Source organism: Lygodium microphyllum, chromosome 22, assembly GCF_053477565.2.
Source record: "Lygodium microphyllum isolate KBCC chromosome 22, Lygodium_microphyllum_v1.1.10, whole genome shotgun sequence".
NCBI classification, from domain to species: Eukaryota; Viridiplantae; Streptophyta; class Polypodiopsida; order Schizaeales; family Lygodiaceae; genus Lygodium; species Lygodium microphyllum.
In genome coordinates this window covers 136,530,255-136,674,433 of record NC_141156.1, presented here as the reverse complement: position 1 = coordinate 136,674,433, position 144,179 = coordinate 136,530,255, and positions in this window count along the sequence as shown.

Genomic DNA, 144,179 nt, shown 5'->3' with positions numbered 1-144,179 from the left:
TGGCGTCATACCATCCTCAGTAGCTTTCTCTTTCCCTTTGCTGTCCAAGACATCATAATATCTCCCCCTCACTGACATACCAGTGTCCGTGGACGATGAGTGTCGCAATCTCCCTGTCCATGGGGATACTGTTTGCTGACTACTAGGTCCTGTCATATCAGTGTTCTGTTGCAACTCAATTGTAGATACATGAGTGGAAGGCATATCCAATGGCACTGCAACTGGTGAGACATACCATGAGCCCAACTCATCAAAGATGACATCCCTGCTTACCAAAGTCTCCCTGGTAGAGGGATCATAACATTTGTATGCCTTCTTCTCCTGCGAGTATCCAATGAACACACTCTTATGCGCTTTGGAATCGAGCTTTTTCCTTTTTTCATCTAGAATGTGCACATAAGCAAGACAGCCAAAGACCTTCATGTGTCTTACATCCGGCTTATAGCCATAGAGCCTCTCAAACGGTGTCATGTCATGAATGCCTGTAGTGGGAGTCCTATTCAGAATATATGTAGCTGTCACAACAGCCTCTGCCCAATAGTAAAGCAGCATATGCTTCTCATTCATCATGGCCCTAGCAGCTTCCATCAGAACCCTGTTCTTCCTTTGAGCTACTCCGTTTTGCTGCGGAGTGTAGCTGCAGGTTAGCTGCCTACGAATGCCATTTTCAGCCAAAAAATCAGCAAATTCATTGGAGACATACTCCCCACCGCTATCAGATCTCAAGCAAGAGATGTAACATTCAAATTCCTTCTCAACCTGTGCTTTAAATTTTTGAAAAACAGCAAAGACCTCATCTTTTGTTTTCAATATGTAAAGCCAGGTATATCGACTGTAGTCACCAATGAAAGATACATAGTATCTGGAACCCCCCATAGATGCATTATGAGCTAGTCCCCAAACATCAAAGTGCACTAACTGCAGTGGTCGTGTACTCTGTCTTACATGCCTGACAAACGACAATCGTGACTGCTTACCAAACTGGCAAGCCTCGCATACATGACCAATATTTGAATATTGGAATCTAGGTAACCCTGTTACCAGCTGCTTCTTCTGCATGGTCTGCACCCTCTGCAAATTGACATGCTCCACTCTCTTGTGCCAAATCTCTAAGTCCCTGATAGTGCCGAAACCCTAGGCAAACATAGTGGAGTTCAGCTCTGGCAGTGTAGCATCAAGAGTGAACATTCTTCCATTTTTGTGGCCTTTCGCGATCAACTTGCATCCATTGCCAAACTCTTCAATAAAGCAGCCATGCTTATTGAAGCGAACCTGCAAGTTCTGCTCTGTCATCTGGCCCACAGACAATAGGTTCTTCGTAATCGAAGGGACATGCAAAACATCATGAAGATTCTTCTTCCTGCCATCATGTACAACCAGAGGCACTTTCCCCTTGTGCTCTATGCTATGCTGCGTATCATCTCCTGTGCAAACATAGCCATGCTTATCTGCAACCATCTCAGTGAACCAGTCACCATGTGGGGTCATATGGTTTGATGCCCCTAAATCAATATACCATACTACATCATCAGATGATTTTTCAGCAGCCTTATCTTTGACATACTGCATGGCAAACAGTCTATCACCAGAGTCATCTTCCTGACTGGACATAGCATAATGTCCATGCTGCTTGCCCTTCTGATTTCCCTGCTTCTTCCAGCAATCCTTTGCAATATGCCCATACTTTCCGTAGTAGTGAAAATCCTTATCTTTATTTGGATTGTCTGCCACGGGAGTTAGATCTCCCCCTGCCTCGAAAGTTGCCACTACCTCTTGCATTTGATGACTGCTGATTGCTATTACTATAGGATGCATTCTGCTGGCCTCCTCTGCTAGATCCATAGCCTCTACCACGGCTACCACGACCACGCTGATTCGAATAAAAAACTGCATCCTTATTCTTTGAGCTGCTTGACCCTGTAGCTAAGCCAAGCTTCACCTCTTCATGAATCAATAATGGAACCAGCTCATTAAAATCAGGCATCTCAGCCCGCACAGATATTGAAGTGTCAAAAGACTTGTACTCCGGACCCAAGCCATTTAAGGTCACTGCAACCATATCCTCATCTTCTACCTGTGAGCCAACAAATGCGAGCTGATCTGCTAAGGTTTTAATCTCCGTGACACAGTCCTGTATGGATCTGTTCTTCCTCTCTATGTTGTTGAATTTTTGCTTCAGTTGTATCTTCCTGGCACTCGTAGTTGTGCCATAGTATCTGACCAATATGTTCCATGCATCTGTTGGGGATTTAGAGTTCATGATCTGCATCACCATAGCATCCGAGATACATAATGACAGCCAATGTAACACTCTGCGAGCTCTTTCCGTCCAGGCTCGATGTGCTCGTCTTTGATCAGCTGTAGGATTCCTATTTGGAACTTCAGGTTCAGCCTCAACACCTGTCACTAAGTCCCAGTATCCTTTGCCTATCAGAAAGTTCTCCATGCGGAACTTCCATATTGTATAATTGTTGCTATCAAGCTTTTCTCCCACAATCTGGGTTTCATTATCAGTTCTATCAACATTTGCCATGTTGCAGACCTTGCCTGACTACCTGCAAACCAAGATCTTCTTAACGGTTCAACTTCAGCCCGGAACTATTTATGATAGTTTTTTGCAATTAATTGCAGTAAAAAACCAGGGTATTTCAGCCCACTAATAGTCCAAAACAGCTCATACCAAGTGGCTTAACCTGTGAGTAAAGCAGTCAATGCAAATACTCTGTATTCACGTCGGTTTGAACTCCTGCAACCTCACTGCTAGGGTACATATATGCAGTCTGAAAACTGTAAACTGTAAATAATCAGCAGCACTTTTAAGTCCAAAACTAAGTGGTAATCATGTCACACATGTCCCAAAAACTCCCAGATAGCTGCTAGTACACTTGGCAGTCATGACAAGAGCATAGAGTCACGGAACAGTGCATAACCAGCACATACAAGTGTCAACAGATTCAGTTGCAGGTTGAAATCACCAAAGTTCAGCATATCAAGTTCCAATAAGCCCCAAACTGTCTTCCAATCATGTCATACATTTACTTCGTAATGACAAGGTCAATACATGAGCATCTGGGTATACATAGGCAACCTGTTTTCACTGACCGAAGCATCAACCTTCATGAACCATTTGTACTTGACCAAGACAATATGTCTGCATTTACTTCAGCTCCAAACTTCAGTTTTCAATGATGCTCATTGCATGTTTCAAGCCTCCATACATCTAGCATGTATATGTCAGCTCTCATAGTTGGTAGAACTCTAAAAATGACCTGTATTGCATCAGTAGTATCCAATGCTTGTCACTGACAATATATGACAGTTTTCAGCAGTGAAACAGTTCTCAGATCTGAATATTTTAATGAGAAAATCCAGCTCAAGTACTTCACATCAAGTACATATGACTTCTTGACTTGTGTTGTCTGCAATGCAATCTTCCCAACATATTAGGGAGCTTCAAGTGTTCTTTAGGATCAAAACAGTGATGTAAATCACTGTATTCAGCAGTGTACATTCAGTTTCAGACATGTATACCTGCATAACAGTCCATGCCTCATCACCCAAGCTTCCATTGACTTGTGAGACCTTCAAGGTCACACCCCAGGGTCAGCATACACTTCATAGAGCATGTACAAGATGCTTAATGCCTCATTTTGAAGCTGGAGGACATGAATATAGATCTGGCGCAACAACACAGACTGGTAAGGGGGGCAGCACAGCTCACGATTTGATTAACCATGACAATGAGGCACTTCCAGGTGCTCAATACATCCCTCTCAAGGCTACAAACAAGCCTTTGATAATGCCTTTGATCATTGAGCAAACAATAATACACTGCATACCTTCCATTTTTCAATGGCTTCAGCCTGTTTGAAGAAGAATGACCTTTCCTTTGACTTCAGCTCTCCTGCAAGTCCAATGCCACACTCCTAGGCACCCAGTCTTTGCCGATTCATGGCTCTGATACCATGTTAGATTTCATGGAAGCAGGAAGGAGAGCAACACAGAGTGAAGCAGCATGCTTACACTCTCTATTCTTCTTATTATTCATTTAGCACACACACATAGTGCATATGCAACCTAAGGTCATAAAGACCATTCACACTAGAAGTAACACCGACTTAATTAATACACCTAACTGATCTAGCCAGACTAGCTGTGTCCAGCTCATGTCGGTCAACACACAAGTACGAGCTTGATATTCTAACATGTTGGCCATTCTCCATGCCATCAAGAAATGGTGCCACTATTTGTATGGTAGTTGCTTCCAAGTAAAAAGCGACTACCAAGTCCTCCAATACTTCTTGACTCAGTCTACTTTGACTCCTAAGCAACAATGATGGGTGGCAACCTTACAAAACTATGACTTTGATATTTCACACACTCGGGGCAAGGATAATATTGTGGCTGATTCACTCTCTCGAATGTGGGCATGCAGAGTGTTCTCTATCTTAGAATTGCACAGTGATTGGGTTGAAGAGTTCAAGAGGCTTACTTGTTAGATGATCACTTCAGCCACACATTTCAGAAATTACAGCATGGGGTCATGGTTGAAAACTCCCAATATCAGCTTAAGCATGGCCTTATTTGGTCCCATGGCAAGATTGCCATCCCCCACACTTCCCTCTTCATGCAGAAGATCATGGAAGAGATGCATTCTTACCCCACTGCTGGTCACTTGGGTGTTTTCAAAACATATGATAGAATTGCTAAAAGCTTTCATTGGAAAGGCTTATGGAGGGATGTTAAGGACTTTCTGACCAAATGTGTTCCATGCCAAGAGAACAAAGATAGTACACTCAAGTCCACTGGCCTCTTGCAACCCCTCCCTATCCCTGAAGGGGAATGGACTCACATCACAATGGACTTTATCACTAGCCTTCCTATGACTAAGAAAGGATGGAATAGTATTTATGTGGTCATTGATCACCTCACCAAAGCTGCCAACTTTATCCCCACTAAGATCCAATACACTGCCTCCAAGGTGGCCACTCTGTTTATGGAAATGTCTTTAAGTTGCATGGCTTGCCACATGTCAAAGTACATGATCGGAATGCAAAGTTTATGAGTAACTTCTGGCAGACAGTTTTTACCTCCATGGGGATCAAGCTTGCTCCATCCATTGCATACCACCCTTAGATTGATGGCTAGACTGAAAGAGTGAACAAATGGCTTGAGACATATTTGAGGCACTTTTGCCATGATGTTCAACACAATTGGGATACGTGGCTTCACTTGGCTGAGTTTGCATATAATAACTCCACGCACTCTAACATTCGAGTTTCCCCTTTTGAGGCCTTATATGGGTATAAGGTTCCTCTCCCCACGGTCTTATTTAATGATAAGATCAATCCTTAGAGTCAGGCTGAATTGGATTGCATGCAAGCTTTACTTCAGTAATGCAAAATAAACCTTCAAAAGGCCCAAACACACATGAAACTCTATGCTGATGAAAAATGAAGGCATTTGGAATTCTAAGAAGGGGAACTGGTCCTTTTGAAAGTGCCTAAGTCCTGCTACTCGATTGTCAAAGAGGGCAGTAGTAACAAGCTGGCCCACTGCTTTTATGGCTCATACTGGATCGTGAAGAGAGTTGGTGACTTGGCCTACTGCTTAGAACTCCCCCTGCCACCAAAATCCACAATGTGTTTCATATCAGCCAACTGAAACCCTTTGTAGGCTCCTCAGTGGACTATGTGAAAGAACTTCCCCCCATAGATGAAGAAGGCATCACTCAATATGTCCTTGAAGCAATCATTGGGCAGCAAGATAAGCACTTATGGTCCCAATCCATCAAAGAATACCTCATTAAATGGCAAGGCCTACCATTGGAAGAAGCCTCTTGGTGCCCATCAACCATCATCAATGAATTTCCCTACCTCCATGAGGCCCAACGGCTGGAAGACTAGCCGGTCATGCCCCAATTGACCACCCTCTACCCGCAGACTGTACACTATTTTAGAACAATTTTGTACTTACTCAAATCACATGCACATGCATTCTACATAGGCTGAATGTACTCATCATAAGCTCTGTTTTGACATGTGATACACCGCATTTGGAGTAGCCTATCAAAAGTTATGACCTGTGTACTTCAGCAGACTGGTCCCGGACTGCATATGCTGTCCCTAGTCTCTACACACCTAATTTTCATTGTCAAAGGGCTCTGAGTAGTACTCTGCAACCCTCCCTTAGCCCACCCATCACTCCCCTCTACTTCTCCTTGTTTTTGAGGGCAAAAACCTTTCGAGTGGGGATGGATTGTAACAAGCAGGATACACATCGACTAGGATTTAGACACCCCATCACAGTGATCGGGGTATTTAAGGTGTAAGAGCCCCAAATTAGGGCAACCAGTTATTATCAAGATCATACTCTTCACCTTCATCTCCAGCTTCCATGGCTTTCTCCTTCCTTCTCTCCTCTTTTCTCTCTTTCTCTCTCTTCTTCCAGTCTCCTTCCTTCTTCTTCTTGCTCTCTTTCTCTCTCCTCAGCTCTTCTTCTCTCTCCTCTCAGCTTCTCTTCCTTCTTCTTTTGCTCTCTTTCTCTCTCCTTAGCTCTTCTTCTCTCTCCTCTCAGCTTCTTTCATTACAATCAGCCCATCTCATTCATCGTCATTATTTAATCTCTACTAACATGAAAGAGATAGTACAACTAGGTTACCACTAACCATGACTAATTATGGTTAGGTCAACACTGCCTTATTTAATGTCCCACACATGAGTACAACTGGACACATCTATAGGTAATGTGGGTCACACACACGTACATATGAGCTGTTGAGCTTGAAGTCTCAATACTTTCCCTTAAGCTCAAACTAACTGCTGAACTCCAAATAGCTGTCTAAAGTATATAAACTTCTCTTTACTAAGTGATCTGGTAAACATATCTGCTACCTAGTCTTTAGCCTTCACATGCAACAAGTCAAGCTGCCCTGCAAGTACCATTCCTTTGATGAAATGGTAATGAACCTCGATATGTTTGGATCGAGCATGATAAACGGGATTGCTAGCTAACATCACATTGCTAAGATTATCACAATGCAATCTGACTTTGTTGTCCAACTGTATCCCCAAGTTATTCAGCAGTTTCATCAACCAAACTGCTTCACATGCCACTAATGTTGTACTTATGTATTCCACTTCCGTGCTAGACAAAGCAATCGTAGGCAGTTTCTTACTACTCCAGTTGATCATATTGCTACCCAAACTAAATGCATAACCACTGGTTGACCTCCTGTCATAGGCACAACCAACCCAATCAGCATTAGTGTAACCTATCAAGTCAAAGGATTTCCCATACTCATAAAACAACCCATAATCCACAGTACTCTTCACATACTGCATAATCCTCCTAACTGCATCTAGATGTGGCTTACGAGGCTTCTGCATGAATTGATTGATCAGCCCCATTACATAACTTAAGTTAGGACGAGTGATAGAAAGGTAGATCAAGCTGCCCACAATTTGCCTATACATAGTTACATTCTCTATTTCAGTCCCAACATCAATTGCCATCTTGACATTTTTATCCAAGGGTGTCTCCATAGCTTTACACTCTGTCATGCCATACTTTTGCAACATATCATGAGCATATTGTTTTTGCAACAGCCATATACCTTGTGGTGTAGGTATAATTTCAATCCCAAGAAAATACTTCAGCTCTCCAAGATCTTTAACTTTAAATTTAGCCTGTAACAACGATTTAATTTCAGCAATCCCTTGATCATCATCTCCAGTGATGATAAGATCATTTACATAAACCACCAGAAAAACATAACCATGATCTGTCTTCTTCGTGAATAGACTGTGATTTGCATGAGCTATCTGAAATCCATGTTGCTGTAAATAACTACTTATTTGAGCATTCCATGCTCTTGATGCCTATTTCAGCCCATATAAAGCTTTTTTAAACTTATACACATATGCTAGAAAATCAGGATGAACATAGACTTCAGATTGCTCCATATACACTTCTTCAAGCAATTCACCATTCAAAAAAGCATTTTTAACATCCATTTGCCATAATTTCTAGCCCTTAGACGCTGCCAATGCAATGACCATTCTCACTATTGCCATCTTGGCAACACTAAAAGTCTCTTCATAATCCAAGCCATAGTGCTGTGCATATCCCTTTGCAACTAGCCTAGCTTTGTACCGTTCTAGTGAATCATCTCACTTGCATTTTACTTTGTAGACCCATTTGCAGCCAATGTACTTTGCCTTTAGGCAACCTGACTGAATCCCATCTTTCATTTTCAGCCAATGCTGCATATTCTTCATCCATGGTAGCACACCAATTCTCATTTGCAAAATTGCATCATCAAAATTTGTAGGTTCTTTGAAACTTATTACTCTAGTCATGTAAGCATAATGACAGGCTGAATATCCACCATATGTTAACCTATCAACTAGTTTTCTGGCTCTTTCAAACCTTCTTAATTGCAGTTCACTCTGAGCTTGTTGTCTCTCATGAGGTGGTACATACCTGCTATGCATTACACCAGGCATCATAATTGAAGGTATTTCAAACTCACTATCCAAACTGTCACTGCTAGGTGACTCATATTCTGCTGTAAGCGGACCACTCACATCATCAAATACATTTTCCTTTTCATTATCCGATCTCTCCCTTAGTGACATATCCGTGTTAGTGGATGTAGGAGTACGATTACGCAGTCGTCCTGTCCAAGGACTAACTATAGATGAAGCATCACCTATAGGACCACTTATAGATGTACTTGCTGAAGAAGAATTTTCAATATTAGTAGTGCTGGCTAATCCATTAGAAAACACTGTAGTAGGATTACCATACCATGAAGCCAACACGTCAAAAACTACATCTTTGTTGATTAAGGTCTCATGAGTGGACGGTACATAACATCTGTAAGCCTTCCTATCTTGTGCATAACCCATAAAAACACTCTTGATAGCTTTTGGATCCAATTTCTTCCTCTTTTCATCAGGAACATGCATGTAACCAATGCATCCAAACACCTTAAGATGCCTAATGTCAAGCTTGTGCCCATACAGTCTCTCATAGGGAGTTACATCATGAATCCTGACTGTAGGAGTTCTATTCAGCACATAAACAACAATAACCACTACTTCAACCCAATAAGCATATGGCAAACTCTTTTCATTAAGCATTGCCCTTGCCGATTCCATAAGCACACGATTTTTCCTTTGTGCTACACCATTTTGCTGTGGTGTATAACTGCAAGTAAGCTGCCTTTTTATACCATATTTGGCAAGATGCCTGTCAAACTCTCTGGATACATATTCTCTGTCTTCATCTGATCTTAAACATGAGATATAACATCCCGATTCATTTTCAGTATGCTTTTTGAAGTTTTTAAAAGCATCAAACACCTCATCTTTGTGTTTCATGATGTATAGCCATGTGTATCTACTGAAATCATCAATGAAAGAGACATAATATCAAGCACCACCGAAATAAGCATTATGAGACGGACCCCATACATCCGAGTGTACTAACAACAATGGACGAGAACTACTCCTGACATGTCTCATAAAAGGAAACCTTGATCGTTTCCCGAACTGACAAGCAAGGCATACATGCCCAAGATCATTGTATTTGAACTTAGGTAACCCAAGTACAATCTCTTTTTGCTCCGTAGATTTCAGCTTCTGAACATTTACATGGCCAATACGTTTATGCCAAATTTTAGCATCCCGTACAACTCCATTATCATGGGCAAACATGGCTGCCTTCAATTCCAGAATAGATGCATCCAACATAAACATTCTTCCATCCCTTCTACCTTTAGCAATCAATTTGCAACCATTACCATATTCCTCAATAAAGCATCCATCCTTATTGAATTTGACTTGCAGATTTTGCTCTGCCATTTGTCCAATTGACAAAATATTTTTAGTGATTGATGGTATATGAAGCACATCATGTAGAATCTTTTTCTCGCCTCATGCACATAAGCAATGGGACCACACCTATATGCTAAATATCATGTTGGGTATCATCCCTAGTGTAGATATATCCATGAGAACCTACAACCAACTCATCAAACCATTCTCCGTGGGGTGTAATATGATTAGAGGCCCCTGAATCTATGTACCATTTCTCATCTCTGCCTTGCTTAGGCACATTCTTAGATACATGTTGCATAGCAAACAACTTGTCTCCCTAATCATCATGAGCACTGGGAGATGCATAATTTTCATGTTGTCTACCTTTTGCTTTCATGTCTGCTTGCTTCTTATGACAATCTTTGGCAATATGCACACATCTACCACAATGATGACAGTCTTTGTCCCTATTAAAGTGCTCATTTGACTGCCAAGATCCACCACCTCTACCTCTAGGTAATCTCCCCCTGCCTTAAAGCCGCCAGATCCTCACTGACCCCTCAGGTAAGTTACTCATGAATATATGTGTGCATCACGTGGGTTCAAAATAGCGTATTTTTAAAATAGCATTTTTATATATATTTTACATATAAAAGGGTGTAATGTAAAGGGATTATGTACAGATTGAATAGAAGAGGGTTACATTTTATTTAGGAAAAATTCAGAGATAAGGATATTTAAAAATAGTCCTTGAACACACATGATGTAGAGGATATACATATAGTAACTTCCCTGAGACAGACTCTACATATTCGAGCTATTCCATGCATTCTGCTACTACTATCCATAGGTATTTCAAGTGTCTCCTTGACCTCAAAAAGAACCATGGCCTTTGCCACCTTTGCCACACTGGCTAGATTAGAGAACAAGGTCTCTACCTTGAGACGAATTGGAACCTGTGTTAAGACCAAGCTTTACTTCTTCATGCAACAATAATGCAAGCAGTTCATCCCAATCAGGGGGTTCTTGTCTTACAGAAATAGAAGTATCAAATGCCTTGTACTCCTTGTCAAGCCCATTCAATGTCACTACAATCATATCATCCGCTGAAACACTAGACCCAATAGTAGCTAGATAGTTGGCTATGGTCTTTATCTCTGTCGTGTATGCTTGAATGCTCATGCTATTTCTGGACATATTATTAAATTGCTTCTTAAGCTATATCTTCCTTGCATGCATGCCATTACCATAATTTTTCATGAGTGTATCCCAAGAATCTTTTGGGGAATGACAACTGGTAATCTGCATAGCCATTGAATCAGAAATGCACAAAGAGAACCAATGTAGTACTTTACTAGCTCTTTTCGTCCACTGTTGGTGAGCTCTTCATTGATCTTGTGTTGGATTCCATTCAGGTAATTTGGCTTCGACTTTAGTCCCCATGCATAAATCCTAGTACCCTCTGCCAAACCAGACAATTTTGTATCCTGAACTTCTATAGTGCAAAGTTCTTGTTATCAAGCTTATCACCAACAATTTGGGTGATGTTATTAGTGCCTTGAGAATTTTCCATATTGTAGCAGATAGTTTTTAATCAATGCTTGACTCCCCATAAACCAAGATGTCTTACTGATAATTTCAGCTTAACTTTTACGATAATTTTTTGCAACAAAATCCTTGCTAAAATAATAGTATTTCAGCCCACAAACATGTCAAATACATCCACAATCAAGTGGCACAGCATGTAGGTACATCAACCAGTTCATAGAGCATGTAGTTGCTACATACATTGTGTACATTCAATGTTACTGATAGTAGAGAAACATATAGTCTGAAATCATCAACCAGTAAATGAACAACAGCCTTTTCTCAATCAAAACAGAGATATTTATGTGTTAAACATGCCCCAAAACATCCTAGACATTTGCTACTATATGCTGGACATGCCAGATATCTTCCCGGTTGATAAAATAGTAAGCCAATATGTAGCCAAAATAAGGGCAATCCAAGCTCAAAAGTGAATCATAGCATACATATGCCAACACATGTAGAGACCAAGACACGATCATACCGACATTCATACATTCCCTGTCTTTAAGAACCAATGTCATATAACTCATGTACAGTTCATGTACATCCAACAATCATGTCAATGCACTTGATTTTCAGCTCCAAAATTCAACATTCAATGCTCTTTTCAGTTCATACAACATCCAACATACATATGCCCATAATCAGGGTCCATAGATACTATCCAATGTCATATATTACTTCAAGAAGTAATAGATACTTGCTATCCACATCTCAAGATAGATTTCTAGCTTATTAAAACCTTCCAAATCTGAGCATTTGACACTCCAAAACAATACTCAAATGCATGAGAATAAGGGCATATACATTGTTAGGATGAAAGCCATCAGTGCCTTGGAACCACTTGCTGTTTACCGCAGTAAACAACTAGTCTACACAGGTTTGTGCTAAATATCTCAAAATCTGTGAAGAATTTGAAAAAGCTTTCTTCTGTAAAGTTGTAGACATGTCAAAATGGTCTAGATAAGTGGGTTGTTTCTCCAAAATCCATTTTTGTAGTAAGATATGGCTTTTGCAAAAAAACGGGATACATGCATAGTCTTCTTTCATGATTTTTTTCAGATATGATGTCTTTGATGTCAAATGGCCACTCATAGGTGCTCAATAAAGCCTTATGAAGCTCCCAAACAAGCCATAGCAAGCTCTTGCACAAGCACAAAGCATAAACCATGATGCATACCTTGACAGGAACAATGACAGCCTTTCTTCTTCAGCAAAGACTCTTATCTTCAAGCTCCAGATCAAACTCCTTCAATGCCATGCTACAGAGAGCCTATTCATGTTGGCTCTGATACCATGTTCAAAGATAAGAGAGACAGAGTGGAGTCAAAGAGTGAGCAATCAGCTCATCGCATTCATCTTCATTAGTCAATCTCTACTAACATGAAAGAGATATTACAACTAGGCTACCACTAACCATGACTAACTGTGGTTAGGTCAACACTGACTTATTTAATGTCCCACACGAGTACAATTGGACACATATGTAGGTAATGTCAGTCACACACACATACATATGAGCAATTGAGCTTGAAGTCTCAACATGCTTATGTCAAAAGGAATGAATGCCTAGAGTAATGAGTAAGTATCACTAATGCCTACCATACATTGACCACAGAGTCTGTAATCTGGGCCATTTGGATCTGGATAGTTATGACCATTGGAATTGTGATATCATGCATTGCATCCTCAGATTGAAGAGTTGGAGAGCCTAAAGACTCATCAAAACCATCCAATAAGAAAAGGGGCACACCAATCCATTTTCTTGGTAATGATGTAGTTGGAACCCATTAACTATATGGAATCCATTTTCTTAGTAATGTTGTAGTTGGAACCCATTAACTATATGGAATCCATTTTCTTAGTAATGCTGTAGTTGGAACCCATTAACGATATGAGGAAGAAGATTAATGTGAAGATTAGTAAGGTAAAAGATATTGGATCCAGTGCTGTGGAAAACCCAAAACGTTTTTCTCCATGGAAGCTTGAGTTTTCTGAGAAGCTTTTCCATTCGAGTATTGAAAACCAAGACTGCTTAACCTTACTGAAACATCCACTTCTTGGATAGGCAATCTATTTGGTACTTCTGTCATAAAGATACCTCGGAGGCAGAATATAAGAACTCCGATCCATGCTTCATCCAATTGGGCCAGAAATTCTACCTAAAAAGGAAGTCTCCTTCAAAAGGAGCTAATTCGAGACCACAATCTGCATGTTGGGAACCAAAAATTCTAGAGAAGTAACTACTTCCAATCCAAAAGCCAATTTATATAGAGAAAGATGAGTGGCCACTTTGCATGAAGCCCGATAAGCCCACAACGTAGCGAAAGTTTACTGTCCCAATCCTTCCGATGATGCTCCACCAACTTGGTCAAATCTTGCATGTCAAAGTTTTATTAATAGATTTGGCTAGTCCATTGGTGTTGTCAAGAATCGTGTGGTGGGGGGACTTACTTGAGCTATTGTGCCAAACACACATCATACACACAAGAGGAAGCTCACTTAAGAACAAAAGAAGAGAGATGGAGGCAAATTTTTTTCTTGCTGGTTTCTTCTTCTTCTTTCACACACAATACGATGTGCACAAAGTATAGATAAGATACAACATAAAGAAAAGTGGCCTACTAAGTCAAACACTGCATAACTGACTATAATCGATTGGCACTACATCTAGGCCAAATATATGTAGGTGTAATAAATTAAGTTAGTAGCCATGTGAGGATCATAATAACCACTAACCTACTAAGTGTAGACATGCGGACCCATCTAGCTAAGCGGTCCATCATCAGTGTCCACATGTGTTGCTCGGCTGTATCTATGCAACTCTAAGTAAGCTTTGAAACTTTTGAAGATTCTCTACACCTAATGCCTTTATGAAAATGTCATCTATTTGATCATGTGTGCTGATATATACCAAGTCAATCTCTCCTATTAAGTACCTTCTCTCTCACAAAGTATTAGTGCAACCTCAATGTGTTTTGTCCTAGCATGGAACATTGTGTTCCTAGCTAGCTGTATGCTGCTCATGTTGTCATGGTGAATGACAATTGGACCATCTCCTTGTGTATCCAAATTACTCAATAACTTTTGTAGCCATACCACCTCACATGTTGCCATAGCAGCACCTCTATACTCAGCCCCTTTGTACTCAATAAAGAAATCGTAGGTTACTTTTTGTTGCTCCATGACACTACTACACTAACAAGAAGAAACATGAATCCATTAGTAGATCTTCTGTCTTGATATGCTATCGGCCCAATCTGCATGTGTGCATTCAAACACTTGTACATCCTTACCTGCCTCATAAAAAAGTCCATAATGTAAAGTGGACTTCACATACCTCAATATGGGTCTAGCTACATCCAAATGAGGCTTTCTAGACATTTGCATAAATTGATTTACAAGGCCAACAACATAGCTCAAGTCTCTCTGTGTGATAGTCATGTAAACCAGACTCCCTACTATCCTCCCGAACATAGTAGGGTCTTGTATCTCATCCCTAATGTCAGCACTCAACTTCACATTTTGCTCCAATGGTACTGAAAGAGGCTTATATGCTATCATGCCATACTTGGATAACATATCCAAGCCATATTGCCTTTGAGATAGCCATATACCATCATCACATTTGTTTGCCTCAATACCAAGAAAGTATCTCAGCTCACCCAAATCCTTCATCTCAAACTTATTCTTAAAAACATCCTTAACTTCAACAATCCCATTGTTATTGTCACCTGTAATAATCAAGTCATTCACATATATGACTATGATGACCAAACTTGCATCTCCCTTTCTCACATAAAGTGAGTGATCAACATCAGAAATGTAAAAGCCAATATTGAAAAGATACTATTCGATCTTGTCAAACCATGCTTTAGGTGCTTGCTTCAACCCATAGAGCACCTTCTTTGACCTGTATACATATGTGGGATACTCTAAATCCTCATAACCTGCTGGGTGCTCCATATACACCTCTTCTTGCAATTCACCATGCAAGGAGGCATCTTAACATCCTTTTGATGCAAAATCCAACCTTTGGCTGCTGCCAAAGTAATTATACATCAAATAGTTGCCATCCTAGCAATTGGATTGGATGTTTCTTCATAATTTATGCCATATGTTTGAGCATAGCCTTTTTGCAAACCAACCTAGTCTTATACCTACTAACTGAACCATTTGCATTATGCTTGATTTTTTAAACCCACTTACAACCAATAGATTTCTTGCCCTTAGCCAAGGGTACCAAATCCCAAGTCTTATTGGCTTCTAATGCAGTCATCTCCTCATCCATTGTTGCATCCCAATGAGCATGACCAATAGCATCTTCAAAACAAGTGGGCTCAACATCCTCAACTACCTTCACCATGAGCATAATGGTAAGCTGCATAACCTTCAAAACCAAATATTTTAATATGGTATTTGACCCTGTTAGACTTGCATACCACTCGATCACTCATAGTGGAGCCTTTACATTACTATGTGCTCTATGTATACTTGGTGTTCTAATTGAAGGAATGCCAAGCTCATTATCCAAACTCTCTGAACCACTAGAATCTCCATCAAATCCCAAATGACTAGTGGATGCATCATTACCATCCAACATTTTCTTCTTTTCTTTGTCTTTACCTGCAACACTTGTAGATCCACCTGATGTTGTGGGGCTACTCCTTAGTCTCCTAGACCAAGGGCTAAGTGTAGATATAGTATCCGATGATGTTTTTGGTCCACTAAGGCTATATGATTCTTGCTTTTCTTTTAGCAGATAGCTATCATGATCATTATCATCATCTAATACATCACCAATAGATGCATACCAACTGCTCATCTCATAAAAAATAACATCCATGCTCACTTTGAACTCACTTGTGACAGGGTTATAACAACGATATGCTTTTTGTTCTAAGGAGTATCCAATAAAAATACATTTTTTGGCCTTTGGATCAAGCTTTTTTTGTAGTTAATCTAGCACATAAATATATGCAATACAACCAAACACTTTCAAGTGTGACACGTTGGGCTTCTTGCTCGTAACACATTCTTTGGGGGTCATCCCATGAACTGCATGTTGTAGAAGTTCTATTTGTAATATATATAGTAGTATGAATGGCTTTAGACCAAAAATGTTTTGGCATATTCTTTTAAGCCATTAATGCATGTACAACTTCCACAATATGCCTATTTTTTATTTATGCAGCTCTATTCTGGTGCGGGTATACTTGCAAGTAAACTATCTCTTTATCCCATAAGACCTCAAGAAGCCACTAAACTCATTAGAGAGGTACTCTCCCCCTCCATCTGATCTCAAGCACTTAACTTTCAAGCCTATTTTTGTTTCAATAGTCACCTTGAAAGATTTGAAGTACTCAAATACATCACTCTTTTCCTTCATAAAGTATACCCATAGCTTCCTTGAACAATCATAATTAAATATGATAAAGTATCTGCTGCCACCAAGAGATACACTCTGTGTAGGTCCCCAAGCATATGTATGCACAATATCAAGAATATTTTTGCTCACATCCCTGTCATGCGAAAAGCGTTATCTTGCCTACTTACCAAACTAGCATGCTTCACACACTTTATGAAATTGTGCAACTCTAAAAGCAGGCCTTTATAACCAATCCTTTGGATTGCATTACTTTCAGCCTTTGCGCATTTAATTGTCCAATGTATTTATGCCATATTTCAATGTTTGCAACCACTCCTTTTCCTTTTAGCATATATAGTAGCATTCATTGTAAGAATTCCAACATCTAAAGTAAACATGCACTCAACTCTTCTTTCTTTTGTGACCAACTTGCACTTATCATTAAAGTCTTGTACAAAACAACCTTTTACTTTAAATCAGACCTACAACCCTTGTTCCACCATTTGGCCAATAGATGCTAAATTCTTTGTAATTGATGACACGTGCAATACATATGACAGACTCTTTTTCTAGCCATCACGCAAGGACAAGTAAACCTTTCCAGTGTGTGAAGTTGGGTGGCATGAATCATCACCATTTGCACATAACCTAGATTTTATAAGTCCTGTATCTCTCAAAACCATTCAACATGACGTGTCATATGATTCGATGCACCTGAATTGACATACCATACATCATCATGTGTCCCTTTTCTTGTAACAACATTCATTATATGCTACATAACAAATAGACACTCATTTTTACCTTCATTCTATCATGAAGACGGTGCATAGTTTTCTTACTGCAAATTACTACTATGGATATCATCCTTCTTTGCATAGTAATAGGCTACAATATGATCTATTTTTCCACAATAATGGCAAATAATAACAAAATTTTTAGAACATTTGTTCTGCCATCCACCTCTTTCTCTAGAGCTCCCCCTGTCTTCAAAGTTTCCATGGCCTCTTGAAACCTACATCATGTTCCATACCATGGCCTCATCATCTCGAAGAGGATCTACCACGTCCCCTTCCTGAAATTAAGTAAAAATTTTGGACCTGTTCACTATTTCCTTCAAATGAGTCACCCTGTATATTGATCTCTTCAGTAATCATGAGAGAGACTAACTCATCAAAGTTTGGAAATGGCTTTCGTACATATACAGAAGTAACAAATGATTTCCAAGCCCTCTCATTATTAAGGCCACCCAAAGTAGATGAATCCAAATCATCATGATGCATTGTATCAATCATTGCTAAAGCATTTGCAATGCTCCTCATCTTCAAAACATACTCATTGACATACATTTTTCCTTTTTCCAAGGTATTCAACTCTTACTTGAGTTGAATCTCTCATGCCATTGTATTTATTGAAAACATGTTCTCAAAAATTGTCCAAGCTGCATGTGAATTTTTCGCATTCTTGATATGTCCCAACATAGTATTATAAATGATTGCAGATAGCCATTATATCACCTTTTTGCCTTTTGCATTCCATTCTTTCCATGTCTTTAATTCATCTACAGTTGCAGGGAAACTCAACTCTGGCTCCTTTTCTTCACCTGAAACGAACTCATAAGTGCCCTTTTCAATGAGGAAGTTTGTCACATGAAACTTCTATGAAGGGTAGTTGTTCTTGTCCAGATTCTCAATGATGGAATTCCCATTGTTCTCGGACATTAGCATAAAAAAGATATAAAGCAACAAGAAAATCTTTTGAAACCTTTCACAACAAGTGCATAGCAATCCACCAAGCAACCTTTTTCACTGATTGCTCGATAATACATGTAAACTACAACTTGTTTGTAGATTAAACTTAATACATGTAAACTACAACTTGTTTGTAGATTAAACTTATGTTTTCTTCTTGGAAAACACCTAAAAAATTACATATTCTAAATTTGCAACTCGTACAACCACTTTTGGGTTGATATAGTCGAAATCACAGTATACCCTAAATTTGCTATTCCACAATCTTACAGCTCTAAAATGGGGTCCAAAACGGCCTCAGATGCCCAAAAAAGTAGTGAGAAATCCTAAGGGCTCAATTGCAGAATATAAAGTTCTTTGCTTGCATACCCAATCTCACAGCAATCTAAGATTTTCACTCTGCCTTGCTTCCGGTGCCTTCACAAGCATTATTCAAGAGAAAGAGTGGAAGAGTGGGAGAGCTTCTTATTGGTTACTTTCTTGCTCGAACCTTGCTTCTTCTCCTTCACTTCAACCTTCAAAACTAGCCTAATTCGATGGCGCTGCTATGATACCATATCAAGAATTGCATGTAAGGGGACTTGCTTGAGCTGTTCTGCCAAAAACACACCATATACACAGGAGGAAGCTCATTGAAGAACACAAGAAGAGAGATGGAGACAAAAACGTTTTTTTGTTGGTTTATTATTTTTCTTTTACACATAATACAATGTACACAAAGTATAGATAAGATACAACAGAAAGGAAAGTGGCCTAATAAGGCAAATAGTGCATAATGGACTATATTAATCGACTGGTGCTATATCTATACCAGCTGTAAGTAGGTGTAAGGTGGTCCATCATCAATGTCTGTACATGTTGAGCTTGCCATCTCAATAGGTGTGAGGGTAGTAAGGAGAGGATTTCTTGTGGATCACCAAGAAGAAGGTAGTCAGACGTTTAGTGACATTGTTAATGAGATGACTACCCATGTCACTCACTAGCTCTATTGGACAATCATATTGGGTTAGAATATCCTGAAAAAGATAGGAGACTACGGAATAGACCAAATTTTCCTCTAAATCTCATGCCTCCACTCACTTTTTATAGTAATTTGTGGTTGTCAAAATGTATCAGTTCTTAGTGCAGGCTATCATCGATTATTGGATTGGACAGATAGAAACTTTTGAAATGGTTTCAATAGAAGAATTGGGTGAAGAGGTAGCCTATCCTAGGCCAAAGGTCTCCCCAACCACTAAGATGAATCACACTAATGGATCCACTTCCACACATTAACATACATCATAGGCCACACAATCTAGCTTGTTGAATTTTTTGGCTAGTTACCTCTCTTGAAAAATGGCCACTAGAGAGACTCCTTAGTGGGCTTCATCCATGACAGCTTCTTGTTCCATTTGTAGAACCACCCTTTTGTTTAAAGATAATTAAAGTATTCTCGAGGGATTCTAAAAAATTAGAGTATTCTAAAAATTTCTAATCAGAGTAGAAAATGATGAAAAATTAGGGGAAAATTCAAAGATAGTTATGTTAATAAAGGAAACATATTCATCTTAATATCTTCTGTAGCGTCTACCTTAAAATAAACTCACATGAGAAAGAATCCAAGGTGTTCACTTAGTTTCCATATGCTAAGATAAGACTTAGCCATACCTTGAGACATAGAAACCTAACAAATCAACCAACACTCGCAATTAGATGGATCCTCCAACCTTCAACAATGGGTGTAGATAGAAAGAAATTATGATTAAGACCTAAACAAACAAGGAGAGATTCAACGTGGGAAGCTATTTAGATTGGGTTTTCAGAAACCCTAGAAAAGTCTAAGGAGAAGACAACCAAGCTAGAAAGTCACCCCACTAGATGAAATATTACTTTTGATTGCCATCTTGTTTGTGATTGCAATAACACTTGCAAAAGATTACTTGATGCACTTGGAAAGATTTGATTGTACAAGTTTAGGATCCTAATTGAACCTCATATACAATAGGATAAAAGAGGCATGCTAGACCTCCTCCAAGGCTAGTTGTGGAACCTTTTACCAATGGGGTTGGTTTTTAACACTTCCCAGAGAGTTGTAATCAGCCCTGATGGCAAGAGGTTGCTTTGTAAGAAAATCTTTGGCAAGAGGAGGTAAGGGTGCCAAGGGAGACTTGGCTACCAACTCCCTTAGGCCCCTAGGAATTGCCACCAACCCTTACGTGACTCAAGATGGACATCTTGAGAGCCTTATTACTAGTTAGGAGTAGAAGCATGATAGAAATAAGACTTTTAGGTCGTTCTTCCGTATGGGTGGAAGGTGGAAAATTGTATATGAATAAAAGAAGTTATTTTTCAAAGGACTATTTTCTTTGTTTGTGTATCGTGACCTAAGTTATATGAATGAACACTATGATCCAAGAGGTTAATTAAAGAAGCTAGTTCTTCATGTTTAAACATAAACGTGTTAGGTAATTAGTTTACTAAAGTTGACTAATCAAGGAAAGTGGGAGGAGGATGAGATTCCTTATGAAAAACTTGTTGGTAATCTCATCCTCCCACTTTCCTCAATTGAAGGTATGTGTCTACTTGGCAGTGTCTATATTGAAGGAAAGTGGGAGGATGAGTCCAATCGAGGAAAGTGGGAGGTATGTGTATCGATAAGCCAAGAACTTCTTCACATGGTTCAAGGAGAATGGGAAACAAAGGGGAATAAAAGTTCCTTTTCTCGAGCTTGAGAATAGCCACCCAAGAGAGATGGGATGGAAAGGAGGCATAGACCGACCGCCTGATCAAACTAGAATGCTTGTCAGAGATGACTTCTAGCCACCCATGTGTTGATTTGCAATTGGTTTGACAAGCACACAAAGCAATGGGAATTTGAACAAGAAACTTAGTGTTGTTGTACTCAATAAAAGGCCACAAATAAAAGATGAAGTTTAGGGGATTGGGACCTTTTTGAGTCCGTATTATTAGCTGAACCAGCAATGTAGAGCTCAAGACCCTCAAGGGAGAGGGGATAGGCTTCTTCAATGGGAGCCACATAAAGAATCCCACGCACCCATTGCACAAGCCTCCCATGCTTGAGCCCCTATCAAAGTTTGGGTTTCCACATTAATGAAAGTTGATGAAGAAGATGAGGAGGCAGTGGCACCCGCATACCTGCACATAACGATCATTGCCCAATAGACACATACCTTCAATGCATTGATAGATGAGGGAGTCGATTTCAATATCTTAACTCACAATCATTGGACTCAAATTGGCTGGCCACAATGACAACCTACCAATGCCAAACTCAACCCATTTGGGGGTTAATTGTATGTCCTTCTAGGGAAGTGTAAAGTAGCAGCCTCTATAGAGTTTGAAAGCATACCCATGATCTTTTATGTGTTGCCAAACTCAAAAGATGTTGGTCAAGAATCACTATTAGGATGCTCATTCAAAAAGCAAGTGCATTGTACTGTCGACTACAACTTATAGAGCATTCACTTGGCCATCAGCAATGTATGAATAGTCACTTCTTTTAGCAAGGGCAATGCAGCTTCATCAAGGCTCGTGAGGCCACTAGCAGAGAAACCCACCACCAAGTCTAAGAGAGGGGTCGAGACTTATCAAAACTCGCTATGCTGCACTGTCACCACATCTCTGAGATCAAAGCTAAGGCCCTTGAACCAAAGTCCAGGTGGGTACCTAAACATTAAGGAGTGCCACTGAGGAGCAGGAAGCCACAACCTTGCAAGTCTAGGAACTCATGTTCGAGACCTAGAAGGCAAAAAAGAAACTATGGGCACCGATGAGCAGTCAAGTCACAATGGGTCCCCAAGACCTTATTATGAGTGCAATGTTGAAGATTAAATTTGGAAGCATAAGAGAGTGTGCACAAGAGGAAGAGAGAGAGTGCACAAGAGGGAGAGAGAGAGCTCAAGTACAAGAATAAGAACTTGCTAAGTCAATTGTTCAAGGTACAACTAGTACACTCTTCTCATCATTGAGTGTGTACTTTAGGCTGTTTATATAGCCTCTAGAGGAGTTAGGGTTAAGGTTTTCCTTTGTTCCCTTATCCTCAAGTCCATTTACACCTAGCTACCCTTATCCTCTTTAGTATAAGGAGAGTTCCCATGCTTACTTCTCAACATCCCCCCTCAATGCTAGGTGGCATTGGATAAAGCATGATAGGATGCCCCCCCCCTTATTCCACAATGAGATGCCTTTATAAATCAGGCTACAAAAGAAGGTTATAGGTAGAGAGTGTTATAAGACTCAAAAGAGTTGGTCATCTGTGGATTGGGAGGCAAAGTTGGCCTCCAATTCCTTAGGTACTTCTAGAACACTGGGACACTTATTGGTGATATGCCCGGTCTTTTTGCATTTATTGCACTTCATTTTGTCAAGATATTTCTTTCAGAAATTGCTTACAATATCCCCTTTTTTGTGACATAAGGAGCACTTAATAGAAGCTGTATGGACTAACACTTTCTCATGGGAAGTAAATGCTGAAGTCCCTTTAGTATGGTTTCTCTTCTCTTCATCCAGGCATGACTGGATGGTACTTGCCAAGGTTGGGTTTGGGATATTAGTTAGGGTAGTCACAAGGGTTGGAAAGACCTTCTTCACAGACTTCAAAAGGATGGCAATGGCATCTTCATCATGAATGGGTGCTTGAACGGAGGCTAGCTATGTCATAAGCCCCTTCATATGTGAAATAAACTTGTTGAGATCTTCTCCATGTTTATACTCCAAGCTAAAAAAATCAATCTTTAGAAAGATCTTGGAGTTCTTCCTTGTAGTGTTGTAGAGCCTTTCAAGTTCATCCCACTTCTCCTTGGCAATCGAGAATTGGTCAATATGATGAAGTAAAGATTCATCTAAATGAAGTATGATGATGGCCTGAGCTCTTTCATCATCTTCTACATCAAGGGTATTGGATGGGTCAATCACTTTGGTCCCCTTTATGAAGGGCCAATAGCCTCATTCCATCATTTTATATTTTACCAGAACTTGCCAGGGATCAAAATCTTTTCCATTGAACTTGAGAATTTGAGGCCTTACATCTACATATGCCATGGCCATTATAGGAAGGTCTTACCTATTGCCTGAAGTAATGGCAATGTCTAGTCCTTTACAGGTGGTCGAGTACAACCGAATAGCAAAATTGATAGCCTTACAAATTATAACCAACTTTTAAAGTTACAGAGTTGAAAAAGGTTGGAAATCATACATATGCAATATCTCAAGATAGGATTTAGGAGGTCCTATTCTTTGAACAACCCTTGATTTAATCTTTATTGTTTTTCTAGGTTTCAATGAGGTAAGCTTTGACTAGACTTTAGACTCCTCTTGATAATGTGGCCTATTAGAGGAGTTCTTGGTGGAGCACGACTTATCAATCAAATCTATGCTATGGGATGAATCAGAGGAGAGTACAATAACACTCATATCTCTGATTTACCAGTAGCAAACAATATGGAGCATCAATTGAATGCATCAACAGTGCTAAGAAGCACTCTTACCAACATCCATTCTAGTACTCATAATGTAGGTTGATCTTTACAAGCTTAATATTATCCATGGATTGAGAAGAACCTTGCATTTAAGCTCCACAAGTAGGAACAAATCTTGACAAGTTTTTTTCAGTGATTAAAATCACCGTTGATAATGCCCAGGTTGAGAAAAGTTGAAAATGAGCGAGCTTGAAGCTCCTTGGCTATGGCTGCTAGAAACCCACAGTTAGGGTTTGGCTCATAGCCACCATCACAGGAGGAATTTCTTCAAACCCTCTTAGAGGGAGATGGCCCACTGGGAGGGCTTTGAAAACCCTATGGTGGCCCCCATGATTGCACCTTCTACAAGTTGTGCTTCATAGGCCGCCTGCAAATCTACACCAAATTTCATGATTTGTGCAATGCTGGCCTCCACGACGCCTTATGTTGGCCTTTGATGTGCCATCCCAAGTCGTCTTGAGCTGAGGAGAATATATTTAGAAGAAGTCAGGATTTGAAATGCTCTCCTCTACTCTCCCTAGGTCCTCCAATAGAGGTGGGTCAAGCTGGCTATGGTGGAAACGAGGGCACATGAGAAGACAAGATTTCTTCTTGTGCACTTAGGTGTGTAGAAAGGATGAGGGATTAGAGATGGCTCTGAAACCATGTTGAAGATTAGAGTTTGAAGCATGAGAGAGTGTGCAAAAGAGGGAGAGAGAGCTCAAGTACAAGAATAAGATCTTGCTTAGTTAGTTGTTCAAGGTACAACTAGTACACTCTCCTCATCATTGAGTGTGTACTTTAGGCTATTTAGATAGCCTTTGAAGGAGTTAGGGTTAGGGTTTCCCTTTGTTCCCCTATCATCTAGTCCATTTACACCTAGCTACCCTTATCCTCTTTAGTATAAGGAGAGTTCCCATGCTTACTTCTCAACATGCATGGCTATTATGAGGGCAATGCTTGGATATGGATGCCTAAAGTTAAGTTGGCCAGCATCACTACTCGTCGATGCCACCTTTCAAATGCACCAATGCAGAGCCACGCGATAGATCAGGTAGCACTAAGGCCACAAAAAGCTCAAGTTGCGAAACCTATAGAGTCCAATCCTATGCACCCCAACTCTCAACAAGTCCATCGATTGAAACCGTAGCCTGATAATGCCAATACAACCCCATGTTGAAGATTAGAGCTTGAAGCATGAGAGAGTGTGCAAAAGAGGGAGAGAGAGAGCTCAAGTACAAGAATAAGATCTTGCTTAGTTAGTTGTTCAAGGTACAACTAGTACACTCTCCTCATCATTGAGTGTGTACTTTAGGCTATTTAGATAGCCTCTGAAGGAGTTAGGGTTAGGGTTTCCCTTTGTTCCCCTATCATCTAGTCCATTTACACCTAGCTACCCTTATCCTCTTTAGTATAAGGAGAGTTCCCATGCTTACTTCTCAACATGCATGGCTATTATGAGGGCAATGCTTGGATATGGATACCTAAAGTTAAGTTGGCCAGCATCACTACTCGTCGATGCCACCTTTCAAATCCACCGATGCAGAGCCACGCGATAGATCAGGTAGCACTAAGGCCACAAAAAGCTCAAGTTGCGAAACCTATAGAGTCCAATCCTATGCACCCCAACTCTCAACAAGTCCATCGATTGAAACCGTAGCCTGATAATGCCAATACAACCCCATGTTGAAGATTAGAGCTTGAAGCATGAGAGAGTGTGCAAAAGAGGGAGAGAGAGAGCTCAAGTACAAGAATAAGATCTTGCTTAGTTAGTTGTTCAAGGTACAACTAGTACACTCTCCTCATCATTGAGTGTGTACTTTAGGCTATTTAGATAGCCTCTGAAGGAGTTAGGGTTAGGGTTTCCCTTTGTTCCCCTATCATCTAGTCCATTTACACCTAGCTACCCTTATCCTCTTTAGTATAAGGAGAGTTCCCATGCTTACTTCTCAACATGCATGGCTATTATGAGGGCAATGCTTGGATATGGATGCCTCAAGTTAAGTTTGCCAGCATCACTACTCGTCGATGCCACCTTTCAAGTGCACCAATGCAAAGCCACGCGATAGATTAGGTAGCACTAAGGCCACAAAAAGCTCAAGTTGCGAAACCTATAGAGTCCAACCCTATCCACCCCAAATCTCAATAAGTCCATCGATTGAAACCGCAGCCTGATAATGCCAATACAACCCCATGTTGAAGATTAGAGTTTGAAGCATGAGAGAGTGTGCAAAAGAGGGAGAGAGAGCTCAAGTACAAGAATAAGATCTTGCTTAGTTAGTTGTTCAAGGTACAACTAGTACACTCTCCTCATCATTGAGTGTGTACTTTAGGCTATTTAGATAGCCTTTGAAGGAGTTAGGGTTAGGGTTTCCCTTTGTTCCCCTATCATCTAGTCCATTTACACCTAGCTACCCTTATCCTCTTTAGTATAAGGAGAGTTCCCATGCTTACTTCTCAACATGCATGGCTATTATGAGGGCAATGCTTGGATATGGATGCCTAAAGTTAAGTTGGCCAGCATCACTACTCGTCGATGCCACCTTTCAAATGCACCAATGCAGAGCCACGCGATAGATCAGGTAGCACTAAGGCCACAAAAAGCTCAAGTTGCGAAACCTATAGAGTCCAATCCTATGCACCCCAACTCTCAACAAGTCCATCGATTGAAACCGTAGCCTGATAATGCCAATACAACCCCATGTTGAAGATTAGAGCTTGAAGCATGAGAGAGTGTGCAAAAGAGGGAGAGAGAGAGCTCAAGTACAAGAATAAGATCTTGCTTAGTTAGTTGTTCAAGGTACAACTAGTACACTCTCCTCATCATTGAGTATGTACTTTAGGCTGTTTAGATAGCCTCTGAAGGAGTTAGGGTTAGGGCTTCCCTTTGTTCCCCTATCATCTAGTCCATTTACACCTAGCTACCCTTATCCTCTTTAGTATAAGGAGAGTTCCCATGCTTACTTCTCAACATGCATTGCTATTATGAGGGCAATGCTTGGATATGGATGCCTAAAGTTAAGTTGGCTAGCATCACTACTCATCGATGCCACCTTTCAAATCCACCAATGTAGAGCCACGCGATAGATCAGGTAGCACTAAGGCCACAAAAAGCTCAAGTTGCGAAACCTATAGAGTCCAATCCTATGCACCCCAACTCTCAACAAGTCCATCGATTGAAACCAATACAACCCCATGTTGAAGATTAGAGCTTGAAGCATAAGAGAGTGTGCAAAAGAGGGAGAGAGAGAGCTCAAGTACAAGAATAAGATCTTGCTTAGTTAGTTGTTCAAGGTACAACTAGTACACTCTCCTCATCATTGAGTATGTACTTTAGGCTGTTTAGATAGCCTCTGAAGGAGTTAGGGTTAGGGCTTCCCTTTGTTCCCCTATCATCTAGTCCATTTACACCTAGCTACCCTTATCCTCTTTAGTATAAGGAGAGTTCCCATGCTTACTTCTCAACATGCATTGCTATTATGAGGGCAATGCTTGGATATGGATGCCTAAAGTTAAGTTGGCTAGCATCACTACTCATCGATGCCACCTTTCAAATCCACCAATGTAGAGCCACGCGATAGATCAGGTAGCACTAAGGCCACAAAAAGCTCAAGTTGCGAAACCTATAGAGTCCAACCCTGTCCACCCCAACCCTCAACAAGTCCATCGATTGAAATCACAGCCTGATAATGCCAATACAACCCCTCACTCAACACGCGAAGCACGACCTTTGAGTGGAGACAAGGGTCTATAGCCAATTCAAATGTAGGCACATCCTGAATTTGCAAGACATAGTAATGGAAGAGCATCCCCATCACGCAACTCGTGAAGCAATGTAAGCTACAGAAGTATGTGAAAAAGAAGGGCCAAGCCATGGACTATGGGAAGTGCATGGAATTCCTCTGGACGTTCAATAGGAACCGGGGCAATGCCATGGTGCACCAAGAGAATGAAGCCTGCCAAGTAGGAATTGAGCTGAGCCCCGAGCTGGTGCAGAGGGCATTGGGCTTACCCAACAAAGTTGAAAGATGACCAAAATGAGATGTGTACAACATGTTGGGAATGGATAAAGCGATGGTCCACACCAACAATGGCATTGGCCTAGCTGACATCCCAAACCCCGAAGTCCAACTACATGCAAAAGTGGTGCACATCTTATTCTCCGGCCAAAGGTACAATGCCCTTATGAGCAGAATCAATGTGTCAATGCTAGAGAGCATCGTTGCTAAGTATTTCGATGAGGTGAACCTAAACGGTTTCGTGAGAAAAATGATAGAAACATGGGCGAAAGCATTGGCCATCGGGGGACAACCCATGGGTGGAGAATCCCCGGCCTCCAAAGCTAGAAAGTCATCATCGTCAAAGGCCTCCACCATTGGGTTTGGAGGGGTCTTGACATCTATCATCAGAGAAGCCTTGGGGGAAGCATGAGAAAAGGAGGAAGTTGGCGAGACACCAAATAGGTCACTCGTGTGCCAAGAACATGAGTACTCTAGCAAAAGAATGGTGAGTGACGAGGAAGGAGAGCAACAAGCACCATCTACCCAGGAAGCAGTCAAGAGGTGGAAGAAAAGGACCCCACAAAAGTTAGCCAAGGAAGAGAGTAGGAAGAAAGAAAAAGAGGACCTGCTCTAAGAGCACAAAGTGAGTCCAAGAGTGCTGAAGAAAGAAGAAAGAAAAGGGAAAAGGAGGAGGCGAAAAGAATAGAAGAGGAATCTAGGAAGGTAGAAGAGGAAAAGAGGAGGAGAGTAGAGCGAGAGGCCGAGGAGCTAAGGAGAAAGGAAGAAGAAGACATAGCCCTTGCCATCCACCTCTCAGTGGAGCATTCTTCAAGGGAAGAAGAGCTAGATACCATGAGCCCCCATGTAGAGGAACGCTCTGCCACAAGCTTCCAAGTACCCAAGCATATGCCACCCCTAGTAGTCGAGGGCAAAGGCAAGGGTTTAATTGACACCATCCCACCTACTCTAGTATCTGCCACCCCAGTCTTTGCACCCACCCAAGGCTCTTCTACCACGGTGGATGCCAGTAATCTTGTGGCCTGGGTGCAGTTTCTAGTTAACAAAGAACTAGTTTAAGGTGGAAATGGAGGAAACCCTGTAACTGGAGTAAAAAGATTGGCAGACAGCTGGCAGATGTAGAGTCTAGCTAGGATCCCAAAAGGCCAAAAATAGAAGCATCTACGACCACCACCCCTACCGCTTTGCCGTTTTCTGCACACTACGATGAATATGTTCAAGAGCTCCTATCCACAACTGGAGAGGGAGAAAGAAGAAAAGAAAATCACCATTGCTGATTTGGAGGCCAAAAAAGAGGCCATGGCAACCTTCCAGCTAGAGAAAACACTCCAAGTGACAAGCTACAAGAAAGAAATAAGTGAGCTGAATGCAGAACTCAAGGCTAAAGAAAGAGAAGAGGATAAGTGGCGAAAGGGGCTTGAGAAAGAACACCAAGAGCTAATAGGCCTGTAAAGGCAATACAAACTCCACATAGTGTAGAATGAAGAACTAATAGGGCGAATGGAAAGGATCCAACAAGCCATGGATCAACTCGTAGTAATAGTAGAAGTAACAAAGCCCTAGAAGGGGAGGAGCATTAAAAAAAAATGGATGAACTGAGAGCTGTATTTTAGGATCCGATTTGGACCCGTTCTTGAAGCGTTGGAGCCCGTTTTTAGAGCCGAAAAGTGCCTGAGAGGCGTTAAAGAGCCAATTTTCATAAAAAATCAAATGGTGGTGGATGGCCGAGATGGAGTTTTCCTAGATGTACTTTGATGTTAGGAATCCAACGCAAGTCTCGGTTTGTCATTGGAGGTCGTTTGACCCTCCATTTAATCCCCGTAAGGTTTGGTGTTATAAAGTAGCCACTGGATTCGGGACCCAAAAAGTATGCGATGGGGCCCAAATTTATAGATTTCGATATCATAAAGTGTGCTGTCCAGTCGTCGGATTGCAAATCGGAGTTCGTTTGTACCCCCAAATAGGTCGAAAACCCTTCCGCGGTAGTGTGAAAGTGGTTTTTTAAAAAGTTAACATTTTACAAATGAAATGAAATGAAACTCTAAATGAAGAAAACATGCAAAAACATGTCGAGATGCAAGGAGGGGGAGTTTTTTTATTGACGCCCCATTTTTTGGGGGTTTTTGTGTCTCCTGGATGCTCAATCATGCAGAGAGAGAGAGAGGGGGGGATCCTTGATCTATGTAGAGAGGACAAGATTTTGATGGTAACCATGTGTAATATGATGAAGGGAATAAAATTCTGATTTTTAGTATTTCTCTCTCCTCTCCTCTCTCTCCCCTAAGAGGCAATTCATGTGGAAGAAGCCCGATTGATGAATGCTCATCCGACATGGGACCAGATTGCTTCCAAATCTAGTGGGGCTGAAGATGGATGATTGGAGATGGACTGAGCATTAATGGTGGACTATTTTGCTGTCCCGAATTAGATTAAAAAAAAACCACAACAAAAGGAAAATCCAGTAACTCTATTTTATGAAGGAAAATGGCTCTTTTTTGATATTTTATTGGTCAAATGGTGTTCATATTAGATGAAAATTGGTAGGAATGTTGTTTTTTGTATGTTTGATAATTCTATGTAAAGAAAATCAAAAAATATATAATTACATAATACTGAAAGTAATTTTCTATAACTCGAAAACCACATTTTACAAAGGAAAAATGGGATTCTGCATGTTTTGGGTGGGAAAAAATGTGCACATGGGCTGAAAATTTGTTTGAGCCTTGCTTTCATCATGTTTGAGGGCTGCACATGGGAAAATGCAAAACCCGTAATAATTTATGGTCATAACTAATTACTTAAAACCTGAAAAACACACATTTTACAAAGAAAATGGGATTTTTGTAATTTCGGGTTTGATAAAAAAGATGCATGAGGGATGAAATGTGAAAAATGAGTGATTCTCAATTGTCATAATCAAAAAAACTAGTAAATGCTTTATTTTCTTGATAAATAAATAGAAAAAAATAGAGAAAAAGAAAGAAAAAAGGTTTTTGTACTTCAAAAATTAAGGAAAAATATGATTAATGTTCGTGCATGTTTGGCAAGGTTGAGGCATGAGGTATAGCCTCAGTTCACCATTGTTTATATGTTTTAGTATGTTTTTTTTTTCTTTATACATCGAAAATGATAGGAAAAATAAAACCCTATACCTATGCAACGATACAATACATAAATATTAGAGGGAAAGGGTGATGTTAAGAGATTAAGAGGGTTGAGAGGGTTTGGATATTTGAAATCTTTTACTGTGCATTTCATTTAGAATTGTGATATTTTAGTTTAAGGGGCTAGTAGCACGAGGTAACTCGGTGATAGTCTCTAGCAATGCAGCAATAATGAATAGATTGAAAATCATTGAAGGGCTGATTTTTACACTCCACTTTGCTAATTTGTTTTGGAATAAAATATTTGTGCACAATAAGCATACAGTTTTGCATTTTGCATGCCATATGGTATAATCTCATGGATGCATAACACTTTTATGCTGAACATTGACCAACACTGAGAGTGTGAAGAAGAGTTTGCTGAAGGTTAGACAAGCGATTCCTTGGGATAAGTTAAGTGAGGAAATATCAACTTCTAGATCGTTCAATAAATCAAAGAGTGGATCTTGTACGTTTTTTCTTTATGTTGAGCAATGCATCTTGGGGCCAATCCCCGAGATGTAGGAGAGCTGTAGCGAGGCCGCAGTGTTTCAACCGAGGGGTTGCCTCCTGTGTATGTGATACAAGGTATTATACGTATATGTTATGGGATCTCCCTTTGATGAGAAGGGAATGTAAACATTGGATTGTGTCCTACTATAAAAACAAAATCAATATTATAGTTTAGTGTAGTGTGAGCCTTAGACACTCCTGGCTGTAAGGCCGTGTGGGGTGTCTTGTGTGTCTTAGAGGTCTAACTAGTGCTAGAGAGCCAGTCTTGGGTCCATTTTAGGTCTCGACAGGTGGTGCATTTGCTGGGAGCTGCCTAGAAGTGGCAGTTTTCGAATCTTGGTCATATACAAGACATGTTAGCCTTATGCTTTAATTGAGAGCCGCCTTGAAGTGGTGGATGTCAAGTTAGATTGGTTAAAACTTTGGTCATCATTATGACGGTTAATCGAAGAAATTGCTAGAACCGAAAATATACTTTGTCTATACTTAATGGTCTAGTGGGGTCTTGGACGCAGCATGTGATTAACTATTTTAGCCTTTGCCTCGAAAGTGACACCATGGTTGAGTTTGGGTCACTATGGGAAAATATCCATGGAGCTACCTCTAAGATTAACAACCTGTGGGGATTAGAGAAAGTGAAAGTAATGCTAAGATGGCATAGTTATCTATGATCATTCATGATGATAATGTCATAGAAGAAAAGATTGTGACAACGATGGTCAATATGCACATAGAAGGACAGGCTGACTATGATCTCACAAGAAACATCCGATGCTAGTGCCCGACATAGTTGGGTATCATAGTGTGATTGCTAAGATCCATAAAGCATTTGATGATGTTTGTGCATGGAACATCACTATTAGCACGGAAGAATTTATTAGGATCTCTATCCTAAGTTTGAGAAAAGTGGGGGCAGATGAGAATAGGCTCACTACAACACCACTAGCAGATGATGGGATAGATTCCATATTGCATAGTGTTGGCCTCCCTTTAAAATCACTTTATGAGTTGGTAGAACGGGAAGTTCATGGAGCCAATGACTTTTCAACACCAGTAAAGGTGGAAGTGGAAGAAATTAAAGACCCTAACATGCTGGTATTAGGTCAAGAGGAATACAAGGATTTTAATGCCCTAGTGCTGATCCCGAAGGAAAGGACTAAATTCCCTCCTCCTTATAGGGATATCCCTTTTCATGAGTTGGTTAATGAGGATCTGATGGTGTATTTACGAGAATACAGCCTAACTTGCCTTGCAAGTGGGTATGATGATATTCATCGGATGCTCTTATTCTCAAGTACCCTAAAGGCAGAGGCTAAAAAATGGTACTAGAGCCTCCCAAGGGGGTCTGTGTGATTGATTTTTAGATGAATATGAAAAGAAGCTACCTATAACCCAAGTTTTAGGGCAGCTAATGTAGATTAGGCATGAGTCCTATTCTTTTGTTAAGGAATACACTAGAGCCTTTGATGATATTTTGAGGCTTTGGCCAAGAAGAGCTACTGCATTACTAGGTGATGTGCTATGTGAGCTCTTTTTGAGTGGCTTAGAGATTAACATGCAAATCCAAGTGGGAATGTGGAATCCTAAGTCGTTAAGGGAAGCAAAGATGCATGCCATTGATTATGAGAGACATATTCAAAGATGTTGGGAAAACTTTTGGAGTTTTTCCCGCTCAATACAATTCCACATCCTAGCTTCCAACCATTTCTACAAGGAGATAGCTCACTTGTTGATACCAAGGCAGCCTATGAGGGGAACCTTGGTATCCAAAATCTCCAAGCAGAAAATGGCAATAGTAGGGATAATATATCCCCTCAGGATAAAAAGATTCCAAGCCCAGTAAGTCCTATCAAGGCTTGCAATGCTCCCACGAGAGGTAGTTGTGATAGTAACATTGATAGAACCATTAGGCCTGTGAGTGTAGATAAGTATCCTATGGGTGGTTCTAGTTTTTCCAGTGGAAAGGCTCTAAAGAGACCTTTTCCATCTTTAAATGAGCCATGCTTTCGAGTAGATGCTGTTCGTATCAGTAAGAGCATGGTTCCTATGATTAAGCAGCTGTAGAGTGGAAAAAGGAAATGGAAGGCATCTCATATGAAGACGATGCATGATGCCCAATGTACACCTATGATGAGTAGAAGCCCTAAGGATGCGAGGCCATCTGGCTATAGTAATAAGTTCACTTGGAGTCCATTAGACCAATGTGGAAAAATGAGGCAATCTAAGAATATGAAAAAGAATATGAGATGGATGTGGAGACCCAAAATTTCTAAATGTATGGTTGGTGTGTTAGATGAAGAGCCAGGAATTCCATGTGGATATGCCTTGATGATATCCCAAGTGGATGATATCATCGGCCATAATGACACATCTGACAATATGCACAGCCCTAAGTTGCATCTAGGTCATGGGCTAGGGTTGAAGCTCTACCTAGTTTGGGTTGTACCATTGATACATGTAATGATACAAATAGGGAAGGGTTGAATGATCATAAATCCTTGATTCTCCTTGTAGGAGGAGTTTTTGGGAAGTTGGGACGACCGATCCATTTGAATGACAACCAAGGAGCTGTGACTTATGAGCCCAAAGAGGTCATTCATTTAGCTCATAGTACCTAAGAAGAGATGGCCATTATTTTTTTGATATTAGTAGAAAGGCTTGGGCTAGTGGATCTACAAAGGGCGTAGATAGCTGACTCACATGAGTAGCATGAGGCTAGTCCTCATATTTTATGCTATGTTTGGTATCTTGGCTGGTTTGATAGGCCGTGGTGTATATGGCAAGAAGACCATGTATTGCATGGATTAGAATGACCTATCCATTTTAGGCTAAGAGAAACATTTTTTTGTTTAGTGCAAGTGCGGTTAATGTTTTTTATTTTATTGTTATGCTAGACAAATTACATGGAACTTGGGGGGGAGCCTTTGTTGCACCGGTGCTTCTTGTGGCCCAATCCAGGTGATATATTTCCTTTATGAGTACCTTGTTTTTATACAATATATGTTTGGTTACTTGTAGGGATTACTTTCTTTTCGTTTGTTGGGGATCAGCAATCAAGGCATGAAGTCCCAGGTAGAGGTTAGTATGTCTAAGGGAGGTTTGAGTAGTCATTTCATTCTGCAAAGGCATTGTCAAGCACTATGTTTGAGGGAGGTCTGAGTAGTCATTTCATTCTGCAAAGGCATGTCAAGCACTAAAAGACCTATTTTAGAAGGCAATCCTAGTGACCCTGTTCTGCTGACTTGCTAGGCGGCCGTTTTAGGAGTTTCTGTTAGTGTGAGGAAATTAGAGAAGCCTACACTTAAATAGGAGAAGAACAAGTTCTGAATCTAGCTAACAATAAATATACGGAGGTGTGTAAAAAGGGGTTCTAACCCCTATAAAAATAGAAAAGGAAAGAAATAAAAAATCATTGAGCAGTTGTTCATCGCCTTGCGAAGGCATGGTAGGTTCTTGGGGACGAGCAAGACCTGGGGCTGATGCCTTGTCTTCCTGGGGGTGGCATCTAGCTAAAAGAATAAGAATAGGAGACGGTTAGAGCAAAAATAAAAGTGAGCGTTAAAAAAGGATTAAGTGTCACCTTGCGAGGGCTTGGTAGGTTCTTGGGTACCGAGATAGGACTTGAGATCGATGCTCTATTCTTCTTGGGTGACTATGCTCAGCTCCCTCCTTTTTACACGCTCGAGTATGGAAAATAAAGGCCTAAAAGGATAATGTTATTTCTTAATTAGACTATAGGAGTCTTTGCTTAGGAGGAGCTCCTAATTGAGTTGACCTGAGTTAGGTAGGTAGTTTAGACCACCACTTAGAATGACCTCTCTGATAGTTCTTTTTAGCTTGGCCGTGTTGGAGCAGTTGGTTAATGACTAGCTTTGGGCTTTCTATCAGATTATGTTAGGCCCACTTCTCATGGATTTCATGCCTTGGTTTTAATAGGGGATAGGGTGAGAGTTGTGATGTCTTTTGTTGTGTATCTATTTTGTCTTAGCTTGATGCTCTTTATGATTATGCATGTGCAGATTCGTTCGTGGGATTCAACAGACTGTCGCCCTATTCCGTGATCGCCAATGTGAGGTGGATTTTAGGACCCGATTTGGACCCATTCTTGAAGCGTTGTAGTCCGTTTTTGGAGACGAAAAGTGCTTGAGAGGCATTAAAGAGCCAATTTTCATGAAAAATCAAATGGTGACAGATGGCCGAGCTAGAGTTTTTCTAAATGTATTTTGATGTATTTTAATTTCCAGCTCATTTTGACGCCCCATTTTTTGGGGGGTTTTGTGCCTCTTGGATGCTCAATCATGAAGAGAGAGAGAGAGGGGGAGATCCCTAATCTATGTAGAGAGGGCAAGATTTTGATGGTAACCATGTGTAATATGATGAACGGAATAAAATTCTGATTTTTAGTCTTTCTCTCTCCTCTTCTATCTCTCCCCTAAGAGGCAATTCATGTTGAAGAAGCTTGATTGATGAATGCTTGTCCGGCATGGTACCAGATTGCTTCCAAATCGAGTGGGGTTGAAGATGGATGATTGGAGATGGACTGAGCATTAATGGTGGATTGTTTTGCTATTCTGAATCAGATTTCAAAGGACTTCACAACAAAAGGAAAACCGATAACTCTCTTTTATGAAGGAAAATGACTCTTTTTTGATATTTTATTGGTCAATGGTGCTCATATTAGATGAAAATTGGTAGGAATGTTGTTTGCTATTAAAAAAAAAGAATATATATAATGTAAAAATAAATTTTAAAAACCTGAAAACCACATTTTACAAAGGAAAAATGGGATTTTGCGTGTTTCGGGTGGGAAAAATGTGCACATGGGCTAGAAATTTGTTTGAGCCTTGCTTGCATCATGTTTGAGGACTGCACATGGAAAAATACAAAACGCACAATAATTTATGGTCATAACTAATTACTTAAGACCCGAAAAACATGCATTTTATAAGGAAAATGGAGTTTTTGTAATTTTGGGTTTGATAAAAAAGATGCATGAGGGATAAAATGTGGAAAATGAGTGATTCTTAGTTGTCATAATTAGAAAAACCAGTAAATGCTCTATTTTCTTGATAAATAAATAGGAAAAAATAGAGAAAAAGGAGAAAAAATAGGTTTTTGTACTTTGACAATTGAGGAAAAATACGATTAATGTTCGTGCATGTTTGGAAAGGTTGAGGCATGAGATATACCCTCAATTCACCCTTGTTTACATGTTTTAGTATGTTTTTTTCTCTTTATACGTCGAAAATGATAGGAAAAATAAAACCCTACACCTATGCAACGATGCGATACATAAATGTTAGAGGGAAATGGTGATGTTAAGAGATTAAGAGGACTGAGAGGGTTTGAATCTTTGAAACCTTTGACTGTGCATTTCATTTAGAATTGTGATATTTCCATTTAAGGGGCTAGTAGCACGAGGTAACTCGGTGCTAGTCTTTAGCAACACAACAATAACGAATAGATTGAAAATCATTGAAGGGCAGATTTTTACACTCCATTTTACTGATTTGTTTTGTAATAAATTATTTGTGTGTAATAAGCATACACTTTTGCATTTTGCATGCCATATGGTATAATCTCATGGATGCATAGCACTTGTATGCTGAACATTGACCAACGCTGAGAGTGTGAGGAAGACTTTGCTGAAGGTTAGACGAGCGGTTCCTTGGGATAAGTTAAGTGAGAAATATCAACTCCTAGATCGTTTGATAAATAAAAGAGTGGAGCTTGTACATTTTTTCTTTATGTTGAGTAACGCATCTTGGGGCCAATCCCCGAGATGTAGGAGAGATGCAGCGAGGCCATGGTGTTTCAACCGAGGGACTACCTCCTATGTATATGATACGAGGTATTATACATATATGTTATGGGATCTCGCTTTGAGGAGAAGGGAAGGTAAACATTGGACTGTGTCCTACTACAAACGCAAAATCAATATTATAGTTTAGTGTAGTGCGAGCTTTAGACACTCCTGGCCACGAGGCTGTGCAGGGTGTCTTGTGTGTCTTAGAGGTCTGGCTAGTCCTAGAGAGCCAGTGTCGTGCCACTAACTGATGGTTGGGTAGGTTGATGATAGAAATGGAAGAGCAAGGAAGGTTAGAAAGAGAGATTGAATTCTTGAAGAAGGAGAAGGAGACAATAATTGGAAAGTGGAAAGCCCAAGAACCGAGCCTAGTGGCCCTAGCGCAAATAACACCATATTGGGGAAAATGGAAATTTCCCATAAGTTTGGGACACATGGTCAAATATTTGGATTTGTCATAACTTGAACACTATAACTCCAAATCAAGCGCTCTATAGCTCAATAGATTCCATTTTCCAAGCGCTTTCCAATGATAGGTCACATCATTTGGTTTTGAGAAGCTTATGGGTATGTTATTCTGGTGTCACCTTTTTAATATTTAAGAAATGGGAATTGGGAGATTCACGAACTCACTAATATTGTGTTAAAGGTAGAATGAGAGCCTAGAGGAGGTGCAACAAAGGGCCAATGAATGGGTAACAAAGAGTGAAATAAGAGTGAGAGACCTAGTGAGCCACCTGGCCCTTGCAGAGGGAAATAGAGTGTTGGAAGAAAGTATGGCAGAGGCCACACAAATCACCTTGGAAGCCCAACATGTGCCTTCCTCCAACACTCTCGTTGACACAACGAAATCTGAAGGGGACGAGGCCGTTGAATCATTAATGAGAAAATTGGAAACTGCTCACAGGGCCCTAAGACTAGGACTAAACAACCAAGCACATGCAGCAACAAGCACTGAGGAAGCGGGGTCATAGGAGCATAGAAGACATGAAATGCAGAGACTAGCAAAAGAGGCAGGACCAAGCTTATAAGGGAAACAACAAGAGGAGGAGCTAAACCCACAACCTCCTCCCCCCGACCAGAGGAGCAACCACAGATAGACGTCCCTACTGCCACCAGGAAGGCCACACACAAAAAGAAGAATAAGAAAATGCTCAAGCTTGCCTGACGAAGGTGAATGTGCAACCACTAGTGATACTCAAGCTCGCTTGGCTGAACATGCAACCACTAGTGATGCCAGCATCGCCCATTCCACTGAGAGAAGACTGCTTCCCAGTAAACTATAATGCTGAACTCATACTCTCAGAGCACAGAGAGAACAATCGCAAGCCCTTCAACTTCGATTTTCGATTTCCCACTACATTAAGTAGGGTATTATTACTCAAGGTAGTGGAAGAGGTGATCAAGTCGGAAGGAGGCTGGGAGATAGGTGGAACTTTGAGAGAGAGAGAGAGAAATCCTACCCAATGGGGAACAAAGGCTCCAGACTACTGGGAAAAAAAAATTTATGAAGTGCAAAGAATAATAAAGAGCTATGAATGCCAATCGAAGTGGAGGAGGCACATCTGGGAGGGTGATGGTCACACCTGGATGTTATCTTCCAACACCCTACCCTTCGAAAGAAATAACCCCACTTTCATACCATATCCAAGAAGGGTAGGAGGGGATTACAACCCCAACAACCACGACCGATACGACTTGCCCAGAATATACAATGCCAATGCCACAAATCCTGAAGAAGCCCTCACCTTTACACTATAAGATCTACATGACTCCATAACCCACTTCCTAAACAAATTCACTTCATACCAAGACCCAGCCTTCCTAACCACATATAATTACCTTAGATTACTTAGAGTACTATTAAAACACAAAATATACAATGTCAATGCCACAAATCCTGAAGAAGCCCTCACCTTTACACTATAAGATCTACATGACTCCATAACCCACTTCCTAAACAAATTCACTTCATACCGAGACCCAACCTTCCTAACCACATATAATTACCTTAGATTACTTAGAGTACTATTAAAACACAGGAGCGTACATCACAAGAGTATTGCCCGCCCCCACTTTTTTTTGATCCCAATGGCATAGATGGTTCGGCAATGACTAGATTAATGATGCGAGCCACACTCCTCCCCTCTTTTTGCTTAGTCCTCTCGGAAGATATGAATGATAGAGCTGCTTCACTTGCTACAATCATCCATTTCTTTCCACCAATCCTCTCCAGGCACGAATGAACCTTAAAGGTTACATGCAAAGCTAGAGATTCCTTAACAAATCACTTAAGCCCCCAACCTCTCCATCTCCTATCTCTGATGACAAGGACTAGATCTTTGTCTAGTTATATATTTATATATATCAAAAAAGGGAAGAGAGAAAAGAAAAGAGTAAGAGTTCACTCGAAGAAATCATAGAGGAAATTCATCGCACGTAGGTAGCATTGGCCAAGTAATTCAAATGATTGAACAGATTGTCAAAGAAGTTTTCCAGCACAACAAAAAATGAATCTACTCCATAAAATTTTTCCCAAATATTTTGTAAGATAATAAATAAATATAATGTTGATTTTGGCTATAATCGTTGTGCTTGTCATCCCTATATGGTTCCAAAAGATTGGTTACAATGTTTCAAGACATGTCACAGATAAGAATCATACATCCAAGAGGAAGCAAAAAAAAAATGATGAAGCCCAAGTCAAAAAGTGAATGAAGAAGTTCATTCTGCAAGGCAGGAAAAGTGGAGGAGAAGGCAAGTTTAGAAAGAACATGGGGAACCGCTGAATATTCTAGCAAGGCTCTCTCAAGGATGAGGGAGAACCTTGGAGGGCTCTCACAAGGAAAGTGAGAGGCGCCATGTAATTCATTTTATAAGAGCACCAAGCTCCCTCCTGTGCAAGTTGTAAGGTCTAAACTGACATGGGTGAAGGGATAAGGTAACTAGAAGGGAATGGAGAAAGAGGACCTTGGCAAGATGCCTGATCATGTAAAGAAGGGGATGGGTGCCCAAGGGATTTAGGGTTTTGTATATAAATTCAAAAAGTAAATGAAAAGCTCATTATTTGGTATGTGGCGAAAGTGATCTCTTCTTCTTCTCTTCTCTTCTCTCTCCTTCTTGCTTGCTTGTGTGTGCTTGAGAGAGGGAGTGAGGGAGTGAATGTGTGAGGGTGAGGGATGGTGGAGAAGAAGCTCTCCATCATCTCCTCTCTTCTTCTTGTCTTCTCTTGTCTTCTCTTGTCTTCTCTTCTCTTGCATGCGACTATTAAGGATGGAGCTCGAAGGAGGAGGCTTAAGGTTGCTTGAGCTTGCATCTTGAATCCTGGAGCTATTGGCTTGCTCGAAGGAGGAGGCCCTCTCATTCGAGCATCAAGGTAAGCTCACTACACCCTTATAGGATCAAAGGCGCATCAACTGGGTGAGAGATAGCCATTTGTGCTCCCTTGAAATGCTTGGAGCAATAAGTGGTCCATGGGTCTTGGCGGTTGAGCGTAGGCTCCCACTACATGTGCTTAGCTCAGCTAGTATTGCGACTAAACCTAAAAAGATAAAGGTTATAGTCGCTATGAGTCCATCACAAACTCCAAAGAGGTACACAAATTTCTATCATCAACGGTATATTATCGGGAGATTTATCAACACACTTGTAGAAAGAGCATTATTGTTGGGATCTGATTTGGATGATTATTCTAAGTACTTGTGATTTATGGTAAATACATGACAGGGGTCTGTGATGACAAGTTGCCATGGGGATAAAGGTATGTTTTCTTAGAAGATGATATTAGGCTGATTGCCTTGATTGTGCTTGATTCATAACTGGATTAATTAAGGAAATGATATTTTGCACGGGTGGATCATCTCCAAGGTCATGCCACCTTTCAACCCTAGAAGGGCATTGCTCCATTCATGGACTGAAGGTCGAGTGGTGAAAAGGCCAACCACGGAAGTTGTGTCTCACTCCTAGGTCTCTTGGGGTCAGGTGGACCTCTGGATATCCCTTGCCTAGTCCGAAGCGGAGTTGAAGACTGCTGTGAGCCCAACTTCTGTGGCGTTGGAAGATCCTATTCTAGATAAAGGATGGAAATTACAGTGCCATGTGATTTGGACTAGGTACTTCTGCTGGGCGAAGAGAATATATAATTTCTCATGTATGGGCAGGAGACAAATATTAACTTGAAGATAAGTTAAGGAAGTTGCTTGTCAAAAGGATTGCTTGCTCTGTATGCGTATTTGTGCCACAAATTACGCAAATGAACCCCATTCCCTAAAAGGCCTAATTAAGGAACCTGATTTTGAATGTCACACATAAATGTGATAGGACCTAATTAGAAAACTAAAGCTATCAAGGGAAGCGGGTGGGCGAAATCACTGACGGGTCCGTCCTATGGCAGGGTAGTCCCAGAGAACTGGGAGGCTTCTCACAAGGTTTTACCGACGTTCGAATTTTAGGTATTGTTAGGTTAGAACCCCGATTCATGCCGTTTTAGGGGACCAGAATGGGACTATGCCCTATGGGTAGAGAGGTTGAGCTGCAGATCCCTCTCATTTTCCATTTGCTTTGAACCAAGTGCAGCATGGGTCTACTTCGGCTTGGGTATCTCTGTGTAAAGTTGGATGTCCAGGACAGCGTGCCGACACTCGAACGCTATCAGGAGACCTTGACAGCTAGGGACTCAGATTTCAAGTTAATCCCAGTGGGTTCGGCCGCAAATGTTGCGTTGTGAGGTGGACTCGAGAAATCGTAGGCAACAAACCCCGTAACATTCCATGGGAGTGCCAGGCGGCGTCGCTTAGATTGATGGACTGCTAAAAACATGCTTGGACAGCCAATAGGTGTGCACATTACACCATCCATGCATCCATACTAGTATCCCATATGCTCCTTCATCATTTTGACTGGGATTCATAGCCCTTGATTTCTCTAGGCTCCTCCATCACTTTGTCCTCCCAATATCTAGCAGGTTTTTTGTGCCACAACATTGGGTGTCTTACTCTTCCCTCTAGCCTTACTTTGTCCAACCGCATTGAGAGCTTGATCACCTCCTCCACCACCCTTGGTGATAGCACTCAATCAAGTGATTGGGGATAGGAGAAGCTGAACTCAAAAGGATTGTTCCTTTCTGCCCAATCTTTTAGCTCTCTCTTTCATCTGTCAAGGCTTTGGTTATGTTCACATGAGAGGGTAATTACCATCTGCTCTTGCTCCTTCCATATCACAAGCATCCTTTCTTTGTCTTGGCCCTGGCGTTCCACATGCTCCCTTAGGATGCCCTATTCATGGAGTGCTACCTGGAGTTGATTATGCAGCTCTGCGATCTTCTTCATGGCCTCTTCATCTTTTTGCATCTTTGTAGCATGTAGCTTTTTTCTCAACTCCTCTCTTTGGATCTTTACCTCATTTTCTAACTCTAAATATTTGTTTTCCTTGGAGTTTAAGGCACGCAATTGCTATAAAGCCATGCATCTTTCCCTAAATTATTCTTTATGTAGGTCCTTTAGATTTCCTTCACCCTATCTTGACTTCAAGATCTCTTTCAGTGCTATCACTTTCTTGGTGTATATCATCATTTGCCTTGTTTTTTCTAGTCGAAAGGCTACAAAAGCCTCATTTTTTACTTCTAGCTATGCAAGCACAACTTTTTTTCCTCAATCATTCTCTCACATTGGCTGTAGAGCTCTTTCACTAGCTCATCATATTCTTTTGTGTTGCGCACTATTGACGGTACCGAAGTTGTGGATACCTCAAGTCGTGGCACCTTCAGACCTTAGCAAGATTCCACATTGGCTCTATCGATCTCTTGACCCTTGTCTTTGGAGGCCCTTCTAATGCTATTGATGCTAGCTCATGCACTTTTCCTAGTAGAAATTGCACCCATACGATAGCGTTACTTTTATTGATCACCACTTATGTGGCTCCTTATGTTGGGGTGGTTGTGATAGCCATGACTAGTGGTATTACATGCATGGGGGCCTTTCCCTTGCCTTCTACCGCTGGTCTTCATTCAGCCTCCTTTGCAACAGCACTTGTGCTAGACACAACTTCATGAGTTGGGCTCATCATGGCTAGCTCTTGGGATCGAGTGGGTTGCTCACTGATCTTTTAATGGCAAGGGCCACTTGCTCCTCTTCCTCTTGTCTCAACCTTTCTTTCTCCTCTTCTTGTCTTCTTTTAAGTTCCTCTTCGAGCTTTCTTGACTTTTCTTCAACCCTCTATAATTCTCTACTTTCTTATTAGTGGATATGGTTTTCTTGATGGGAATCTTCAGCATAATTCATCACGTGTACCTTTGGTTGGATGGTGCTAAGCCTTGCTGCCCCTGCTCACTCATCATTCTCTTGCTTGAGGTTCCTCGTTGTTGAGTTTGATGGTCAGCTTCCTTTTTCTTAGCCACTTGCTATGCTTCTTATTGATGAACCTTGTTAGCTTCTTCTTCCCCAAGGTTCCTTGTAGAGTGAGAGATGGGAGGGTGCACTAGAATAGGTGAGTGGAGCTCATGGATCAGCAATTGTTCTCTCCCCTTCCTCTTCTCTATCCATCTTTCCCATGGCCTCTTGGATTAGGGTTGTTAGCACTCCTCCAAAACTTATGTTTGATGCCTTGGATGCTGATTTTTTTCTTTTTGACTGGGGCCTCATTGCTAGAGATTCTCCACCTCCTATAGTTCTTAGGGTTGATGCCAGTACTTTAGGTGACACGTGTATTGTTTTTTGGACATAGGAGTTTAGGTTTACTTTGTCAAGGGAATTGGCTGCAATGCTCTCAAGCACTGGTACCCCTATTCTATTCGTGAGTGCATTGTATCTCTAGCTCAAAAAGAGAGGATGCACTATCTTGGCTTGCAACCTAATAATAGGCTTGGGGATGTCTGTTATGTTGATTCCATCATTCATATACACTTGTTGCTATATACATCTCTTTTGATCTCTTTTCTAGCTTGTCCACCATCCCTAGAGCTTTCTCAACTAACTCCAAGCTGAGCACAACTTCTACACTCCTAGTTTGGTATCCTTGTTTGATTGTCACTATACCACTGTTCTTCTTCGCATTGAAGGACTTGAGAAATTTTGTGCACATGTTGTGATCTATTTGTTGGCCGATCTTCTCTAGGTACTTGGCTAGATTGCATTGCTCAACAATTTGCATGGCTATATTCTCAGTTTCCATGAGTTCTTCTAGGTTGTGTATGGTTTAGTTGGTTGAACACTTGCATTTTTGTGGTTAGGGGATATTTGTTTCATTCTTCCTTGAAAAATGGTAGCCCTACGATTTGAATTCCTATCATAATGCAATAGCTCACAATGAGTTCTCTTTGAAGGAAAATTTTTACTTAAAAAGAAAAATGAAGTCGTTTTAGAAGGAAACATGATCACATAGTGAAACATATAAGCCAGGGAAAAATCCATACATCCCATGTTAGAACTTCATGAAGATTTTTTCATTGAATGAAAATTCAATTTATCTTTATTTTTGGAGTTCAATCATATTTCAAGTCATATTCACTTTTAACCTTACTCCCTCCCCTTTTGGAGTGATGAGGATCCTTCCTAGGATTAGAGAATGAAGGGTTACAAGTGTTGGGTATGCCCTTGATGTGCCGTGGTTTTTCAAGAGCCAATTGTAGAAGTTGAGTTATACTCCAATGTAGCCTAGCGATCCATGTCTTGTTGGTGAATGCCCACATGTGTGATATAGGTCAAGACATTTGTTAAGAGATTATTTGAATTCATTTTGTTATTGACATGAAGTTCTTCTTTTGTCATGATCCTATCTAAGTACAAATTCAACATGACGTTGTGTTCTAATGGTTTGTTTTGTGTAATGGCCCAGCACTCTAAACAAAGTTGGAGCCACGTAGGTGGGGTCATATTCAAATTTCTTGATGGTGTGTCTTTGATCTACATTGGTCATGATGTGACAACCCACTTGTTCCCATTGGATGCGAAGAGAGTACCATTTCCATAGGAAATTAGACTTGGATTTAGCTAGCTTTTTGAGTTCATCTAGTTTATTAGGCAACATTGGAACTTTGCTTTTCTTAAAGGACATGATTAGTTGGTGGTTTAAGGCTTTTTTGTAGGAAATTTAGTGTCAATAAACTCCTATGTAAATCATGGAAGTTTTTGTGAATATGAATCCAAATTTCTCCCAAGAACAAGGCAAAGAGTGTACATCATTTGGTATTTGTTCGTCAAGCATGCCTAGGTCCAGGTGTTCATAACTTTTAGCAAGTATTGTGAAAGTTGAGTCCAATTGTATGATATAGGTTACTAAGTCATCTTCCGTATTCATGGCCAAATGGGATACCAATTCAAGAATTGATTGGCATTGATAAGATGGCTTAAGATCTATGGGTGGTTGGGGTTTGACTTGACTAGACTGCTTGGTCTATCGGTGCCTTTGCTAAGAGTTGGTCATTGGAGTGTTTGTTATTTTTCACTTTTGTGATGAAGCTTCTAGTTGAGGGGTTTTATGGGTCTTTGTTTGTGTGGTGGGTGGTGCATTGGAGGCATTAAGACAAGACCTATCATCAGTGGGTTTGACGCTTGGATGATAGACCCATTGAGTGTTCATGGGTTGAGCATTTTTTTGCTCACTCTAGTTTTTACCTCCTGAGGGTTCACACGTATGTGTATGTTGGTTGGAAGGTTGCGATGGATGGGCAAGTGTGCCATTAGTGGATTTAGGCAACCACATCAAGGTGTTGCCATCATAGAAGCCTTGGGTGCACAATAATGCTTTTGGCACCCATCACGGTTTGGTCCATTGCCTATTCGTGTAATGCCAACTTTTTCTCTTAAGTGTGATATATGGGATAAGAACCATGAAATATTGTAGATGTGTCCTTTGTATGGTACAGATTTTTTTTTTTGGAAACCCACTTGGTTATCTAAATTACAGCTTTGGTTGGGGCTTCTAAGTGTTGCAATTATTTTGTCTATGCGGGTTTACTACCCCCCTCCTTAGGGATAGCACTGGATCTAAGGTGGCACTGCGGGCTTTGGCAAGGCCACAATATCCTTGCTAAAAGGCAAACTATCCTATCATTGCCCATGGCAAGGTGGATGTGCTGAGAGTCACAATCAACATTGCAGTGAGTGCGTTTCTTGAAAAAGCACGACCCAAAAGTGATTCCTTGCCGACACCTTTTCTATTAGACAACACATAAAAGATGATTAGGAGGCTCTCAATCTCGATAGAAACCATTACTTTGCACTTCCCTATTAGTGGATAGGAATGCCTCCCAAATGGGTAGAGTTTGGCATTAGTCAATTGCACTTGGGATGGACCAATGAGGGTCCAACGATCATATGTGAGGAGACCACATTGGTTAGGACAATCACTATGATTTTATTTGTGGCTTCAGCTTGACCATTGGCTTGAGGGTAATAGGGTGAGGATTTTTGATGGACTATCAATAAGGTGGATAATAAGTGGGCAATTACTTCATTGATAAAGTGCATGCCTTGATCACTAACTAATTCTATGGGATATCTGAACCATGAGATCACTTGCTTGCAAGGAAATTTGGCAGTGGTCCTAGTGTTATTTTTTCGAGTTGCTCGAGCTTTAGTCCACTTGGTGAGATAGTCTCGGGCTATGATTATGTACATTGCATGTGAGTATTTGCTACGTGGCTAATTGGACCGATGAAATAAATTGCCCATTTTTCAAATGGTTGGTGTACTATTACTAGGGTCAACTCCATCTTATCCTTATGAATAGGGACCTTGGTTTGTTGGCACTCACCATAGTGCTTCACAAACTTGGCTGCATTGTGGAATAATATAGACCACCATAATTGAGATTGGAGCACCTTGTGTGATATAGTATCCCCATTGAAGTGTCCTCTAGGAATTCCACCATGAGCTTCTATAAGCACATAATGCATCTCATCAATAGTCCATCATGTCCTAATCGTCTTGGTAGAGTTGGCTGACGATAAATTGATAGGGTTGAATCCTCAGAATGAGATGTTTTAGCCTAGCATTCTCAATTGGATGTTCAGGCAATTTGTGTTCTAAGATATGGACTATGTCGCCTGCCCAATAAGGTGTAAGGTCTACTCTAAAAAAATCTATTTAGCTAGATATTCTAAATAGATGTGCCTCAGGTAGGTTATCTACAATGCCTTGTTCAACTGCTTCTCCTGTGTGGTTATGTGAGGCATATGGTTGGCCATGTAATCTTTTTTGCCCTTGCATACTACCAAGTCAAATTCTAATAGCTAAAGTAACCATCAAGCAATGCGTCTTGTTGCATAGGCTTTTTTCACAAGATAAAGCAATGCTTGATGATCAACAAAGAAAGTAAAGGGTGTAGCTAGAAGATAATGTTGATATATCTTAATAGCAAACACCATACCTAGCCCTTTCCTTTTTGTTGTGGAGTAGTTCATTTTTGTGTCAGTGAGTTGTCTTCTTGCAAAGATCACTGGGTAATCCAAGTTATGCTCTCCAGGTTGGCACAAAACTACTTCCACAACAAACTTTGATACATCAATGTGCACATGGAAGGTAATGGACCAATCTGGGGCTTGTAGAATGGGTGCGGTCATCAGAGCCTTTTTCAATCCTTCATATGTGCATTGGCACTCATCAATCCACTCAAATACGATCAATAGCTTATAAAGTGGTCTTGCAATGAGTGCATAGTTCAACACAAACCATCGATAATATCCCATGTGGCCGAGGAAGCATTGGGCTCCCTTATAGTTGATTGTTGGTGGTGAATAGGCAATCATTATAACTTTAAAAAAGTCCATATAAGTGCCATTTTTTAAACCACGTGCCCTAGGATACATCCATATTTTACCCAAAACTAGAATTTTAAGGGGTTTTGTGAGAGACCAAAATGCCTACACCATTTATAGACAATGTGGAGTTTGCCTAGGTGCTCAACTAGAATGAACACATAGATCATCAACTAATACTTCTAGTCACTTTCTAAGCATGTCCTTGAAAATAATATAAGATATTGAAAGATAGCATGTGTATAGTAAGCCCAAATGGCATGACTATGTAGGAAAACACACCCCATTTTGTTGCGAATGCCATTTTGTACTTGTCATCTGGGTGGACTTACACTTGGTTATAGCCAAAAAACCATCTAGAAAACTATGGGCTTCATTCCTTGGCACTCTCTCAAGCATGTGCTTGGTGTACAATAACTCATAATTGTCTCTCTTTGTCACCGCATTGACCTTTTTCTAATTCATGCACACGTGAATCTTTTTATTCTTCTTTAGGGAAATTGCTATGGGTGATACCTAGTCCGTATGCTCAATCTTGTAAATGAATCCAACATTCAACAGCTTGCCTATTTCCTCCTTCATAGCATGATCATGCTTGGGATTCATTGCGTACAATCTTTTTTTGAATGGTGTCATGTTGGGGATCATAGGAATGTTGTGAGTCACAATGCTTAAGTCGATTCCTTTCAGCTCTTCTAAGGACCAAGCAAATACATCTACATACTCTTGTAAGAGATTAATGAGATTGTGCTCTTGTTGCTCAGTAAGTTGTCAACTAGGTATACAGATTGAGGCTTGCCCACTTGCCTTGCCATATTGACTTCCTTAACTTTAGTGGGTCCTTCAATAATGGTTCACTAACCTATCCTCCTTGTTTGTCACCTACCAACACCACTATGTGGTTGCCCTTCTGATACTTAGTGAAGCGTTTGGGTACATCATGTGGTTTCTTTTGTCATTCAATTTTAGAGGACTTGGAATGTTTCTTCTTTCTTCTTTGAGCATCTTGCACCTCGAATGGATCAAGAGGCCCCCTTTGATGCATTTGATCTTAGGTGGTCATGGGATTTTTTGATCACTTTTAGAGTTGACTTATGACTTAGAGTTGAATTCATAGCCTTTACTAGAAGATGAAGTTTTCCTTGGTGGTCATAGCTCCAAGACTGTCTCCACTCTAAGCAATGGTGTAGCACCTGATTCTACTAATCCAATTTGCTCGTGGTCCACTCTCTCTACTTTCCCATGGCTCCCACTTATAGGACTTTTCTCATCTGCAATGAGAGCCCAGTTGTACAACAAATTAAGATTATGCACCTTAGTCCATTTCCACTTTGAATTCTCCATGAGATCCGTAAGAGATTTAATGTAATGTCCCCATTACTTAGTTTATATGCATTCCAAAGAAAATTGATTTATGTTGCACATTTTTAAAAACTAGCTCTAATTATTATAAAATTGGCTCTACTTATGAAGATAATTGTTATTATTAATGAGGTATTATATGCCAATTCATGGAAGAAAGACTTGGGAAACCCTCCCAAGACTAGCTTATTAAAACTATGTTTGTAGTATAGACCAACAAAAAGAACTAGCCTAGTAGATAGTCACTTGACAGTTAAGTGCACTTGGGTGACAACACTGTTGGGATGGGTGACCTCCTTGGAAGATTTTCCTACAAGCTAGTGGGAGTTTCTCATGCGCAACAAATGGCACCAACGAAGCCTTCGTAGCCTGATGCCAAGATCTATGCCTTGGTCGTTGCCTTGGTCGTACGCCTTGGAATGACGCTCGCCTGAGGATGGGACGCACGGTGTCCTTACCCATATATTCATCAATTTTTATCTTCATGCTGCAAAAATAGAGACTCCCTTCTGATGTCATCAATGACGTTGTCAAAAACACTAAAAGAAAAGCGTTCTATCATCAATGACATCATCGAAAATGCTAAAAAGCAAGTGTCCTCTCTTTACCCCCCTCCCCCCCTCATTACCATATAACAAGGGGTAGAGGTCACATAAAAAACAACAACGATCCGTACAAAAGTCTCTCTACAGTTGACTCAACAAAGCTCTCATGCAATAAGCCAAATCTCTCCCTCTCTCTCCACACCTATGTAGAAGCACTGCTAGAATCCATAAGTTTCTTCAATGGCTCCCAAGAGACATTGAGATGCTGAGTGAGGTCATGCCCAGAGAACTCTCCAATGCGAGGAAGTGACCACCGTGCTGCTAAGGGAACTCAACACGATTTTGAAGCACAAATAGAAGGTAACCCCCCAAACCCATTCAAACTAAAGAACCAACCATCCCACAATAAATCAAGGTTGTGGCCATAAACCATAATCATGATGGATGGCCAAAGGGAGATAATTAGGTTATTAAAAAAAGGATTACTTTTTAATCTATTAACTCTACAATTTCCTAATGAGGGATAAGCTAGTCCATTACATACGATAAATTAGAATGTACTTAAACTTTCAAAAAACATGTTAGTGCTATCAATTACTTAATTTAGGAAGGAACACGGGAATTGATGGAGGGGATAGATTCCATGCATCGCATACATAAACAAGTGTGTTAAAAATGTCTTATGGTTATGACTGCTTTTGGATTTGAGAATGATGAATTACGACTCTTATGAGTCTGTGCTTGCACAAATGGACGAATTGTGGATTATGGTGGTTCAGGACGTTGGGATCTCCAACCCAATGCTTCTTTTACACTTTGCACACTGTGGAAAAACTCACATGCGGGTGGGGGTCCTATGCTCTGGAGGGAGATAGGTGTTTTTGATTTTTGATCACTTGAGCTCCTGAGAGGGCAAAGGGACAAGTGGTAAATGCATCTATTATGTAGGATGGTTCCTGAGGCTCAGGGAAGCTTAGAGGGGCTTTCAGCCAGTAAATTCCATGTTGACGGCGTGGACAGAGTGTGATCACATACAGCCCAATCTCGAGGGATTGGAAGGTCCTATCCTAGATTGGACGGTGTCTTTCTTCGGAAAGATGGTTTCGTACCACTTTGCGGAGTGATGATTCTAGATGTCACTATGAAATAAAGTATCCAATTTTTTGAATTGTTTATTATGTGCTAAAGATTGAGTTTAATGAACCTAATTTAACAGAGTAATAAAAGGAAGCTGATTTTATATATCTAAATAGCGTGGTAGTATGCTTTGCTAATTAGAAAACTAAATAAACCCCATCGAGGAAAGTGGGAGGCTTCATGATGACCAAATGCCTATGGCTGGGTGGACTCGATAAGTTAGGTAACTTTCCAACATTATATAGAGTTGATTAAATAGTGACCCTCCTAATATTGGTAGGATTAGTTACCGGGTTTAACACCATTTTAGGGGGCCAAAGCTGAGATTTTACCTTATGGGTAGGGGGATCGAGTTACACTCTCCCCCATCTCTCACTCTCTTTGAACCAAGTGCAATGTTAACCTCACTCCTGCCTTTGATTGATTACAAAGTGGTCTTTCTTAGGTGGGCATTAGATTGCTATTAGGGGTGACTTGTCCACGCTTCCCCTGTGAAGTAGAATTGAGATTCCCATATTCAACTAAGTCCAAGGTTTCCATGGGGAGACGGGATGGTGAGGTGCATAGATATGAATTTTAGATGACTACTAAGAGGACTCCTCCAGGTTTGTTGGAGGAGGTACCTCACATGTGGCATTAGAGCCTAGGTTTCAAAAGAGATGTTAGTGTAAGATTAAGGAATTAGTAAAATAAACACATTTTCTTGAAGAAAAATGTTGTTGATTATCTTGCACTAACACTAGCATACACTTTGTGCTCATCAGGAACTTAGTAATGAGAAAGCTACATGTTTGCGGGATATTTTTCCCATCATGTATCAAGTAGCCTAAGGGTCGAATAAATTCTCATACTGCGAGGCTATATTTGAGATAATGGAGATGATCTTTATTCCTCCAATTGTATTGCAACCTCATCCTAACTCATGGTACATGGGAGATTTATGGCCAAGGAATAGGTCACATATGGGGATATATTATGGACGTAACATTCTTCTTCACTACAAACTATGGAGGGTTCGATGGGCTGAACAACTAAGGATAGTTAAGATACATCTTTTGTTCAGTGCCTTTGTTGAATAGTTACTAAACATTGGGGATGAGCCTGTATCTAGATATATTAGAAAGTGCTACAAATAGTACCACCTGAGAGAGTTGTTCTAGTACCAAGAAGTCCTTATTTTAGTATGGGATGTTTTGGTTATCCCTAAGAGCCACCACATTATGTTGTTTGCTATGTACATGAGAATCCACCAAGATATGAGAATATAGACCTTGATACTTTTCATGAGGAAAGATCCATGGGATGATGTATTGGTAGATCATAGTATGATCAATACATCTTTGTAAATACTTTTCATAAATATAAAGTCTCGTTATTATTTTTGAAGAGCATGAGTTATGAGCTTATGATGATAGTTGAACTACTTTGACAAGTTAATGATGAAGTACACTTTATGTGAGTAATTTTTGAGATCATGTACTCCATTGCTTGCCAGTCAAACATGTTGGAATTAAGAGAAAGTGTAATGGCTATCTTAGAGAAGACTCATCTATGGAGTTGTTTAAGCTTATGAAGGGGCTACAACTAGAACCCAAATTTGGGGACAGGACGACCCTTACCTGTACTTAGACTCAACTTTGTGAACGAAGATGTGAAAGTCCATCTCAAGTTTTTGAAATAGCTTGAAGAACTAAAACTACTTTGATGTTTCTTATTTGAAGGACAGAGGGTTAATGATACTGTGACAATTAATGGGAAGCCAATGACCCTATATCGTTGGGTGCATTGGGTATATGACCAACATACAAAGGTTATCTCTCCCGATAGGATAGCCCTTACCAGGAGTGTTAAGTCAAAAAAGAGAGAGAGCTTCCAGAGTATCTCAATCTCCCAAAATCTTATCGATTTCTAGAGATGAAGGGAAAAACCACATCATTTTGTAACAAAGATGTTAAGGAGATTATCAAAATCACCAACTAGTGCGAATTGATGAAACATACAAGGAACTCCAAGAGAAGAAGCTTCTTCTCAAGCAGAAACCAACACTTAGGTTTAGTGGTGAAGGACCCAAGGTAGAGTAAGATGAAAAAGTGTGGATTGAGGCTTTGGACGACTATTTCCTAGCCGCTAAAACCACTACTGCAAATCAGTCCATGATTGCTTGTCTTCATCTTACTGGCAAAGCTAAGCTTTGGCGGAAACAGTTTTGCCGAGATAAAGGGGTAACACAAGCTTCTCAAACTTGGGAGGAGATCAAACAAGCTGAAAGGACGTTATCTTCCCCCATCTTTTGAATAAATCAAGATGAATGAATTCTATGCCTCCATTGCTTCTTATCAAAGTAAGTGTTGTGTTTAGAGCTGTCTTTCTCTTGCTCTAGATATTCGGGTGACTCTATGTAGAACCAAGAGATGGTTTAGGATTCTTGTCATGTAGATTTGGACAAAAACAGCTGAAGAAATTAGGGTTGTATTGATGAGAAGCATAGAGATCTAGGATTGTAGGGTCTTGAGTGAGGTAGAAGACATATGCGCTAACATCAAGTACCATGCTCCCTACTCCTAGCATGCTAGCCACATGTAGATATTCTTCTAGAAGTAGTTTATCGTACAAGGGATGTTTTTGGATAGTGGCAGAAAGCTGGACCTCATGGACCATTGCCAATACTCTTGATGAGGTCGGGGCAACATATGTGGGATCATGTCTTGATGTCCAAAGGGATTTCCTTTGCTCAGCAAAGTGTCATTAATTAGTGGCCAATTCTAACTGCCAAACTCTGGTTGGAGTACCATTTCTGCACAAAGTTGCCTTGTCCTTTCCCTTTTTGTTTGATTGCTTCAAGATTTTCCTTGTTTGTCTCACATTGAGCAGTATAGAGTGAGGGTATCAAGCACAATTCTCTAGCTGTGGCCTTTGGGATGTCCTTTATTACTTCTTCAGTGATAGCTACATAGTGGGACCACACATGTTGTTGCTCATTCCAAGTCAAGGGTTCGGCTATGAGCTTTGTGTGCTCTGGTGTTGGCCTTCCAATGTCCACATGGACATACACACATGTGATGGCTGTCAGCTTGTGATCAAGCTTCATTAAGCACTTCATCTCTAGTTCATTGGTTAGATGCGCTATCTCTTTGGCCAAATCTTTGAGAGATCTCTCCTCAAGCCCATGCTTTAGGTGCTTTGAAAGTGATGGAGGTGTCAAGGATGTTGGTTGTGACACCTCTTCCACAGGTGAATTGCTAAGGACACATTTTGCAAGCGGCGTCATCATGGCCAAAGGCTGCGACTGCTGTGATTCTGATTGGAAGTAGTAGCAACTAGTTTAGTGGACTGGCCACTATTGGTAGACTACGGTGTCAAGTCCTTAAGCAAATCAGAAGTGGTCGTGTCTTTTGTTGCCTTGTGTGCATTCACTTGTGTAGATTGACAAGTATCGGTTGAGATAGTCATTAAGGTGGATTGCACCGACATATCTTTAGGTTGAGAACTAACGGTGGTGTCATGTCCTGCATCTTGGACATTTGGAAGCTTAGATGGAGATAGAGATTGGGATTGAGCAGCTGCACTTGACGACTATTGTTGTGCTTCTTGTGTCCATTTAGGGAAAGAGGGTGTAGGAGATTTGGGGCTCCTAGGTGGACTTGGTACTGGCTGGAAGATTTGCTTGTGGCTGTTAGATGATTCTTCCATTTTCTTTGTTGAGCAATCAGCCTTATCATGAGCAGCATTGCGCTTGTGGTGCTCGTTATCCTCTTGGAAAGTCAAAGGCTTCTTGGGAACTAGTGGTCTTTGTGCACACTCGATGGTTATATTTGACATCTTCTTGATAGGCATGCTAGGTTGAGGATCTACCTTTCGAGCAGTTATATTTGGTTTCTTGATTTCAATCGTAAGGGGCTGAGCCACTCCAATGTTGTTGACTTGAGGCTTGGATTTTTGTTTAGATCTCCTCCATGCTTCTTTGTTTTTGATATGATCTGGCCTTCAGCTAATAGAGGTGGTTTAGCAGGGGGCTTTGGCACATGAATCCATCGATTACCTATGTAATACCCTTGAGCACATAGCAACACTTTGGATATCCATTGCTGCATTGTGCTAGTTCTCCATCAATACCTTTGTCTATAAGTCTTGGCTTCTTTTGTGGTCTTCTATGATATTTGTAAGTCCAAAGCCTATCCTTGGAATTGTCTCTTGACCTTCTTGTATCAAGCATGGCCTCACTCACTGGTTCTCTCTGTTCGACATGTGCTTGTATCAACTCTTTCAACAAGCCCTTGCTCTTGTTACTAGGTTTGCATGGTATGCTAGAACATTCCTTGTCTTTCCCTCAAGGTTTGATGAGGTCACCCTTGCTAAAGGTTGTGATTATCCTCACACCCGGTAGTGTTAAGTGTATCCTCTATGCTATATAATCAGCCTCACACTTCATCGCCCTTTTGAAAGGTTGTCCTAGGAGGGTTTCCTTTCCACAATTAGAACTATTTAGAGGACATGAAATATGATAGGAAAGCTTTCTGCTTCAATAGTTACAAGGATTTTGCACTTCCCTATAGGTGCTTGTAGATGTCCCCCATAAGGACTAAGAGTTACATTAGTCAATGTGAGCTCTGGTTGGCCTATTAGGGTCCATGCTTCATAGGTCAAGATATTAAAATCAGCTCCTTCATCGATGAGAGCATCGATACTATGCTCACTTTTTGTAGTGAGTTTGGCCCTAAGATAAGAAGGTGGTACTATGTCTTCATCTTTCGGGTCTTGGCTTATAAATTTAAACCTTTTGATACATGCCTTTGAGTCCCCAACTACACAACGATATGTGGATTCTCCACTGATGTCTTGGGTCATCTGTGCAGTGCCTTTCAAGGTGCATCTATCATTAGGACTATCATGTCTAGTCATCCTTGCAATTGTAGCTTGATGTTGTTGCATTCTGCTTTGACTAGATGCAGTCTGAATGCAATCTTTACATGTTTTTGTGGTGTGGTCTTTTTGCCCTTGTTGGCTAGATTGGGACATTGAGGTTCTAGGGTCTATGTTTGTCTTTTTTTGGGTATGGTCTTTTGGTTGGTGTTTTGAAAGTGAGATTCTATGCTTGTGCATAGCCATTACTATACTAGGATCTAATTTGGAGGACCTATCGTGGCGCATGTTTTCTCTCCAGCCTACTTGGGGGAGGTGTGGAGGAGGCTAAACACCATGCACAATTTGAAGGTCTATTCATAGCCAAGTTTTGAACTACTTCCTCTAGATTTCAGCCCAAGGATAGATCTATGATGTGCTTTCGGCTCTATATGGTCTCTAGATCAGTTTTAGGGCTTAGATATGTCAAATCTTTACTCTATACACCTGTTTGATTTTGATAGTTTTCTATTTGATTTTCAGAGGTCCAATTTTGAGGAGTTTGATTATCACAATCAGATGCCCGATTTTGGGTTGGTCCGATTGGCTGATCAGATGTCTAAGTGGTTTAGTTTGATTCTGGTGGTCCGATTATAAGTTGGTCCAATTTTGGTGTGCATCTAATTATAAGTTGTTTCGATTTTGGTTGGTCCGTTCCAATTCTGGGAGTCTGATTCTGGGAATGGGATGTCCGATTATGGGGTGTCCAATTTTCATGTGTCCAATTTTGGGAGTCCGATTTTGGGAATTAGACATTCGATTATGGGATGTCCGATTTTGGAGTGTTCAATTTTGGATGGTCCAATTTTTGTGTCTGATAAAGGGATGCCCGATTTCAAAAATCAGACAGGATATGTTTGATCGGACATGATGGGTTGTTCGAGTCTGAAAATTAGACCAATTCTGGAAATCAAACTCTAGTAACAGTGTTCGATTCCTGCGGGGACGAGTTTTAGGGATGTCAAAAATTAGCTTGATTCTTACGATTTTGGTTATGAGGGGTCAGACAAACTTCCACAACGTAAGAATAGACCCTAATGAAGGATTGTGTATACTTGGAATGGCAAATAAACTCCAAAATACAAATCGGCAAACAAATCAAACCCTCTTGCCTTGTTATGACAATAGAAACCCCAATGCATGTTTTCCTTTCTTTTCTTTGTTTTTCCCTATATTAATGCATCCAAATCACAAAGCAAACACCTACACTACTCCAACCTACTTTTTCAAATCCTAAAAACCAAAAACTTACTTGCTAAGGAGATCGAATACCTCTTCAAACTCCCTCGCTTCCTACTTATCTATCTCAAGCACCGGTTCGGGGAAAACCCTACCTCAATGCTCGATTTGGGGCACGCAAGTACTCAAGACTTGAATATGTTGGTTCTGACAATGGAACCAAAATGTAGAGGTGACGATCAACTGCCAAGACCCATGGACTACTTATTGTTTAAGCATTTCAAGCCGCACTAATGGCTACCTCTCACATAGCCGACATGCTATCTCTCTCTAAGAGTGTAGTGAGCTTACCTCCATGTCGATCGAGTTGCCTCCTCTCCTAACCACTCTAGTAGCTCGATGATCCAAGTACAAGCTTCAAGCAAGCTCCATCCTCAAGCTCCATACTCCAATATCCGTTGCCGCGAGCAAGAGAAGAGAAGAGAAGAAAAGAAGAGAGGAGAAGATGGAGAGCTTCTCCACCATGGTCCCTCACCCTCACACACTCACTCCCTCACACTCTCATGCTCCCTCTCTCAAGCCCAATCTCAAGCAAGCAAGCAAGCAAGAAGAAGAAGAAGAAGAAGAAGAAGAAGAAGAAGAAGAAGAAGAAGAAGAAGAAGAAGAAGAGAGCTACTTTTGGCCACACACAAGAATGAACTTCTCATTAAATTTTTAATTTTATATACAAAACCCTAAATCCCTTTTGGGTGGTCATCCCCTTATCCCCTTTTTCACATAGTCAACCGTGGCCTAGATCCTTTTTTCCATTGTCCTCCTATCTTCCTAGCTTCCTTCCTATTGCCCATCTACCTTTACAATTTGCATGGGTGGAGCCCAGGGCTCTTAAAATAAATCATGGTATGCTTTGTGCTCTTTTACAAAAGTATCAACTTGCACTTTTTCTTGTGTGCCTCTCTCCTTGATTTAGGACTTTTTTATACTTCTTGTGTTTCCATATTTTTCTTGGTGTGCCTTCATCTTCGGTTTCACTTTTTCCTTGGCCTTGTCTTCTGCTTTATATTTCTCGGATTTTCCACCTTGTTCATTTGAGGGTTAACATCTCCTTGCTGAAATTCAATCTTTGTTTGCCCATAATTTGCAGCTATTCTAGTGGATTGGTTTGGCTGAAATTGTTGCCATGTTCTTTGCTGAAAAATCTTGTATTTTTTACCATACCTTTCAGCCAATTGTATGGCAGCTTGTAAAGAAGATGGTTTCATAGATCCCACTTTCAAAGATAGAGAAGATTCAAGCCCAAATATATACTTATTCAGCTTGGGATTGTCAGATACTCCATCCACATACATGGAGAGGTTAAGGAATTGATTAGAATAATCTATAATCGATAATCTCCTTTGCTCAAGAGCATACCATTTCTTCTCTAACTTCTCTTTTTCAATAGGAGACACAAAAACTTTGATCATTGCCCTCTTTAATGCATCCCATGTCAAGAATTTATTACCAATCCTTGACATGTACCGCCACCAAGTGTGTGCATATCCCTCCAAATGTAGGACTGCAAATTTTGTCTTGTCATTCTCCGATCTAGGACACAAAGAGAAATGCATCTCAAGCTTGTCAAACCATTCTTTTAATTTGGTAGGGGATGGATTTTCACCCTTGAAATTAGAAATGGTTATTTTCTCATTGTATTCCAACTCATATTGATGAGATTGGCCATTATTGTGTTGCTGTCCGGACCAAAAGAATTTTTCCTTTGAACATCGTTACTCCATGTTCCATGAACATATGGTTGTTGATGTCCATGAATATTTACAAACCCATTTGACTGATTAAATTGTCCTTGTGGCAGAAAGAAAGATTTCCCAACAACATGAGGCTATCCATAAACTTGATGTCCATACATTGGAGAGTGTATACTTGTTGTGGCATTCATTGGTTGTTGATGTCCACTCATTTGATGAGGCCAAAACTGATTTGAATAAGGGCCTTGTTTAGAGGGCTGATTATTTACATGATTATTGTTGACTTGATGTTGTTGTCCAAAAGAATTTGGAGCTGAATTTACATGACCATGTCCATTGTAAGGGTGCTTCCCATGAGGATTATTACCTCCGGTTGCTTGACCATGATAAGACCTTTGTTCTTCACCTTTCTCTTCATGTGTAGATTTATGAATAGTAGATGGTTGTCCATAAAAAGACTTGTAAAAAGGATGGCATCCATGTGTATCATCATCAAGCCTTGAGTTAGCATGAGTCTTATCTTCCAAATCCTATCCACGAGGGCTGGTGTAGGTCTTGGGTTGATTAAGGGGCTTAAATTAAGGCTGAAAATGAGAGGGCTAAGCTCTTGATGGCTCTCCAACTTCATAATGTCCAACAACCTTGGGAGTTGTGGTCTTTGGATGCTCTTCAACAATGGGAGGACTTGGAGCATTTGGAATGGCTGTAGGTAATAACCTCTCACTCAAGAAAGCCACAAGCTTTTCAATGTCTGACTTCATGTCCTTTACGTCATTGGAGAGTTGTTGAAAATTGTTAGAATCAGTGGAGGTATGAGTAGTGTAAACCCCCGATTCACTTGATCGTTTACTACACATATGTTGAACTAATCTCTAGCCCCTCATTATCATGGTTCTCATGGTAAATAGCCTCCTCCAAAGCTTCACGCTCTTTATCTAGTTGATAGTCCCTTAATCCTTCACTAATGGTGTCCATAATGAGGTCCTTTCTTTTATTTTTAGCCATAGGTGACATCCTGTCTTGGATGTACAATAGAAGATAAACTCAAATATCTTGAGCTCTAATGGTCCAAATGACTAACTTTTTGGCTCTATATAAAGCTTAGGATGTCCCCTTTTAGATAAGCTATCAAATATTGAAAATGGTTGAGTACAAAAAATTCTACAAGCAATTTATTATAGCTGACTAGAATAGCCTGCAACCTATGAATGCTCTGTTTTTGTCATTTAGTGACTTGTATCCTCAATTTCATGCATGCACCAACTATGTAGACTTGCAAAGAGACTCCATACAACTGCAAAATTGAGAATGAACTTTGCAAGAAACAAAATGATTGAATAATTCCACTGCAGACTACAAGATAAGGATCCAATCAATGAGACCTTGTTTGCATCTATTTCAACTCTTTAATGCTAACCCAAAGTACAAATGCCACAATTAACATACATCTTGCTAAGTATAGCTCTGTCCCTATTTTTCAATTACATTGCATTATGTTGTCATACATTTTCCTTATTCAATGGTTGCCATGCATTTGTCATTACATCATGTAACCAGTGCCAATTACATCATGCTGTAGGTTGAATTCTTGTGCCTTTGAATTGGTACCTGCACCCAAACTTTAAATGCGTGGGATTTGAGACTTGAGGGGTGTGAAAATTTCCCTCTCAAGCTGGTTTGTGCTCCCCTTTAGGGTCCTTGTCAGTAGGGGAGGGTGTAAAATATTACACGGCGCAGCGAACAGAATCTGAGAAAGAGATAGAGAGTACACAACAGATAAGAGGAGAATCAGTAAAATTCTTTAACTCCAAACAACTGATACAAAGATGGCTCTGTCCACCCGTGCGCTTCCACTGTGTGAAGCTTAGATGGCGATCTAGACAGAAGATAGGAGAAGGAACTCGGCAAACATGGAGAAGAGAAGAGAAGAGAGAAGAAACTTTGATGAATGGAAGGATGAAGTTCTGTATCTAGAGTGAATGTGATACAAGGGAACAAGGGTGTCGTAGCACAAGGAAGATGATGATGATAGCCACGAACCACGAACCGCAATGTCCTCCTGATTTAGCTTTTATAGCCCGCGAAGGTCGTTAGGTCGGCCTGCTGACCGACCTACCATATGAGCCTCCACTAGTCGGCCAGGGAATATTCCAGGGAATATTCCCTTTACCATCGGGCCGGGGGCGCTGCCCCCGGACCCCCGCCAGGGGGGCCGCTGGCCCCCCTGGGACCCCCCAGCCAGGGGCCGCTTCCGCGGCCCCCGGACCCCACAATAGGGGCCCCTTTTAACTCCCTTACCACGCAACTCAATGCAATGTGCCTCGAGTTGCTACCAGCTTAACCACTCCGTCTAACCCAAAGATTAGACCCACAACAGTCACCTTTTTGCCATCCGGTCACATAGACCTCATCTGATATACAAGTCAGGACTCAACCAATGTCCGGGCTCACATTTGGCTTCTCCTCATAATGGGGGCCTTACAACTTTGAGCACCATGGATCATTGGTAGCACCTAATGAGGGTGGGGCATTGATCATATCTAACACCCCCCCTCAATGTCCACCCATAGGTGAACTATCTCCTCGGCCCAATGCCGAGTCTCTGAAGATGAACTTGAAGCAGATCCTTCGTAAGTGCTTTGGTGAAGATATCTGCTCCATTCTCCTCTGTTGGACAGTAGACCAATTCCACTATCCCATCCTCCATCAAATCACGCACATAGTGATACTGGATCTCTATATGTTTGGTGCGTGCATGAAACACTGGATTTTTGGCAATGGCGATGCAACTCTGATTGTCACATCTCAGCACAGTTGGTTCTTCATCCTGCACTCCCATATGCCATAGAATCCTTCTCAACCATACGGCCTCACATGCAGCAAAACAAGCTGCCTTGTACTCTGCTTCGGTAGAAGACAATGCCACTGTTGGTTGCTTCTTACTAATCCAAGAGAGAATTCCTGAACCCAAAGAGAAACAATAACCAGAAACTGACTTCCTGGAATCAATGTCTCCTGCCCAATCTGAGTCACAGTTCCCCACAAGAGAAGTTCCGAAACTGTATGTGATACCATAGTCAAGAGTTTTCTTCAAGTATCTGAGCACCCGCATCCCAGCCTTCCAATGACTCTCATGAGGTTTGTTTGAAAACCTGCTCAAAACACCAACAGCAAAACTGATATCTGGTCTGGTGTTACACAAGTAGATTAAACTGCCGACCAACCTCCTATACCTCCCAATGTCTGCTAGTTCTGATGTATCCTCAACGGATAACTTTACATTCACCTCCATAGGTGTAGCTATCTCCTTGCACTCGGTCATGCCAAATGCCTTCAAGATCTCCCATGCATACTTCTTCTGAGAGATGAAGATCTTTCCTGGCTCTTGCCAGACTTCAATCCCCAAACAATAGTGCAGCAAGCCCAAGTCTGTCATTTCAAACTCAAAACTCAAAGCCTTTCGAGTTTGGTTGATCATATCTTCATAGTCACCTGTAATAAGAAGGTCGTCCACATATAGGACAATCACTACAGACTTTTTACCATCCCTGTAAACATACAAGTTAGCATCTGAGGCACATCTTTTGAAGTTTAGGTTTAAAAAGAACCTATCTATCCGTTGGTACCATGCTCTGGGGGCTTGTTTCAGCCCATACAATGCCTTCTTCAGTTTACACACTTTGTTCTCAGAATGGGGGGCCTCAAACCCTGGTGGCTGAGCCACGTACACCTCCTCCTTGAGGTCACCATTTAAGAACGCTGACTTAACATCCATTTGGTACACTGGCCACTTCTTGTGCGCAGCCACTGCAAGTACCGTGCGAATAGTGGTCATTCTGGCAGTTGGGGCAAATGACTCTTGAAAATCAAACCCTTCAACTTGTGAAAATCCTTGGGCAACCAGTCTAGCTTTGTACTTTTCTAAGGTACCATCAGCCTTGTACTTTACCTTCCAGATCCACTTGGTGCCAATAATCTTCCGCTTTGCTGGCCGATCCACTAGCTCCCAAGTGTCATTCTTCATTATGCTGTCATACTCCGCCTGCATAGCAGCCTTCCATGATGGATCTGCAAGTGCTTCTTCTAAGTCAGTTGGCTCCTTTACTTCTCTCATAATCTCAACCATCAAGGCCATGTTGACTATGTGAGCAGAAGCCCTCCTTTGCTCCTCTATTCTCTGAGACCTCCTTGGTCCGTCTGCCTTCTCCTCAACAGATGCAGGCCTAGGATTATTGTGGTCATAGAGCTGCTTCACCCAGCACGGCAATGGCTTTTCCGGTGGGGTGATGTCAGGTTGGTGAACTTTTTCCTCATCATCTGAAGATGATGCTTCCTCCTCCTTAAGGATAGGGATAGCTCTCGGGACAGGTTCATAGTGGACTACTTCTTCGCTTGATGATAAAGTGGAAGACCTTGCCTTCTCCTCCTCCACTGTATGCGGCTCCTCCTTGAACACCACATCACGGCTCGCGATGATCTTCTTTGCCTCTTGGTCATATAACTTGTAAGCCTTCTGCTCATCACTATAACCCAAGAAGATACATTTTCTGCTTTTTGGTTGTAACTTGTTTCTCTTCTCATCTGGAACATGTGCATAACATTCACATCCAAAAATTCTGAAATGTGAAACAGATGGTTTCTTACCAGTGTAAGCCTCATGAGGTGTTTTTCCCTTGAGAGCCTTTGTGTAGCTCCGATTTAGAATGTAGACTGCAGTATTAACAGCTTCAGCCCAAAAATGGTTAGGCAATCCCTTGCCCTTTAGCATGCATCTTGCCATCTCCACAATGGTACGATTCCTGCGTTCCACAACACCATTCTGCTGAGGTGTGTGAGGCGTCGTCAATTGACGCTTGATCCCTTTGCTCTTGCAAAAGCCTTCAAACTCCTTTGAGTTGAACTCACCACCACCATCTGTTCTAAATTTCTTCACACTTTTCCCTGTTTCATTCTCAACAAGTATTAGCCATTCTTTAAACTTACCAAAAGCTTGAGCCTTATCACGAAGGAAGTACACCCACATCTTCCTACTGTAGTCGTCGACAATCAACATAAAATAAGAAGATCCCCCCAAGGCCTGTGTAGGCATCTTACCACACAAGTCAGCATGCACCAACTCTAGAGGAGCATGTGCTCTATTCTTGCTTTCTTGTGGAAATGCCTTTCTCTGTTGCTTGCCCATCATACAAGCTTCACATGGTTCCTTCAATTCAGTTATTGTAGGTAGGTGAGCAACCATACCTTGCTTTTGCATCTCCTTCAATACTGCAAATCCGATGTGTCCAAACCTTTCATGCCAAAGCTTACTTGTGCCCACTCCAGCGGTGGCTGTAAGAGCACTTAGCTCATACAGGTTGTTCCTCCTTTCTCCTTTGCCAACAATTGTGCCAGCACTATCAATAATTTCTGCACCTGTCTTCTTGAACCTCACTTCATGACCAAGATCAGTTATGGCAGCAACTGATAAGAGATTTCTCCTGATTTCGGGAACATACAACACATTTGAAAGCTTTTTGACTTCACCATTTGCAGCAACAAAAGAAATAGTACCTGTGCCCGCAGCAGGGCATTTAGCATCATTTCCAACCGTCACAGTGATGGATTCTTGTAGAGGCTGCATAGAACTGTATAGACCTTTCTTGTTGGTCATGTGACGGGAGGCCCCACTATCCAACACCCAAGAGTCAGTGGTAGATTCTTCTTGCGCCGAGGAGCACACTTCCTCAATGGTCGCCATGAATAATTCCAACTCTGCTTCAGCCGTATTGGCTGTCTCTTTCCCTTTAGTTTTAAGGGTACCATTCTTTTCATCTGCCTTCTTGACACGACAATCTGCAATTGCATGTCCTTTCTTCTTACAGTAGAAGCACTCTCCTTGAAACTTCTTCTTGCCGCCCTTTTTCTTTTTGTCACCATCATTTTTGGTGGAGGAAACACCTTTGCCTTTTGCATTGGCAGAGAATGCAGCATCTCCATTGTTGCTTCCTTCTCGGGCTTTCAGCCTCAACTCCTCCTCCATTAATAATGCACAAAACTCCTCAAAAGTCAAAGCTTGAGGTCTCACCTGAGTATTAAGGGCAGTTACTAGTCCATCAAACTTTTGTGGACAAATCCGAAGACACCTCCGAGCTAGCTCTTCGCTAGTCTTTTGTATCCCAGCGCCAGCCATCTGGTCGCGCAGATTCTTAATCCGAGTGATGAATGCTTCAACCGTCTCTCCTTCAGCAAACTTCTCCGCTGCTAGTTGATTCTCCAAGTTTTGAATCCTTGTTTGGTTTCGTGTTTCATACTGACTCCTTAGTACATTCCAAGCCTCTGACGCTTTGGTTGTATGCTGAATCAGAGTCAAAACACTGTCAGAACAGCTTGTAACTAAGGCACACAATGCATCTGCATTCCTTCGTTTCCAAGCTCGTAGAAGATCTGCATTCGGAGGAATCATCACACTAGGATTTGATGGGTCGGGGGTAGGCTGTGGTTCTGCGTCAGTCCCCAGCACAGTCTCCAGAAGCTCATAAGAATCAAGGATAGTAGTAATTTTGAACTTCCACAAGGTGTAGTTTGTACCATCTAACTTGCCTTCGCTGAAGGTTGGTGGACGAATCCTCAGTGTTTGAATAGCCGGTACAGCAGCACCACCTCCTGCACCGCTTCCTGATGCGCCAGAACTGCTTCCCGGAGTCGACATCGTTTCTCTTTGCTGTTGAAGCCTTTGCCTCTTGCACTCTCTCCGATCTCTAGAGCCCCCTGGGCTCTGATACCATGTAAAATATTACACGGCGCAGCGAACAGAATCTGAGAAAGAGATAGAGAGTACACAACAGATAAGAGGAGAATCAGTAAAATTCTTTAACTCCAAACAACTGATACAAAGATGGCTCTGTCCACCCGTGCGCTTCCACTGTGTGAAGCTTAGATGGCGATCTAGACAGAAGATAGGTGAAGAGCTTAAGGCTAGCTGGAACAACAACTCTGACTGGGTGAAAGATGAGTGTGAGATGGCTGCGAAGGGGTTTAGCTTTTATAGCCCGCGAAGGTCGTTAGGTCGGCCTGCTGACCGACCTACCATATGAGCCTCCACTAGTCGGCCAGGGAATATTCCAGGGAATATTCCCTTTACCATCGGGCCGGGGGCGCTGCCCCCGGACCCCCGCCAGGGGGGCCGCTGGCCCCCCTGGGACCCCCCAGCCAGGGGCCGCTTCCGCGGCCCCCGGACCCCACAATAGGGGCCCCTTTTAACTCCCTTACCACGCAACTCAATGCAATGTGCCTCGAGTTGCTACCAGCTTAACCACTCCGTCTAACCCAAAGATTAGACCCACAACAGTCACCTTTTTGCCATCCGGTCACATAGACCTCATCTGATATACAAGTCAGGACTCAACCAATGTCCGGGCTCACATTTGGCTTCTCCTCATAATGGGGGCCTTACAACTTTGAGCACCATGGATCATTGGTAGCACCTAATGAGGGTGGGGCATTGATCATATCTAACAGAGGGTCACCTCTCTTTTGTCCTACCAACTCACGTGGCATCCACGTTTCCTCGTGGGTATAGACATGGCAGATCAATGTTAGGCTAAGAAGACAACATGAAATGCATGTATTGAGAGGAATTTGATTGCCATTTCATGATATGCAAGAACTTGGAAGGAATTGGGCTGGAAATGAAATGGGGATAGGTAAGGAATACCCGCAGCAATGACTCACTGCTTTACAAATTTTTATTTCACTTACCATTGGGAAAATTTTCATTCATGGCAATGAAACAAGAGGCAAACAATTCAATGTTAGGGTTAGGGCAATATGGTTGAGAATCAGAGGCATTGAGAGTGATTATTTCAATGAATGAAAGTGATCAAGCAATGATTAATCACTAAGGTAGCTCAATGGATTATTCATGAAATGCATTTGAGAAAATGATTGGAATTTTTAATCTTTTTGTCCCTCTTCCATCAATTGGATTAGCTTAGTTGTAGGATTCAAAAGGGAGAGATTAAAGATGATTGAAAGTACCTCTTATGCTTGTATGTGAAGAGTGTGGTTGATGTAGATACCTCTCACAAAGATGACTTGTCTTCAGCTTCAAATGATCCAATAAGGTCCCAATTCGGGCATGTTTCAATATGGAGTAAGCTCTCAACTTCATACTCTTCTCCTATGAACTCCATTGTTTCTCCAATGCTTCAAGTATGGTTGATGGACGTTATGTTCTTCTTTCATTTGATGTAGAGCTTGAAGGATGATAATGAACAACTCTAATGTAGATTGTAGACTCCAAAATTTGAGAAGAGAACCAAAAATTTTAGTGATATTGAAGATGCATGCTGTCCACAACTTCCATAGACCAATATATGGCAAGAACTCTTCAATCTTGCTTCAATGTTGACAATAGATTGAAGCCACGGGTGTAAACAAGCTCCAGGAGTGATTTGCCACCAAAACTCCCTTCATTTTCTTCAAGAAATCTGAAATTCTTTGATGCTATCCAAAAGTGTCAAGTATAGGGTTTCATGGAAGAGAGAAAAGTCCAAGAATGGAAGATATCTTGCCCAAGCTTGAATAAAGCCACTTGCTAATGAAGTTTGGAACAGTAGCCATGGATTGGTTGAGCCAAATAGCTCACTTTTTTGTAGAACAAGTTGGATATGTATTGTAGGCGCAGTTCACATAGCCAAATCACTACTCTACATGAAGCTCAAGAGGTAAAGAGCAAGGATATGGAGTCCATTGGAATTATAGTGAACATGGGAAAGAGATTACATCAGTCTTTGGCCATGGATTCTTGAGGCTAGCTTGAAAGGAAAGGGAAAAAACCCATGTTCTTGAAAATTAACTCAAGTTTAACCCAAACTAAGTCATGTAACCCTCACTTTGTCCAACTTACCCCAATTTTTGGTTAAAATTTTGGTCACGACTTGCCAATATAGTTGGAACCCACCATTATCCATTGGTTCATGCCAAGAACCTCCATCTTAGTCACATTTGTGACAAATCTCCATGTTAGACCACGATTATTAAAGAACTAACTCCTGCGATTAATTTAATTGCGGTTTTCACTCCCTAGTCTGTGAAACTGGATCAAGTACAAGAAAATGACTCCTGACAAGGATCTAAACTAATGCTCTGATACCAATGTAAAGAAAGACTAATCTAAAAATGGAAATAAATAGGAAATCAATATATTCTAAGCTACACATAATAAGAAATATACCAAACTGAGAAACAAGCATAGCCATGCCATGGAACATCTTCTATTACCATAGCACTATGTAGCCATGAGCTAGAAACCAAGTACAAGAAGTTGAAAAGACAAGAAGGGAAAATATGAGATAGTGCCAAAGAATGATACTACATTAGCACTTCTTGCCTTTTTATATTAAACCCTAAAGCCCTCATCTCTCTTGGCTCAAGTATCTACAAGGTTTATATTTGGATTAGGTTTCAACTCTCATGTTGATGATTTTCTTCATTACAAGCACTAGGTATGGTTATTATGAATTTTTAGTCATGCCATTTGGATTGGCTAATGCTTGAGTTACATTCAATCATCTAATGCAAGACATCATTTGACCACATCTAGATGATTTTGTGCTAGTATTCTTTGATGATATACTAGTATACTCCAAATCAATAGAGGAACATGAAGGTTACTTAAAGATCACCCTAGTAACACTTCGTGAAAATAAGCTCTATGCCAAGATGAGTAAATGCATATTTCTCACTGACAGGATTGAATATCTAGGATACATTGTTTTCACTAATGGAATCTTTGTAGATCCTAACAAAGTACAAGATATCCTAGAATGGCCAATATCTAAGACACTAAAAGAAATCAGAGGATAGGACCGACAAGATGGTATCAAATCTTCATCAAGGATTATTCCCTCATTGCTACACCCTTGACAAATATTTTGAAAAAAAATACATTAGTCCTTTGGACCATTGAGCATCAAGAAAGCTTTGATAAGATTAAAGAATCTGTAACCACTGCACCTGTATTAAAACTCCTTGAATTCTATACAACCATTTGAGGTAATCACTAATGCAAGTGGACTTGCAATTGGTGGGGTGCTAGTACAAGAAGGAAGACCAGTGGCCTATACTTCTAGAAAATTGAAACCCTATGAGTCCAACTATGCCACTCATGACATTGAGTTACTTGCAGTAATCAATGCCTTGAAACTATGGAGACACTATCTATTGGGAAGGGAATTTACTTTAGTGACATATCATAAAATTCTTAAGTGGATCTTCACCCAAGCTACCTAAAGATGAGGCAAATAACATCGGGAGGGAGTCTCCATTTGGCAGGGTGAAGATAAAAATTGATGAATATATGAGTGAGGATGCACCGCATGTCGCATCGTCAAGCGGGCATCACTCCAAGGCATACGATGAAGGTAGCAACCAAGGCATACACCTTGGCATCTTGGCCTTGGCATACTTGGAAATGGGCTACGAAGGCTTCATTAGTGTCATTGGCTGCGCATGAGAAGCTCCCACTAGCTTGTAGGAAAATCTTCATGGGAGGTCACCCATCCTGGCAATGTCATCACCCAAGTGCACTTAACTGCCAAGTGACTATCCACTAGTCTAGTTCTTTTTGTTGTTATATACTACAAACATAGTTTTAATAAGCTAGTCTTGGGAGGGTTTCCCAAGTTTTTCTTTCATGAATCGGCATATAATACCTCATTAATAATAACAAATATCTTCATAAGTAGAGCCAATTTTAAAAATGTGCAACATAAATAAATTTTCTTTGGAATGTATATAAACTAAGTAATGGGGATATTACATTTAAAGTTTATAGTTGAGTTATTGGCTAGCTTTCTCGTTAGATACTCAAGAATTCTATGAATTTCAAGTTTATTAGATGGTACATCATAGGTGATAGGCATGGCTGGCTGACCATCATGCAGAGAGATACTGTTGATGTGGTATCATTCTTGGGTAACTCAAAAGCTATGACTCCATTGGGTTTGTTAGCCACTTCTACAGCTTGTACTCATCCTTAGCATCTGAGAATGACAAGTCGATGGTTGCCAATACATGCATCCAATCACACACATTGTTAGAGCAAGGAATATACTTAGTTAAGGGTCCATGTTCATGGTTTCCTTATGAGTCACCATTTGGCATTGCAGAGATATCATCAAGGTCAACTGGTAAGGTTTTACAAGTGTCAATCTCTACTCAAACAACTTCTATTCTATTGCCCAAGAATATCAAGTCATTACCCCAATTCCCTATCTCTCGGGCATTTGTTATCCATAGCTTGCCTAACAAATGCCCTATCACTCGGGTATTTGTTATCCATAGCCTACCTAACAAAATATCATAGTCACCCCCTTCATGACTATGAAGTTAACCGAGAATCAAATTCTTGCTATCTTTAGAGGCTAATCTTTTAGCACTCCAAATGGTCTAACTTTCATTCCATTCACTAGTGTAACATTAAAGAGTGTAGTTTCCACTAGTGGGTTTTCATAAGCTTGCAAAATTGTGTGGTTAAGCACACTAACTCTTGCCCTTGTATCCACAATTCCTTTCTTTCCATGTGGCATCACCTAATGCAACAACATGTAAGACTATATACATTTTTGTGCCCTCCCAAAAGGCATTCACTTTTAGGGATCTAGATAATGGATTCAAGGTTAAGCTTTGTATATGCATCTCTACGTCAAGGTTTGACAAGTTGGTTGCTCTATATCCGTCAAGTACCCACTGCTTCAACACTTGCTATAGCATGGGGTTTTGCCTAAAAAATTCTCTTAATAGCAAGGTTATAGGAGTTGATATCAGTGTAATGAGCAAATTGGAAACCTTTTCCTTTCCCCTAAATCAAGGCGTTTCTACCAATGCTTTTATGCCGTTCATTTGTTTGTGGCATCTAGGTTCTGTTTGTGTGGTGCTACATGGGGTATTGATATGCCTCTTGATCTTAGGTGCATAGGGAGACTGGTGGACTCATGCAAGAGAGCTCATTAATCTCATCCTCCATGACATGCTCTACATCCTACATGTGATCTTGAGCTTCTCTCACCCACTCTTTGACTTTGTCTACAACTTCTAATTGGTGTTTTGGGTTACAACCTTGACACTTCCATTTGCCACTATCTTAGGAGCATAGGTTTTGTAACATGCCTGCCCCTCAAATTGCGGGACACGTCTTAGCAGCCCATCGAGACAATCTAGAGGACACCGCCCGGAACTCCCAAGGAATGACATGGGGTTTGTCAACCAGGGTCTCTCGAGTCTGCCTTGCAATGGAACTTATCCGGCCATTCCCACTAGGATTGACCTGAAGTCTGGGTTCCTAGTCAACATTGTCTAAGGTCATAGACCGACCTTTTCCTAACATTACTTGTTAACATTTCCTTTGAGGAAAGCTCTTGGCTAACCGAGACCACCCTTCCATAGGATAGACCCATTGGTCACATCCATCACCCTTCCCTCGAGGGTTGTTTTAGTTATCTAATTACCTACCACGTTATGCTTGACACATAAAAGCAGCTTCCTTAATTAACTCGTTAGTCATAGGTTCCTTTACATAATTTAGGCCACAGACACGAATACAAGATAAAACGAGATCAGAAACTTCCTTAACTTATCTTCGGATTAATGTGTGTCTTTTTCCCATACAGGAGAATTAAGTGCTCCTTTCTGCCTCCGCAAAAAAATCCTTCCGTCTTCTGGAAATAAAACCTGAAGGTTTATCCTTCCAAGATTCCGCCTTGTAACTAGTATCAAGACCTCGAGATCCCATCTTGAGTCACGTAGAACACTTGTGTAGGGCCTAGAGGCATTGGGATTTACGGCCAGAGCCCCCACACTGGCACCCAAGCCCCTCCTACGCCAAGTGATTTCCACGAAGAGGCCTCTCGTGGCGAGTTCGCTCCAGATTCTCGATGCGGATTCATAACTCCCTTGGTTAGGGTTTTGGCGCCTCGCGCGGGGTAGCTAGCACCATCCTTTCTTAATTATCCCTTTAGGAAATAAACCATAGTTGAAGCAACTAGCATAATAACAATTTCTAGGGAAAACATCCCTTTCGTTCCATGGTAATCAGTCATCTCGGACCTGGCCATGAAACCATCAAACCCTTCCCACTTGGGTTAACATCCAAAACCACATTAAAAGACAGTTGAATGCACAACCTCTCGCTTCAAGGCATCGCAATCCCATTGCATGCACAATCAGAATTTTAACTGGATGTATCAAAACAATTGCTTAAGGGATTTACAACCTTTACAAACCGCCAAGCATAACTTGGGTCAACAATCCATTTAGGGTTAGGTCGCCAGCTTCAACTAAGCTAGGAGCGTATCCATTTGCGATAGTCAACATCAAGATCGATAAAACAATTTGCAGGCAATTATACTTATTCCTAATGCACCAAATCACATGTGACTTACGTCTATGAAAGTCTAGGGTTTTGTCTAATGATGCAAGTGTATCTCATGAACAGAAATTAACATTTCATGTGTTTCTTTTAACCATGATTGCGAAACGTGAATTCTAAATGACTATTCGTGCACTGAACTGGTTAAAAAGCTATCATTTTAAGTGAAGTAAGGCAATAACCTTATCATTTTATGTGGGTAAAAGCTATCATTTCGTGCCTAAAATCTTGTGCGAATTCCAACTCTACCATTTCACGCATGCAACTTAGCTCTTAGAGTAAACAAAACCCTATGCACGACATCAATCCTTTCATCCCTTCCACGAGAAATAATTCCTAAATTAATTTTTAACACTTAGAACCTAGGCTTGATTCATGTGTACTGCATTGGTCGCTCGCCTCAGGTTGAGACGCCCTTCGCGGTGAAGCAAGAGGGCAGTATATGCTGCGGCAAAGAGCTTTAGCTCTTTGGCGACCCTGTTTTTTTGATTTGAGGCCATTTCGGGGCCTGTTTTGGAGGCGAAAGTTTTCTGCACGCACTCAGGAAAAGGCTCAGTTTTATGCTATTCAGCCACTGTTCTATAGGTCGGTGAAAAGTTACTGTAGATTGTGCGCAGAGACATTGGGAGTTTCAGAATCATCCTTGGTTCCTGTTTATGCAAAATCGTCACTAGGAAGTGACTGTGTGGTCAAATACCACTTTCGCCAGTTTTGCAGATTTGCCCCTGTGAGGGTGAAGCTGAGTTTTTGCAGTGACAGAATTTTTCATAGTGTTCTGTAATGGCGTCTGATTCTCTTTCACAGATTGTAACTGAAAAGCTTGACAAGAACAACTTCCAGGCATGGAAGTTTAGAATGACGAATTTCCTTATGGGAAAAGGATATTGGGAATTTGTTGCAGGAAATGAAGAAGAGCCAGTTCTTCTTGATGTTCCCAATCAACAACAAATGCAGGCATTCAAAGCATGGCATGAGAGAGCCAGGAAAGTTATGTACTGGCTATCTATCAGCATTTCAGACTCTATGATTGTGCATATTCAGGATGCAAGTACGCCAAAGGAGGCATGGGATACTCTGTCAAAGATGTATAGCACAAATATGCAAGCCAGAAAAATGTAGCTCAAGCAAGAGTTGCACAATGTGCAAAGAGAAAATATGAGCATCAATGACTACCACATGAAGGTGAAGAAGATTGCAGATGCACTTGCTTCCATTGGGTCGCCAGTGGAAGATGATGATTTAGTTTCTGTGACCTTGAATGGTCTAGGAAAGGATTATGCACAGTTTCGGACATCCATTTCAGTTCGTGAAAGATTTCCTGATTTTGAGGAGTTGATTGCTCTTCTAATTTCTGAGGAACATAGAAATGGTGGTGCATCTTCTTCAGGAGGAACTTCAAAAGAAGCTGTCTTCTACTCAAATGCTGGAAGAGGTAGAGGCAGAGGTAGAGGAGGCCGATTTGGAGGCCGTGGCAGAAATCAGAATATGCAGCAAACTCAAGAAAACCAGTCCTATGGAGGAGGACGTGGTAACTCTAGAGGCAGGGGGAGCCAAAGAGGTCATGGTGGATGGCAAAGAGGCCAAAATGCAAACAGTAATGTTGAATGCTACTATTGTGGTAAAATGGGTCATATGGCTAAAGACTGCTATAGAAAGCAGAATGACATCATGAATGGAAAACTGCAACAAGGGAATTATGCATCTTCTAGTAGACAAGGTGATGACAGAAATGAGCACTTGTTTATGGTGCAGCACATGAACAATTCTGTGACAAGTGCAGAAGAAAGCAATGATGTATGGTATGTTGACTCAGGTGCATCAAACCACATGACAGGTCATGCAGAATGGATGGAGGATGCAAAAAAAATGGAAAAACTAGGATTTGTGGAGACTGGTGATGATACTGCACATCCTATTGTGCAGATTGGAAAAATTCCTTTGTCTATGCAGGATGGGAAAAAGAAATACTTGTCCGATGTATTTCATGTCCCGAATATCACCAAGAATCTGGTTTCAGTTGGTCAAATGGTTGAGCAGGGCTTGCAGGTCAGATTTAATCCTCATGGATGCTTTGTTGAGGATATGAAAAATAAAGGTCACTTGATAGCAAAATGAAAGAAGAAGGGCAGAATGTTTACATTGGATGCAGACATGTCTGAATTGAGTGCAGCAATGTTTGCACATGGGACTGGTGTAGTTGCAGATATTGATATCTCGCATAAACGCATTGGTCATGTTAATGTACAACGACTTAAATCAATGCAGGCCCAAAATATTGTTGCAGGTTTGCCGAAATTCAAGGTTACAGAAATGCATAAGGTATGTGAAGCCTGTCAATTTGGAAAACAGGCAAGGAAACCATTTCCTAAACATGTTCAAGAGAGTAAGAAGCCATTGGAATTAATCCACTCTGATGTGTGGACAACTAAAGCTGCATCTCTTGGAGGCTGTCATTATTTTGTCAGTTTTATTGATGATTATAGCAGAAAAGTTTGGGTGTATTTTATGAAAAAGAAAAGTGAAGTTTTTGGGCATTTCAAAACTCTTAAAGCGATGGTTGAAAAAGAAACAGGCCTGCAGATAAAATGCCTAAGGTCAGATGGAGGGGGAGAGTACCTCTCAAATGAGTTTGCAAGGTTCCTGCAGGAGCATGGCATAAAGCAGCAATATTCATGCAGTCATACCCCACAACAAAATGGAATTGCAGAAAGAAAAAACAGGCATATTGGAGAGGTATCTCGTGCCATGCTCAATGAAAAAGACTTGCCAGATTTTTATTGGGCTGAAGCAGTTGCTACAACAGTCTACATAATGAACAGGACTCCCACTGCAGCAATACATGGGATGACTCCAGAGGAGAGGTATACTGGTAGGAAACCAGATATTTCTCATTTGAAAATTTTTGGTTGCATTGCCTATGTACATGTGCCAGATGAGTTGAGATCCAAGTTGGATCCAAAAGCTGAGAAGTGCATCTTTATTGGTTACTCTCTGCAGCAAAAAGGGTATAGATGCTATAACCCTTCTACTCGTAAGTTTACAGTGAGCAGAGATGTTGTTTTTGATGAGATGAGTAGCTGGTATAAACCAGTAAATGTAATTGATGATGTAGATGCACAAAATGGTAATGCTGCACAAAATTCACAGCAGCAGTCACAAAATATTAGTGGACCTAGAGCGTCCTCTAGTAGTGGTTCACATTCTTCGCCATGGACAGGCAGATTGAGATCAGGAGAATCTTCTCAAAGTAATGCAGATAGTGGTATGCAGGTATCACGAAAAGGAAAAGAGAAGGTTGATCAGCCCATGTTTGATGTGAATGCAGGTCACTCTTATGTGGATGGTGAATCCAGTGGCTCAGAACAGAGCATTGATGATGAGTTGGGTATTCCTTCTATTGTTACACCTGGAGTAAGGAAGACCAGGGATGTTTTGAGAGCACCTGGGAGTGAACCCACTTTGCGCAGGTCTACCAGAGTTAGGTATCCTGTGGATAGGCTGAAATATGATGGATTTACAGCCATTCACTATGCATATATGGTCAAGGTGATACAAGAACCAGAACCCACTTCTTTTGAGCAAGCCATGGGAAAAGAAAAATGGGAGAAAGCCATGGATGAAGAAATGGATGCCTTGGAAGCAAACGCTACATGGGAATTGGTACCTTTGCCTAAAGGTAAGAATGCAATTGGCTGTAAGTGGGTTTATAAGGTGAAGCACAATGCTGATGGTTCTGTGAACAGATACAAGGCAAGATTAGTAGTCAAGGGGTATGCACAAACATATGCCATTGACTATGAAGAAACATTCAGTCCGGTTGCAAGGATGGCAACCGTAAGAGCAGTCATTGCTATGGCTGCATCAAAGGGATGGTCTTTACATCAGATGGATGTAAAGAATGCCTTCTTGCATGGTGATTTGCAAGAAGAGGTCTATATGGAGCAGCCACCAGGTTATGTGCATGCTGTTCATCCTGAGTTTGTTTGCAGGTTGAAGAAAGCTTTGTATGGCTTGAAGCAAGCACCTAGAGCATGGTCTGACAAGATAGGACAGTATCTTGTCACTATTGGCTTTCAAATTTCCAAGGCAGATTTCTCACTTTATGTGAGAAAAACAGAGAAAGGTATTATGCTACTTGTCATTTATGTTGATGATTTGATTATGATAGGTGACAGTGATGAAGATATCCTTCATGTGAAAATGCTATTGAAGCAGAAGTTTGAGATGAAGGATTTGGGAGAGCTGCGTTATTTCTTGGGCATTGAGGTGATTAGATCACCAAGTGGGATACAGCTCTTGCAGAGGCAGTATGGATTGGACATGCTGTCCAAATATGGGATGACAGGCTGTAAGCCTATTTCAGTTCCTTTGGAGCAGAATGTGAAGCTGAGCATAGATGCAGGTGAGCTTCTAGAAGACCCTACTATGTACAGACGCATAGTAGGAAGTTTGATTTATATGACTATTACCAGGCCAGATTTGAGCTATGCTGTTGGATTGGTAAGTCAGTTTATGTAGGCTCCAAGGAAACCACATTTGGATGCGGCTAGACGCATACTTAGGTATGTGAAGTCCACATTGCAGTATGGACTATTTTATGAGACTGGGGTTCAGATACAATTGCATGGATACACTGATGCTGATTGGGCTGGTAGTATTTCTGATAGACGATCTACCAGTGGATATGCGTTCTCTTTTGGGAGTGCTGCAGTCACTTGGAGCAGCAAGAAACAGCCTACAGTTGCCTTGTCGAGCACAGAGGCTGAGTACAGGGGTGCAGCAATGGCTGCATGTGAGGTAGCTTGGTTGCATAAGCTACTTTATGATATGGATCAGCCTACAGATGGGCCAGTTGTCATTTATTGTGACAACATGAGTAGTATACACTTGGCAAATAACCGAGTCTATCATGCTAGAACAAAGCACATTGAGGTGCATTATCACTATGTGCGAGAGAGGGTTTTACTAGGTCTTATTGATCTAGCTTATGTTAGCACAGAGGATCAGGTAGCTGACATATTCACGAAGGCATTGGGCGCAGAGAAGCTGCGCAAGTTCAGAGACCTGCTTGGTGTGCAGGAATTGGGATTGAGCTCGAGGGGGAGTGTTGAGATATCGAGCTCCACTCGTGATATGCTAGGGTGACCGTTGTGTATTTATGTCACCGACTTGTCAGTTGCAGACGCGGTTGGTACACCGCCCATGAATAATAGCTACATGACAGCTATCCTTATCTACTCTAGTTCGTGGCTCAGTTAGTATGCCACCTTAGTTAGTTTAGTTTGGTTTGAGACCCATATATAGGGTTCTTCTATTTCTTTGTAATAGAGTTATTTTGGCTTACACAACTAAGAAGAGGAAAACTGTTTCCAGCCTCCACCCTTGTGTGTCTTCACCCATTGTGCAAGCAAGAAAGATTCAAGCGAGACTCCTTGCTTCTCTCCCACAATCTTGACACTTCTCTCTTCTCTCTCTTCTCTCTCTTCTCTCTCTTCTCACCCTCTTCTCTCTCCTCTCCCTGTTCTCTTCTCCTTCTTTTATTCTCCTTCTCTTCTTTTCTTCCTCTTCTCTCTCTTCTCTCTCTCCCTTCTTCTTCCTCTTCTGTCCTTCTCATTCTCCTTCTCTCCCTCTTCTTCCCTTCTCCCTCTCGTTCTCCTTCTCTCTCTCCCTACCCCTTCTTCTTCTTCTTCTCTTCCTCTTTCTTCTCTCCCTCTTCTCTCTCTTCCCTCTTCTCCTCCTCTCTCTCCCTCCTCCTTCCCTTCACACTGTCCACGAGGGGGGGGGGGCGGGAACGGTGCAGATGTCAATGAATGGGGGCTCTTCCTGATAGACGCCCAGGGCTGCGATCACCAGGCGGACGGGGTGCCTGTCTCTGGGGGGGGGAGACTCGTACATCAGCAGGGGGGCTACAGCGTCTGAGGGAGGCCCCAGGGGTCCGTCTACAGCAAACGGAGGGGGGGACTTTTTTTTTGCAGCAACGGGGGGGGGGAGATTTTATAATGTGTGGGAGGGGGGAAGGAAGCTACTGATCGTCGCCAACTGGGGGGCTCCATCCCCCCACCTCCAGCTCACTCCCTCTCTCTCTCTCTCCTCGCCATGCTCACGGTAGGGGGAGAGAGAGGGAGGGGAATTTAAAAAGAAAAAACCAAAAAGGGGGGGTGAGTTCCTATGGGGGAGGGCACGGGGTCACGGGGGGGGGGGAGAAATGTTATAGGTTTCTACCTCTGCATCCATAACCTATTTCCCTTTGGTCAGTTGGTGGCACTATTAGTTTTTAGTGTTATCTTGGTACCCACCTTGTTCCTTCTCTTCCTTCAACTCTTTTTTCCTTCAAATGTTGCATCTAAGTTGCTAGGTTTGGGTAATGAGATACTGGCTTGCTTCATTTGGGCTCGGGTCATGGCATTAAGTGGGATTGGTGTGGCTTCATCATCAAATGTTTTGATGCTAAAGAGTCCAAGTCGTATTGATAGCACAATTGTTATACTAGTGGAGGGTTTCTGTCTCTAGGGCAATTAGCATACAAATGTGTAAATCCACACTCTAGACATCTCAGGTCAGCCTTATCCTTGTTTGCATGCTCCTTTTTTTCTCAAGGCAACGAGATGAAATGTGCTCAAGATTTCCACATGTCCAACATGCTAGTGGTTCTTGGTTCAGACCCCCTCCTAGATCTCTACCTCTTCCCTTGCTTAAAGCCATAACCAACACCGATCTAAAGTCCATCAATATAGGATTACATTTCTCATCATAGGAGACATAAGGATTCACATACGTCTCATTTTCTAGTGGCTCATCTACAAAGTGTATGAGAGCATCACTTGGTGGATGGGTCACTATGGATCTAGGTGGCCTTGGGATTCCCGTGGGGTTGATGTCCATTCTAGGGGTAGTTGGCTTTGAGTCATTGGGCACTGGTAGAGCTAATAGATCTCATCTTCCAAAGTTGGGGTACCTATTCCCTAGATAGTAGGGTTGAGTATAGGGTTGTGGGTATGGGAGCCTTCTTGGCAATTGGCAGTGCAACACATCATGACCAAATCTATCATAGTTAGCAGAATGCAGTGATCTAGGGTCATGACTTTCAGCCAAGAGATGATTCCCTCCACAATGCATACATTGCATGTGAGGTCGCACTAGCCTTCTCAACATCTCTTGTAGCTTGGCCAACTCTAACTTCAAGTCAGATATTTCTTGGTTTTGGTCAATTTTTTTTTCCTTATCCTGCATGCCATGGCATGACCAATCACTAAGGATTGTGGTTCTCTCAGTATTCCTAGAGGTGATCTTCTCTTGTAGTGTGATCCTTGAGCTTCTCTTTCTTAGTAAGTCATCCACACGTATTGCCTCTTCAAAGACCTTGGTTAGCATGCCCCTTTGCAGGTTTGAGTTACTAGCTAAGGCCTTATAGATCTCTTCATTTCAGATTTTATTGATAAACATAGTGGATATTGCTCTCTCATTGGGTTGCTCTGCTATTATTGGAGTCCTTTTGTAGAGATTTCTCACATGAGTGACATAGTCTCGAATTTCCTCTCTATATTTTTGGTTGAAATCATGAGATGGAAAGTGAGATTGCCTAAGTATCTCACCTTGAAAAATCTTTTAATGAAAAGATCCTTTAGGTTATTGAAGTTGTGCCCAGCGTTGTCTAGGCTAGTAAATGGAGTTTGTCCCTTGTCCCCTAGGCAAAGTCCAAAAGCTTAAGCATGCTGAGTGTTGAGAGTCAGACAAGGGTTGATGCAATATAGAGTAGAGTGTGCTATCTCCTCTCATTTCTCATTATTCCATAATCCACACATAATTGAAGTGCATACAACACTTAGGTCATATTGACCATCTACACTAACTGCGATTAAACCTAGAGTCACTGACCTATTCAATGTCCACATATGGAGACAGCTAGACAACAGCTAAGTGTCGAGTACACACTAACCAAAGGTGAAAGATCTTGAAGTCTTAACACTCCCCTTAAGCTCAAGATAGCATATGTACACCAAGTAACTGTCAAAAAACATTGAACTTATCTTTACCCAAAGACTTGGTAAAGATATCTGCAACCTGCTCATCCGTCTTCACATGCATAAGATCTATTCTGCTTGCAAGAACCATCTCTCTGATAAAATGGTAGTGTACCTCAATGTGTTTAGTTCTTGCATGGTATACTAGATTTGTGCCAAGAGTACACTACTGAGATTGTCACAAAATAAAGTCATTAGAGCATCCACCTATATGTCCAAATCAGGCATAAGCTTGAGCAGCCATGAAATCTCACATGCTGCCAATGTAGCACCCTTGTACTCTACCTCAGTGCTAGACAATGCAACCATTGGTTGCTTCTCATTTCTCCAATTGATCATTCCACTTCCAAAGCCAAAAGCATAACCACTCATAGACCTACGATCATATGAGCATCTTGCCCAATCTGCATCCTTGTATCCAACCGGTTTCAGGGCCTTATCTTTCTCATAGAGCAAACCATAATCTATAGTGGACTTTATCTCATAATCTGTCTAACAACATCCAAATGTGGCTTTTTGGGCTTCTACATGAATTGACTTATGAGCCCAACAACATAACTCAAATCGGGCCTAGTGAGATGGTTAAGTAGATCAAGCTTCCAACCATCTGCCTGTACATAGTCACATAATCAATTTCAGCTCCAGTGCTAATGTCCAACTTGACATTTTGATCAAGAGGTGTATCAAGCAGTTTACATTCAATCATGCCATATTTCTTCAGCATTTCCATGGCATAGTGTATCTACATTAGATATAAACAATTTTCGTCCTTGATTACCTCAATACCTAAGAAGTACTTCAGTTCACCTAAGTCCTTCATATCAAATTCAAATTTCAGAACATTACATATCCCAAAGTCATCATTACCTGTGATTATCAAATCATCCACATAAATAACCAGCACTACCAAGCCTCCATCTGTCTTTTTTGTGAACATATTGTGATTAGCCCTACCAATTGAGAATCCCAAACTTTGCAAGTAATTACTTATCCTTGCATGCTAGGCTCTCGAAGCCTACTTCAGCCCTTACAATGGCTTTTTTAGCTTGCATTGAGGAAGGCATTCTTGACATCCATTTGCTGCAATTTCCAACATTTAGTAGAAGCCAATGCAATCACTGTTCATATGGTTTCCATCTTGGTAATAGGGCTAAAAGTTTCTTCGTAGTCTGGTCCATACTACTGAGCATAATCCTTAGTAACCAGCCTAGCTTTGTACCTCTGTACAGTGCCATCCAACTTGCATTTAATCTTATAGACCCATTTGTAGCAATGGTCTTTTTTCTGTCTAGCAGTGGAACAAGATCTGTACTATTTTCAACCAAAGCATTTATTTCCTCATCCATAGTTGTGCAGCAATTCTTATCCATCCCTGCTTCAGCATAAGTGGCAGGTTCCTTAAATTTCATAACCTTCATCATATTGGCATAATGCTTCGTAGAGTAACCATTGTAAGTCAATCTATCCATAGGATACCTAACCCTCTATGAGCATTTGAGCTGTGGTGCAGTACTCAATTCCCCTCTCTCATGAGTCAGAATGTACCTGCTGTGCCTAGTACCAGTTGTATACATAGTCGGAATACCAAGTTTACTATCTAGACTGCCAATTAAGTCATAGCCTGAAGTCATCATACTAAGTGTCATCATACTAGATGCATCCTGAAAGACTTTTTCTTTCACTTTGTTGTCCATCACATCATATCTCCCCCTCATTGACATAGTGGTGTCAGTGGGGACGGTGAGCTAGAGCTATGCAATCTCCCTATCCATGGAGATACAAAGGAAGATACATCCATCACACTAGGACTTGTCAATGCAATACTCTGTTGCAAATCAACTGTAGAAGCATATGCAAAAGGCATATCAGATGGTACTACTGTAGGTGATGCATACCAAGTAGCCATCCCATCAAATATAACATCCTTGCTCACAAGTGTTTCCTATGTAGAGGGATCATAACATTTATATGCCTTGTCTTCCTACACATAATCAATAAATACACACTTATGTGCTTTCAAATGCAGCTTCTTTTGCTTATCATCAGGAATATGCACATAAGAAATACACCCAAATACTTTCATGTGACTGCTAACATCAAGATTATAACCATACAACCTCTGAAAGGGTGTCACATCATGAATACCTGCAATGGGAGACCTGCTAAAGATATACATGGTTGTCATACAACCTCAGCCCAATAATAGAAAGGCATATTCTTCTCATTCATCATTGCATGAGAAGCTTCCATCAATACCCTATTCTTTCGTTTATCTACTCCATTTTGTTGTGGAGTGTAGCTACATGTGAGTTGCCTACGTATGCCATTTTCCACCAAAAAATTGTCAAACTCATGTGATACATACTCCCCACCGCTGCCTGATCTCAAACAAGAGATGTAGTAATCAAATTCTTTCTCAACCTGCTTCTTAAACTGCTTAAAACCTACAAGCACTTCATCTTTTGTTTTCAATATGTACATCCAAGTATAGCGGCTAAAGTCATCAATGAATGTCACATAGTATTTGGAACCTCCCATAGATGCATTATGGGCTAGCCCCCACACATTAGAGTGAATAAATTGCAATGGTTGCATACTATTTTGTACATGCTTGACAAAAGGCAACCTTGACCGTTTATTGTTAGAATATCAAGCTCCTCTTACTCTTCAGTCAGCCTATGTTTATGTGTGTGATGGCCGACATTAGTTGGATATAGCTATGCACATGTGTGACATTCAATAAGTCCGTGTAGTCAATGACTTAATCTCAGTTAGTCTTAGTTAGTCATACCTATGTGTGTAAGTCTCTTTTAGTTAGTATGATGGAAGAATAATGGAAGAAGAACAACAATGAGCTGAGGCTTATCTTTCGCTCCACTCTGTCTCTCTCCCTCTCTTCCAACATAGTATCCGATCTTGAATGCCTGAAGCCTGAAGGCTTGGCAGTGGCCATTTGACATCAAGTCATTAGATTTGAAGAAAACGTCATCAAAGGAGACTAGGCCTACAACCCGTTTTTTTGCAGAAGCTATATCTTGCTATAGAAATGGTTTTCGGAGAAACAAACATATTAAATTACCATTTCGGCGTGCTCTACAACTTTGCAGAAGAAAGTTTTTTCAAAGTTCTCACACGTTTTGAGATATTCAGCACAGACTTGTGCAGATTGGCTATTTACTATAGTAAAGATCAAGTGATTCAGGGCATTTGTGGCTTTCATCCTAACAATGTATGTGCCCTTATTATCATGCATTTGAGCATGATATTGGAGTGTTAAATGCTCAGTTTTGGAGCTTATTTGCAGGCTAGAAACAGTGAACTGGTTGCTGTCCTGAATTTGAAAACAATATACCTATAGGGTTGAAGTATCTGTGATGCTTATTTGCTAGTGACAAATGCTTGGATCATATCACTTGAGTGGTAGATGCTTTTTGGGATATGTTGAGTGCTAAAAGTCCAAAGTTTGGACTGATTTGTTGCTGGTTATACCAAGGTATTGACTGGTTATTGTCTGTAGGAAGGATACCTATTATCTTCACTTGATATACATGCAATATATTCTAACCGGTTGGACATGTATCAACCCCTGCATAAAGTGGCAACTGAATGAGATGTTTTGGGGTTGTTTTGAGGTCTAAATACTCTTGTTTTAACATAGAAAATATTGCTGGTTATAGCAGTGGGCTAGCTGTATTTGGTATTGCTACTTGTATACAGTACAAACATTGATACTTGTATGGACATAGTTTGTTGATGGGATGTTTTGCCACTACCATAGAATGTTTTGAACTGATTTGAGCTTGTTTTATGGTCAGTTGACCATGCTTTTTCATTGTTGGAATATAGTTTACAACAAGTAGGTTGTCAAGAAAACTGTCTTGAATTGCAAGAAATTGTTGTAATAGTAGGAAACTGGTCTGAACTGTAGGAAAAGGAATCAAATACTTACAAGTATACATCACTGAATACCTAAGCTACAACTATGGAAAATGATCAAGGCATTGACAATATCACTCAAATTGTGGGATAAAAGCTGGACAACAAAAAATTTACTTTATGAAAGTTCCGTATGAATAATTTTTTGGTTGGTAGAGGTTATTGGGACTTATGTACAGGTGATGATGTTGAACCTGAAATGCATGAAAGGAATCTAACAAATGATTAGAAAAGGGCTCATAAGCTATGGACTGAGAGAGCATGCAAGGCATTACATTGGCTTTCCTTATGTATATTAGATGCTATGGTTATACAAATTACTGGATGCAATTTCCCAAAGGAGGATGCATGGGACATACTCATGAAGAATTATGGAAATGTAACATATGCAAGAAAGATTCAGCTAAAGCAATAGTTCAATAACATGTCTAGGAATGGCAAAAGCATTCACGCCTACACTACAAAGATTAAGAACATAGCGGATTAGCTTGCCATCATTGGATCTTCAGTGTCTGAGGATGATACGATTGCAGTGACATTGAATGGACTTGGCAAAGAGTATAAAGCATTTGATACGTCTATTTTTGTGAGAGTTGAATCCCCTGATTGGGATGAGCTAATTGCTTTACTGCTACATGAGGAAGTTAATCTTGGGATGAATACAGGTTCTAGTACATCTCAAAGTAGAGACACTGTTCTTTACTCTAGCCAGCATGGTAGAGGTGGCAGAGGCCGTGGCTCTTTTTGAGGTTGAGGAGACACTTAGACAGCATCAGTAGAATGCTTGGCATGGCACAAATACACATGGCTAGCATGGATTTGGTGGGTTTAGAGAAAAGGAGAGATGACCCTATGGTAGAGGTGGTGGATCTGATTCATGGCAGTCAAATGATCAGTCAAACAGAGATAAGGACTATCATTGTTGTGGTAGATATGGACACATTGCAAAGGATTGTTACAAGAAGTAGGGAGATATGAAGGCAAAGGGAAAACATCATAGGCACTATGCATCTTGTAGTGGTGTTCATGATGAGTAGGTTGACAAATTGTTTGCCATGCAGCATGTGTCTAAGAACGCATCTAGGCAGAATAGAGATGAGAGATGGTACATTGATTAAGGGGCTTCCAATCTTTTGACACCCCATGGAGAATGGCTTGATGAGATGGTTGCAAGTTCTCATGGACATGTTTGTAATGGGGATGACACCCAACATACTATTCAACATAAAGGAGTTGTACCTTTGTTGATGCTGCCTGATGGCAAAAAAGAGAGTCTGCATGATGTACTACATGTACCTACAATAACCAATAATCTTTTGTCAGTTGGACAAATGGCAGAACAGAATCTGCAAGTGAGATTTAATAGAGATGGATGCTTTGTTGAAGAATATGATGATGATTGCAAATTGATTGCTAGAGGCCGAAGAGATGGCAGAATGTTTACTCTTGATGTGTCAATTCTAGAATTGAAAGCAGCCATGTTTGCACATGATGATGGTGCTATACGGGATGTTGAGATATGTTATAAGCGGATTGGCCATGTGAATGTACAAAAGCTAAAATCTATGTAGCAAAAGGAGATTGTGCTTGGAGTGGCTAAGTTCAAGTATCATGACTTTGGACATGTATGTGATGCATGTCAGTTTGGAAAGAAAACACGGTTTCCATTTATGAGACATGCATGGAATAGCTCACGACCCTTGCAGTTGGTACATTCAGATGTATGGGGTCTGTCTCATAATGCTTCATTTGGTGGTGCTCATTACTATGCATCCTTCATTGATGATTTCAGTAGGTATACTTGGCTTTACATACTGAAACATAAGGATGTTGTGTTTGATGCATTCAAGGACTTCAAGAAGCATGCTGAAAATGAGTTGAGCTGTAAAATTTCATTTCTTAGATCAGATGGAGGTGGAGAATATGTCTCTAACTAATTTGACAGGTACCACCTTGCTAAACATGGGATCAAAAGACAGTTAACTTGTAGCTATACACTGCAACAAAATGGTGTAGCAGAAAGGAAAAATAGGGTACTGATGGAATTAGCAAGAGCTATGCTGAATGAGAAATGTTTGCCAAATGGTTATTGGGTTGAAGCAGTAGTGACTGCTATCTATGTGTTGAATAGAACCCCTACAGTAGGGATTCATGATGTAACTCCATATGAGAGGATGTATGGTCATAAGCCTGACATTTTTCACTTGAAGGTATTTGGCTACTGATGGATCAATCAGCACTAGTAATGTTGAAAATGCACCTACAGTGAGTACCTCTATGAGTGGTCCTATACGTGATGGGTCACCTACTGTAAGTCCTTGGTCAGGACATGTGCATAGTCGTACTCCTACGTCCACTGAAATGGATATGTCAGTGAGGGGGATATTGGATAAGGGAAAATGAAGGATGCTTGAGGATGTGACAGGTCCACTTACAGTAGGTTGTGAGTCATCTAACAACGACAATTTGGATAGTGAGTTGGGCATTCCATCTATTATAACACCTGGAGAAAGGTAGAGTTGTTATGTACCACCTCATGAGAGGCAAGCTCAGAGTGAGCCAAAGTTATGGAGATCTCAGAGAGTCAGAAAACCAGTTGATAGGTTTACATACACTAGTTATTTAGGCTACCATTATGCATATATGGCTAGTGTAACATGTTTCAAAGAACCTACGAAGTTTGATGATGTAGTTATAGATGATAATTGGTGTGCTGCCATGGATGAGGAGTATGCAACCCTAGCTGAAAATGAGACATGGGAATTGGTTGAGTTTCCTAAGGGCAAAGTCCCCATTGGCTGCAAATGGGTGTACAAGGTTAAGTGCAAGTCAGATGGTCCATTAGAATGCTATAAGGCCATGCTGGTTGCAAAGGGTATGCACATCAATATGGCCTTGACTATGAGGAGACTTTCAGTCCGGTGGCTAAAATGGCAACAACCAGAACTGTCATTGCTTTAGGTAGCATGCAAAGGTTGGAAATTATGGAAATTGAACATCAAGAATGCTTTCTTGAATAGTGATTTGGTTGAGGAAGTATAAATGGAGCAGGCTGAAGGCTATGTTTACCCGGACTTTCCTACACATGTTTGTAAGCTAAAAAAGGCTTTATATGGACTGAAACAGGCACCTAGAGCATGGAATGCTTAGATCAGTAGTTATTTACAGCAACATGGATTTAGATTGGATGATGCAGATCACAATCTGTTCACAAAGAAGATAGATCATGGATATGTGTTTCTAGTGGTTTATGTAGATGATCTTATCATCACTACAAATGATGAAGAGGGCATTGCTGAAATTAAATCATGTTTACAGGCTGAATTTAGAGTCAAAGACCTTGGTGAACTAAAGTATTTTCTTGGGATTGAGGTAGTCTCTACGCCTCAAGGTATATGGCTGCTATAGAAGCAGTATGCTCATGACATGTTACATAAGTATGGTATGGTTGAATGCAAGCCTATGGAGACACCTCTTGATCAGAATGTCAAGGTACAGATTGATGTTGGGAATGACATAGAGAATGTGATGATGTATCGACAGATGGTGGGCAGCTTGATATACTTGACTATTACCCCTGACTTATGTTATGCAGTGGGGATGATTAGTCAGTTCATGCAGAAGCCTCACAAACCACATTTAGATGCAGTTAGGAGGATCATGAGATATGTAAAGGGTACTATAGATTATGGGCTGTTTTATGCATATGGAAAATCTCTTGACTTGACAGGATTTATTGATGCTGATTGGGCTGGTTGTGCCTATGACAGAAGGTCAACCAATGGTTATGCATTTGGATTGGGTAGCAGTATGATCAGTTGACAAAGTAAGAAACATCCTATTGTTGCATTATCTAGTATAGAAGCTAAGTACAGAGGAGTTGCCTTAGCAGCTTGCGAAGTAGTTTGGTTGACGAGGCGGTTGAAAGACTTGGGAATACAGTTGGAAAGTAGAGTGAGATTGCATTGTGATAACCTTAGTAGTGTTATGTTGGCTAGCAATCCTATCTACCATGCTAGGTCCAAACATATTGAGGTTCATTACCATTTCATCAGAGAAATGGTTCTTACAGGGCAGATTGACTTGATTCATGTGAAGACTGAAGACCAGGTAGCAGACATATTTACTGTAACATGCCCGCTCCTCAAATTTTGGGACACGTCTTAGCAGTCCATCGAGAGATATATCTAGAAGACGTTGCCCAGCACTCCCAAGGAATGTCACGAGGTTTGCCAATTAGGGTCTCTCGAGTCTGCCCCGCAACGGAACTTATTCAGCCATTCCCACTAGGATCGACCCGGGTTCGTTGTAATCGGGTCTTCCTAGCAGTCTTCTAGCGTTGGTCGACAGCCGCTCCACTTTGCGTAGATACAATTGGACCCAAGCGGACTCATACCGCACTTGGTTCAAAGAGAATGGGAAATGAGAGGGAGGCATCGCTCGACCTCTCTGCCCGTAGGGCAAGGTCCCATTCCGGCCCCCTAAAACGATATGAATCAGGGTTTCAACTTGCAAGTTCTAAGGTCCTTGACTAACAAACTCTTGCATCAAATAGATTCCATTGATGAAAGCTCTCGGCTAACCGAGACCACCCTGCCATAGGATGGACCCGACGGTCACATCCACCACGCTTCCCTCAGGGGTTGTTTTAGTTATCTAATTACCTACCACATTATGTTTGTCACATAAAAGCAGCTTCCTTAATTAACCCATTAATCACAGGTTCCTTTACGTAATTTAGGGCATGGATACAAAGACAAGATAAAACAAGATCAAATAGTTCCTTAACTTATCTTCATGTTAATGTTTGTCTCCCACCCATACAGGAGAATTAAGTGTCCCTTTCTGCCTCCGTAGAAAAATCCTTCCGTCTCCCGGCAATAAAAACCCGAAGGTTTATCCTACCAAGATTCTGCCTTGTAACTAGTATCAAGGCATCGAGATCCCATCTCGAGTCATGTAGAACACTTGTGTAGGGTTTGGAGGCATTGAGATTTACAATCAGAGCCCCCACTGGCACCCAAGCATCCTTCTACGCCAAGTAATTTCCACGGAGAGACCTCTCGTGGCAGGTTCGGTCCACATTCCCGATGCAGATTCATAACCCCCTTGGTTAGGGTTTGGTGGTTCACGGGGGGTAGCTAGCGCCATCCTTCCTTAATTATCTCTTTAGGAAATCAACCACAGCTGAAGCAACCAACTTAATAACATTTACTAGGGAAAACATCCCTTTTGTTTCCATGGCAATCAGTCATCTCAGACCTAGCCATGAAATCATCAACCACACCCAACTTGGGTTAACATCCAAAAGCACATCAACAAACAATTGAATGCACAACCTCTTGCTTCAAGGCATCGCAATCCCATTGCATGCACAACCAGAATTTAACTTGGATGTATTATAACACTTTTACAACCTTTTCAAACAACCAAGGATAACTTGGGTCAACAATCCATCTTTAACAAAATCAACCTTCGTTAAAACCATTTCAACAGTTCCAAGAAACATGCTTAGCATGAATCAACTACCCTAAAGTTCGCTCTCCCCCTTGGGTTAGGGCTTTGCAAGGTCGTTTTAACAAGTTCCTTCTAGATCCTTTAAATGAATTAAGTGATTTCATCTTGACCTTTATTAATCCTGGCTACCTATTTAGGGTAGAAGATCAACCCAATTCCTAGAGTAGCTATCTAATATCACAGGTCACCAAGTGCTAACCCACCAAGAGTACATTAACGACATTCTAACCTGATTAGCCATAGGTTATCCAATCTTCATCTATTGGCTAGAGTTCGGGACAAGGATCTCTAAATGAAATTTCTTTTAGAACTACTATTCTAACAATGTTTATCGTGCAATCCCATTGTGTGTGCAAGTTAAAATATATCGACATGTGCATGATCTAACTGTTACCTTAATGTACTCTATCATCCTTGCGCATGAAAAACTGGTTTGCAATCTTAGGATGCCATTGCATTTTTTAGATAAGGGAGTATTTTTATCTCTTTTTTTGATGCGAGGCTCCAATCCTTTTCATGAATATAATGCAAGATTCTAGCTCTTTCTAAATGCAAACTAAGGTAATCCATTCAGTGTATAATACAAAAATATCTTCTATTATTAATCAGTAGAATGTTCTTCATGCAAGTGTTTGTGTCAGGCATTTCGGCATCTTATAATGCATTTTCCTTAATCAATTTTACCTATCATTTCATTGACCATAAACATGAAATATCTTATGATTATTACAATTATCGTAACTAGATTCATGCCTAGGTTCTTTACCTATCAAACCATGCAATATGAATTTTATTATGATCCCCCTATCCTCATGAGATAAGCAAGACATCGAAGCAATACTTGATTGTGGGGAGAAACTTTAGTGTTTACCCTTGGCAGTGTGTTTGCATGGGTGGTGGCATCTTGACCCGAATCTCCATCCATGGTTGTGGGATTCCCATTCACTTGGGAGGATCTCCACTTCGAGGCCATCCTCAATTATGAGACTCTCTGAGTCGTGGGGAGAAAGTCCGTAAGAACCTTGGCCAAGAGACAATGTACGAATAGGGAGCGCCTATTGGGAGCTGTGTATCCCATACATGAACTTCTATAGAGAGCTTTAATGGGATGCATCTTCTTGTGCAGAGATTGCAGAACTCTAGCACTCCAATGCCACCTGAGCATATCCTGATGATGAAGATATACTCCCAAAGGCACAAAAAGGGAGCCCGTGCGTGAATTAGGCTTGGGGGGAAGGTTGGAAAAGCTCTAGAACCTTCTCTCTCTCTCTCTCTCCTCTTCCTCTTCTACCTCTACTTCCTCTTCTTCTCCTTCTCTCTTCTCTCCTACTCCTTCTCTCTTCTCTCTTCTCTCTCTCCTTCTCTTATTCTCCCTCTCCTTCTCTTCTTCTCTCCCCTCCTCTTGCTCTTCTCTCTCTCCTTATCTTATTCTCTCCCTCTCCTCTTCTTTTCTACTCACGGGGGCTCGCACGACTGGTGATCAAGGAGGGGGGGTGGATTTAGTCGGAAGCCCCAGGGGGGATTTCATTGCAGTTGACGAAAAAGGAGGGGGTGCTGACGTCATAGAGAGGCAGGGGGGTGTCGCTTGCTCATGATGGAGGGGAGGGGAGCTTGCCCTCTCTGCAGACCACCAGGGGGATGCAGCTGCTGTTGTTACAAGCGGAGGGGGGGATGCTGTGTTAGACAGGGGGGTTGTCGAGCTAGAGGGGGTGCTATAATTGCCAGCAGGGGGTGCACTATCTGTAGATGAGGGAGGGGGAGGAGCCTCCCCTTTTATATGAGGGGGAGGAGGTGGGTGGCATGGCCGCCACCCCTGCCACCTGGGGGGGCTGCATGCCCCCCATTACTAACACATCACTCCCTCTCTCTCTCTCCCTGACGTGCTATTGGCGGGGAGAGAGAGGGGGAGTTAAAAAAATTTGAACTAATAATATATATATATATATATATAGAAATTAAGGGGGGGTTCTCATGGGGGGAGGCACGGGGGTCACGGGGGGGGGTGGACATTACATTTACCAAGTCTCTTGGTAAATAAAAGTTCATATATTTCAGATAGCTACTTGGAGTTTATCAGATGGTTTGAGCTTGAGGGGGAGTGTTAGAATATCAAGCTCCCGTTACTCTTCAGTCAGTCTATCTTTATGTGTGTGACTACACATGTGTGACATTCAATAAGTCGGTGTAGTCAGTGACTTAACCACAGTTATGTGTGACATTCAATAAGTCGGTGTAGTCAGTGACTTAACCACAATTAGTCTTCGTTATTCATACCTATGTGTGTAAGTCTCTTTCAGTTAGTATGATGGAAGAATAATGGAAGAAGAACAACAATGAGGTGAGGCTCATCTTCTGCTCCACTCTGTCTCTCTCCCTCTCTTCCAACCAAATTGACAAGCATTACAAATATGACCAATATCACTATATGCAAACTTGGGTAGACCTATCACAAGTTGTTTCTTCTGCATCATTTGCAACCACTGAAGATTAACATGCCCCACTCTCTTATGCCGTATTTTTAAGTCTCTAATTGTGCCTGAGCCATGAGCAAACATGGCTGATTTCAACTGTGGTAAAGTGGCATCCAAAGTGGACATCCTGCCTTGTCTATGACCATGGGCAATCAATTTGCAGCCATTACCAAACTCTTCAATGAAGCATCCATGCTTATTAAACTAGAACCTATAGATTTTTCTCTCAGTCATCTGATCCACAAACATCAAATTTTTAGTAATAGATGGGACATGCAATACACCATGCGAATTCTTGTTTTTGGTATCATGAATCACTAAAGGTACTGTGCCTTTATGCTCAATGTTATACTGCATGTCATCTCTTGTGCATACATAGCCATTCATGTCAAGGACCATGTTTGCAAACCAGTCACCATGAGGCATCATATGATTTGACACTCCCAAATCAATACATTAAATTACATCCTCAGTAGACTTCTCAACATCCTTGTCTTTCACATATGTCATGGCAAACAGTCTATCCCCAAACATATCTTTTGTCTGACTAGACGATGCATAATGTCCATGTAGCTTTTCCTTTTGATTGCCCTGCTTCTTCCAGTAGTCCTTGGCAATGTGACTGTACTTAACATAGTAGTGAAACTCCTTATCCTTGTTAGGATGGTCAGAGGCCCTTTATGGCTGTAGGAGCCTCTACCTCTAGGGCTAGATCTCCCCCTGCCTCTAAAATTTCCACCTCCTCTTGCATTTGAACCCTACTGCTTATTATTTCCATAAGACACATTCTATTGAGATCCTCTATTGCCAGAGTCATAACCTCTACCATGGCTGCTACCACGGCCACGCTGATTTGAATAAAAAACAACATCCTTGATCTTAGAGCTGCTAGAACTTGTAACCAATCCCAATTTAACTTCCTTATGAATGAGCAATGCAACAAGCTCATTAAAATTTGGCATTTTAGCTTGTACATATATGGAAGTATCAAATGATTTATATTCAGGCCCCAAGCCATTTAATGCTACTACAACCATGTCTTCATCCTCCACCTATGTGCCAATGGACACTAAAACTGGTCTGTAATGGTCTTGATTTCAATGACATAGTCTTGAATAGACCTACCCTTTCTGTCCATATTATTGAACTTCTACTTCAACTATATCTTTCTCACACTTGTAGTTGTGCCATAATACCTGATCAAAATGTTCCATGCATCTGGTGACTTGTAGCTCATTATCTACATCATCATAGCATCTAAGATACATAGTGACAACCAATGTAAAACCTTGCATGCTCTTTTCATCCAAGCTTGGTGTGTCCATCTCTGATCAGCTGTAGGATTCCTCTTTGGGAGCTCTGTTATCCCAATATCCTTTTCCTATTAGGAAGTTCTCCATGTGGAACTCCCATATGGCATAGTTATTGTTGTCAAGATTTCCCCCCACTATTTGGGTTATATTGTCAGTTCTGTTTGCATTTTCCATATTGCAAACACTTCTTGAATACATGTTAACCAAGGATTCTTAACTGATCAATTTCAGCCTTCTAATGCAATGACAGTTTTCAGCATCAACCTCTGCTTAGATAAGTGATATTTCAATCCAAAATACATGTCACATACATCCCTATCAAGTGACAAAAAACCTAGGTGTTACAACCCATTTACTTGAATAGACAAGCAATCTATGAGCAAAATTTTTTAGTGACCAGTAGCCCTTTTCCAACCAAAAAATCGAGTATATATGCCTCAAAACACTCCTATAGCACTTAAAACAGTTACCTCTGCATATGGGAGTCCATACATGTCAATTTGGGCACAAAGTAATTCATGTACTACAAGTACAAGATTCAAATAACCTTCTTGCAGGTTGCAGCTAGCTCAAACACGATCAAAACAAGGTGTGTCTTGGCCCAAAAACTCCTCAAAGTGTCATATACATATGCCACCGCAACTAGGAATCAATACATGATCATTTCATCATCCAAAGAGGTCCTATCTTCAAGAGCTAGTGCATAGAATGCATTTACTATTCATAAAAAGCCAAAGCCATGTCAATACATTTTTTTTTAGCTCCAGACATTAGCATTCAATCCCCTTCTTAGTCCACAAGACATTTACCAGACATATGCCAAGTCATACATCTCACAGGAGCCAACCAAAGTCATGGAGTGCTTCAACATAAACCAATGCTTGCTGCCAACAGTTTATGATAGATTTTCCACATGTCATGAACTCTCATATCTATGTATTTTCTTCAAGAAATTGTAGCTCAAAGGCATGAAAAATAATGCATATGTCTTCCAGGATGTATGTATGCTTTAATGAGGTCTATACGGCATGTCATATAGCTTCAGTTTCCATCCAAGATCAAGTGTATGATGCCTATTCCCTATTTATAACAGGCCTGCACTTAATTTCATATCTGTACCTCTATCTCATAGTCCATAGTTGAAATCCCAGGCAAGCATTAGATCTCCAAGGTCTTCAACAACCTTCCAAGGTATGTTTGCAAGCATTTGATAGCTCAACCGATGCTTGTTACCTTGATTTGCAGACAAGGGAATCTGCTACATCAATAGGCGCAATCACACTGGTAGCCTAGAGTGTGTTTCAACAAATCTCCATCACAATGATGATCAATGCTCTCTCTAATGTGGTCAATGAAGCCTCCAAATGCTCTAGATAGGAGCCAAGCATACTCCAATAGCAAAGAGAAACACAAATGACCTAACACTTACTCAGAATGAACAATGGTAGCCTACTCCTCTTCACAGAGATCCTGTCTCTTCAATCTTTAGGTCTTCTTCACTTTGTTACACTACAGAGAGCCGGTCCAAGATGGCTATGATACCATGTTGAGAGTCAAAGAAGGGTTGAGGCAACATAGAGTAGAGTATGTTATCTCCTCTCATTTCTCATTATTCCATAATCCACACATAATTGAAATGAATACAACACTTATGTCATACTAACCATCTATAATAATTGTGATTAAACCTAGAATCATTGACTTATTCAATGTTTGCATATGGAGACAGCTAGACAATAGCTAAGTGTTAGGTACACACTAACCAAAGGTGAAAGAGCTTGAAGTCTTAACACTAAGAAGGGTCCATGAGGTTGTTTGCCTCATACACATGCTCAAATAACTGTTCAATGAAGCTATAAGGATCATTATCTGCCTAATACTTCTCAAGTTTCTTTGCAACTATAAGTATCTTGGTCTGGCTTCTAGCATTTGGGATGATTCCCAATCTAGCTAGCAACAAAGTTCCTAGAGCTACTCCGCTTTTCTCTATGGTAGTTGTATCTAATAGTCACTTCAAGAGGAGTCCACACTCAATATAAGATCAACCTCTAATGCTCTCTCCCAATTGGTATTTCCTCCCACTTTGTTCCTCCCTGTGATGGCTAGACCTTGTTGGACCTCATTAAGCTCTATTTCTTGTCATAGCCTTTGAGTATGTTGCTCCTGGTTATAGTTGGATAAGCATTTCAGGGAAACTCTTTCTAGCCTCCTCTCCTACTTGCGATCAGCTATGATTTCATCTATGGATCTCCTATGGTGGGCTATTTTCATTTGACTATCGTATCGTGATATGAGTTGTTGTATGTTGATTGGAAAAATGCCTAAGTCGAGGTCTTCGCTGCCTATGTTCGTGCTAGCACCTGCCATGTTGGCATTGGTCTCTTGGACCACTAAGGTGTCAATGAGGGTGATTAGGTTAGCTAAGGACATGTCTCTATTTGTGGTTTGTTATTTTCTTCACTCAGGTATTAGGTGATTTAAGGATGTTCACATATTAGTGTTGGTGGGTGTCTTGTTTTGTCCCCATGTTCCCATGGATGTTGCAAATCCTATTGGTGGGTTCGTTTCTGAGCTTAATTTCCCTTTAGTGTGTTACCAGTTAATAAAAATATTTTTAAGTTTTATGCTTACTCACATACTTGGTGTTGAGATATCGAGCTCCACTCGTGATATGCCAGGGTGACCGTTGTGCATTTATGTCACTGACTTGTCAATTGCAGATGCGGTTGGTACACCGCCCATGAATAATAGCTAGATGACAGCTATCCTTATCTACTCTAGTTCGCGGCTCAGTTAGTATGCCACCTTAGTTAGTTGAGTTTGGTTTGAGACCCATATATAGGGTTCTTCTATTTCTATGTAGTAGAGTTCTTTTTGGCTTACACAACTAAGAAGAGGAAAACTGTTTTCAGCCTCCACCCTTGTGTGTATTCCCCCATTGTGCAAGCAAGAAAGCTACAAGTGAGACTCCTTCTTTCTCTCCCACAATCTTGACATGGTATTAGAGCCTTGTTCGTGGTAAGGAGCTCAAGAAAGCAAGCCAAGTTCGCGGTGTTCTGGTAAGAGGACCAGTGTTGCTTTCATTTTTCTGTTTTGGGAGCAAGTCTCTGCAGGTAGCACAGCTAGAAAGTGAAAGAGTGCATTGTCTCAGATTGAGACGCCCTTCGCAGTGTAGCAAGAGGGCAGTATATGTTGCGAGAATGGGCTTTAGCCCTTGGTTGCTCTATTTTTTTGATTTGAGGCCATTTCGGGGCCTATTTTGGAGACGGAAGTTTTTTGCATGCACTCAGGAAAAGGCCCTGTTTTATACTGTGTGACCACTGTTCTACAGATCAGTGAAAAGTTAGCATAGAAATTGCATCGTATGCTTGTGTGCAGAGACATTGGGAGTTATAGAATCATCCTTGTTTCCTGTTTATGCAAAATCGTCACTAGGAAGTGACTGTGTGGTCAAATACCACTTTCACCAGTTTTGCAGATTTGCCCTTGTGAGGGTGAAGCTGTGGTTTTTGCAGTGACAGAATTTTTTGTAGTGTTTTGTAATGGTGTCTGATTCTCTTTCACAGATTGTAACTGAAAAGCTTGACAAGAACAACTTCCAAGCATGGAAGTTTAGAATGACGAATTTCCTTATGGGAAAAGGATATTGGGAATTTGTTGCAGGACATGAAGAAGAACCAGTTCTTCCTGATGTTCCCAATCAACAGCAAATGCAGGCATTTAAAGCATGGCATTAGAGAGCCAGGAAAGTTATGTAATGGCTGTTTATCAGTATTTCAGACTCTATGATTGTGCATATTCAGGATGCAAGTACGCCAAAGGAGGCATGGGATACTTTGTCAAAAATATATAGCACAAATACGCAAGCCAGGAAAATGCAGCTCAAGCAAGAGTTGCATAATGTGCAAAGAGAAAGTATGAGCATCAATGACTATCACATGAAGGTGAAGAAGATTGCAGATGCACTTGCTTCCATTGGGTCGCCAGTGGAAGATGATGATTTAGTTTCTGTGACCTTGAATGGTCTAGGAAAGGATTATGCACAGTTTCGGACATCCATTTCAGTTCGTGAAAGATTTCTTGATTTTGAGGAGTTGATTACTCTTCTAATTTCTGAGGAGCAAAGAAATGGTGGTGCATCTTCTTCAAGAGGAACTTCAAAAGAAACTGTCTTCTACTCAAATGCTGGAAGAGGTAGAGGCAAATGTAGAGGAGGCCAATCTGGAGGCCGTGGTAGAAATCAGAATATGCAACAGACTCAAGAAAACCAGTCCTATGGAGGAGGACATGGTAACTCTAGAGGCAGGGGGAGCCAAAGAGGTCGTGGTGGATGGCAAAGAGGCCAAAATGCAAACAGCAATGTTGAATGCTACTACTGTGGTAAAATGGATCATATGGCTAAAGATTGCTATAAAAAGTAGAATGACATCATGAATGGGAAATAGCAACAAGGAAATTATGCATCTTCTAGTAGACAGGGTGATGACAGAAATGAGCATTTGTTTATGGTGCAGCACATGAACAATTCTGTGACAAGTGCAGAAGAAAGCAACAAAGTGTGGTATGTTGACTCAGGTGCATCAAACCACATGACAGGTCATGCAGAATGGATGCAGGATGCAAGAAAAATGGAAAAACCAGGATTTGTGGAGACTGGTGATGATACTGCACATCCTACTGTGCAGATTGGAAAAATTCCTTTGTCTATGCAGGATGGAAAAAAGAAATACCTGACAGATGTATTTCATATCCCGAATATCACCAAGAATCTGGTTTCTGTTAGTCAAATGGTTGAGCAGGGCTTGCAGGTCAGATTTAATCCTCATGGATGCTTTGTTGAGGATATGAAAAATAAAGGCCATTTGATAGCAAAAGGAAAGAAGAAGGGCAGAATGTTTACATTGGATGCAAACATGCCTGAATTGAGTGCAGTAATGTTTGCACATGGGACCGGTGTAGTTGCAGATATTGATATCTGGCATAAACACATTGGTCATGTTAATGTACATCGACTTAAATCAATGCAGGCCCAAAATATTGTTGCAGGATTGCCTAAATTCAAGGTTGCAGAAATGCATAAGGTATGTGAAGCCTGTCAGTTTGGAAAACAGGCAAGGAAACCATTTCCTAGACATGTTCAAGAGAGTAAGAAGCCATTGGAATTAATCCACTCTGATGTGTGGACTACTAAAGTTGCATCTCTTGGAGGCTGTCATTATTTTGTCACTTTTATTGATGACTATAGCAGAAAAGTTTGGGTGTATTTTACGAAAAAGAAAAGTGAAGTTTTTGGGCGTTTCAAAACTCTTAAAGCTATGGTTGAAAAAGAAACAGGCCTACAAATAAAATGCCTAAGGTCAGATGGAGGGGGAGAGTACCTCTCAAATGAGTTTGCAAGGTTTCTGTAGGAGCATGGCATAAAGCAGCAATATTCATGCAGTCATACCCCGCAACAAAATGGAATTGCAGAAAGAAAAAATAGGCATATTGGAGAGGTATCTCGTGCCATGCTCAATGAAAAAGACGTGCCAAATTTCTATTGGGCTGAGGCAGTTGCTACAACAGTTTACATAATGAACAGAGCTCCCACTGCAGCAATACATGGGATGACTCTAGAGGAGAGGTATGCTGGTAGGAAACCAGATATTTCTCATTTGAAAATTTTTGGTTGCATTGCCTATGTTCATGTGCCAGATGAGTTGAGATCCAAGTTGGATCTAAAAGCTGAGAAGTGCATCTTTATTGGTTACTCTTTGCAGCAGAAAGGGTATAGATGCTATAACCCTTCTACTCGTAAGTTTAGAGTGAGCAGAGATGTTTTTTTTGATGAGATGAGTAGCTGGTATAAACCAATAAATGTGATTGATAATGTAGATGCACAAAATGGTAATGCTGCACAGAATTCACAACAGCAGTCACAAGATATTAGTGGACATGGAGCGTCCTCTAGCAGTGGTTCACATTCTTCGCCATGGATAGGCAGATTGAGATCAGGAGAATCTTCTCAAAGCAATGCAGATAGTGGTATGCAGGTATCACGAAAAGGAAATGAGAAGGTAGATCAGCCCATGTTTGATGTGAATGCAGGTCACTCTTATGTGGATGGTGAGTCCAGTGGCTCAGAACAGAGCGTTGATGATGAGTTGGGTATTCCTTCTATTGTTACACCTGGAGTAAGGAAAACCAGGGATATTTTGAGAGCACCTGGAAAAGTGAGTCTACTTTGCGTAGGTCTACCAGAGCTAGGTATCCTGTGGATAGGCTGAAATATGATGGATTTACAGCCATCCACTATGCATATATAGTCAAAGTGACATAGGAACCATAACCCGCTTCTTTTGAGCAAGCCATGGGAAAAGAAAAATGGAAGAAAGCCATGGATGAAGAAATGGATGCCTTGGAAGCAAATGCTACATGGGAGTTGGTACCTTTGCCTAAAGATAAGAATACAATTGGCTGTAAGTGGGTTTATAAGGTGAAGCACAATGCAGATGGTTCTGTGAACAGATACAAGGCAATATTAGTAGTCAAGGGATATGCACAAACATATGGCATTGACTATGAAGAAACATTCAGTCCGGTTGCAAGGATGGCAACCGTAAAAGCAATCATTACTATGGTTGCATCAAAGGGATGGTCTTTACATCAGACGGATGTAAAGAATGCCTTCTTGCATGGTGATTTGCAAGAAGAGGTCTATATGGAGCAGCCACCAGGTTATGTGCATGCTGTTCATCCTGAGTTTGTTTGCAGGTTGAAGAAAGCCTTGTATGGCTTGAAGCAAGCACCTAGAGCATGGTCTGACAAGATAGGACAATATCTTGTCACTATTGGCTTTCAGATTTCCAAGGCAGATTTCTCACTTTATGTGAGAAAAACAGAGAAATGTATTATGCTGCTTGTCATTTATGTTGATGATTTGATTATCACAGGTGATAGTGATGAATATATCCTTCATGTGAAAATGCTATTGAAGCAAAAGTTTGAGATGAAGGATTTGGGAGAGCTGTGTTATTTCTTGGGCATTGAGGTGATTAGATCACCAAGTGGGATATGGCTCTTGCAGAGGCAGTATGGATTGGACATGCTGTCCAAATATGGGATGACAGGTTTTAAGCCTATTTCAGTTCCTTTGGAGCAGAATGTGAAGTTGAGCGGAGATGCAGGTGAGCTTCTCGAAGACCCTACTATGTATAGACGCATAGTAGGAAGTTTGATTTATATGACTATTACCAGGCCAGATTTGAGCTATGCTGTTGGATTGGTAAGTTAGTTTATGCAGGCTCCAAGGAAACCTCATTTGGATGCGGCTAGACGCATACTCAGATATGTGAAGTCCACATTGCAGTATGGACTATTTTATGAGACTGGGGTTCAGATACAGTTGCATGGATACACTGATGCTGATTGGGCTGGTAGTATTTCTGATAGACGATCTACCAGTGGATATGTGTTCTCTTTTGGGAGTGCTGCAGTCACTTGGAGCAGCAAGAAACAGCCTATAGTTGCCTTGTCGAGCACAGAGGCTGAGTACAGGGGTACAACAATGGCTGCATGTGAGGTAGCTTGGTTGCATAAGCTACTTTATGATATGGATCAGCCTACAGATGGGCCAGTTGTCATTTATTGTGACAACATGAGTAGTGTGCACTTGGCAAATAACCCAGTCTATCATGCTAGAACAAAGCACATTGAGGTGCATTATCACTATGTGCGGGAGAGGGTTTTACCAGGTCTTATTGATCTAGTTTATGTCAGCACAGAGGACCAGATAGCTGATATATTCACGAAGGCATTGGGCGCAGAGAAGCTGCGCAAGTTCAGAGACCTGCTTGGTGTGCAGGAATTGGGATTGAGCTTGAGGGGGAGTGTTGAGATATCAAGCTCCACTCGTGATATGCCAGGGTGACCATTGTGCATTTATGCCACCGACTTGTTAGTTGCAGATGCGGTTGGTATACCGCCCATGAATAATAGCTAGATGACAGCTATCCTTATCTACTCTAGTTCGTGGCTTAGTTAGTATGCCACCTTAGTTAGTTGAGTTTGGTTTGAGACCCATATATAGGGTTCTTCTATTTCTATGTACTAGAGTTCTTTTTGGCTTACACAACTAAGAAGAGGAAAACTGTTTTCAGCCTCCACCCTTGTGTGTATTTCCCCATTGTGCAAGCAAGAAAGCTACAAGTGAGACTCCTTCTTTCTCTCCCACAATCTTGACACTTGGATTGTGCAATGCAAGGTGAGTTGTGTAGAATCATACTTTTAACTTTTCTCATGCACCTAAATGCCTATAACACAATGTGCAACCTTCAAAGGCAATGTGTGAAACCTTCAACGAAATCATTCACTTACACATCAAGCATTCAAATAGTGTCTCTACTATTTGGAAAGTTGTTGAGATGGCAAGCTCAACACGTGTAGACATTGATGATGGACTACCTAGCTAGATGAGTCTGCATTTCTCCACTTAGTACGTTAGTGGTCATTATGATACTCACATGGCCAGTGACTTATCACTTATTATATTTAGTTTGTTACACCTACCTACAGCTGGCAAAGATATAACGATAGTCGATTAGTGTAGTCGGTTATGCATTGTTTGACTTAGAAGGCAACTTTCCTTTATGTTGTATCTTATCTATACTTTGTGTATATTGTATAGTGTGTGGAAGAAGAAGAAGAAACCAGCAAGAAAACGTTTTGGCATCCATCTCTCTTATTATGTTCTTGAGTGAGCTTCCTCTTGTGTATATAGTGTGTGTTTGGCGCAGTACCTCAAGCAAGTCCCCCCACCACGCGATTCTTGATATGGTATTAGAGTCGTGCCACTAAGAGAGACTAATTTTGAAGGCTGAAGTGAAGGAGAAGAATCAAGGTTAGAGCAAGCAAGCAACGGGTAAGAAGCTCTCCTATTCTTCCATCCTCTACCTTTGATAGTGTATGTGGAGGCACCGGAAGCAGGGTAGAGAGAAAATCTCAGATTGCTGTGAGATTTGGTGTGTGAGCAGAGCATTGTATATTTTGCAGATCATCCCTTTAGGACTTTCCCATAGTTATTTTGGGTATCTGAGACCCTTCCGGGCCCCGTTTTAGAGCCACAAGGTTGCAGATAGTAGTTTTAGGATACACTGTGATTTCTGCTGTATTGACCGAAAGTGGGTGCACAGGTTACAGATTTTGAATCTATAATTTTTGAGGTGTTTGTAGGAAGCAAACATAAGGTTTATATGCAATAAGTTGTAGATTACATGTATTATTGAGCAATCAGTGAAAAAGGTTTCTTGGTGTAGTACTGTGCACGTGTTGTGAAAGATTGCAGAAGACTAGCTTGTTGTGTTGTATCCTTGTTTGTGATAATGGCAGAGAACAGTGGAAATCCCATTATTGAGAAGCTTGACAAGGACAAATACCCTTCATGGAAGTTTTGTGTGATGAACTTCCTCATTGGAAAGGGCCTTTATGAATTTATTTCAGGTGAAGAAAAAGAGCCAGAGCTGGCTCCATTGGCAGATGAATTAAAAGCATGGAAAGAATGGAATGCGAAAGACAAAAAGGTGATGCATTGGTTATCTGCAGTCATTGATAATACATTTGGGACATATTAGGAATGCAAAAACTTCGCATGCAGCTTGAATAAATTTTGAGAACATGTTTTCAGTAAATACAAATGCACGAAAGATTCAACTCAAGCAAGAGTTGAATGCCTTGAAGAAAGGAAAAATGTCTATCAATGAGTATGTGTTGAAGGTGAGGAGCATTGCATATGCTTTAGCAACGATTGATGCAATGTCTAATGATGATGATTTGGTTTCATCCACTTTGAGTGGCCTTAACAATGAGAAGGCATGGAAATCATTTGTTACTTCAGTATATATACGGAAGCCATTTTCAGATTTTGATGAGTTGATCTCTCTCATGATTACCGAAGAGATCGATATGTAGGGTGACTCATCTAAAAAAAATGGTGAACAAGTGCAAGCATTTTACTCAAGTTCAGGAAGGGGACGTGGTAGATCCTCTTCGAGAGGCCGTGGTATGGGATGTGGTGGTGATAACCAGCAAAACAGGTTCAATCAGCAATTTGGTGAAATGCAGGTTTCAAGAGGCTGAGGAAACTTTAGAGGTAGGGGGAGCTCTAGAGGAAGAGGTGGATGGCAGAATAGAGGTACTGAAAATTCTGCTATTGTTTGACATTATTTTGGCAAAACATGCCATATTGTAGCCCATTGCTATGCTAAGAAGGATGATATTCGTAGTGGTAAATTGCAGCAAGGAAACTATGCATCGTCTTCGTGACAGAATGAAGACAAAAATGAGCATCTCTTTGATATGCAGCATATGATGAATGCAATTACAGGAAAGGGGATACATGATGATGTATGGTATGTCGATTCAGGTACATCTAATCATATGACTAGTCATGTTGAATGGTTTGGAGAGATGTAGGACCTACAAAATTCAAGTTATGTGCAGACATGTGATGATTCATGCCAGCCAATTTCACACATTAGAAAGGTTCCCTTGTCCTTGTATGATGGCTAGACAAAGAGTTTGATAGATGTATTACATGTGCCATCAATTACAAAGAATCTAGTGTTTGTTGGCCAAATGGTAGAGCAGGGATTGGAGGTCTGATTCAATACAAAAAGTTATTTTGTAGAAGACTTTAATGATAAGTGTAGGTTGGTCACAAAAGGAAGTAGAGTTGGCCGAATGTTCACTTTAAATGCTAGAATTCCTGCAATGGATGTCATATGTATGCTAAAGGAAAAAGAGTAGTTGTAGATATTGAAATATGACATAAACGTATTGGACATGTAAATGTGCAAATGCTGAAATTAATGCAGTCCAGAGGATTGGTTACATGGTTGCCTTCTTTTAGAGTTGTAGAATTGCATAAAGTCTATGAAGCATGCCGGTTTGGTAAGTAGGCAAGACAACCCTTCTCTCATGACAGAGAAGTGAGGAGAAAAATACTTGGTGTAGTGCATACAGATATTTGGGGGCCTACATAGAATGTATCTCTTGATGGCAACAAATACTTTGTCACATTTATTGATGACTGTTCAAGGAAGTTATGGGTATACTTCATGAAGGAAAAGAGTGATGTGTTTGAGCACTTCAAATCTTTTAAGGCAGCTGTTGAAACAGAAACTATTGAGATGACAAGCTCAACACACGCGGACATTGATGATGGACCGCTTGGTTAGATGGGTCCACACATCTACACTTAGCACGTCTATGGTCATTATGACTCTCACATGGCCATTGACTCATTACTTATTATATTCAGGTTGTTACACTTATTTACAGCTGGCATAGTTATAGCGCCAGTCGACTAGTGTAGTCGGTTATGCATTGTTTGACTTAGTAGGCCACTTTCCTTTATGTTGTATCTGTATACATTGTAAAGTGTGTGGAAGAAGAAGAAGAAACCAGCAAGAAAACGTTTTGGCCTCCATCTCTCTTCTTGTCTCTTGAGTGAGCTTCTCCTTGTGCATTCTGTGTGTGTTCGACGCAGCATCTTGAGCAAGTCCCCTCACCACGTGATTCTTAACATGGTATCAGAGCCGCACCACTGAGAGAAGCTGATTTCGAAGGCTGAAGTGAAGGAGAAGAAGCAAGGTTCGAGCAAGCAAGTCAGGGGTAAGAAGCTCTCTCATCCTTCCACTCTTTCTCTTAGATAGTGCATATGGAGGCATCGGAAGTAGGGCAGAGCAAAAAACTGAGATTGCAGAGAGATTTGGTGTGCGCGAAGAGCACTGTGTATTCTGTAGATAGGCCCTTTAGGGTTTCCCCGCAATTATTTTGGGCATCTGAGGCCGTTTTAGGCCTCGTTTTAGAGCCGCTAGGTTGCGGACAACAGTTTCAGGGTACACTGTGATTTCGGTTGTTTTGATCGAAAGTGGGTGTGTAGATTACAGATTGCAAATTTGTAATTCTTGAGGTGTTTGCAAGAAGTAAACATAAGGTTTATCTGCAAACAGGTTGCAGATTGCATGTATTGTTGAGCAGACAGTGAAAAAGGCTGTCTGGTGTATTGCTGTGCACTACAGGTCGAGGGTTGCATAAGATTTGCTTGCTGTTTGGTATTATTTTTGTGATAATGGCAGAGAACAGTGGAAGCCTCATCATTGAGAAGCTTGATAAGAACAACTACCCTTCATGGAAGTTTCGTGTTACGAACTTCCTTATTGGAAAATGCCTCTACGAGTTTGTTTCAAGTGAAGAAAAGGAGCCAGAGGTGAGTGATCCTCCAACTGTAGAAGAGACAAAGGCACGGAAGGAATGGAATGAAAAAGACAAGAAGGTCATGTATGGCTGTCTGCAGTAATTGAAAATAATATGTTGGGACATATTAGAAATGCAGAGAATTCATATGCAACTTGGACCATACTTCAAAGTATGTTTTCCGTAAATACAAAGGCGCGAAAGATTCAACTCAAGCAAGAGTTGAATACATTGAAGAAAGGGAAGATGTCTATCAATGAGTATGCATTGAATATAAGGAGCATTGCAGGTGCATTGGCAGCAATTGATGCAATGCCCGATGATGATGATTTGGTGTCGTCTACCTTGGGTGGACTTAACAATGAAAAGGCTTGGAAGTCTTTTGTAACTTCCGTATATGTTAGAAAGCCATTTCTAGATTTCGATGAGTTGGTCTCCCTTATGATCACTGAAGAGATAAACATGCGGAGTGAGATATCTGAAAGAAGTGGTGAACAGGTCCAAGCTTTCTACTCCAGTTCAGGAAGGGGATGTGGCAAGTTCTCTTCAAGAGGTAGTGGTACAAGGCATGGTAGTGACAACCAGAAAAATAGATTGAATCAGCAATTTGGCAATATGCAGGTTTCAGGAGGTCGTGGTAACTTTAGAGGCAGGGGGAGCTTTAGAGGAAGAGGTGGATGGCAGAATAGAGATTCTGACAACTCTGGTATTGTGTGTCACTACTGTGGCAAAACAGGTCATATTGCAGCCCAATGTTATGCTAAGAAAGATGATATTCGCAGTGGTAAGTTGTAGCAAGAAAACTATGCATTGTCTTCACGACAGAATGAAGACAAAAATGAACGTCTGTTTGTTATGCAGCATATGCTGAATGCTATTACAGGAAAGGGAACACATGATGATGTTTGGTATATTAATTTAGGTGCATCCAATCATATGACCAGCCATGCAGAATGGTTTGGAGAGATGCAGGATTCGCAAAATGCAGGTTATGTGCAGACGATGATTCATGCCACCCAATTTTGCACATTGGAAAAGTTTCCTTGTCCTTGCATGATGGTAAGACAAAGAGTCTTTCAGATGTATTACATGTGCCATCTATTACAAAGAACTTGGTGTCAGTCAGTCAAATGGTAGAGCAAGGGCTGCAAGTCAAATTTAATGCAAAGGGTTGCTTTGTAGAAGACTTCAATGACAAGTGCAGGTTGGTAGCAAAGGGAAGTAGAGTTGGATGTATATTTACTCTCGATGCTAGAATTCCTACTATGAATGCTGCTATGTATGCTAAAGGAAAAGGTACTGTTGCAGACATTGAAATTTGGCACAAATGCATTGGGCATGCAAATGTACAAAGGCTGAAATGAATGTAGTCCAAAGGGTTGGTTACATGTTTGCCTACATTTAGAGTTGCAGAATTTCATAAGGTATGCAAAGCATGTCAGTTTGGTAAGTAGGCAAGACAATCCTTTTCACATGACAGAGATGTAAGCAGAAATATCCTTGATGTTGTGCATATAGACATTTGGGGGCCTACACAAAATGTATCTCTTAGAGGCAGTTCATACTTTGTCACATTCATTGATGATTGTTCTGGAAAGCTATGGGTATATTTTATGAAGGAAAAGAGTGAAGCATTTGAGCACTTTAGAGCTTTCAAGGTTGCAGTTGAAAGAGAAACATGCTTGAAAGTAAAGTGCTTGAGGTCAGATGGAGGGGGAGAGTACCTCTCAAATGAGTTCAGTGATTTTCTGAGGTCTCATGGGATAAAGAGACAGTTCACATGCAGGTATAACCCACAGTAAAATGGGGTTGAAAAAAGGAAAAACATACATATTGCAAAAGTTACACGCGCCTTGATGGCTGAAAAGAATATGCCTAGGCATTTTTGGTCTGAGGCTGTTCATATTACTCTTTAGAGTAAAAAGGGTATCACTGTTATAACCCTGTCATATGTAAGTTCGGAGTGAGCAGGGATGTCATCTTTGATGAAATTAGTACTTGGTATGCATCTAGTGGTGATGCATTGGATGATGATGATGATCATGACACTCATGTGTAGGGTGAAAAGTAAGAATCACAGACTCTTAGTGGACCAGAGACATCATCTGGTAGTCCTTGGTCTAGGAGACTAAGGAGTAGCTCTACATCTTCAGGTGCATCTAGTAGCACTACAAAGGAAAGAATAAAGTGTTAGATGGCATTGATGCAGTTTTTGATGGAGACTCTAGTGGCTCAGAGAGCATGGATGATGAGCTTGGTATTCCTTCTGTCAGGACACTAGGTGTATAGAGAGCTCATAGTAATGTAAAGGCTCCATTGAGTGATCCGGTGGTATGCAGATCTAGCAGGTTCGGATACCCTATTAAAAGATTTGGTTTTGAAGGTTATGTAGCTCACCATTATGCTTATATGGTGAAACTAGTTGAGGATGTTGAGCCCACTTGTTTTGAGGATGCTATTGGTCATACTCATTGGGATGCAACAATGGATGAGGAGATGGTTGCATTAGAGGCCAATAAGACTTGGGATCTAGTATCATTGCCGAAGGACAAGAAAGATATTGGATGTAAGTGGGTTAATAAGATTAAGCACAATGCAGATGGTTTTATTAGTAGGTACAAAGCTAGGCTGGTTGCAAAAGGCTATGCCCAGACATATGGCATAGATTATGAAGAAACCTTTAGTCCAGTTGCTAGGATGACAACTGTTAGATGTGTGATTGCTTTGGCAGCAACCAAAGGTTGGAGGTTGCAGGAAATAGATGTGAAGAATGCCTTCTTGTACGGTGATTTGCAGGAAGAAGTGTATATGGATCAACTAGCAGGTTATGAAGATTTAGAGCATCCCACGTATGTGTGCAGGTTGAAGAAGGCACTCTATGGGCTCAAGCAAGCACCTAGAGCATGGTTTGACAAGATCAGAGAGTATCTTGTCAATATTGGCTTTTATGTTTCTGATGCTGATCACTCACTTTATGTGAGAAAGGGAGATGCAGGTTTGGTCATCATAGTCATCTATGTGGATGACTTGATTATTACAGGTGATAGTGATAGTGGGAATGTTGAAGTCAAGGACTTTTTGAAGAAAAATTTTGAGATGAAGGATTTAGGTGAGCTAAGATACTTCCTTGGCATTGAGGTGATCAGATGTGATGATGGTATATGGCTATCCCAAAGACAGTATGGCTTGGATATGTTGTCCAAGTATGGTATGACAACATGCAAACCACCTTTAGTCCCGTTGGAGCAGAATGTAAAGTTGAGTGCTGATGTTGGGGATGAGATAGGAGACACTACTATGTTCAGGAGGATAGTGGGGAGTTTGATCAACATGACCATTACAAGGCCAGACTTGAGCTACGTTGTTGGTCTTGTGAGTCAGTTTATGCAAGTACCTAGAAAGCCACATTTGGATGCAGTCAGACGCATATTGAGATATGTGTGTTAAGATTGTGGGAGAAAAGGAAGGAGTCTCACTTGTAGCTTTCTTGCTTGCACAATGGGGGAATACACACAAAGATGGAGGCTGAAAATAGTTTTTTTTTTCTTAGTTGTGTAAGCCAAAAGAAATCTTATACAAAGAAATAGAAGAACCCTATATATGGGTCTCAAATGAAACTCAACTAACTAAGGTGGCATACTAACTAAGCCATGAACTAGAGTAGATAAGGATAGCTATCATCTAGCTATTATTCATGGGCGGTGTACCAACCGCATCTGCAACTAACAAGTCGGTGACATAAATGCACAACGGTCACCCTGGCATATCACGAGTGGAGCTCGATATCTCAACACTCCCCCTCGAGCTCAATCCCAATTCCTGCACACCAAGCAGGTCTCTGAACTTGCGCAGCTTGTCTGCGTCCAATGCCTTCGTAAATATGTCAGCTACCTGATCCTTTGTGCTGACATAAACTAGATCAATAAGACCTAGTAAAACCCTCTCTTGCACATAGTGATAATGCACCTCAATGTGCTTTGTTCTAGCATGATAGATTGGGTTATTTGCCAAGTGTATACTACTCATGTTGTCACAATAAATGACAACTGGCCCATCTGTAGGCTGATGCATATCATAAAGTAGCTTATGCAACCAAGCTACCTCACATGCAGCCATTGCTGTGCCCCTGTACTCAGCCTCTGTGCTCGACAAGGCAACTGTAGGCTATTTCTTGCTCCTCCAAGTGACTGTAGCACTCCCAAAAGAGAACACATATCCACTGGTAGATCGTCTATCAGAAATACTACCAGCCTAATCAGCATCAGTGTATCCATGCATCTGTATTTGAACCCCAGTCTCATAAAGTAGTCCATACTGCAATGTAGACTTCACATACCCGAGTATGCGTCTAGCCGCATCCAAATTCAGTTTCCTTGGAGCCTGTATAAACTGGCTTACCAATCCAACAGCATAGCTCAAATCTGACCTGGTAATAGTCATATAAATCAAACTTCCTACTATGCACCTGTAAATAGTAGGGTCTTCCAGAAGCTCACCTGCATCTACGCTCAGCTTCACATTCTGCTCCAAAGAAATTGAAATAGGCTTACAGCCTGTCATCCCATATTTGGACAGCATGTCCAATTCATACTGCCTCTGCAAGAGTTGTATCTCACTTGGTGATCTAATCACCTCAATGCCCAAGAAATAACACAGCTCTCCCAAATCCTTCATCTCAAACTTCTGCTTCAATAGCATTTTCACATGAAAGATATCTTCATCACTGTCACCTGTCATAATCAAATCATCAACATAAATGACAAGTAGCATAATACATTTCTCTGTTTTTCTCACATAAAGTGAGAAATCTGCCTTGGAAATATGAAGGCCAATAGTGACAAGATACTGTCCTATCTTGTCAGACCATGCTCTAGGTGCTTGCTTCAAGCCATACAATGCTTTTTTAAACCTGCAAACAAACTTAGGATGAACAGCATGCACATAACCTGGTGGCTGCTCCATATATACCTCTTCTTGCAAATCACCATGCAAGAAGGAATTCTTTACATCCATCTGATGTAAAGACCATTCCTTTGATGTAGCCATAGCAATGACTACTCTTACGGTTTCCATCCTTGCAACTGGACTGAATGTTTCTTCATAATCAATGCCATATGTTTGTGCATACCCCTTGACTACTAATCTTGCCTTGTATCTGTTCACAAAACCATCTGCATTGTGCTTCACCTTATAAACCCACTTACAGCCAATTGCATTCTTATCTTTAGGCAAAGGTACCAATTCCCATGTAGCATTTGATTCCAAGGCATCCATTTCTTCATCCATGGCTTTCTCCCATTTTTCTTTTTCCATGGCTTGCTCAAAAGAAGTGGGTTCTGGTTCCTGTATCACTTTGACCATATATGCATAGTGAATGGTTGTAAATCCATCATATTTCAGCCTATCCACAGGATACCTAGCTCTGGTGGACCTGCGCAAAGTAGGTTCATTCCCAGGTGCTCTCAAGACATCCCTGGTCTTCCTTACTCCAGGTGTAACAATAGAAGGAATACCCAACTCATCATCAATGCTCTGTTCTGAGCCACTAGACTCACCATCCGTATAAGAGTGACCTGCATTCACATCAAACATGGGCTGATCTACTTTCTCTTTTCCTTTTCATGATACTTGCATACCATTATCTGTATTGCTTTGAGAAGATTCTCCTGATCTCAATCTGCCTTCCCATGGCGAAGAATGTGAACCACTGCTAGAGGACGCTCCAGGTCCACTAATATTTTGTGACTGCTGCTGTGAATTCTGTGCATCATTACCATTTTGTGCATCTACATCATCAATCACATTTACTGGTTTATACCAGCTACTCATCTCATCAAAAGCAACATCTCTGCTCACTGTAAACTTACGAGTAGAAGGGTTATAGCATCTATACCCTTTTTTCTGCAAAGAGTAACCAATAAAGATGCACTTCTCAGCTTTTGGATCCAACTTGGATCTCAACTCATCTGGCACATGAACATAGGCAATGCAACCAAAAATTTTCAAATGAGAAATATCTGGTTTCCTACCAGTATACCTCTCCTCTGGAGTTATCCCATGTATTGCTGTAGTGGGAGTCTTGTTCATTATGTAGACTGCTGTAGCAATTGCTTCAGCCCAGTAAAAATTCGGCAAGTCTTTTTCATTGAGCATGGCATGAGATACCTCTCCAATATGCCTGTTTTTCCTTTCTGCAATTCCATTTTGTTGTGGGGTATGACTGCATGAATATTGCTGCTTTATGCCATGCTCCTGCAAGAACCTTGCAAACTCATTTGAGAGGTACTCTCCCCCTCCATCTGACCTTAGGCATTTTATTTGCAGGCCTGTTTCTTTTTCAACCATAGCTTTAAGAGTTTGAAATACCCAAAAATTTCACTTTTCTTTTTCATAAAATACACCCAAACTTTTCTGCTATAGTCATCAATAAAAGTGACAAAATGATGACAGCCTCCAAGAGATGCAGCTTTAGTAGTCCACACATCAGAGTGGATTAATTCCAATGGCTTCTTACTCTCTTGAACATGTCTAGGAAATGGTTTCCTTGCCTATTTTCCAAATTGGCAGGCTTCACATATCTTATGCATTTCTGCAACCTTGAATTTAGGCAATCCTGCAACAATATTTTGGGCCTGCATTGATTTAAGTCGCTGTACATTAACATGACCAATGCGTTTATGCCAGATATCAATATCTGCAACTACGTCGGTCCCATATGCAAACTTTGCTGCACCCAATTCACACATGTCTGCATCCAATGTAAACATTCTGCCCTTCTTCTTTCCTTTTGCTATCAAGCGACCTTTATTTTTCATATCCTCAACAAAGCATCCATGAGGATTAAATCTGACCTGCAAGCCCTGCTCAACCATTTGACCAACAGAAACCAGATTCTTGGTGATATTCGGGACATGAAATACATCGGACATGTATTTCTTTTTCCCATTCTGCATAGACAAAGGAATTTTTCCAATCTGCATAATGGGATGTGCAGTATCATCACCAGTCTCCACAAATCCTGGTTTTTCCATTTTCCTTGCATCCTCCATCCATTCTGCATGACCTGTCATGTGGTTTGATGCACGTGAGTCAACATACTATACATCATTGCTTTCTCCTGCACTTGTCACAGAATTGTTCATGTGCTGCACCATAAACAAATGCTCATTTCTGTCATCACCCTGTCTACTAGAAGATGCATAATTCCCTTGTTGCAATTTTCCATTCATGATGTCATTCTGCTTTTTATAGCAGTCTTTAGCCATATGACCCATTTTACCACAGTAGTAGCATTCAACATTAATGTTTGGATTTTGGCCTCTTTGCCATCCACCACGACCTCTTTGGCTCCCCCTGCCTCTAGAAATACCACGTCCTCCTCCATAGGACTGGTTTTCTTGAGTTTGCTGCATATTCTGATTTCTACCACGGCCTCCAGATCGGCCTCCTCTACCTCTGCCTCTACCTCTTCCAGCATTTGAGTAGAAGACAACTTCTTTTGAAGTTCCTCTTGAAGAAGATGCACCACCATTTCTCTGCTCCTCAGAAATTAGAAGAGCAATCAACTTCTCAAAATTAGGAAATCTTTCACGGACGGAAATGGATGTTCGGAACTGTGCATAATCCTTTCCTAGACCATTCAAGGTCACAGAAACTAAATCATCATCTTCCACTGGCGACCCAATGGAAGCAAGTGCATCTGCAATCTTCTTCACCTTCATGTGGTAGTCATTGATGCTCATATTTTCTCTTTTCACATTATGCAACTCTTGCTTGAGCTGCATTTTCCTGGCTTGCGTATTTATGCTATACATTTTTGACAAAGTATCCCATGCCTCCTTTGGCGTACTTGCATCTTGAATATGCACAATCATAAAGTCTCAAATGCTGATAGACAGCCAATACATAACTTTCCTGGCTCTCTCATGCCATGCTTTAAATGCCTGCATTTGCTGTTGATTGGGAACATCAGGAAGAACTGGTTCTTCTTCATTTCCTGCAACAAATTTCCAATATCCTTTTTCCATAAGGAAATTCGTCATTCTAAACTTCCATGCTTGGAAGTTGTTCTTGTCAAGCTTTTCAGTGACAATCTGTGAAAGAGAATCAGACGCCATTACAAAACACTGCAAAAAATTCTGTCACTGCAAAGAACACAGCTTCATCAGCCTCACAAGGGCAAATCTGCAAAACTGACGAAAGTGGTATTTGACCACACAATCACTTCCTAGTGACGATTTTGCATCAACAGGCAACAGGGATGATTCTGCAACTCCCAATGTCTCTGCGCACAGGCATACGATGCAATTTTTACAGTAACTTTTCACCGACCTGTAGAACAGTGGTCGCACAGCATAAAATAGGGCCTTTTTCTGAGTGTCTGCAGAAAACTTCCACCTTCAAAACAGGCCCCGAAATGGCCTCAAATAAAAAAAACAGGGTCACCAAGGGCTAAAGCCCTTATCCGCAGCATATAGTTCCCTCTTGCTTCACTGCGAAGGGCGTCTCAACCTGAGACAATGCACTCTTGCAATTTCCGGCTGTGCTACCTACAGAGATCTGCTCCCAAAACAGAAAATGAAAGCAACACTGCTCCTTTTATCAGAACACCGCGAACTTGGTTTGCTTTCTTGAGCTCCTTACCACGAACAAGGCTCTGATACCATGTTAAGATTGTGGGAGAAAAGGAATGAGTCTCACTTGTAGCTTTCTTGCTTGCAAAATGGGGGAATACACACAAAGATGGAGGCTGAAAACAGTTTTCTTTTCTTCTTAGTTGTGTAAGCCAAAAGAACTCTTATACAAAGAAATAGAAGAACCCTATATATGGGTCTTAAACCAGACTCAACTAACTAAGGTGGCATACTAACTGAGCCACGAACTAGAGTAGATAAGGATAGCTGTCATCTAGCTATTATTCATGGGCGGTGTACCAACCGCATCTGCAACTAACAAGTCGGTGACATAAATGCACAACGATCACCCTGGCATATCACGAGTGGAGCTCGATATCTCAACAATGTGAAGTCCACATTACATTATGGACTTTTCTATGAGACAGGTACAGATGTACATGTGTTTGGATACACAGATGCACATTGGGCTGGTAGTATGTTGAGAGCGGAATTTTGGTGCTGGGAAGTGCTTAAAAATAGCTAAAAATTATGAATTTTAAGGGAAAAATATTCACCGTCAAAGGCGGCGGCTCGATCTAGGACGATTTTAAGCGCCAATGTGCTTTAAAGGTGCTTGAGTGACACTTGTTGATTTTTCATAATTTTTTAGACAGTCGTGCGGGTTGACACGAGCTACTGGCCAATGCGGGATGCTAAGCCAGACGCCCAGGATTTTTCAGAGCTCGATTCCGAGTCCGGACGGGGAAATGGCCAAGAAATCGGTCAAGATACGAAGGGGTGGACAAAATTTGGCCAAAGTGGGCATGACCCTTGGGAGCCCAAATTAAAATGTAGCATGAAACTTTGAGGGGAGAGATGAGGAAAAATCGTGGAGAGAGAGAGAAGGGCATCACGACTGTAGGCGCCGAAAATTGCGCCCCATTGTTGATCAATGGAGATGGCAGCCTGCAAACAACCCCTGCAACTGATCATGGGGCTTCATTCCCTCCTGTCTATGGATCTTATCGCCGCCCTTCGCTCGCGCAATGATGCCCTCTTTGAAGATCTCTGATTTCAGTCTTTCTCTCTCCTCCCTCTCTCTCTTCTAAAGGCAAGTTCATGTGGGAAGAAGAAGGAAGAAGAAAGAATGATGGAGGCTTGTCCGGCATGGATCGGATTGCTCCACGGGCTGGAAATGGTGATTGGTGATTGTGCTGGACATGAAGTGCTGCTGATTTCCAAATTTGCAGCCATGGACATGAAACCTGAAACACGCAAATAAGCGGTAATTTAAAATTTTCAAAGGAAATTTGAGATTCTATAGCTTTTGATTGATGAAATGTTGTTCATGTGGGTTAAAAATTGTTCATGTTGCTGTTTTCCATGAGTTCTTGCTGGTCATAATCAGAGAATCAGAAAAATATACATCTTGTGGTTCAAAATAATACATTAAAACACGAAAAACATGAAAAATCAAGGGAAAATGATGGTTTTTTGGCATAAAAATGGGGAAGTAATTAGGAACATCAACTAAACTTTCATTTTTCTACAAGAAGGAACTAAGGGCCACAGCCCATAACCTGTTCTTAATTTTCAGTAATTAAATAATGCAGGAAAATAAGGGAAAATACAAGAAAATGGTGAAAAAACCCTAAAAATTAGGGAAAAAATACATTTTGGGTTCCGAAAAATAAGGATAAATAAGAGAAATATTTGTGAATGTTTGTGGGGACTGAAGCATGAGGATTTGCCTCAGTTCAACCCCACTTTCTTGTGCTAGTGTGGTTTTTCCCGCTTTTTATACATAAAATGATGTCAAAATGCCTCATAAATCTATCCAACGATGCAATATTTAAACGGGGAAGGGTAGAGGAGTTGAAATATGTCTAAATGCCGTGTGGGATGATGGAGAAGTCACTGATTTCTATGCATAACATTTAGGACGGATGATAATTAAAAATTAAGAGCTTAGTAGCATGAGGATCACCTCGGTGCTAGGCCCATGCAACGAAGCACGAACGGTAGTTGGAAATCATTAAAAGAATGGATTTGCACTTGTGCACGATACTGTTTGCTAAATGTTTGAGCACTAGGCATCCACCAAATGCATAGAGCATGAAAAGAATTTAGAAAAAATATCAGTGATCAGCTCCTGGACATGCATTGCAATTGGTTTATTAGGACATGACCTACGTTGAGAGGCAATGAGGTACCCATGCTATAGGCTAGTCGTGGGGGTCTAGGGGAAAGAGAAGTAAGGACAATGGTACATTCCTGGACACGCTTATTTGGTACCTTGAGCGGCGTTTGTGCGAAATGTTTAGATGTTGAGCGACGCATCGAGGGGCCAATCCCCAAGGTGTAGGAGAGTCTCAGAGGGTTGACGGCACTCAGCCGTAGGAGGAACCCCATGTGTATGTGATTCGAGCCTTTTGGCTATGTGGAAGGGACTCCCTCTGAGGAGTAATATTGGGTTAGGATCAGTTGGACTATAACGTATTACAAACGCAATGTTTAGGAAGGCAGAGATTTTGATAGACGCTCATGGCCGCGAGGCCGAGGGGTTGTCTTGTGCGTAGTGACGAGGCCTGGCTAGTGCATGAGCCAGTGCCGGCCCGTTTTTAGGTCCATCAGTGGTGCGTCTGCCGGGAGCCGCTTAAAAGTGGCGGTTCTCGAATCCTGGTTGTTTAGGGACCAACTAGCAGGTGATGCCAAAGGATACTGAGATTGATCCGTTATTTATTGATAAGCATCGTCTAGTAGAAATCCAAAAGCAAGAAAGAGACGAAAGAGCTAGGCGACGTGCTGAAATTTTTAGGAGATATTCCCCTAAGCGTAGCGGTGCTGAACCCTTACGAGGGAGTGGATCTAGTGGTCTTGGGGCCACAAGTAGTAAGTTAGGAGAAGGTGGAAGCTCTAGTGCTCCCCTTCCTTCTATAAGCCAGTCTACGTCAAGTACGGGAGGTGTAACCCCACCGTCCCCTATTCCTAGTGCAAATCCAATCCTCATCATGGCATAGCCTATTGCAATTCTAGCAGGAACGACGGATTTGCCGGCTCTAGATTACCCACTACCCATTTTTAATGGGCTAGTTGAGGAAGATGCGGAACTCCACATTAGGGAGTTTCAAAAGCTAATGTTTAACTGTCGCATCCAAGAAGAAGGACATTTAATGATGTTCTTCAATATGACTCTCAAAGGAAGAGCCGCTATATGGTATCATGGTTTAGAAGCCGGAACCATATTGAACATTGATGCATTTTATGGAGCTTTTCGAAGGGAGTTTGCCCCTGAAAGGGGTGGGGAATATTGGTTGCGTGTACTCAACGTGACCCGCCAAGAACCACATGAGGATATTCGGGCTTATGCAAAGAAGATAAAAGAGGTTTTCCGTAAGTTGGACACCTCTATTCCTATCCCTGCAGCTACCCAGTTGCAATATTTTCTACATGGTTTGGACTTTAATATCCAATTGTAGTTGAGTAGTGTCCCCTTGGGGGATATAGATACTGCCATTACACGAGCACAAGAGGTGGAATCTCGACTACAAGCAGCCTATGCTTCTCGAGGCAATTTGAATATGGGTTTAGTATTGGGAAACAATATGGCAATGGCCAATGGTAGTAGTAGTCAAGGGATAGTGATGGCTAACCCTAATGGGAGAGGGAACATGATACAGAATGTCCCTTTATTACCAGCTCCCCCTAGCATGTCGATGCCTACGGGCAGTCAAATGGCTCCAAGTGGTGGAGGCCAGGCGGTCAATTCTAATACCATGCCTGTGGCTCAACAACCAGTGCCTAATCGAATTGTTAGGCCGATGGAACGACATGGTAATGACCAAGGCTATGAGTTGAGTTCTTCCAATTTTCTTGGCGAGGTTAAGGACATGATGAAACATTATACTGATATGATTACGGAGCAGTATCGACAAATAGCAGTTGATGTCAACTTCCTTAAAAAACAACAAAATTTGATAGGAAGTAGATACCCAGAGGAGGGTGCACCTTCGAGGTTTAGTTGCAAATGGTGTGGTGGGCAGCACTATCCAAGAAATTGCCCAAATGTTAAGTGCGACATTTGTGGAAAATCTGGCCATTTAGCAACTACTTGCTGGAGTAAGATCAGTTCCCTCCAGCGAGGAAGTTGGCAACCAGGGCCTGTTAATCATCGTGCCCAAGGAAATGATTCCCAACGAGAGGACGAGCCTAAACAAATACTTCAACAACCAAAGACTACAGTGGAGGAGCTACCAAGTGGTAGTGGGGTTAGTTTGATTGAGGCTGTACACATTAATGATGTTGAAACCTCTAATCAGCGAGCTGTCCTTACAAGAGGTCAAAAGGGTAGAGAAGCCGACAAGGATAAGCCTGTCGACGGAAACCCTAAACAAGGCGACAAAGGAACGCAAGTTTTGGATCCTGCCATGGAAGGGGGACCTTTGAAGCCCGTGGAAAGTAAATCCGATAAGGAACCACCAAAGAAGAAGGTGAAAGTTAAAAAGGAGGCATTGAAGCCAGTTCAGCGACCTAAAGAGCGGATGGTTTGGCGTGAAAAGCAAGCTCTATCAAACTATCATGAATTCGATTTGGCGAGCTCTCTTTGCGAAGTCAAGCCGGATGTGAACGTCTTACAGCTTATTAAGCTTTCCCCAGGAGTACGCAAGGAATTTAGAAAGATTCTACGTACTGGGTATATCGTAGAACCTTTGGGTATTGCGCGAGTAGGTGATGATTGGTTCGAGCATGCTGAGAAGCATTGCCTAAGGGTTGCAGCCTATGTCGATGGGATATTAGTAGATTATGCCATTGTCGACATGGGATCATCTGTTAACATTATGAGTTCTGAACTGATGGAAAGGTTGGGTCTTGCGATCCAGAAAGATACCTCCACAATTCTTAGAATGGCAGATGATAGTTTGAGACAGTCGGAAGGCTGCATTACTAAGGTCCATGTCACTGTTGCAAATGTAGAATGCCTATTGGACTTTAGGGCGATTCGTTTTGCAGGCCGTCCAAGTTACCAAGTATTACTCGGACGACCTTGGATCTTGCAAGCGGACTGCCAAGTGGATATACCCGCCGGTCGGCTAATATTCGGCAGAGGTGCCCAGCGTGTGGTGGTTGATGCTTATCCTGAGTCCCCGCAGAGTGAGAGAGCTCCTCTATCTTCTACAGAATTGGAGACATTAGAAGATTTATCTGCTAGTGAGACATCATCGAGTGACGAGTCCAAAGAAGGATCCACCATGGAGGACATCTATCAGATCACTTTGAATGAGCCGATAGAGGGCCAAGATCGTATAAGAGATGCAGATGTTATCGAGCTAGACCTTGGTACGCCTGATGATTCACGGCCAATCAAATTAGGTTCTATGCTCAGTTCAGCAGAAAGGGAGGACTATGTGGCCTTGATCTAGGAATTCCGTGATATCTTTGCCTGGAGTTATGATGAGTTGAGAGGCATCCCTCCTAGTCTTGCTGTTCATACAATTCCGTTGAAGGAGGGTAGTAGTCCTGTACGGCAGAAAGTAAGGCGTATGCCTTTCGAATTGAGAGACGGCATGTTTGAAGAGTTACAGAAGCTTCGAAAAGCGGGTTTGATTTTTCTTGTGCAACACACGGAATGGTGTTCGCCAGTTGTGATTAGAAAGAAGAAAAATAATCAAATCCGTTTATGTGTAGACTTTAGGGAGCTGAATAAGCAGACAGTTAAGGACTACTACCCGTTGCCATTTATTGACCAGATTTTGGATCAATTAGCGGGTAGGGAGATATATTCGTTTATGGATTGCTTTGCAGGATACAACCAAATGGCAATTGCAGAAGAGGATAAGTTGAAAACAACTTTTATCACTGTATTTGGTACTTTTGCGTACCATGTGATGGCCTTTGGTTTATGCAATGCGCCTGGTTCGTGGCAACGAACAGCAGATAAGACATTCGGTGACATATCCCCTGAAGAGTTGAAGGTGTTTATCGATGACTTAGGGGCCGCCACCGTGAGAGGGAGGCAATTGCTCATTTTAAGAAAATGCTTTGAGCACTGTAGACAATTTTGCATCACCCTAAACCCACGGAAGTGTGTTTTTGGAGTACCTTATGGGCTGTTGCTGGGTCATGTGGTTAGTTCGGTAGGAATTGCGACAGACCCCGAGAAGGTTAAAGTTATAGTTGCCATGGGTCCACCACGCACTCCAAAAGAGGTTCATATCTGTCTTCGGTTGGTTACTATTGTAGATTCATCAACGCCTTAACAGAGAGAATGTTGCCGCTTACAAATTTATTGTCCTTTAGCTGTTCGTTTGTATGGGGTGACCCTTGTAAGGTAGCATTTGAGGATGTGAAACAAGAGCTAGCAAGAGCACCCGTTTTAAAAGCACCTAAAAGAGGTGAGGTGTTCTATATATTTTCAGCAGCCACCATGTATAGTATCAGCTGCTGTTTAGCCGAAATTTGGGAAGAGAAGTGGTACCACCCGATTGCTTTTGCCAGCCGGAAGCTGGGGGTATCCGAAATCAACTATACTTACATGGAGAAATTGTGTCTAGCGATGGTCTTTAGGACCAAGAAATTCAGGCATTATATTCTCTATGAGAAAGTCGTGCTTTATACGAAGGCGGAGGGACTTCGATTATTGATGAATAAGCTACAGCCGCCTAATCGTCTAGCAAAGTGGTTGATCACTTTGCAGGAATTTGATTATGAAATCAGGAGTAAGCCATCAAGGTTGCAAGGCATCGTGGAATGTCTTGTAGACTTTGGGGAGCCGAAAGAATCTGTGGCTGAAGGTAGTGACATGGAGTTGTTATTTAAAATAGATACGGCATCTATTCCCTCTTGGTATGCTGCAATAACGCATTATTTATCAACAGGAGAGGCGGGATCCGAATTATCTAAAGCTGAGAGAAGGAAAATTAAGCAGCAAGCGTTAAAGTTTGCTTTGATCGCAGGTACATTATATCGGCAAGGGGTTGACGACATCTATCGCCGGTGTGTGATGCCTGACGAGGTGCCATTCATTTTGGAAGAGTGCCATGATTCTGCTTGCGGTGGCCATTTTGCTGGACGGCTTACAACACAAAAGGCTTTAAGAGCAGGTTATTGGTGGCCTACCATCTTCCAGGATGCGTTTGCGTATGTTAAGAGATGCGATATTTGCCAACGACATGATAGTCGAGAGAATAGGAAACGACCACTCACCCCTATTATGGCGATACTCCCATTCGAGAAGTGGGGAATAGACTTTGTGGGTCCTATTACTCCGTCGTCAACTATGCGAAAGAAGTACATCATTGTAGCAACCGACTACTTCACGAAGTGGTCAGAAGCACGTGCAACAAGGAAAGATGATGCTAAAGAAACTGCTAGTTTCCTTTTAGAGCAGATAATATGCCGGTTTGGTCCGCCGAAAGAATTAGTGTCGGACCGCGGAACCCATTTCCTGAATAAGGTGATTAAAGGTTTGACAGAGATGTGGCAAATCAAGCATAACAAGACAACCCCATATAATCCGCAAGCCAATGGGCAAGTTGAAAGCACCAACAAGCAGCTTGTGAGCATCTTGTCCAAAATTGTGTCGGAAAAGAAACGGGATTGGGATAAAAAGTTATATGTGGCAGTGTGGGCCTATAATACAACCTTCAAACGAGCCACTGGCCATACCCCGTTCAAGTTAGTATATGGGGAGGAGTGTGTCTTGCCTTTAGAAATTGAGCTGCCGACTATTCGGTTTGCCATCAATCATTCTTTGAGCGATGAATATGCACTTTTTGAACGCTTGACGATACTGGCACATTTAGATGAGCTTAAGTTGCAGAGCTTATTGCACCAAGAAGTGGCGAAGCGCCGAATGAAGCAGCTACACGACCTTAAAGCCAAGAAATACACCTTCAAGAAAGGTCAGCTTGTTTTGTATTATGACGCACGACGTGAATTATTCCCAGGCAAGCTAGAACCCAAATGGGATGGGCCCTATAGGATCGTTAGGATAGGAAAGAATAAATCCACAGTCTTGTTAGCTGACCTTGAGGGGATAGAATTTAAAAATAAGGTTAATCTTAATAAGATTAAACCTTATTATTTCTGATTGCACTAATACTATGACTGCCTTGCAGGTCTAGGAGAGATCGATAAAACATCTGCAAGGAAATCGTGATAGAGGTTGATGGGTTGTCTGATCCCTTATTTAGAACACCCATATTTGGAACAGAGGTATCATCAGGGAAAGCTAATTTGGTGGAGCAAAGGATATAAAGTGATTGAGCAAGAAGGCGGGACATTTATTTGGGAGATCAAGGTCTTTTGCCATCACTGCCTACAAATTTTGACGAGCATCCTTGTTGAATTCAATGATGATGGAGGGATGGAGCCTACAGTCCACCCATTGATTATGCTGAATTTCGATTACCATAATTACGAGTAGAGTCCAGGATGGCGGGATATGTAAACCCTTTATGGACGTACACCTTGTACTTTGATGGGGCATCCAGGGGTGCATGCAAAAAAGGAAGTGTAGGAGTTGTCATCCGAGACCCCCGACGACGCATTGTCATGAAGTTAGCTGCTTATCTCGGGGCGAATTTTACCAATAATATGGCAGAATACAAAGCCCTGATTATGGGTTTGAATATTGCAAAGAAGGGCGGTATTCGGCAATTATTGGTGAAAGGGGACTCTCAGTTGGTTTTAAATCAACTCATTGGGACATACATGGTATGAAACCCCATCCTTTGTATGTACCATCATACTGCCATAGCCCTGCTAGATGAATTTGATAGAGTGTGTTTTCAGCTGATTCCACGGAACTGGAATCAGTTTGCCGATTCGTTGGCTAATTTTGCGTATGAAGAAGACCTCTTCTTTAATTGTGGCCCTTGTCCCGATATATCTATTGATAGTGAGACAGGACTCGGTCGTTTGTGGGGTATGCTTTCTGAACATGCCCTCTTTGGCAGACGATGGTTGATTTGGGTGATGCAGAGGGTAAGCGAGACTCATCTGCCTTTATTATCTTGGACCCATAGACTGATTAGACGACATGTGATGCGCACACCTCTTGCGATATACGCAGGAGGGATAGGTCATAATTTAATGCACCTAGTTTAGGGCTACAAGCCCTGTTCCCCTGGGAATGGTATGCTTTGATGTCTAATCATGGTTGTTTCCAGGAGGATGTTATGCGTAGTATTGTTTGATTTCATTAGGCCAAGAGGGCCGATTCAATTTTGTAGCAAAGTCATGTTTGATTTCATTAGGCCAAGAGGGCCGATTCAGTTTTGTAGCAAAGTCATGTCTGATTTCATTAGGCCAAGAGGGCCATTTCCCTGCCTAGTGCGGGTGCGTTTAATTGGGTTTTGTTTTAAGTGCTGTGCTAGACAGGTTTGAAGGCAAGCTTGGAGGGAGCCTTTGTCGCGGCATTGATGGAAGCTTCTTGTGGCCAATCCAGGTGATACCTCTCCTTTACGAGTACCTTTCTTTCCTGTTATATGTGTATTTGTGCTTGTCGAGGGGATACATTTTTGTTGGGGACCGGCAACAACCAAGGCATGAAGTCCCAGGTTTAGGCTAAGTATGTTTGAGGGAGGTCGGAGTAGTCATTGCCTCCTGTAAAGACATTGTTAGACATTGAAAGACCTGTTTTAAAAGGAAGTCCTAGTGGCCCTATTCTGCTAGCCTGCTCGGCAGCTGTTCTAGGAGTTCTTGTTAGTAGTGAGGTAGTTAGAGAAGCCTGCCAGAAGTTAATAATGATGATGCCAAGAACCTCTATACCTCCTAAAAGATGAATATAAATACGAAGGTGTGTAAAAAGGGGTTCTAACCCCTATCAAAGAAAAGAAAAGAAATGAAAATATATAAGCAGTTGATCATTGCCTTGCGAAGGCCTGGTAGGTTCCTGGGGACGAGTCAGACCTGGGGCTGATACCTTGTCTTCCTAGGGGTGGCTTCTTGCTAGAAAAAATAATGACAAAACAAGGAAGGTTGGAGCAAAAATAAAAGTGAGCGTTAGAAAAGGATTAAGTGTCGCCTTGCGAGGGCTTGGTAGGTTCTTGGGTGCCGAGACAGGTCCTGAGGCCGATGCCCTGTTCTCCCTGGGTCACTACGCTCAGCTCTCTCCTTTTTACATGCCCAAGTATATTGATCCAATACAAACCCTAAAAGAAGAAATGTACTGAACGAAAATACTCTTTGATCAGGCTATAGGAGTCCTCGCCTTGTAGGAGCTTCTAGTTGTGTTGTCTTTGGTTGGTAAGTAGTGCAGACTACCACTTCGGGCAACCTCTTTGACAATTCTTTTTAGTTTGGCTGTGTAGGAGCAGCTGGTTAGTGACTCACTTCGGATCTTCTATTAGATGATGCTAGGCTTACTCCTTGTGGATATCATGCCTTGGTTCTGTCCAGGGGTAGGGGGAGCATTGTGCTGAGTTTTATTATATGTTTGTTTTGTATCAGTTTGATGCTTCTTTGGTTGTTTATGTGCAGATATGTTCGTGGATTCGACGGGCTGAGTCGCCCTATCCCGTGGTCACCAATGAGAGCGGAATTTTGGTGCCGGGAAGTGCTTAAAAATAGCTAAAAATTATGAATATCAAGGGAAAAATATTCACCGTCAAAGGTGGCGGCTCGATCTAGGACGATTTTAAGCGCCAATGTGCTTTAAAGGTGCTCGAGCGACACTTGTTGATTTTTCGTAATTTTTCAGACAGTCGTGCGGGTTGACACGAGCTATTGGCCAATGCGGGATGCTAAGCCAGACGCCCAGGATTTTTCAGAGCTCGATTCCGAGTCCGGACGGGGAAATGGCCAAGAAACCGGTCAAGATACGAAGGGGTGGACAAAATTTGGCCAAAGTGGGCATGACCCTTGGGAGCCCAAATTAAAATGTAGCATGAAACTTTTGAGGGGAGAGAGGAGGAAAAATCGTGGAGAGAGAGAGGAGGGCATCACGACTGTAGGCGCCGAAAATTGCGCCCCATTGTTGATCAATGGAGATGGCAGCCTGCAAACAACCCCTGCAACTGATCATGGGGCTTCATTCCCTCCTGTCTATGGATCTTATCGCCGCCCTTCGCTCGCGCAATGATGCCCTCTTTGAAGATCTTTGATTTCAGTCTTTCTCTCTCCTCCCTCTCTCTCTTCTAAAGGCAAGTTCATGTGGGAAGAAGAAGGAAGAAGAAAGAATGATGGAGGCTTGTCCGGCATGGATCGGATTGCTCCACGGGCTGGAAATGGTGATTGGTGATTGTGCTGGACATGAAGTGCTGCTGATTTTCAAATTTGCAGCCATGGACATGAAACCCGAAACACGCAAATAAGCGGTAATTTAAAATTTTCAAAGGAAATTTGAGATTCTATAGCTTTTGATTGATGAAATGTTGTTCATGTGGGTTAAAAATTGTTCATGTTGCTGTTTTCCATGAGTTCTTGCTGGTCATAATTAGAGAATCAGAAAAATATACATCTTGTGGTTCAAAATAATACATTAAAACACGAAAAACATGAAAAATCAAGGGAAAATGATGGTTTTTTGGCATAAAAATGGGGAAGTAAATAGGAACATCAACTAAACTTTCATTTTTCTGCAAGAAGGAACTAAGGGCCACAGCCCATAACCTGTTCTTAATTTTCAGTAATTAAATAATGCAGGAAAATAAGAAAAAATACAAGAAAATGGTGAAAAAACCCTAAAAATTAGGGAAAAAATACATTTTGGGTTCCGAAAAATAAGGATAAATAAGAGTAATGTTTGTGAATGTTTGTGGGGACTGAAGCATGAGGATTTGCCTCAGTTCAACCCCACTTTCTTGTGCTAGTGTGGTTTTTCCCGCTTTTTATACATAAAATGATGTCAAAATGCCTCATAAATCTATCCAACGATGCAATATTTAAACGGGGAAGGGTAGAGGAAATGAAATATGTCTAAATTCCGTGTGGGATGATGGAGAAGTCACTGATTTCTATGCATAGCATTTAGGATGAATGATAATTAAAAATTAAGAGCTTAGTAGCACGAGGATCACCTCGGTGCTAGGCCCATGCAACGAAGCACGAGCGGTAGTTGGAAATCATTAAAAGAATGGTTTTGCACTTGTGCACGATACTGTTTGCTAAATGTTTGAGCACTAGGCATCCACCAAATGCATAGAGCATGAAAAGAATTTAGAAAAAATATCAGTGATCAGCTCCTGGACATGCATTGCAATTGGTTTATTAGGACATGACCTACGTTGAGAGGTAGTGAGGTACCCATGCTGTAGGCTAGTCGTGGGGGTCTAGGGGAAAGAGAAGTAAGGACAATGGTACATTCTTGGACACGCTTATTTGGTACCTTGAGCGGCGTTTGTGCGAAATGTTTAGATGTTGAGCGACGCATCGAGGGGCCAATCCCCAAGGTGTAGGAGAGTTGCAGAGGGTTGACAGCACTCAGCCGTAGGAGGAACCCCATGTGTATGTGATTCGAGCCTTTTGGCTATGTGGAAGGGACTCCCTCTGAGGAGTAATATTGGGTTAGGATTAGTTGGACTATAACGTATTACAAACGCAATGTTTAGGAAGGTAGAGATTTTGATAGACGCTCCTGGCCGGGAGGCCGAGGGGTTGTCTTGTGCGTAGTGACAAGGCCCGGCTAGTGCATGAGCCAGTGCCGGCCCGTTTTTAGGTCCATCATATGTCTGATAGAAGATCTACCAGTGGATACATGTTCTCTCTTGGTAGTGCAACAGTTGCTTGGAGTAGCAAAAAGCAATCTACAATTGCTTTGTCGAGTACAGAGGCTGAGTATAGAGGTGCTGCTGTTGCAGCATGTGAGGTAGTATGGCTACAAAATTTAATGGCTGATTTGGATTTGCAAGTGGAAGGTCCAGTCGTCATTTATTGTGACAACATGAGCAATATACAGTTGGCTAGGAACCCTGTGTTCCATGCCAGGACAAAACATATTGAGGTACACTACCACTTTGTGAGAGAGAAGGTACTAGTAGGTGAGATTGACTTGGTGTATGTCAGCACATAGGATCAGATAACTGACATCTTCACGAAGGCATTGGGTATAGAGAAGCTTCAAAAGTTTTGAAGCTTACTTGGAGTTGCAGAGATGCAGTTGAGCTTGAGGGGGAGTGTTGAGATGACAAGCTCAACACATGCGGACATTGATGATGGAACGCTTGGTTAGATGGGCCCACATGTCTACACTTAGCATGTCGGTGGTCATTATGACTCTCACATGGCCACTGACTCATTACTTATTATATTCAGGTTGTTACACCTATTTACAGCTGGCATAGTTATAGTGCCAGTCAACTAGTGTAGTTGGTTATGCATTATTTGACTTAATAGGCCAATTTCCTTTATGTTGTATCTTATCTATACTTTGTGTACATTGTAAAGTGTGTGGAAGAAGAAGAAGAAACCAGTAAGAAAACGTTTTGGCTTCCATCTCTCTCCTTATCTCTTGAGTGAGCTTCTCCTTGTGCATTCTGTGTGTGTTCGGCGCAGCATCTTGAGCAAGTTCCCCCATCACGTGATTCTTGATAGAAACATGCTTAAAAGTGAAGTGCTTGAGATCAGATAGAGGGGGAGAGTACCTCTCTAATGAGTTTACTGGCTTCTTGAGGACTCATGGGAAAAAGAGGCAATTTACTTGCAAGTATAACCCACAGCAAAATGGGGTTGCAGAAAGAAAAAATAGGCATATTGCAGAAGTCTCACGGGCATAAATGACTGAAAAGAATATACCGAAACATTTTTGGTCTGAGACTATCCATACTATTGTCTACATTATGAACAAAACTCCCACAGCTCAGCTCATGGGATCTCCTGAAGAGTGCTTTACTGGCAAGAAGCCCGATGTATCGCACTTGAAGGTAGTTGGATATGTTGCATATGTTCATGTGCCAGATGAGCTACGGAAGAATCTTGATCCAAAGTTTGAAAAATGTATTTTTATTGGGTACTCTTTAGAGCAGAAAGGGTATCGATATTACAACCCTGTCACAGGTGAGTTCAAAGTGAGCAGGAATGTTATCTTCGATGAGATGGGTAGCTGGTATGCACTTGCTGGTGATGTATTAGATGATGATAACGATCACGACAGTTATGTGAAGAAAGAAAAACAAGAATCATAGAGTCTTAGTGAACCAGAAACATCATCTGGTACTATACCTACAGTGAGCCCTTGGTCTGGGAGACTAAGGAGTAGTCCCACATCTTCAGGTGGATCTATAAGTGTTGCAAGGAAGGACAAAAGAAAAAAGAAAGTGTTGGATGGTAATGATGCATCTACCACTAATTTGGGATTTGTTGGAGATTCCACTGGCTCAAAGAGTTTGGATGATGAGCTTGGTATTCCTTTAGTCAGGACACCAGGTGTATAGAGAGCTCAGAGTAATGTAAAGGCTCCATTGAGTGATCCGGTGGTACACAAATCTAGCAGGGTCAGATACCCTATTAAAAGATTTGGTTTTGAAGGCTATGCAACTCACCATTATGCTTATATGGTGAAACTAGTTGAGGATGTTGAGCCTACTTGTTTTGAGGATGCTGTTGGTCATGCTCATTGGGATGCAGTAATGGATGAGGAGATGGTTGCATTAGAAGCCAATAAGACTTGGGATTTGGTACCCTTACCTAAGGGTAAGAAATCTATTGGTTGTAAGTGGGTTTACAAAGTCAAGCATAATGCAGATGGTTCAGTTAATAGGTATAAAGCTAGGCTAGTTGCAAAAGGCTATGCTCAAACATATGGCATAGATTATGAAGAGACATTCAGACTAGTTGCTAGGATGGCAACTATTAGATGTGTGATTGCCTTGGCAGTAGCCAAAGGTCGAAGTTTTCAGCAAATGGATGTTAAGAATACCTTCTTGCATGGTGAATTTCAAGAAGAAGTGTATATGGAGCAGCCAGCAGGTTTTGAGGATTTAGAGCATCTTGCATATGTGTGCAGGTTAAAGAAAGAGCTATATGGGCTGAAGCAAGCACCTACAACATGGTTTGAAAAGATTGGAGAGTATCTTGTCAATATTGGATTTTGTATTTTTGATGCTGATTACTTACTTTATGTGAGAAAGGGAGATGCAAGTTTGGTCATCATAGTCATCTATGTGGATGACTTGATTATTACAGGTGATAGTGACAATGGGATTGCTGAAGTTAAGGACTTCTTGAAGAAGAAGTTTAGGATGAAAGATTTAGGTGAGCTGAGATACTTTCTTGGTATTGAGGTGATTAGATGTGATGAGGGTATATGGCTATCCCAAAGGCAGTATGACTTGGATATGTTATCCAAGTATGGTATGACAGCATGTAGCCTCTTTTAGTACCATTGGAGCAAAATGTGAAGTTGAGTGCTGACGTTGGGGATGAGATGGAAGACCCTACTATGTTCAGGAGGATAGTAGGGAGTTTGATTTACATGACTATCACAAGGCCAAACTTGAGCTATGCTGTTGGCCTTGTCAGTCAGTTTATGCAGATGCCTATAAAGCCTCATTTGGATGCAGTTAGACGTATATTAAGGTATGTGAAGTCCACTTTACATTATGGACTTTTTTATGAGGCAGGTAAGGACATAGAGGTCTTTGGATACAAAGATGTAGATTGGGCTGGTAGCATGCCAGACAGAAGATCTACAAGTGGATTCATGTTTTCCCTTGGTAGTGCAACAGTTACATGGAGCAGCAAAAAGCAACCTACAATTACTTTATCGAGTACAAAGACTGAGTATAGAGGTGCTACTATGGCAGCATGTGAGGTGGTATGGCTGCAAAAGTTATTAGGTGATTTGGACGTGTAGGGAGATGGTCCAGTTGTCATTCATTGTGACAACATGAGCAACATATAGTTAGCTAGGAATCCAATGCTCCATGCTAGGACAAAACACATTGAGGTGCACTACCACTTTTTGAGAGAGAAGGTACTTGCAGGAGAGATTGACTTGGTATATGTCAGCACACAAGATTAGATAGTTGACATTTTCACAAAGGCATTGGGTGTAGAGAAGCTTCGAAAGTTCGAAGCTTACTTGGAGTTGTAGAGATAGAATTGAGCTTGAGGGGGAGTGTTGAGATGGCAAGCTCAACACGTGCGGACATTGATGATGGACCGCCTAGCTAGATGGATCCGCACATCTACACTTAGCACGTTAGTGGTCATTATGATACTCACATGGCCACTGACTTATTAGTTATTATATTTAGTTTGTTACACCTACCTACAGCTGGCAAAGATATAACGCCAGCCGATTAGTGTAGTCGGTTATGCATTGTTTGACTTAGAAGGCCACTTTCCTTTATATTGTATCTTATCTATACTTTGTGTACATTTATAGTGTGTGGAAGAAGAAGAAAAAATCAACAAGAAAACGTTTTGGCCTCTTCTTGTGTTCTTGAGTGAGCTTCCTCTTGTGTATACAGTGTGTGTTTGGTGCAGCACCTCAAGCAAGTCCCCCCACCACGTGATTCTTGATAGAAGTAAGCTACCAGCGATCGACTGATTTGGTCAACTCTTAGGTCTATCTAGGTAAATTGTGGTGTTTGTTAGCTCTATGGTCACACTCGTAGGTCTAAAATCTAGCTAAGGTCACTCGATATTTAGCTCATAGCCTTTGGTATGTGTGTGGGGTTGAGATGGTCCCTAAGAATGTGTTTTGGTTCAGGTAGTCTTCCAATTTAGACTTTCGAGTTGCAGGCCTTTGATCGTCCTAGTCCCAAATTTGGCCATCCGAGTGGTGGATTTGGCCTATCCAAATGGTTTGGAACAGGGGGTGCCCATCATCTGAGTTTGAGAAGATGTATCCGAGTGGACAATTTGATAGTCAAAGAGTGGGATGTTTGAGTGGACTTATTTATTATATGAGTGGATGTACTTGGCCATCTGAGAGTGGGACTGTCCAAGTTTAACTAAGTGTGTCTGAGTGGACTTAAGTGACTTGGCCGTTCAAGGGCTCTTTATTAGGACTTAGCCATTTGAGGCCTAGGAATGCTATCCAAGTAGCAAAAAAACATGTTGAATGACAAAATATCGATAACAATGAGTCTCTTAATCACACATGTGCCTAACTATGATCCTACCCTCATTCATTAGTCTCAGCAAAAGGAGGGTTTTGAGCATACCTGGAACCACCAAGGGAGATGACACATGGATTTCTACTACTCTATTGGTTTGGTGCTCTCTCTTGATCTATTTCTCTCTTTCTCAATCTCTCACAAGCTCAAACGAGCTCTTCTTCCCTTTTCTCTCCTTTTAATGCTCTCTCTTTCTTCCCTTGCTCTCTGTTTTCCTTCCAAGCTATTCAAAATATTCTTTTCTTTCTTCCTTTGCTTCCTTGTTTCTTCGTTGTTACAGAAACTTACATTTTCTTTCTTTTTTCCTATTTCCCAAAGCTTAATGTATCCTACGAATGAAAAACATCCTACCACTGATCTTACTAATATTCCTAAATTTTCAAACACCTAAACTATTCGGAAAATGATATCGAATACCTTCTGACTCCCTTGCTTCCTACCTAAACCAAGCACCGTTTTGGAGACAAACTCATACTCCATTGCACAATTTGGAGTGCACAAGCACTGAATCTTGAATCCATTGGTCCCAACAATGGAACTAAAATGTCATTGTTATTGTTAGCAACTGCTGAGACCCTACAGACCGCTTATCAAGCCAATCATTTCAAGTGAGTGACAATGGTTATCTATCACATAGTTGTGCATGCTCTTGCACATGGATGTAGTGAGCTTACCATTGAATCCGATAATTGTAGTCCTCTTTATTGAATTATTTGATGGCTCCATGATTCATGATGCTTGCTCAAGCAACCTCCATCTCCAAGCTCCAAGCTCCAACCTCCATAGTTGCGTGCATGACGAAAGAGAAGAGAAGAAGGAGAAGAAAAAGACAAGAGAAGAAGAGCTTCTCCACACTTTTTTTCTCTCACATACTTCACCTCTCCCTCTCTCACACTCCCTCTCTTTCTCTCACATGCACAAGAAGGAAACAAGAATGAGAGCAAGAAGAGAGCTAGTTTGCACACACACCAAGAATGAGATTATCCATTCACTTTTTGACTTTTATACATGCCCTTCTCCCCTTGGGCACCCAACCCTTTCCATGATTGGCCATTCAGATGTGGTCCTCTTTTCCACTTTCTTTCCTATTCTTTTCCTATTCTCATAGATTTTTTACATGTACCTTTTCATTTACAACTTGCATAGGAGGGAGCCGGGCACTCTTTTACAAGGGGCTAAAATGCACTTTATTTCTTATGTGCCTTGTTCTTGATTTTTAAAAAATTTCCCATGCTTATTGGTCTTCTTTTTCCAACAAGCTATCTTTTTATGCTCCTTCGTAAGTCTTCTTTTGCACCTTGTGTTGTTTTGCACCTTTGCACCTTGTGTTGTTCCGAGGTTGTGTCATTCTGAGGGTTAATAATGTTCTTTGGTGTGTTGAGTTTCATGCAATAGGGGCCATACACTTTCCATATTCCATACTTTTAGGAACTTAGAACTGCACTTTGGTAACTCTGCATATTGTACATTTTGAGATTGGATATTTAGACTTGAAGCAAGTGTGTCAAGTGTTTTTTTTTTTTGTGACAAGAGACTTCAATCTAAGATGCATCTATGCTTGCATTTTAGGAGTCTAGTCCTTGCATTGCACTAGGCTTATTTGATACATTGACCTCTCAATTATTGTGGTAATTTTTAGTTTTTCTTTCGCACCTATACATTGATTTTGGAATGGAATAAGGCATTCTTTTGCATATCACTCTCTTATTTCTTCTGAATTTGAAAGAAATTCAAAGAATAACTAGGAAACAAAACAAAGGTTAAACTACTTTAGGAACATTTTGACACATCAAACTAAATTGAACATGAATCCTCTTAACACAAAAGCCAATCCACCAAAATCATCACCAAAGCCTTCATCAAACAAATTTGTGACGAAAAGATTAGTGAGGTACTCACTAGTAACTCTACACTTAATTGCAAAAATCTCAATAGAGTATTGGATGAAGCAATTAGAATAGAGGGCCTACATAAGGAGACAAGTTGAGATAAGAAAGGAAAAGCCCCAAAGTCCAAATCCCAATATCATCTAGGGCAAACTTGAGATAAGAAACACCTAAACGTAAAACCTCATGGGGTAGATGTGATGAAAAAACAACAAGAGTTGCCAAAAATTATTGAATCATTCAATAAAAACCAACCATACTGATAAAATATGTAGTGCATATATTGCACAATGACCACTTGCCATCAAAATGCTCTTGACAAGGTAAGAGTTACACAGATTGTGAGCAATTAAAGCATGATGCATCCACCAAGAGAGCCCTTAGGTGGTCTCATGATTTGTACCATATCCAAATCAATGACTCACATATCCAAGTCAATAATGTATGGCTTTTCCTCCTCCCCCAAATCAAACCCCCACATTGTCAAGAATTGCGTGGTGGGGAGACTTGCTTGAGCTGCTGCGCCAAACACACACTGTATACACAGGAGGAAGCTCACTCAAGAACACAAGAAGAGAGATGGAGGCCAAAACGTTTTTTTGCTGGTTTCATCTTCTTCTTCCACACACTATACAAAGTACACAAAGTATAGATAAGATACAACATAAAGGAAAGTGGCCTACGAAGTCAAATAGTGCATAACCGACTACACTAATTGACTGGCGCTATGTCTTTGCTAGCTATAGGTAGGTGTAACAAACTAAATATAATAAGTGATTAGTCAGTGGCCATGTGAGTATCATATAGACCACCAACGTGCTAAGTGTAGACATGCGGACCCATCTAGCCATGCGGTCCATCATCAATGTCTACACGTGTTGAGCTTGCCATCTCAACACTCCCCCTCAAGCTCAACTCTATCTCTACAACTCCAAGTAAGCTTCGGAACTTTTGAAGCTTCTCTGCACCCAATGCCTTTGTGAAAATGTCAGCTATCTGATCCTGTGTGCTGACATATATCAAGTCAATCTCTCTCGTAAGTACCTTCTCTCTCACAAAGTGGTAGTGCACGTCAATGTGTTTTGTCCTAGTATGGAACACTGCATTCCTAGCTCTAACTGTATGCTGCTCATGTTGTCACAATGAATGACAACTGGACCATCTCCTTGCACATCCAAATCACCTAATAACTTTTGCAACCATACCACCTCACATGCTGCCATAGCAGCACCTCTATACTCAGCCTTTGTACTTGATAAAGCAATGGTAGGTTTCTTTTTTCTACTCCATGTAACGGTTGCATTACCAAGGGAAAACATGAATCCACTCATAGATCTTCTGTCTGACATGCTACCAGCCCAATCTACATCTGTGTATCCAAAGACTTGTACGTCCTTACTTGCCTGATAAAAAAGTCCATAATGTAAAGTGGACTTCACATACCTCAATATATGTCTAACTGCTTCCAAATGAGGCTTTCTAGGCATCTGCATAAACTGACTGACAAGGCCAACATCATAGCTCAAGTCTGGCCTTGTGATAGTCATGTAATTCAAACTCCCTACTATCCTCCTAAACATAGTAGGGTCTTCTATCTCATCCCCAATGTCAGCACTCAACTTCACATTTTGCTCCAATGGTACTAAAAGAGGCTTACATGCTATCATACCATACTTGGATAACATATCCAAGCCATACTGCCTTTGGGATAGCCATATACCATCATCACATCTGATCACCTCAATACCAAGAAAGTATCTCAGCTCACCCAAATTTTTCATCTCAAACTTCTTCTTCAAGAAGTCCTTAACTTTAGCAATCCCATTGTCACTGTCACATATAATAATCAAGTCATCCACAAAGATGACTATGATGACCAAACCCGCATCTCCCTTTCTCACATAAAGTGAGTGATCAACATTAGAAATACAAAATCCAATATTGGCAAGATACTCTCCAATCTTATCAGACCATGCTCTAGGTGCTTGCTTCAGCCCATAGAGCGCCTTCTTTAACCTGCACACATATGTGGGATGCTCTAAATCCTCATAACCTGTTGGCTGCTCCATATACACTTCTTCTTATAATTCACCATGTAAGAAGTCATTCTTAACATCCATTTGCTGCAAACTCCAACCTTTGGCTACTTCCAAGGAAATCACACACTTAATAGTTGCCATTCTAGCAACTGGACTGAATGTCTCTTCATAATCTATACCATATGTTTGAGCATAACCTTTTGCAACCAGCCTAGCCTTATACTTGCTAACTGAACCATTTGCATTATGCTTGACTTTGTAAACCCACTTATAGCCAATAGATTTCTTACCCTTAGGTAAGGATACCAAATCCCAAGTCTTATTGGCTTCTAATGTAGCCATCTCCTCACCCATTGCTGCATCCCAATGAGCATGACCAACAACATCCTCAAAACAAGTGGGCTCAACATCCTCAACTAGTTTCACCATATAAGCATAATGGTGAGCTACATAACCTTCAAAACCAAATCTTTTAATAGGGTATCCAACCCTGCTAGATTTGTGTACCATCGGATCACTCAATGGAGCCTTTACATTACTATGAGCTCTTTGTACACCTGGCGTCCTGACTATAGGAATGCCAAGCTCATCATCCAAACTCTCCAAACCACTAGAATCTCCATCAAATCCCAAATGACTGGTAGATGCATCATTACCATCCAACACTTTCTTCTTTCCTTTGTCCTTCCCTGCAACACTTATAGATCCACTTGAAGGTGTGGGGCTACTCCTTAGTCTCCCAGACCAAGGGCTCACTGTAGGTGTAACACCAGATGATGTTTCTGGTCCACTAAGACTATGTGATTCTTGTTTATCTTTTTGCACATAGCTGTCCTGATCATTATCATCATCCAAAACATCACTAGAAGGTGTATACCAACTTCCCATCTCATCAGAGATAGCATCCATGCTTACTCTGAACTCACCTGTGATAGGGTTATAACAGTGATACCCTTTTTGCTCTAAAGAGTATCCAATAAAAACACATTTTTCTACCTTTGGATCAAGCTTCTTCCGTAGCTCATCTGGCATATGAATATGTGCAACACAGCCAAATACCTTCAAGTGTGATACTTCGGGCTTCTTGCTAGTAAAGCATTCTTCAGGAGTCATCCCATGAATTGCAGCTATGGGAGTTCTGTTCATAATGTAAACAACAATATGGACAACCTCAGACCAAAAATGTTTGGGCATATTCTTTTCAGCCATTAATGCTCATGCAACTTCTGCAATATGCATGTTTTTCCTTTCTGCAACACCATTTTGCTGTGGGATATACCTGCAAGTAAATTGCCTCTTTATCCCATGAGTCCTCAAGAAGCCACCGAACTCATTAGAGATGTACTCTCCCCCTCCATTTGATCTCAATAACTTTACTTTTAAGCTTGTTTTTGTTTCAAAAATTGCCTTAAAAGATTTGAAGTGCTCAAACACATCACTTTTTTTCCTTCATGAAGTATACCCATAACTTCCTTGAACAGTCATTAATAAATGTGACAAAGTATTTGCTACCACCAAGAGATACATTCTGTGTAGGCCCCCGAACATCTGTATGCACTATATCAAGTATTTTTCTACTCACTTCTCTATCATGCGAGAAGGGTTGTCTTGCCTGCTTACCAAACAAGCATGCTTCACAGACTTTATGCAATTCTGCAACTCTAAAAGAAGGCAACCCTGTAACCAATTCTCTAGATTGCATTAATTTCAACTGCCTTTGCACATTTTCATGTCCAATACATTTATGCCATATTTCAATATTTGCAACTACTCCTTTTCCTGTAGCATACATAGCAACATCCATTGCAAGAATTCCAGCATCTAAAGTGAACATTCGGCCAACTCTACTTCCTTTTACGACCAACCTGCACTTATCATTAAAGTCTTCTACAAAACAACCTTTTGCATTGAATCGGACTTGCAATCCTTGCTCTACCATTTGGCCAATAGACACTAGATTCTTTGTAATTGATGGCACATGTAATACATCTGTCAAACTCTTTGTCTAGCCATCATACAAGGACAAGGGAACCTTTTCCAACGTGTGAAATTGGGTGACATGAATCATCACCCGTCTGCACATAGCTTGGGTTTTGTAATTCCTGCATCTCTCCAAACCATTCAACATGACTCGTCATATGATTAGATGCACCTGAGTTGACATACCATACATCATCATGTGTCCCCTTTCCTATAACTACGTTCATCATATGCTGCATAACAAACAAACGCTCATTTTTGTCTTCACTTTTTCGTGAAGATGATACATAGTTTCCTTGCTGCAGTTTACCACTGCAAATATCATCATTCTTAGCATAACAATTGGTTGCAATATGTCCTGTTTTGCCACAATAATGGCAAACGATAGCAGAATTTTTAGAGCCTCTATTCTACCATCCACCTCTTTCTCTAGAGCTCCCCCTGCCTCTAAAGTTTCCTCTGCCTTCAGAAACTTGCATTTCACTAAACTGTTGATTGAACCTGTTTTACTGGTTATCGCCAACACGTCCCATACCATGGCCTCTCGAAGAGGATCTACAATGTCCCCTTCCTGAACTCAAGTAAAATTCTTGGACCTGTTCACCATTTCTTTCAGATGAATCACCTTGCATATTGATCTCTTCAGTAATCATAAGAGAGATTAGCTCATCAAAATCTAGAAATGGCTTCCATACATATACTAAAGTAACAAATGATTTCCATGCTTTCTCATTGTTAAGGCCACTCAGAGTGGATGAAACCAAATCATCATCATCCGGCATTGCATCAATCGTTGCTAAAGTATCTGCAATGCTTCTCACCTTCAACACATACTCATTGACATACATTTTCCCTTTCTTCAAGGCATTCAACACTTGCTTAAGTTGAATCTTTTGTGCCCTTTGTATTTACTGAAAACATGCTCTCAAAAATTGTCCAAGTTGCATGTGAAGTTTCTGCATTCCTGATATGTCCAAGCATAGTATTATCAATGACTGCAGATAGCCAGTACATCACCTTTTTGTCTTTCTCATTCCACTCTTTCGATGCTTTTAACTCATTTGTAGTCGGAGGGATACCCAGCTCTGGCTCATTTTCTTCACCTGAAAAAAACTTATAGAGGCCATTCCAATGAGGAAGTTCGTCACACAAAACTTCCATGAAGGATAGTTGTTCTTGTCGAGCTTCTCAATAATGGGATTTCCATTGTTCTCTGCCATTATCACAAACAAGGATACAACATAGCAAGCTAGTCTTCTGCAATCTTTCACAACATGTGTACAACAATACACCAAGCAACCTTTTTCACTGATTGCTCAATAGTACATGTAATCTGCAACCTGTTTGCAGATAAACCTTATATTTCCTTCTTGCAAACACCTCAAAAATTACAAATTCGCAATCTTAACCTGTGCATCCAATTTCGGTCAATACAATCGAAATCACAGTGTACCATGAAACTGCTGTCCGTAACCTTGCGGCTCTAAAACGAGGCCTGAAACGGTCTCAGACGCCCAAAATAACTACGAGCAAGCCCTAAAGGGCCTATTTGCAGAATATATAGTGATATGCTCTCACAGCAATCTGAGATTTTTGCTCGACCCTGCTTTCGGTGCCTCCACATGCACTATCCAAGAGAGAGAGTGGAAGAATGGGAGAGCTTCTTACCCGTTGCTTGCTTGCTTGAACCTTGCTTCTTCTCCTTCACTTCAGCCTTCAAAATCAGCCTCTCTTAGCGGCGTGGCTCTGATACTATGTCAAGAATCGCGTGGTGGGGAGACTTGCTTGAGCTGTTGTGCCAAATACACACTGTATACACAAGAGGAAGCTCACTCAAGAACATAAGAAGAGAGATTGAGGCCAAAACTTTTTCTTGCTGGTTTCATCTTCTTCTTCCACACACTATACAAAGCACATAAAGTATAGATAAGATACAACATAAAGGAAAGTGGCCTACTAAGTCAAACCATGCATAACTGACTATACTAATCGACTTACGCTATGTCTTTGCCAGCTGTAGTTAGGTGTAACAAACTAAATATAGTAAGTGATAAGTCAGTGACCATGTGAGTATCATAATGACTACTAATGTGCTAAGTGTAGACATGTGGACCCATCTAGCCAGGCGGTCCATCATCAATGTCCGCACGTGTTGAGCTTGCCATCTCAACACACATCTCTTAAAGCTAACATCAATCCATTCAACATCCCATGGCTTGCTGATCATAACTCATCCAACTAGTGATATCCTTGTTTACTATTTTCAAGTACCTACAAAGGAAGAATATTATACTAGCCTCTGTGTCTATTATGAGGAGAAAGGAAATGTGGTACTCATGGATTATTGAACAATACCAATCATGGTGTTAGGAAGAGGTTAAGGATGAGGCATGATGTAAACATGAGAGACTATCGGCCTATGGCTAACTCAATCATATATCTACTTATAGCCCCCAAAAATATGAGCAATAAAAGGAAAATAAAGTCAACAAAATGTGTTTTGAATGTGGGATTACTCACATGCATCCAAATTGCTCGAAGAGTACAACTAGCGTCAACAATGCCATAGTACCCATTGTACCCTCCTTAAGTCTCTTTGTGGTACAAATGATAAAAGATGTGGGTGTGGTCCCCATTCCTATCAATGACAAACTAGGGCACAAGTTAAGCAAATCATAGTTATTATTCTCAAAGCATCTCTAGCAACAAGCTTTGTCATTAGAAAGAAGAATGCAAAGAAGTGAGCGAAGCATGTTGTTCTCAAGATAAAGAGTGAAGGAGCAATGTCAAATCTCAGGGTTGCTTCAATGCTAAACAAGCTACATCTACTCCACATGAAAACGTGGATACCTCAATAAACATAGGTAAATATTCAGACCCAAAACACCAACTAAAGCCAATTAGCAAAGTCAACAATTGGGTGGAAGAGGCACATGCTAAAATTAGGAAAATTTATAGCTAAGAAAACCAATGGTAATTTGAAGCCACATATTGGGGCTAGCACAACTCTCTTATCCTCGTCAATTGGTCCTCATGCTTTTGAAAGACCAAATCTAGTAACCTTGAAGCATAACAACATACTTAGATACTTCCAAGGAAGTTTCGATATCAAGAACTAGACCCAAGAGTTTTGATTACATATTGGCCTCTACTAGTATCTCCATATCATTCGATATGCAATTCAAAAGACAATCCGACCATTTAGAAAATATTCAAGACCTAGATTTATGGAACTAATGAGGTCTAGACTATCTTGGAAAATTGAAAAAATCTTATATACAACTCCCTCCCTATCCCTATACTTCATGCTTTAGGAGTTGCCATTTTTTGGGAGGGGGTGCTAAAAAACATATAATCCTACTTGTGGAAGGCCTCAACAACTCTATGAGAAGAGAAATTATAGATACATGAGCAAGTGTCAGTATTGTGAATCGAGAGATGCTTAAGATGTGGGAAAACACTCCAATTGCACCTACACATTTTAATTTTGCGATTGCTCTAATGGTCCTAATGTATGCCCCCTAGGAGTGTTGAAGGAATAATTGGTGAAGATCAATAGTGTCAAGTTCTTTGTAACATTTGTGGTCATGAAGGGAGTTGATTGTGACCCATCACTCAATTATCTTGAGAGAGAAGAAATGGGGGGATGTGAGGTAGAAGGTATGGAGTGCAAGACATTTGAGAGAAAAAAGAAGCACAAGAGTTTATGTAGGTACAAAATGAATGGTACCCTTGTTCTTTGTTATTCTCACTTATATATGACTATACAATATGTACATATACAAGGGGTATCTCGTCGGCTATAGGCCATTGTTCTTTACCCAAAAAACCTCCCACTTAAAGTCCAATTAGCCTTTAAGAGAGTATAAAAAGAAAGTGAATATAGGCACAAAATGAATGGTATCCTTATTATTTGTTATTCTCACTTATATATGACTATATAGTTTGTGCATATATAAGGGCTGCCTCCTAGCTATAGGCTATTGGTCTTTATTCCAAAAACCTCCCATTCAAAGCCCAATGCATCCTTATGAGAGTATTAAAAAAAGTTAAGATAGTATCCAATGCTTGTTAGCACTCTCTGCCATGTGCAAGGTGCTCATTAGAAGGCAAACTCTTTTGTGAGAAGATTTGCATGGTTAACCCATATAGATCTTAACAAGATCAATGTGCTTTTCCTTAATAACCTCCTTGATGAAGTGATATTTCACCTCAATGTGCTTTTTCTTTGTATAAAAGACAAGGTTTTGTGCCAAATTGAATGGACTCTCACTATCACAATGCAATGTAGGCATCTCCTCTACAATATCCAAGTCTCTCACTAAATGAGTAAGCCATATATAGCTTCCTTGCAAGTCTCAAATGAAAGTGAAGAAAAAACATGTAGTAGATCCCCTAGCATCTAGACTTCCTACAAATTTAGTATCTCCATATGGAAGAACAAATGCATGCTTTCTTCCAAAGCATATGCACAAAGATCTAGTACTGTTCGAGTATCTCATGATGCTCGTTACTACCTCCCAATGCTTCTTGCTAGGGTTTTCCATACATTTTCTTACTACTCTTAGAGCATAGGAAATGTCTAGACATATAGAAAACAATGCATACATCAAGTTATCAACTAAGGATTCTTAAGAAACTTTTGCCATTTTAGCCTTGTGCTAATCTAGCTTTGGGTTTTCCTTCTAGCTAAGTTTCAAATATGGAGGCAATGGAACATTGATACCTTCACCCTATCCATATTCAAATGCAATACCTTCTCAATATATTTCTTCTAAGACAAGTATAGTACTTTTTTGTCTTGACCTCACATAATGATGCATACTAAGCATGTGACTAGCATTTATGAAGTCCTTTATGTCAAATATTTTTGGTAGTATATTCTTTAAAGCATCCACATCCATGATTGACTTCCAAAGAATTAGCATCTCATCCACATAAAGAATCAATCTCCTAAGGCTACCATTCCTAGCCTTCTTGGTGTATAGACAGTAAATCAGTCTCACTCCAAGTGAACCCTTGAGAATGCATAAAGGCATCAAACTTATGTTACCACTCTCTAGGTGTGTGTTTTAAGACATATAAACTCTTATGCAACTTTGGCACCAACTTCTCCTTGCCTTTCACAACAAATACCTTAGGCTTTTGCATCATGTAAATATCCTCATCAAGTCATCCCTTGAAAGAAAGTAGTCTTTACATAAATGTGAACCACCTCCATATCCTCTCTGGCAAACCAAGATAAGTATTGTGTGAAAAGTGCATGGTAAACATATAAAAGTAGTAACAAAATGAAATATCTAGTGTCTCTCAAAGAAAAAACCTCCCCTTTAGCATGGTACCAGTCCACATGATATGTAAATTGATATTCTCATAATATGTGATTGTCATGTTTACCTATCGAGGACAAATCTATCAATTTGAGTCACATCCATTAGGAAAGCATCAACATATGTTTGATATTGGAACCCTACAATACTTATTTTGAGTAATATATTTTTAATAATCATACATGACTACCTTCATCAAGAAAGCGACCAACAAAGTACATGAATTTCAAGTTGTTGATATAAGACTACTTGACTCTACTACTGAACAAGTGATAGGTCACCTCTCTCAAGTCTCTCAATTGTGAGATGACTTCATAACAAAGGAGGTGGTGGGTGCCATATAGAGCTTTGAAACATTTTTTCTTTATAGATCTATGGAGGTGCTTGGTTGTGCCATACGCCCTTTACCTCTCTTGTCAATAGTGCCAGCCTCCTAGAGGAGTAGTAGTGGCTTTGGTGGTAGCTTGAATATCTTTTGCATTACCTTGAGTACCTTGGGTGGCTTTTGTAGAACCCTTGGTAGCTTCAATGGCCAAAGTACTTCCTTCTACACCTTTATTGTCCTTAGTTGTTTGCTCCTCTATAGTAGTGGGTGTGGTAAGTGAATCATGAGCATCAACTTCCTCTATGAACCTTACAAGCATTATTTAACCCTTAGACTCCCATGAGTATAAAATATATCTTTACATAAGTGACAAGATGCTTTATATGGGTTAAAGTGCTTACTCTCATGCAGATCTTTCTCTTTCTTTGGGACAACTCCTACAGGGTAATTGAGCCACCAAGGGCAAACATTTTTCTCCCATACCATCAATATCCTCTCTTGTAAGTGGAGAATACATAGTATTCTTATCACAGATATCAATCCACTTTCTTGTGAATTTTGGAGGTACATCCAACCTCTTCTCTTCACACATTGTAGTATCCATATATAGCATTCTCAACATAAATCATGAAAATAAATGCATGCAATATCCTATATAGAAACTTAGGTAAAGTCTACTTAGTACAAGGGACCAATTTCCAATTAATAAACCAACCACCCAACCTTGGGCTTCCACGTTGAGTTAAAGACAAAGAAATGAACAACATATATAGACTTCCACGTGCCATTCCATCTAGTTCAAAATGACCAAAGCAATTACCATAACGGAGGACATGAGCGCATAACCATAATAAGAAACCAAGCATCCTCACTTGGGCTTCCACTTAAAATTTAAGGTGAAGAGTTTAGAACTAATTCTCTTTTCATCACAATCATTGTTTTGAA